This window comes from Hyperolius riggenbachi, chromosome 5 (assembly GCF_040937935.1).
Source record: "Hyperolius riggenbachi isolate aHypRig1 chromosome 5, aHypRig1.pri, whole genome shotgun sequence".
Classification (NCBI taxonomy): Eukaryota; Metazoa; Chordata; class Amphibia; order Anura; family Hyperoliidae; genus Hyperolius; species Hyperolius riggenbachi.
The window spans coordinates 293,437,352-293,581,530 of record NC_090650.1 but is presented as its reverse complement, the minus strand read 5'-3'; the positions used below and the strand labels follow the sequence as shown (position 1 = coordinate 293,581,530).

The 144,179-nt window shown below is 44.1% G+C and overlaps 3 protein-coding genes across 4 annotated transcripts; 2 read left to right on the top strand and 1 right to left on the bottom strand.

Annotated features, from left to right (window-relative positions):
- The first annotated feature begins 15,871 nt into the window (after window positions 1-15,871).
- Window positions 15,872-19,834, top strand: LOC137518791 (putative nuclease HARBI1). The gene is made up of 3 exons (XM_068237087.1): window positions 15,872-16,032; window positions 16,127-16,228; window positions 18,922-19,834. Exons 1-3 carry the CDS (start codon window positions 15,893-15,895, stop codon window positions 19,805-19,807), a joined length of 1,128 nt encoding a protein of 375 aa, XP_068093188.1. The 5' UTR covers window positions 15,872-15,892; the 3' UTR covers window positions 19,808-19,834.
- LOC137518790 (uncharacterized) lies at window positions 16,349-20,589 on the bottom strand. The gene is made up of 3 exons (XM_068237086.1): window positions 20,354-20,589; window positions 18,712-18,874; window positions 16,349-18,535 (listed from the first exon to the last, which is right to left on the bottom strand). The coding sequence occupies exons 1-3, from the start codon at window positions 20,538-20,540 to the stop codon at window positions 17,635-17,637; spliced, it is 1,251 nt and encodes a 416-aa protein (XP_068093187.1). The 5' UTR covers window positions 20,541-20,589; the 3' UTR covers window positions 16,349-17,634.
- A 50,033-nt stretch (window positions 20,590-70,622) lies between these two features.
- LOC137517677 (uncharacterized) lies at window positions 70,623-143,048 on the top strand. Of its 2 annotated transcripts, XM_068234667.1 has the most exons (7): window positions 70,623-70,791; window positions 76,519-76,663; window positions 88,088-88,201; window positions 105,713-105,857; window positions 106,751-106,899; window positions 130,656-130,795; window positions 142,791-143,048. In XM_068234667.1, exons 1-7 carry the CDS (start codon window positions 70,695-70,697, stop codon window positions 142,982-142,984), a joined length of 984 nt encoding a protein of 327 aa, XP_068090768.1. In that variant the 5' UTR covers window positions 70,623-70,694; the 3' UTR covers window positions 142,985-143,048. The 2 variants fall into 2 exon arrangements, with proteins under 2 accessions (XP_068090768.1, XP_068090770.1); XM_068234669.1 differs by lacking the exon at window positions 88,088-88,201.
- The last annotated feature ends 1,131 nt before the right edge of the window (window positions 143,049-144,179 follow it).

Sequence of the window (144,179 nt, the reverse complement as noted above, 5' to 3'; positions counted from 1 at the left end):
CTTGAGTGTAGCAGTATCTCCAACTCCTTTTCCAACTAATACAAGATGCAAGATGTAAATCATTTTCAATCCACCCATTAGGATGCATGCCAGAAACATGATTAATGATTAATAGTATTAGACAAACATCAAATATTAGCAACACCGCTTGAGATTAAAGGGAAGGTTCAGGGAGGGGATTAAAAAAATAAAAATAAATTTCCACTTACCTGGGGCTTCCTCCAGCCCGTGGCAGGCAGGAGGTGCCCTGGCCGCCGCTCCACAGGCTCCCGGTGGTCTCCGGTGCCCGACCCGACCTGGCCAGGCCGGCTGCCAGGTCGGGCTCTTCTGCGCTTCATTTCCTGGCACTTCTGCGTCCCACGCCGGCATGCTGACGTCATCGGACATCCGCCGGGCTGTACTGCGCATGCGCAGAACTACTGCGCCTGCACAGTACAGCCCGGCGGACGTCCGATGACGTCAGCGCGCCGGCGTGGGACGCAGAAATACCAGGAAATGGAGCGCAGAAGAGCCCGACCTGGCAGCCAGCCTGGCCAGGTCGGGTCGGGCACCAGAGACCACCGGGAGCCTGCGGAGCGGCGGCGAGGGCACCTCCTGCCTGCCACGGGCTGGAGGAAGCCCCAGGTAAGTGGAAATTTATTTTTATTTTTTTAATCCCCTCCCTGAACCTTCCCTTTAAGGGCCCGTTTCCACTTGTGCGGTGCGAATCGTCGCGGTAAAAATTCGAATGCGGATGCGAATTTCGCATGCGAATTCGCATGGATGACGATGTATGCGAATTTAACCATGGTAGTGCCTGTGTGCTTTTCCATTGATTCCATGCGAATTCACATGAAAATTTGCATACCTAAATCGCATGCGAATTCCCTATTAAATACTTTGTATGCGAATCGCATAGCGGTATGCGAATTCTGATGGCTCTGCCGTGCAGATTTTTTCTGCACAGAAAAACGCTCAGAAATCCTGACAAGTGGAAACAGGCCCATCCACTTGTACTGTCTATGCGAATCTGCATGCAGGAAACGCATGCAGATTCGCACAAGTGGAAACGGGCCCTAAGGACACATCTGAGATCTTGAAAATAAAAAAAAAAAATCTACTTACCTGGGGCTTTCTCCAGCCCCTGCCAGCCGTGGCCCGGGGTCCCCTCCGGCGCAAGATACCCACTGCGCCTGTGCGAGCGGCTCTAAGTCGCGCTGATGTTAAAAAAATGCTTTATATAAATGATGTCTTTTATCTGGGCAGTGTATCCACTTCTTGGTGGCTGTGTTCATAATAATTAGAGATTTTGTTGAAATTTAGGGTTCCTGGTTAACTGGGATAAGTCCCTAGTCTTTCTATTAGACACCATACAGACTAAGGGCCCATGCAGAAACTCTATTCATTTGGGTGGATTAGTTAAAGTGTACCAGAGACCAATTTAAAAAAAAAGTTTTATACATACCTGCGTCTTTCTCCAGCCCCATACGCACGGATCGCTCCCACCAGTGATGAGCTGCGGATGAAATCCGAATGGTTTTCATTCGGATTTCATCCTCCTAATTAGTGCACCTGAGAGGGTGTGTATGTGTGTGTGTGTGTGTGTGTGTGTGTGGGGGGGGGGGGGTAAACTCTTACCCAGCAGCCTTCTTCTTTAATGCATCCCACGGCGCGTCCCACACTGCGTTCCAAGCCGTGTCACGTGACTGACTTCCTCCGTCCGGTTTGAAGGAGGAAGCGTAATAGTCACGTGACGTGGCGTGACGGATTAAAGAAGAAGGCTGCTGGATAAGTTTACCCCCCACCGTCCCCCCGCACACACCCACTCAGGTGCGAATTTGATCCAGAGCTCATCCCTGGCTCCCATGCTGCCGTCCTCCGTTGCCTGCAGCTTCAGTATCGGGTCCCATTAGTTCTGCCAGTCTGCGCAAGAGGAAGTGTGCTCTCTATGTATCTCTCCGGTGACCACTGGAGAGATACGTAGTGGGCGCACTTCTCTTGCACAGACTGGCCGCGACTGGCAAAACTAACAGGACCCGATACCGGAGCTGCAGGCAGCGGAGGACGGCGGCATGGGAGCAATCCGTGTCCATGGGGCTGCAGGAAGACCCAGGTATGTATAAAACTTTTTGTAATTGGTCTCTGGTTTCCTTTAAAGTATCTCATCACTAATGTCACTTGTCACTAAACATATAAAACAGTTCATCCTTCTTAATTCATTACCTAACATACAAAAAGTTTTGAGACAACTCAGACAAGAGTACAGTATGGGATTCCCTTCCCCCGTGACTTAGTGCCAGGTGCAATGTGCATATGCACTCTATAGTGATCTTGAGTTTTAATACTTTATTGATACCATTAAATACTGTACATGCATTAGCCCACACAAACGCGTGCAACAGTATGTTTATAAATCATGCTGCATTGCAACACATAGGTGGGAAAGCTACAATGGAATTACAATGGTAAATGAATGCACCTACAAAGTTTCAGAAACTTGCCTAGAGGGTGCAAGGCCTATCCTCCTAATTGGTAGATCTAAGCTGATTAATAAAATGTTTCTGCTCAAATTCAATTATGTGTTTCACAGTGAGCCTTTATGGATACCATAGAGTTTTTTTTAATAGATATCCAAGATGAAAAACTGCGGGAAATCAGAGCTCATAAATAAGTGAGAGCATTGTTGCAGACACTTGCCGTGGTGTCTGTTTGTCTTGCATGCAAATTATTCTGGTACAGGCCCTGACTAGAGGAAGTCACCGACCTTTGAACTGAGTCTAACCGGCCAAACATGCCCAGTACCTCAGCTGTCATATTGCTATCATGAAAACACTGGAAGCACAGTCATAGTGGTGGCACTAAGCTACTGGGCATGTGTGTCAAACTAGATCCGGTTCAAAGGTCAGCAACTTCCTCTTGTTGCAATTTGTATCAGTCACCCTGAGTGAAAATGAAGGAAATTTTTAATTACGACCCGTTTTTTTATTATCATTATTATTTTTAAATTGTCTTTTTAATTTTTTTTATAAGTGTTTTATTTGGGTAACTATAGGGTAGGAATGTAATGAGTTAAAATGTAATAAAATGTATGTATAACTATATATAAAGTGTATGTGGGTGTATGTGTGTGTATGTTTGAGTGCATTTTACTTTTTGGCCACAAGATGGCACTGCACTTAACTTCAGAGTACGTAAACAGTACTCGGAAGTAGTTAGTGTATCTGTTTACGTCAAGGATGTCAAATCGGTCCTACGAGGGCCAAGATCCTCACACATTTTTGATACAGCTCAAATGAATTGATGGGTCTGAATCAGGAAACGTGTGGTCCATCAGGTAGAACACATTCCTCTCTTTCTCAGTCCATCCTAAATACTGGTATGGATCTGACCCTCCAGGCCTGGAGTTTGACACCTGTGGTTTACGTGAATGAAATGCCGGCGTCAGCGTGATGCCAGCTTTTCATTCATCGCGGGAACAGCGATTGTGACGGGAACAAGCTGTTCCCAGTCCCTGATCAACTTAGCGGCGGAAATGAGTGGCGGCAGTGCGGCGATTCTGAGCGGCGAGGTAAACAACGCGGGTACGTGTATTTATGCCCCTGGTTGTGAAGCAGTGTGCAGGGGGGCGTAAATACACAATCCGGTGGTAGTGAAATGGTTAAATGTAATGTAATGTATTTAATAAAAAATGTATGGGGGTTTAGTTTTACTATTTGGCCACAAGATGGCCATAGTCAAAAAGTCCTGGAAACGAACGATCTCACTTCCAGGAAGCTTTAGGAGGACAGGAAACTTTTTCTTCTGCTGAAAGACCGCGGCCTCTAATAAGAGGTCGTTGGTTTTTCTGCTGGGGACTTAGATCAATGAATGGGAACTATATTCCCATTCATTTATCTCGAGCTATGGCAGGCGGTGGGAGCACATGCAGGAGCACGCACGATTGCGTGCACGGCACAGTGGCAGCAGACTTAAGTGGTTAAAGAGAAAAACAAGGGAGTAAATGAAAAAATACACTATTTCTCCAGTTCAATGTCCCTATAGTTTTAGAATAAATATTACTACCGTAAATAAAACCCAGTCACATTTTAAAAGATTAGAAGCAGCATTCATGAGAAAAAAGAAGGAATTGTGCAATGAGCTACTCTGTTTACCAACAGTCTATAAGGCCATAAACTGATAGTTGACCCGCACTAGTACTACAAAACAATTTTATTGAAAAAACTTTAACCACTTCCCAACTGAGGGGTTTTACCCCTTGACCACCAGAGCAATTTTCACCTTTCAGCGCTCCTTCCATTCATTCGTCTATAACTTTATCATTACTTATCGCAATGAAATGAACTATATCTTGTTCTTTTCGCCACCAATTAGGCTTTCTTTAGGTGGGACATTATGCCAAGAATTATTTTATTCTAAATGTGTTTTAATGGGAAAGTAGGAAAAAGTGTGGGAAAATTTTTTATTATTTTTCAGTTTTCGGCCATTATAGTTTTTAAATAATGCATGCTACTGTAATTAAAACCCATTAAATGTATTTGCCTATTTGTCCCGGTTATAAAACCGTTTAATGTATGTCCCTATCACAATGTTTGGCGCCACTATTTTAATTGGAAATAAAGGTGCATTTTTTTCATTTTTGCGTCCATCCCTAATTACAAGCTTGAATTACAAGAATGGATTTTCCCGTTCATTGATCTCCGGGCGATCGGCGGGCGGCGTGTTTACCGGCGGGAGTGCGCGCTAGAGCGAGCGGGAGCGCGGGCAGCGGCGGGAGCGCAGAAAGTACGGATTTCTCCGTCCCTGGGGGTTAAAGGATGGAAAAAGGGATGGAGAAATTCGTACGGGCGGGGGTAAAGTGGTTAAATGCTGTATGGCTGCTACAGCCTGCTGTTCCAGGCATCTTCCATTTTACAAGCCACCTTCTTATGGGAGACCTAGCAAAAACATACAGGTATCCTCCCACAGAGCCACTTCATAGGTTGCCTCTTTTTAAAATGCTGTTAGTTACATCTTTGAACGTGCCACCCTCTGACCAACGGTCCTTAGAAGAATGGACCTGATGGGTAGCTGAAGCCTTATCTCAATGTTTCTGAGCTGTTTTGGCTTTTATTTACATTTCAGGAAACAACTTAATTTGATAAGCTGTTAGACACATTTATTTACATAGATAACAACTCCAGTTTTTTAACTCTGTACTAACCCTGTACTAGAAACTAGAAAGGAACATCAGACAATATCTTAGTATGGCTAGTGCTATATTCAGATATGCTTCAAATTGTTGCAGTATTTATCCATGCAGTGTTCCACAGAGTTGTGTACCCCACTGATCTTTAGTTTTGAGTGACTCAGGCTCTCTTGAATGCTCAGAGAAAAGAAGCAGAACCCATCTGCACCCAAGTCTCACTTCAATGAGTCATAGACACCAGGGGTATATATGAATAAAAATACCATTTATTAATACACTTAAAAACGTTAATATTAATCATACAATTTTAGGTGATGTGAGTGTCTGGGCAGCTGAGGGAAAAATATGTCATTATACAGCAGCAAGTATACAGCAATAGAGCATGATTTAAAACAAGGAAAAGTAGCAATGTACCCCAGATATTAGAGGATAACCCATATGGCTACAGAGTCCTTGATGTAAGGATGCTAAGATGCAAGGAAGTATAATAGCAGCAATTGGTTAGCACAAGGTTCCTGACCAGAAGCAGGCAACTGATGATACTGTAAAGTTCCTGTCCACAAGCAGGCAACTGGTTGTATATAGAATTCCTGTCCACCAGCAGGCAGTTGATGGTTTTGGAGGATCAGGGATTGCCTATAGGCCGTGATGGAGCCCAAATTTATGGTGAGTTAGCGTCATGGCAGCAAAGGTTCAGCTCAAAGTTCCTGTCCAGAAGCAGGCAACTGTATATCTAAAAGATCTCAAGGTGTGATAATGAAGCACTGTATCTTGGAAAAACAGTATTGTGGCAATAAGAAGGCAATCCAGAGTTCCTGTCCAGAAGCAGGCAACTGATGTAGATAATATAGTTGGTTTGGATAATTCAACAGTATCCACCATTAATGTACAGTGGCACATATCATATTCATTGCATCATGTAGAAAGAATAAGGCATCCATGGGATCAATAATAGCTCAATATGAGTAGTTTGTAAAAGTCCCAATGTGAGGCAATAACGTGGGTCTCAACACATATGATAAAAGAAGTTTATGGTGCTATTGCAAGCTTACATGACCTTGTATAGATGCCGAGTGCCAACCTCCATAAAGGATCGTGAGTAGTGCTGCAGTAGAGGCATCCCCAAGCCGCCCACACCTTGTCTACCGGTTTCGCCGAAAGATTCGGCTCATCAGGACACAGACCGCCAAGTGTGTATGTCAGGAGCGGTCTCCATACGCCTTAAATGGCGTTTACGTCGAGGAGGCCCAAGCCGCGTGACTTCCGTGGGCGCGGCTTCTGCGCTCCAGTGTGGTCCGTCCGGAACTGACGTGCGCACGCATGCCCAATGCGTACATCGCGCCGTTCCGGCCGGTAGCCTGGCAACAAAGCGGGCAGGGCCAGGGTCCGGACAATACCATCCGATCCCGCCCCTCCCCTTGCCAGGCTAAGTGCTGGGTGTAAGGGCGAAGAATGGAGCAGACCCTGAGGGAAGGACAGGGGAGGAGGGATGGAGTTCAATTATACAGTTGTCTGAAGTGTACAAAATTGCCCTGCACATCGAGTCCCCACTTCATTTAGGGACTCATCAGATGCTGTGGCCATTAAGGTCTTATCAGAGCTTCTGGGATATAGGCTACCCCAATGCCTCTCTATCACACTCCGTTTTCTCTATCACACTCCGTTTTCTATGCGTAGAAACAAAAAACTCCCATTGCATAAAAGCATTTCAACTTTTTATTCACAGGCATAAAAAATGTATAGTATTAATACAAAAACTTTAAAATAAAATAAAATGATTAATCGGCCACAGCAACTCCCTCTGAGTGGGCTATAATGCGGATCCCAGGGATTGCACCAAGCAGCTGCACGAAACTAGTATGCAGAGCGGGGCTTAAGTGTGAAACAGCCACTGGCTGATAGCCTCTCACCGCTCGTATGCAGCCACTATCCGAATCAAATACAGTCCAGTGTGTGTCAGACAAGCTGGGTCCACCCTAACGTCACACGCTAATGATGTCACTACGTAGATCCGCCCAATGCATTTTGTCGCCTTGGCAACTCATCAGGGACCCCTGATGAGGACTGAGGACTGCATATGATGCATTTAGTCTAAGGCAACCTGTATATGTGTCCAAGAAATAGCTTGTATTGCTGCAGACACTGGAATAGACTTTTATATACATTCTTAGTATTAACAGGTTTTTCGTCTCACACTGAATATTTGAGTGTGAGCGCTGTGTATCACCTGTGCCTACTTATATTTACAGTCATGTTATTGACTTGTTGATTAATCTAATTTTTGTGACATGCTCCACCAGTTTTTTTTTTTTTTAACACTATACAACTTTCCAGCCTTTTGTTGTCTCTGGCCCATCTCAGTTGCAAGATTGTTCTATTTTTAGATAAATATAATTAATAATAGATTAGATAATCTATTATGCCTCATGGTTTAATTTATATTTTATTAAGGCTGAAAACTAAAAACACTTGGAACACATCCATAGGTTTTATTATTGCTATCATGTTTAGAGGGAATTATATACCCCTGTCCTTGAACACAGCTATGGCATACATTAAGAACTCCTTGATGTACAATGGCAAAGTTAAAAGTGATGTCAAGACAGAACCTGACTCCATCTATTACAGCATCAAATATCTTATGAAGCAAAACTCTGGCTCTGATGTACAAACATCCCATATACGTACCTAGATGCATTGTGAAAACATAAATCCTCACAAGAACTAGATCCTTCAACTCCATCAGAACCTCCTGGGAAGCATTGTTCACAGTGAGTGAATTAATGTACTGTATGGGTATACAACTAAAACTGTTTCCACAAAAAGAGATTTATGGGCAGTTTCAATGCTAAATAAAAAAATACTACTTTCATAGTTTGGGGAAAAAAAAAAAGAAATCGTTAAATGTGCGCTACTAGCTCCTTCAAACTGATGACTACTACTACTTAAAGGAACTATGTAATAAAAAAAAGTGCTTCATTATTACAGTAATTATGTATAAATTATTTAGTCAGTGTTTGCCCATTGTAAAATCTTTTAAATCCCTGATTTACATTCTGACATTTATTACATGGTGACGTTTTTACTGTTGGCAGGTGATGTAGCTGCTGCATGTTTTTTTGGCAGTTGTAAACAGCTGTAAACAGCTATTTCCCACAATGCAGCAAGGTTCACACACAGGAAACTGCTAAGAGTACGTACTTGTAAAGATTGTGGAACTTTCTCCGTGATCAGCGCACAACGCGTGCGCTGATACGGCGGAAATCCTCCACAAGCGTATAATTGCAGGCACCCAGCAAAAGGTGCTACGCACCCGTAGAGGAAAATTCCTGTCGGCAGATGGCGCTGGGGAGTGCAGAGGAACCAATCCTCTGTACCTCCACAAATGCCAGACAGGAATTGTACGAAGCGCAGAACGCAATCGCAAGAGAGGCGATTGCGAATGAGAACGAGCAAAGGGACAGGTTGTATGTGTGTGCGCCAACCTAGTCGCCACCCCGCCGCGACAGTGCACACACAACAGCAGATATGAAATAGGAACGCGATCGCGAGAGGTGCGATCGCCAGACGTGACACAAGGCAGATCAGAACAGAATACGAGGTTAGCAAAGGCATAGCAAATAATACAATGAGAATAACAAGGAAAATAACAAACGCTAACTGAACGCGAACACCGCACTCATTCGCAACAGTGCACGCGTTCGTGTGCGGTCTCCACGTGATAAGCACAATAGAGACAAGCACGCCTAACTAACCATTGACAGACAAACATGAAACAGAGGACGTGAGCGCTTGCTTAACGGTTACCTCACCGAGCCTCCAGAAAGCGTTCGTAGCAGACAAGACAGACACACGAAAACAGGGACAAGCGAGAGATAGGATCCACAGCACCAGCGAAAATGGCTAGCGCGATCCACGTACAGAGTAGCAGAACAGAAGGATCCACAGCACTAGCGGAAAGTGGCTAGCGCGATCCAAGGAGACAGAACAGAAGGATCCAAAATTAATAAACGGACAGGAGGTCGCAGTGCACGGAGGAGACGTCCTCATGATCTTTTATGATATGCCTGATTCTTTTTGATGCTTGTGAGTAGTACTCTTTTTTATGCTGTTCTTAATAAATGATTTTACACCATATCAAGATTGTTTAGTTGCAGTGGACTGCATTATATCCATGCGTGGAGGGAACATATACTAGCCAGCATTTCTGTGGAGGACCGCTTACCAAAAAATACTATGTGGCTGTCTATGACTGGGGCAGCATAGATCAAAGGTGAGCACGGTCCTGCTGGGTGGTAGCACACCTGTGTGGTATAGAGGTGGCCCCTATAGATACCTAGGCACGGTGACATAGTGGCTATTGGGTCTGATCCCGTCTGAAGAACTGCAGTAGCAGCCTACGCAATGATATGTCTTTTATTGTTTTAAACCTGGAATCGGGAGTAATCCTACTGGTCTGAAACGAGGAGAAGCCAGGCCTTGGTGATACCTATATGTGCTGATTGCTGTCTGTGAGGTCTGGGCAGCTACAGCCAAAGGTGAGGGCAATCCCTGCGGGTGGTGGAACACAGGAAGAAGGTGTTACCCTCTAAATATCACACGGGCCCTAGCTGGTGGAGGATCAAGTTTGAACTGATAGGCTATGCGATGAATTTTTTTCTTGTCTTTCTTCTGTCTGAGGTTGACTGAAGACGATCAGCTACGCCGGTGGTGGCTACGAGGCCAAGAACTTTCCTTTGGGTTATTCCTTGCTATTAGTGGACTGTGAGGCAGCGGAAATTTCTGGTTTTTAGAACAGAAGGATCCACAGCGCTAGCGCAAAGTGGCTAGCGCGATCCAAGGAGACAGAACAGAAGGATCCACAGCGCTAGCGCAAAGTTGCTAGCGCGTTCCAAGGAGACAGAACAGAAGGATCCACAGCGCTAGCGCAAAGTGGCTAGCGCGATCCAAGGAGACAGAACAGAAGAGATAGCTGGTAGCAACCGCTGCACCAGCTGTACTCCAAGAACAGAGATCAGAACGATTTCTTGTCGACCACCATTGGGACAGGACAACCGCAACAGACAAACAAAACAGATAAACAATCCTAACTGCACTAGCACAGTTTCCAGGAATTACTCTAAGCTGATCTTCAAACAAAGAGCATGGCTGACACTCTCCAGAGTGTTTCACAGGAAGACTCCTTATGACCAGCGAAGCATTGTGGGAAAGACATAGTACTTATAGTACACGCCTCCAATGAATGTGGCCAGGCAATTTGCATGACAACGTATGCAAATTCCTCTGCAAGCACAAGCTGCAAAACTGACAGAAGCTCTTCTTTCCAGAATCCTGCAGCATGCAAACCTAAACAATGGTCAAAAAACTGCCTGCCTGCACAGGCAGCCGAGCAGATCATCACAGTACCGCCCCCCCCCCCCCCCCCCCCCCTCCAGGGTCGAATTCCAGACGACCCTCAAAACTGCTATTAGCAAAAGACTCCAACCGAAGACTCATGAAGGTCGGGACAGCCCGACAAGGTCCAATTCCAGAGTCAGTCCACCCGAAACCGACCTCATCGGAAACACAAGCCACCGAAACATGCCCATCAGCACTACAAGTCTCAGCGTAACACCCATCAGGACTGTGGATACCAGAGAAGAAGCCATCGACACCCTCCAGACAATACCCACCACCTTCCAAGGAGCGTCCGAAAATACCGAATCTGCCACAAAACCTGTTTGAAGTGTCCCTTACAACACAAAAGCCACCGTTGATCTTATCCAGGGTACCAAGCAAAATTTCTCCCGGAATCTCCCAGAACCTTTTGAAGCTCCACAGAGATCCCAAGAGGGCAGAACAATCACCAGGCTCACATGGAGAACTATCAAGAACCCCTATGGAACCAATGACAATTCCAGACTCAGAATTATGAGGACACCCATCAAGATCAAGACTTTCAGGGACCACTTCTGGGCATGCAAGCAGGCAGGCTAAATCAGAACATGTCTCCACCGAGGAAGCATCTGAGTACGCTGGTAACCGAGGCACACTTGGGCTTTCTGGGTCACAGAGCACACTGGGGTACACCAACACAGGAGAAACCTCAGGACATGTCGGGGAACTGTGAACCTCAGAGTCCGGCACAAGACCAAAACCAGTACCGGGCAGAGAATCATCATGGTGGAGGTCACAGGTACTGGTCTTTCAAAAGAAGACTCAGACATAAATTCAGAATTTTCTGTGACTGTAATATCATCATTGACTACATATGAGTGAAGCTCCACCAGAGCTGCAAAGGTAGTCAGCACAACAGCAATGCCTACTGAAGTGGGCAACACCTCAGAAGGACTTGGGGGGCAGGAGACATCTCCTACAAGTTCTGCTCCCTCTGGGAGGAACTCAGAGACCTCCAGAACATCAAACAAGACCTCAGGAACATTATTTTCCAGGTTTTCTAAGAAGGATTCTGAACTATCCAAGTTACAAGGCAAAACTGGAACTTTATTTTGTGGACAGGGCAGATGTCCCAGGAATGGTTCCACCGTAACCTGAGACTGAACTTTATCATAATTAGCGGGATGTACAGGAATATTTACTGGAACACACACTGACTCCCTAACTTCATTCTCACTGTACCCCGAATTCTGTGTGGCAGTCAAACTAGCTTGTAACTCCAAAACTGCAGAAAAACAGGTGAGTATAGTGGCAATACCTAGACGAGCCTCTAGGGACACTGCAGGGGATTCTAAGCAAGGCCACATTGACTCATCCAGAGTACAGGGTGCAGAATCAGCACTTCCCTCAGAGCAAGAAAGGGGCTCACAAACGTCAGTGTGAAAGGAAAACATGTTTTCATTCATGGTACAGGGCAGGTTCAGAGAAAACGTCTCTGAATAAGGCAAAGAAGGTTCAACATCAGATTCGCAAAACCGAAGCGCTGTCTCACTGTTAGATTCGGCTAACAATGTCGAATCCGAGGAATCAGAACGCAAAACCTGCAAATCAAAATTCACTTTAGGTTGTGAAACTGATGCTTCCATAGCGCAAACCTCCGCGATCTGCGGAGCAGACTGCAAGGCATCTAGGACCGAAACACTGGAGCAACTGGCATCAGGCAACGGGTCCTTACAGGTGTGAACAGGGTGAGACAGAGACTCATTTGCAGAAGAAATAGTGACATCAACAGGATAAACTTTATTAGGCATATTAATTTTACTTTTGACGCTGCATAGTCGAGAAATTTTCCCCATAGCAGGGTCACAGACGGAAGATCTCAAAGATCTGTTACTAAATGACAAAGGATCCCACACATCCTTGAGGAAACTGGCAGACTCATGCCGATCAGAATCTGTAGGAACATCCGAGAAACAGGCATCAGATCGCACAGGTTCAAACTGCACACTGTCAGGAGCGAATCCTTCAGGATTCGCACAGGAATCAACCACAGCGGCACACTCATTCATTTCAGATTGCACAAAGTCAAGACTCACATGCTTTACCCCAGAAAAGCAGGAACAATCATCCGACAACGATGTCTCTTTATTGGAATCAATTGGTTGGTGTGTGTGCAACTCATCCAAAATCGTCTGCCACACATAAATCCCCAGATCCACATCATCCTTGTCACATTCATCGGAATCAATCAGAATGTACATTGAATCGAGACAAGCATTCAAGAGATTTTCGCTTTTTGCGATGTAAAAATCGCAAAAGGCTTTCCAATCAAAATCGAATTCTTCCAGCAAGGCCCCAACATCCCAGGAAGCAAATGGGGGTTCAAACAGGCCAGTATCCAGATAATCTCCATATGGGTGGAGTTCAGGAACAAGAACATATTTTTTAACTGCTTTAATATAGTGTACGATCCTACCTATAGCAGGATCCACATAAGCTTTGGATTGGGGCAAAAAAGCCGGAGACGGAACAACATCATTATAAACATCAATAGGGAGTGTTTTATTCTGATGCTTGCGTTTTTTAGTTTTTCTCTTTTTAGCCACTTTGCATGTCTGCTGTTTAAAACCTAAAGTGGCAACAGACACATTGAACTGATTGTCATACTGAAAAGTTTTGCATGGAAGGGAAAGATCAGCTGACCTATCAGCAGCTACACACTCAATCAGAGCAGGTGGTAAGCCAGGCAGTTTAAACCAGTGAGAGAATATCACTGCAAGCAACTGATACAGATTACCATTCCAAGAATTATTTTTTAGCACATCATATGCCCAGGTGAACAAATCGTCTTTTAAGAGCACATAGGCAAACTGAAGAGCCGACGTAGACGGATCAGTAATCTGAAAGGTGGGATCCAGACAAAACCTCACACATTCAGAAAGAAATTCCGCTTTGGTCTCTGAGTTTAGCCTTTTAACACTAGATTTACCATTCTTGCGCAGATTTGCGTAAATTCCCTCAGCTCACACCTAGTAGCACTCCTGCTGAGTTTTTTAACATGCCATCAGCTCCATTGTTCTCTTTCTTTTGTTCTGAAAACACAACCATTACCTGTGAGGCCTGAGCATTTGTTTACTCTACCTCACATCCCCCACAACCAGAGAGTTCTGTTCTTTGTGTGCCAGACTGATACTGTAATCAAGGGGCTTTTATTGGTGTTTCAATGTGCACTGTGTGGGTAGAGGTCATGGAAGTGCCCAGTGCAGTAGCAAGTCACTCGTGCTTCACTGCGCAAGCTGGACCCACAAAGTCTGCTAAGGTTTGTCATTGCCATAATACATATGATATTTATATAAACCCACGACGGACAATTTTTTTACTTCACTGTCACTGTCGCACAGACTGCTCCAGTGCAAAACAATGCTATTGGGCACGGTGAATAAAGTCCGGTGTGAACTTCCTCAGCTTGCAAAAGACACTGCACAGCGAGAGGTATTATTATTATTTATTGTATTTATAAAGCGCCAACATATTACGCAGCACTGAATATTAATTTAGGTTACAGACAATATTTAGGGGTGACATACAGCAATATGACAATACAGGAATACAAGAAAACCAGATCACACAGCACAGTATGAGTACAAGGTAATGCTTAGTCAGTCACTGGATGGGAGCATGGAGATTAGGTTCACTCAAATGCATAGCATGGGTTCACAGTAATGGAGGTGCATGATCAGGTAGGACACAAAAGGAGGAGGACCCTGCCTAAAGGCTTACAATCTAGAGGGAGAGGTAGGGACATGAGAGGTAGGGGACCAGAGTTCAGCTGTGGGTTTAGAGCATTTGTGAGGGGTGGTAGGCCAGAGTGAAAAGGTGAGTTTTGAGGGCCTTCTTGAAGGTGTTGAAGGAGGGGGCTGCCCTAATGGGTGGAGGTAGGGAGTTCCATAGTGTTGGAGCGGCTCTTGAGAAGTCCTGGAGGCGTGCATGGGACTGGGTGATGCGGGGGATGGTCAGGCGAAGTTCATTGGAGGAGCGGAGTGTGTATCGATAACATTTATAGATATTGGTTTCGTGCAAAAAATCCCATTTGCGCGCGAAAACGTTATCGTTTCACGTGAAAATTCACGATTGCGCAAAACCAAAAATTCTGTTTTCTTTTTCAGTGTTTCAAACTTTACAGAGTTTACAGCGTTTGCAGACCCAGTGTCCATCGTCCCTGCATTTGGCACAGGTGAATTTTTGACATGTTGCACAGGTAAACCTGCTGCGATTCCTGCTGCAGCTCTCTTGCACCTGGCACTGTGTTGTCTGTACAGTCCCTGGCACAGCAGCTGCAACAGCTTCAGCAGCCCGCCTTTGTGCCAATATTTCCTTGTGCTGCATGAATCGGCAACGGAGTTCCTTAGCTAGAAGACTCAGAAACAATCTTCTTTTGCCTGTCCACCCTGTACATGCCTTGTACAAAATGTAGGCATTCACCGCCGCCAGGTCCAGCATATTGTAAAAAACTGCTACTGGCCACCTGCGTGTTGCTGCTCTTACGGAATACATCCGTGCCATTTGGTCCAACACGTCTACACCACACTGTAAAAGCAGAGAGAGAGAGAGACATGAGTATATGTGCTTTTTTTCTATAGGCCTGTATAGTACACATCAGAAAACATTGTAGCACTGGCAGGGGCGTTCCTTGGGTCCTTGGAGATCGGGGGCACCTGTGCGCGGTCCCCCCCCCCCCCGGCCACCGCAGCTGTCCCCGCTGCCAGACAGGCAGCAGCGTCAGACCTCGATCAGCAGGCGACCAGTTAGGCCTGGGCCACACTATACACGTTTGCAGATCGCAGTCCGCGGTCCGGGCTCCGTGTAAACAAAAAACGGAACGCAAACGGATCCGTTTGTAGAAAAATTGCAATCCGTTTCCGTTCCGTTTTTCAACCAAAAAACGTTTAGAAAACGTACCTGGCCCAATGCAATTGTTATTGACCAATAGGAAGGAAGTGGTAGGGCCTATGCTGCTAATATTTACCCATTTCCCACCTCTTGACCACTAGGAAGCCAGTGGGAGGGGCTATCTTTAGAAAAAAAACTGTGTTTTGACCATTTTAAGGCATATGGAATGTCCTGGGGAGGTTTTTTGAGTGCCTGTACCAATGTCAAATGAGTGGGAGTGGTTTTGCTGTACAGGGAGTGGTTTGGTTATAGTCTATTGTCTGTACCATGTGTTTGATGCACTCTTGAGAATACAGCAGGCAAGAAAGTACTACATCAGGCAGCACCATGGACCCCATTGTCTTTCTGTTCTGGATGAACCTTGCTTGGATGGGGGTCTTCCTGTACTACAGTGGGACCCTCATGCGGTCAAGAGTGCGGAGATGGTGGGTACATCCTCTCCTGCAAGAGAGACAGCAAAAGGGGCAATTTTCTGTCCTCTATCAAGACCTGAGAAAACACCCGGTCAAGTTCTTTAAATATAGCCGGATGTCTGTGGACCTGTAAGTACCTTCTTCTTACCTGAAATAACATTTTACCTGTCCACACACTCTGTACCTGTGTCAGGCTAATGTTGTTGCCATTTTTGTCTTCAAGGTTTGATCACCTTCTCACCATCTTGAGGCCCCACCTTCTGAAAAAGGACACCAGGATGCGAAAAGCCATCACTCCAGAGGAGCAACTTATGATCACCCTGCGGTATGTTATGTCTTTTATCTATCATCTTTTATCTTTTTTGTAATGATGAGACAATCTATTTATTTTCAACAAAAAATAAAAATTTATTTTTTGGTTATCAAAAAAAACAACAAAATGGCATTCACCAACATGGTGGCCAAACATAACTTTCAAAATTGAAAGAACATTTCTGCTTCAAGGTACAATACTTCTTGTTTGTTTGAACCATCCCCCACAACCCCCATTGTCCCATTGTTCCATTGTCCCAGTGCTCATGGCTTGGGAGTGGAGATGTTTGCTTGAACAATGTGGCAGACATTGGCTCTTGTTATCTGTCTGAAATGCTATCTATTTTAGCTGTGCCTTTATTTGTTGTACTGTGTTTGACCAATATGAAGCTAGCCAATTTTGGTGGTGGTGGTGGTGGGGGGGGGGGGGTGGAGTGTTGAAGAGCTATTGTTTTTGCATACCTGTGCAGCAGCAAACTTTAACAAAACACAAAACAAGTGTTCACTCCAAAGCAATGCCTGGCTGGCTACCTACCATTCAAGACCCTCTGAACAGCACTCACCCACACAACAGTCCAGGGACCATCTCTGGTAGGAAAGTGCTGTTCCAAAGGTCTTGAATGGTAGGTGGCAAAAGTAGGCAACCAGGGTGCCTGGGGAAAGAGGTAATTTTTCTTGCATACTACCTGTGCAGCAGCAAACTTTAGTAGTGCAAACGTTACAAAATAACAAACAAGTGTTCACTCCAAAGCAATGCCTGGCTGGCTACCTTTGGCTACCTACCATTCAAGACCCTCTGAACAGCACTCACCCACACAACAGTCCAGGGACCATCTCTGGTAGGAAAGTGCTGTTCCAAAGGTCTTGAATGGTAGGTGGCAAAAGTAGGCAACCAGGGTGCCTGGGGAAAGAGGTAATTTTTCTTGCATACTACCTGTGCAGCAGCAAACTTTAGTAGTGCAAACGTTACAAAATAACAAACAAGTGTTCACTCCAAAGCAATGCCTGGCTGGCTACCTTTGGCTACCTACCATTCAAGACCCTCTGAACAGCACTCACCCACACAACAGTCCAGGGACCATCTCTGGTAGGAAAGTGCTGTTCCAAAGGTCTTGAATGGTAGGTGGCAAAAGTAGGCAACCAGGGTGCCTGGGGAAAGAGGTAATTTTTCTTGCATACTACCTGTGCAGCAGCAAACTTTAGTACTGGAAAGTAGCAATAAACTGAGTACAACTAGTAAACTGAGTACTATTGTATCCCAGACTGTGTTTGACTCGCTAGTTTTAGTTACCTGTCCATCAAAATCAGAAGGTGACCAAAAACACACTCAACTGTCATTGGACAGGCTTTGATGGTAAAGTGTTGAACATCTGATTTTGATAGACAGATATTTAAACTAGTGAGCAGTGACACTATTTCTTAAAATTTATTATCATTCTCGGGGAAAAAAGGGTATTTGCCACTACTGGGCTGGGAGGAAGCAGAAGTACGAGTGCTTGCGGTACTACCTTGTGATAGCTGGGTATACGTGGTAGTTTCCTCTGCAGAGGTGATAGGAAAAGAATGTGGTGGCTGGTAACCCTGGTATGACTGATTTGGAGATGGACCGTGGTATGGCTGAGTGGGAGATGGTTGCCATGCAGAGGGTGGCCTAGTGGGTGGTGCAGAGTAATCTAAGTGGTTTTTCACCGCATCAAGCAAACTGCATTGACAATGTATTAACCTGTGCCGTGGCACTTGTTCCATTAAAGGCAATAGTGACATCACCGAGTGATAAAGGCTGCTGCTTTGGTGATGCATCAAAAGGTCTATCTGTTGGCGATGTTGTTGACCCAAATTGTGTAGCTGCTCCTGAAAAAGCTGCCTTTCTTTGCGCAGCATCTCATTGGATTCGGCCAACTGAGTTCTCAGAGTGTCTATGTGTTGCTGGTATTGATGGGAAATAGTGCTACCTGATTTGTCCTGCAAACTTCGGGACACTATGGATTCCTGGTTTTTCATCATCCCAACAAGGCTTGACACTGCTCCAGCCATCTGCACATTGGCCGATCTGGCCTGACCGCGAGCAGCTGAAACCCGAGCACTTGCTTGCTTACGCAATGACTCAGCCGTGTTTGGACGCTGGGTGGGTGGTCCCTCACCAGGTGATTCAGGTTGTGCAGATGAGGCAGCTGAAACACTTGGCAGTTCATCGTCGGCAATGTCATCCAGATTGACAGTGGTCAGGGTGTCCATCGATGTGTCAGGTGACTCATCCAAAATTGACAGTGCTGGTCCATCATTTGAATCATCTAAAATGGCCTCAAAGTTATCTTCAGTGCTGTAGATAAAAAACAACATTTTGTATGAGAAAGTGAAAGTGTTTCAAACATCCACACCACCCCAACCCCCCCCCCCCCCAAAAAAATGAAATAAATAAATTTACAAATTAAATAAAGGCAAGAGAGTGGATACATACCAAAGGTAAAATAAAAAATTATAACAAAAATAACTCACCCTCTATCTTGAACGAGAGGTCTAAGGAATCGCAGTAGAGGTGTGTGGCAATATGGGGTCCTTCGCGATGCACCACTCCCACTTCTTTGGTCTGCTTTTTCCGCCTTTAGTTCTTTAATGAAGCTGTCACGTATACTTCGCCATTTTGTCTTTATCTTTTCAACTGTGGAAACAAAACCAAATAACAATCTTGTCACTTTTTTTCTATAGTTTCCTTGCGACCGGACAAAGCTATGGAAGTCTACATCTCACTTTCAGAGTTGGAAAGAGCACAATCAGTGCTATAGTGAACCGCACCAGCAGGGCGATATGGTGCAGTCTGGTTGCGAAGTACATGCCAGTTCCCGATTCTCGCAAGTGGGCGGAGATTGCCGACCTGTACTGGAACAGGTGCAACTTCCCAAACTGCCTAGGAGCCATCGATGGAAAACACGTTCGGCTACAGAAACCAGCGAGGAGCGGCAGTCTGTACTTCAACTACAAGAAGTACTTTAGTCTGGTCCTCCTGGCTGTGGCCGACGCAGACTATAATTTCATCTACGTGGACGTTGGCTCCTATGGCGGTTCAAGTGACTCGGGGATATTCCAGAGGTCCAGACTGCACCGCCTTCTCAATGACGATAAGCTGGACATCCCCGGGGACAAGCCTTGGCCTGGAACAACATCACCAAGCTACCCCTATGTTTTCGTCGGCGACGAGGCCTTTGCCTTATCACAACATGTGATGAGGCCGTTTGGGCAGAGAGGCCTCAGGCGCGAAAAACGCGTGTTTAACTACCGGCTGACCCGGGCTCGTCGCATGGTCGAGTGTACGTTTGGAATCATGTCGAACAAGTGGAGGATGTTCCACACGCCACTACAGCTGAGCCCTACCAACGCTACAGCTGTCGTGAAGGCGGCATGCATCCTCCACAACTTTGTTCGTCAGGAAGAAGGATACAACATTATGCACCTCGACCAGGATTATTTGCCCGGAATCCGACGGTTTGCAACAAGGGGTAGGCTACAGGCCCAGCAGAATCGGGACTACATGGTACGGTACTTCATGTCTAGAGAGGGACACATACAAGCCCAGGACATTATTGTTCCTCTCTAGTTATTTTGGACATTTTGAATGTTTTTTTGTTGGGGGGGGGATGTTTTTTTGTTGGGGGGAGGGGGGAGGAGGTTGGCTTTTTGTTACGTTTTATTTTAATATATTGTTTTCAAAATAAAATTTTAAAAATTGTTTTCAATGCTTGTTCACTGATGGGGATGGGGGGGGGTTTGGAGTGGGTGGCTTGGGGTGTTGGGTGGATAGGAGGGGCATTGTCGAATACAGGGGTGGGTACCTTTGGAGGGGGAGAGGGTGGACATACAAGAGATGGTGAGATGGGGGGGTTGTAGTTAAGTGGCATTTTGGAGTGGGATGTGGAAAGAAAGGATGAGTGTCACTGGGGAATGGGGGGGGGGGGGGGGGATGTATGAGACAAGTGGCAATCAGGGGAGAGAGGGGGTGGTGGAGTGAAAAGGGGGTGGGTGGCGGCAGGTGAGAGTTGCAGTGTGGAGAAAACAGTTGGTGTTGGGGATGTGGCACTAAACATATATATAAAGAGCACATCACACTAGGCAACATGTATCATACACATTCCAGGGCACTCACCTTCTTTGCTCTGCTTCCTGGCTGCAAGCCGGTCATACTCGTCCACAAACTGCTTGGTGATGCGCTCCCATAACAGCTTGCAGTGTGGAAGGTCGCTGTGCTTCTCATGGCTCTTGTCGTAGAGCTCTGGGTACTCTTGGACAGCCATTATGAGGTCCTCCACGTTGATAAACCTCCTGGTGGCCATGATGGCTGCTCTCGTCTCTCCCAGCTTGTCAACAGGAAGCTGTCAGAGATGACGTTGAGGGGAGGAGAAGGAAGTTCTGGCAATCCGTGTTGGCATACGTTTTATGTTCAATTTTGTTTGTGAAGAGGGAGGTCCGTTTTGTCATAGGCTTTCATTATCCTCCGTGTATCCGGGTCCAGGAAAAATGCAGCAGGTCCGGACTGTCCGTTCAGTTTCTTTATACGTTTTACACGGATCACCCACGGACCCGTTTTTTCTTGGAGTGTGTACAGCTGCTATTTTTAACATTGGTATCCGTGGCTCCGTTTTTCATCCGGGACAAAAAACGTAGCTACGGATACGTTTTCAGAGCAAGTGTGAACGAGCCCTTAGAGTGGGCGCTAGGACCTACCTAGCGGACAACGCTGATATGCGGAAGTGACATCACTTCCGCATATTTGCGCCTGGCACCCGCTCTAACTGGTCGGGTCGCCCGCTGATCGAGGTCTGATGCTGCTGGCGAGTGACAGCAGGGACCCCCAGTTAGGTAGTGAGTGACAGCAGGGACCCCCGTTAGGTAGTGAGTGACAGCAGGGACCCCCCGTTAGATAGTAAGTGACAGCAGGGACCCCAGGTTAGATAGTGAGAGTGATAGTGAGTGACAGGGACCCCCGTTAGGTAGTGAGTGACAGGGACCCCCGTTAGGTAGTGAGTGACAGGCGCCCCCTCACCTCGCAGCCAGCAGCGACCTGACCAGTTAGAGTGGGCGCTGGGCGCAAATATGCAGAAGTGATGTCACTTCCGCATATCAGCGGTGTCCGCTAGGTGCTAGCGCCCACTCTAACTGGTCGGGGCACCCCTGTAAATAGATTGGGGCACCCCAGAAAATTTTGGGGGCATGGGCCCCCCAAAATAGCGCTAGCGACGCCACTGAGCACTGGTGTAAAATTCAGTGCAGTTTCTAGGCTAAAATGCACCCAGGGCGAGGGTGTAAAAATTGCGCCCCCCCCCCCCCCCCCAAAGCAAGGTATGGGTGCCCGCAGTATAGGTTAGCCAGGTCTAGTTGCACTCAGTATAGATTCCCCCAGTATAGGTAGCCCAGAATAGGTACCCCAATATAGGTAGCCAGCTATAAGTCCCCCCAGTATAGGTAGCCAGGCATAGGTAGCCAGTATAGTTGCCCCCAGTATAGGTTAGATAGGCAGGCGCCCCCGGTATAAGTTAGATAGGTAGGTGCCCCCAGTACAGGTTAGCTAGGTGGTTGCCTCTAATATAGGTAGCCAGAATAGTTGCCCCCAGCATAGGTTAGATAGGTAGATGCCCCCAGTATAGGTTAGTTAGGTAGGTGCCTCCAATATAGGTAGCCAGTATAGTTGTCACCTGTATAGGCTAGCTAGGTAGGTAGGTAGGTGCCCCCAATACAGGTTAGATACGTTAATGTTCCCACTATAGGTTAGATAGGTAGCTGCCTCCAAGTATAGGTTAGATAGGTAGGTGCCCCCAGTATAGGTTAGATAGATAGGTGCCCCCCAGTATAGGTTAGATTAGGTAGCTGCCCCCCAGGTTAGATAGGTAGGTGCCCCCCAGTATAGGTTAGATTAGGTAGCTGCCCCAGTATAGGTTAGGTAGGTGCCCCCCATGATGGAGGGGGGAGCCTCAGCCGCGGGGAGGGCAGCCCAACCTCTCCCTCCCTTCCTCTCCCCAGCCGCCCTCCGTGCTCCCCCCTCAGACTGCAAAGCAATGGGCAGGGAAGCGCTATACAAAACTACTCACCTCCCTGGTTCCAATCGCTACTCACTCGCCGCCAGTCTCCTCTCTGCATAGACGCTGATACACACGCTGCTTCCTGTGTGTGTATCAGCGTCTACTCTGTGCAGAGAGGAGACTGGCGGCGAGAGAGCAGCGATTGGAACCAGGGAGGTGAGTCGTTTTGTATAGCGCTTCCCTGCCCATTGCTTTGCAGTCCGAGGGGGAAGCACGGAGGGTGGCCTGGGAGAGGAAGGGAGGGAGAGGTCGGGCTGCCCTCCCCGCGGCTGCGTCTCCCCCCTCCATCACAGTGCCCCCCCTCCCAACAGCGCTCAGGGCGCCCGCACGGCCCTAGAAACGGCCATGGTAAAATTATACACACATTCACATACCTTCATGTGGTTATAGTCTGTTATCGTGTTGGGTTTCCTCTTTCTGCCGTCACCGATCGTCACGTCTTGGTGCATGGAACTTAGAACACACACAGTCTTGTTTTTTTTAGGTGCATAAATTGTCAAGGATACACTGCCACTTCTAAGCACTGAAGTGGAGAATACCTCTCGCTGTGCAGTGTCTTTTGCAAGCTGAGGAAGTTTACGCCGGACTTTATTCACCGTGCCCAATAGTGTTGGGCGAACAGTGTTCGCCACTGTTCGGGTTCTGCAGAACATCACCCTGTTCGGGTGATGTTCGAGTTCGGCCGAACACCTGACGGTGCTCGGCCAAACCGTTCGGCCACATGGCCGAACTAAGAGCGCATGGCCGAACGTTCCCCGAACGTTCGGCTAGCGCTGTGATTGGCCGAACGGGTCACGTGGTTCGGACCCGAACGCGCTCTGATTGGCCGAACGGTCACGTGGTTCGGGTAAATAAATACCCGAACCACGTCATATCTCCGCCATTTGTCTGTGGGTTTAGCTTTGGGTAGGCAGGCAGGGTAGTTCGCGCTCCAGCCACGCTAGCCAGGGTCCCCCCCAGTCATTGTGTGTCACTGCTGGGAACAGTAGTACACCGCTCGTTCAGCCACACTATATAGCATTCTGTGTACTGTTCTGTGTCTGCTGGGAATAGTGGTACACCGCTCGTTCAGCCACACTATATAGCATTCTGTGTACTGTTCTGTGTCTGCTGGGAACAGTAGTACACCGCTCGTTCAGCCACACTATATAGCATTCTGTGTACTGTTCTGTGTCTGCTGGGAACAGTAGTACACCGCTCGTTCAGCCACACTATATAGCATTCTGTGTACTGTTCTGTGTCTGCTGGGAACAGTAGTACACCGCTCGTTCAGCCACACTATATAGCATTCTGTGTACTGTTCTGTGTCTGCTGGGGATAGTGGTACACCGCTCGTTCAGCCACACTATATAGCATTCTGTGTACTGTTCTGTGTCTGCTGGGAACAGTAGTACACCGCTCTTTCAGCCACACTATATAGCATTCTGTGTACTGTTCTGTGTCTGCTGGGAACAGTAGTACACCGCTCGTTCAGCCACACTATATAGCATTCTGTGTACTGTTCTGTGTCTGCTGGGAACAGTAGTACACCGCTCGTTCAGCCACACTATATAGCATTCTGTGTACTGTTCTGTGTCTGCTGGGAACAGTAGTACACCGCTCGTTCAGCCACACTATATAGCATTCTGTGTACTGTTCTGTGTCTGCTGGGAATAGTGGTACACCGCTCGTTCAGCCACACTATATAGCATTCTGTGTACTGTTCTGTGTCTGCTGGGAATAGTGGTACAACGCTCGTTCAGCCACACTATATAGCATTCTGTGTACTGTTCTGTGTCTGCTGGGAATAGTGGTACACCGCTCGCTCAGCCACACTATATAGCATTCTGTGTACTGTTCTGTGTCTGCTGGGAACAGTAGTACACCGCTCGTTCAGCCACACTATATAGCATTCTGTGTACTGTTCTGTGTCTGCTGGGAACAGTAGTACACCGCTCGTTCAGCCACACTATATAGCATTCTGTGTACTGTTCTGTGTCTGCTGGGAATAGTGGTACACCGCTCGTTCAGCCACACTATATAGCATTCTGTGTACTGTTCTGTGTCTGCTGGGAATAGTGGTACACCGCTCACCCGCCACTGTATAGCATTGTGCTCTGTGTCGCTGCTGGGAATAGTGGTACACCGCTCACCCGTCACTGTATAGCATTGTGCTCTGTGTCGCTGCTGGGAATAGTGGTACTGTATAGCATTTCTGTACTGCCACTGTACTGCTGCCAGTCAGCGTGTACTGTAAGGATAAGTGAAATGAGGAAGAAATCCGGTGAAAGAGGGAGGGGCAAGGGAAGAGGTGTTTCCCCTGACGGTTCACGTACAGGCCACAGGGGAGCACCCAAGAAAACCCACTCAATACCGCCCATGTTGTCCAGGACAACAACCCTCACAAATCCAAAAGAACAGGACCAGATAATTACTTGGATGACCTCTCAAGCGTCCAGCAGTGGGTTAAGCAGCACCAGCACATCACGCACGAGGTCCGAGTCCTCAGCCAGTTACAAGGAGCCAGTGGGCACAAAGCTGACACAACCGGCAGCGACACCACGCACACAACTGCCAGATAACCAGTCCGATGAATTACCTCAGGACACAATGGGGTATTCGCAGGAGCTATTCCCAGCCCAACAAACTTCCACCTTTCAAAGGTCAATGGAGGAACAGCCAGAAATGTTGTGCCTGGATTCACAACCGTTAACTGTGGGAAATGCACCGCGCACTGAAATACAAGGCGAGTCCGAAGAGGACTCGGAAACCCAAATCCCAGAGCAATTTGGGCAGGAGGGGTTGCAATTGCAGGAGGTCGGCCGACAAGATCTGGAAGACGACGTTGGAGTGTGCTGCGCAGAGGTTGTTGTGGGGAGCTCTACTCCACGGCGGCGGCCCACAATGACATATGACGAGTTTGAGGAGATGGAAGAGGAGGGTATGGACAATGTGGACAGAGACCCAGATTTTGTTTGTGAACGAGAACATCGCCGTCGTAGCAGCAGCACAGATGAGTCTGTTGAAGAACCCACTGCTGCACGAGCTCGCCTTGTGCCACAAGGTAGGCGGCGCGCAATTTCAGGCACCACAAGCGTGGAAGTTCAAGTGAGAGGCAAAAGAGGAGCAAACAGAAATCGCCAGCAAGGAGGCAGGTGCTCCAAAGTCTGGGCTTTCTTTGAAGACTGCACTGAGGATGTTACCATGGCGATTTGCAAGGTGTGCAAGACCCGCCTGAGCAGGGGGAAAAGTATTAACAACCTCTCCACCACCAGCATGAGCCGTCACATGCTATCCAAACATCCCACTCTTTGGGCAAACGCGTCAGGACAGGGTACCAGAAACAACACTGCCTCCCTTGGGTTCACCAGACCCGCCTCAGCAGCAGCAGTAGCCCAGCCATTGCGTGGTTCACAACATTCACAAACATCAGACGACGCTGACACTGTCACTTTCCGGAGTAGTGCTCTTGAGGTCTCCCAGTGTTCTTCAAACACAACAACCAACAGCCCTTCCGTGTGCAGCGCTACGGTTCAGTTGTCTGTGTCGGAGATGTTTGAGCGCAAGAGGAAATTGCCAGCAAATGACCCCCGGGCCGTGGCAGTAACAGCCAGCATAGCCAAGCTTCTGGCCTGCGAAATGCTGCCATATCGATTGGTGGAGACAAACAGCTTCAAGGGCATGATGTCAGTGGCCATCCCACGTTACGTGGTTCCCAGCCGCTACCACTTTGCACGCTCTGCAGTGCCTGAGTTGCATGAGCACGTGGTCAGCAAAATAACCCGAAGCTTGAAGAATGCCGTTGCCTGCAAGGTTCACCTCACCACTGACACCTGGACGAGTGCGTTCGGCCAGGGTCGATACATCTCCCTTACCGCGCACTGGGTGAACCTTGTGGAGCCTGGCAGCGATTCCTCACCTGCTACGGCACGGGTGTTGCCCACGCCACAAACAGCTGCACCGCCGTCCCTCCCACTGGATAACAGCAGCACCTACCTCTCTGACTCCTTCTCCTCCAACGCATCTCAAAGCTGTACCTCATCCGGAAACGCTAACCCAGCAGCAGTAGGATCGTGGAAGCAGTGCAGCACAGCTGTTGGCATGCGTCAGCAAGCGTTGCTGAAGCTAATCTGCCTTGGGGATAAGCAGCACACAGGGGAGGAAATTTGGAAGGGAATAAAGGAACAGACGGATTTGTGGCTGGCACCGCTGGACCTGAAACCGGGCATGGTTGTGTGTGATAATGGGAGTAATCTCATTCGCGCTTTAAGGTTGGCTAAGCTGACACACATCCCTTGCCTGGCGCACGTGATGAACCTAGTAGTTCAGCGGTTCCTGAGGACATACCCAGGCGTGGCCGATCTTCTGTTGAAGGTGCGTCGAGTGGCCAAACATTGTAGAACTTCCAGTACTGCTTCGGGGGCACTCGCCAAGATGCAGGAGCGCTTCAATCTCCCCCACCATCGCTTGCTGTGTGATGTCCCTACGCGCTGGAATTCTACGCTGCACATGCTAGCCCGCTTTTGCGAGCAGAAGAGTGCAGTGGTCCAGTACATGACGGCGCAGTACCGAGGCGCATCCGGCCAGCTGCCAAGCTTCTGTGGATCCGATTGGGCCAACATGTTGGACCTCTGCCAAGTCCTCCAAAATTTTGAGCAATCCACGTTGCTTGTGAGCAGTGACAACTCTTCAGTCAGCATTACCATACCACTGCTGTGTTTACTGAAGAGGTCGATGTTAAAAATCAAGGAAACAGCTGTCATGATGCAACTGGGGGAATCTGAAGGAGAAAACGATCAGCGTGATGGTACCAACATCAGGCCATCCGCCTCAGGAAACGCTGGCCCCAGCAGCTATGACGAAGAAGAGGAGGAGGAACAGCTGGAGTTGGAGCAGGAATTTCATGCCACCACTGACGAGGGCCAGAGCGGTGCACGTTGGACTTCCACAATTCAACGCGAATGGTCAGCAGAAGCAGACCAGGAGGAAGGTGACGACTATGATGCATCACAACAACTATCACAACGCTCACAAGAGGATGATGAGGATTCTGGTAGGACTCTGGCACACATGGCTCAATTCATGCTAGACTGCATTGAACGTGACCCACGCATTGTGCGCATTCTGGACAACACCAATTACTGGGTTTATACCCTTCTGGATCCACGGTACAAACACAATGTTCCAAAACTGCTTGAAGAAAGAGTCAGACAGGTCAAAATGGAAGAATACCAGCAGGCCCTTGTGGAGACTTTAGAGAGGAGATTGACATCCTCCCCCTCCTCTAGCCAGTTGTACGCAGACAGACTGACTTCCGCAAACCCAGGACGACCAGGAGGGCAGCAAACAACGCAAGCCGCAGCTAGTACCCAAAAGGGAATGGTATCGGCAGTGTCCTTGGAGTGGGAAAATTTTCTGACACCCATGCAGCAGCAGCCCACAGAACAGCAAGCGTGCAGATCCACCTCCAACACCGATCGCCTGGAGAAGATGGTCAAGGACTACATGTCAGATGACGTAGCTGTGTCTAACAATCCATTTGCACCCTTCAACTATTGGGTATCGAAGCTAGACACCTGGCACGAACTGGCAATGTACGCAATAGAGGTGCTGGCTTGCCCGGCAGCCAGCGTTATGTCGGAACGCTGTTTCAGTGCTGCCGGAGGCATCGTCACAGATCGGCGTATCCGCCTCTCCACAGAAAATGCAGACCGTCTGACTCAAATTAAAATGAATCAATCCAGGATTGGAAACGACTACGCAACACTCCAGGACCCCAACCAAGTAACATGACCAATGAACATCTGGGATGGTTTAGCGTTTCCGGTCCCTGTTTATTGAACCTCTCATCTGTATTACACTTATGACTGCATGGCGGCAAAAAGCATTGCTATATCCGCACGCTTTTTGTCCTCATGCAAGGCCTGTGTTGTTGTGTCTCAAAAAGCTTGGCCTTCTCCTCCTGCGCCTGCTCCTAGTCCTGTTCCATCACGTCTGCTGCTGCTGGGTTAGCATTTCCAGTCCCTGTTTATTGAACCTCTCATCTGTATTACATTTATGACTGCATGGCGGCAAAAAGCATTGCTATATCCGCACGCTTTTTGTCCTCATGCAAGGCCTGGGTTGCGTCTCAAAAAGCGTGGCCTTCTCCTCCTGCGCCTGCTCCTGTTCCATCACGTCTGCTGCTGCTGCTGGGTTAGCGTTGCCGCTCCCTGTTTATGGAACCTCTTATCTTTATTACATTTATGACTGCATGGCGGTACAAAGCATGCTATCCGCACGCTTCTTGCCCTCATGCAAGGCCTGGGTTGTTGTGTCTCACAAAGCGTGGCCTTCTCCTCCTGCACCTGCTCCTGTTCCATCACGTCTGCTGCTGCTGCTGCTGCTGCTGGGTTAGCGTTGCCGGTCCCTGTTTATGGAACCTCTTATCTTTATTACATTTATGACTGCATGGCGGTACAAAGCATGCTATCCGCACGCTTCTTGCCCTCATGCAAGGCCGGGGTTGTTGTGTCTCACAAAGCGTGGCCTTCTCCTCCTGCGCCTCCTCCTGTTCCATCACGTGTGCTGCTGCTGGGTTAGCGTTACCGGTCCCTTTTCCTGGAACCTCTTATATGTATTACATTTATGACTGCATGCCGACAAAAAACATGTTACCTGTGCAAAGAAAACAGACATTTCCCGCATTTAAAAGACAGTTTTCCCTTTGAAACTTTAAAATCGATTTTCTCAAAAACTATAAGCTCTTTTTGCAAATTTTTTTTTTCCTCTTGTACCCACTCCCAAGGTGCACATACCCTGTAAATTTGGGGTATGTAGCATGTAAGGAGGCTTTACAAACCACAAAAGTTCGGGTCCCCATTGACTTCCATTATGTTCGGAGTTCGGGTCGAACACCCGAACATCGCGGCCATGTTCGGCCTGTTCGGCCCGAACCCGAACATCTAGATGTTCGCCCAACACTAGTGCCCAATAGCGTTGTTTTGCGCTGCAGCAGTCTGTGCGACAGTGACAGTGAAGTAAAGAAATTGTCTGTCGTGACATTTCTCCCATCATCCAAAAATGGCTCCATCAGATTCATGACCACGTTCTCTGCCAGCCTCTCTCCCTTCTGACGACTGGGGTCCTTTCCCAAGTAAGGAGATGCATTGCAGACATATTTGGTCTTCAAATCCGTGGCCATCCAGAACTTGATCCCAAATTTGTCTGGCTTGGTTGCGATGTACTGTGTGAATGGACAACGAACCTTGGTAGGGAACAGTTGTTCATCTATGGTCATGTGTTCTCCTGGAGTGAAACTCTCAGCACAGTTCTTCTTGAAGCGTGTCCAGATGTCGGAGATTGCAGCAAATTTGTCTGTTTTCACCCGTTCTTTTCGCGTGTCCTTGTCATCAAATCGAAGGTGTTGCATAATTGAAATGAATCTATTTCGGGGCATTGTCTCTTTGATTACTGGCACCAGAAAGTTTTCTGACCAGCAATCCACAATGGCACCAACAGGACACATGATTGCTCTTACAAACAGAATTGAAATAAATGCCATCAGTTCATGAATTGCCAAATTCCAGTCCGGCTCTGTTCTGCGGGCTTGATGGACCGTACACTCCATGATGGTCTGCAGCATTCCCATGTCTAACAGGCAAAGGAAGCTTTGGAGCACGCTTGTAATTTTACGCTGTTGGAAGATAAACAAATAGAGACTGGTAAATTCACATGAACCTCACTCTAAATGGGTTTATATAAACATCATATGTACTATGTCTATGACAAACCTTAGCAGACTTTGTAGGTCCAGCTTGCGCAGTGAAGCACGAGTGATTTGCTACTGCACTGGGCACTCCAAAGTCCTTCTCTACCCACACAGTGCCGTCTTTTGCTGTCTGGCTCAGACAGGGCTTCCCAGTACCACGGTGCCTCTTCCGTGGAGGCATGTTGGGTTCTTCTTCTTCTGTCTCCTTTTCAGATTCTTCTGAGGAGGTATCAGTGGCTTGCTGGACAAATGAAATCTCTCCTCCATCAGAGTCTGCTTCGTCCATTTCCTGAAGCCAGGCCAAAGCCTGTTGCGCGGAGAGGTTCTTCCTGCGTGGCAGTGATGCGCAGGCCATCCTGATGTGTGTTCTTAGAAATGCGAACAAGAAATGATTCTTCCACCTGCATCGGTCTGCTTTTATGCACAGCACTGTGTCATGCCACTCCCTTACATACACTGCTACAATGGATGGACAGGACAGCATCACACCTTTTGGCCACCTCTACAGCATTCATATGTTGTGAAAAGCCAGCCTAATTGCATTACAGTATCTGCCATACTGCCCTCAATGCCATGGCAATGGAATGCCTCAGTCTGTCATCATTTGTCATGTCAATGGAACACTGCCAAAAGTGCCAATTGCCCTCTGATTGCATTTTGCTGCATGAATCGGCAACAGAGTTCTGTGTCTGCGTGGGTTTCCTCCGGGCACTCCAGTTTCCTCCAACATCCCAAAAACATACAGATAAGTTAATTGGCTTCCCCATAAAATTGGCCCTAGATGACGATACATACACTACATGATACATACATAGACATACTGTATGATTATGAAAGGGACTAGATTTTGAGCCCCTCTGAGGGACAGTTAGTGACGAGACAATATACTCTGTACAGTGCTGCGTAATATGTTGGCGCTATATAAATACTTAAATAAAATCTGCCCCTGCCTTTCCACCCATACTGCTCTCACTCATGCAACACCCAATGGGCTTGATTCACAAAAGAGTGCTGTTAGCACGGCCGTTTTCGCGCGAATTTTCGCATTGTGCGCGATCGCGAATTTTCACGCTAAACGATAATGTTTTCGCGTGCAAACGCGAATTTTCGTGCAAAAACGATAGCGATTTCACGGTAAAATTCGCGTTTGTGCGCAAAAACTTTATCGTTTCGCGCGAAAATTCGCGATCGCGCACAATGCGAAAATTCGCGCGAAAACGGCCGTGCTAACAGTTAGCACTCTTTTGTGAATCAAGCCCCATATCTGCTACAGGCAACCCTACCCCCACCTCTGTTTCAAATCAGACACTTTGTCTACACTTCAGAGTCCTCTACACTTCACACTATTTGTGTACAAACATACAGTGGAGACTGAATTCATTGTATTCATGTCATTGTATCAGCAACTTTTCATTCTGTTTTCACACAATTGCTTATAAAAGACTTGTGTTTCCATATATTGTGAATGTGTGTCTGTAATATTTGCAGTCAGTGAATGTGGGGGATTTTTGTATAGATATGGCAGGCATGTCTGAAGGTTTCAAGTCTCACACAGCTACTTTGTGTAAAGAAATGGAGATTTGGAGGCCTCACAGGTAATGGGTGGTTTGCACAACAATAGATTGAAGATAATCAACCCTGAAGACCTGTGAACATCTCAACAGGGGTGAATAACACCTCTAGCCTTGCAACAGAAATTAGAAAACTCGGTAATTCTAGTGTTAAAGCTCTTAAAGACACAGGACCCAAACTCGACAAAATCGTACAAATCAGAAATTCCGTCTACACTGGGGTTTTGGGTTGGGCTGATCATACTGTAACGATTGTGGAACTTTCTCCGTGATCAGCGCACAACGCGTGCGCTGATACGGCGGAAATCCTCCACAATCGTATAATTGCAGGAACCCAGCAAAAGGTGCTACGCACCCGTAGAGGGAAATTCCTGTCGGCAGATGGCGCTGGGGAGTGCAGAGGAACCAATCCTCTGTACCTCCACAAATGCCAGACAGGAATTGTACGAAGCGCAGAACGCAATCGCAAGAGAGGCGATTGCGAATGAGAACGTGCAAAGGGACAGGTTGTATGTGTGTGCGGCAACCTAGTCGCCACCCCGCGACAGTGCACACACAACAGCAGATATGAAATAGGAACGCGATCGCGAGAGGTGCGATCGCCAGACGTGACACAAGGCAGATCAGAACAGAATACGAGGTTAGCAAAGGCACAGCAAATAATACAATGAGAATAACAAGGAAAATAACAAACGCTAACTGAACGCGAACACCGCACTCACTCGCAACAGTGCACGCGTTCGTGCGCGGTCTCCACGTGATAAGCACAATAGAGACAAGCACGCCTAACTAACCATTGACAGACAAACATGAAACAGAGGACGCGAGCGCTTGCTTAACGGTTACCTCACCGAGCCTCCAGCAAGCGTTCGTAGCAGACAAGACAGACACACGAAAACAGGGACAAGCGAGAGATAGGATCCACAGCACTAGCGAAAATGGCTAGCGCGATCCAGGTACAGAGTAGCAGAACAGAAGGATCCACAGCACTAGCGTAAAGTGGCTAGCGCGATCCAAGGAGACAGAACAGAAGGATCCACAGCGCTAGCGCAAAGCGGCTAGCGCGATCCAAGGAGACAGAACAGAAGGATCCACAGCGCTAGCGCAAAGTGGCTAGCGCGATCCAAGGAGACAGAACAGAAGGATCCACAGCGCTAGCGCAAAGTGGCTAGCGCGATCCAAGGAGGCAGAACAGAAGAGATAGCTGGTAGCAACCGCTGCACCAGCTATACTCCAAGAACAGAGATCAGAACGATTTCCTGTCGACCACCATTGGGACAGGATAATCGCAACAGACAAACAAAACAGATAAACAATCCTAACTGCACTAGGGAACCTGCCTAGCACAGTTTCCAGGAATTACTCTAAGCTGATCTTCAAACAAAGAGCATGGCTGACACTCTCCAGAGTGTTTCACAGGAAGACTCCTTATGACCAGCGAAGCATTGTGGGAAAGACATAGTACTTATAGTACACGCCTCCAATGAATGTGGCCAGGCAATTTGCATGACAACGTATGCAAATTCCTCTGCAAGCACAAGCTGCAAAACTGACAGAAGCTCTTCTTTCCAGCGTCCTGCAGCATGCAAACCTACACAATGGTCAAAAAACTGCCTGCCTGCACAGGCAGCCGAGCAGATCATCACAGTACTCAGAATTTCTTTGTGGGAGGGGTTGCACCACAATATCAGCCATACAGCACCCCCTGATGGTCTGTTTGTGAAAAGGAATAGATTTCTCATGCAAAAGGGGGTATCAGCTACTGTTTGGGATAAAGTTCAATTCTTGGTCGGAGTTTCTCTTTAAGTTATGTACTAGGAGATCCAAAAACAGACAGCAACACTTCTCTAACTAGTATAGATTAAATTAAAATGATTCACAAATACTAAAAACAGTTATCTTTTATGGCTCTTTTAGACCTTCTGAATCATTAACATACACATTCTGTATATTTAAAGGGACTCCGAGCAGTGCAGAAACTATGGAAAGATGCATATCATTTTAAAGCTCTCTTTCTCCTCTTTCCAATGATATATAAACCGCCGCCCTACGCCTGTTAGTTTTCGCTATTTTTGTGATTGAAATTGCCGCGGCCGCGATTTCAATCGCGAAAATAAAGAAAACTAAAAGGCGTAGAGCGACGATTTAGGTGTCGCCAGAAAGAGGAGAAAGAGAGCTTTAAAATGATATCCATCTTTCCATAGTTACATTGTATTACACAGGACGACACTTTCCCCAGTGTCAGCAGCTCCATTCAGCAGAAAAAGTCGGCCTGTGTAATACAATGTAACTATGGAAAGATGGATATCATTTTAAAGCTCTCTTTCTCCTCTTTCTGACGACCCCTAAATCGTCGCCCTACGCCTTTTAGTTTTCTTTATTTTCGCGATTGAAATCACGGCCGCGGCAATTTCAATCGCGAAAATAGCGAAAACTAAAAGGCGTAGGGCGGCGGTTTATATATCATTGGAAAGAGGAGAAAGAGAGCTTTAAAATGATATGCATCTTTTCATAGTTTCTGCACTGCTCGGAGTCCCTTTAAACCCTGATCAAAATTCACTTTTCTTATCACTGCTTTCACAACCAGATGAAATGAAGGTGACAGAGATGAAGGCATATCAGAGCGCTATAAGTGTATGATTGTATCGTATGTAAAAATAATAATACAGTATAATATTGGGGGATATGACAAACCAGGGTGAGGATTTATATATATTGGTAATAGGCATAAATAATGGAGTGGAAGAGGACTTATATAGTGGAATAGTGATTAATATGTTCAAATAGTGCGTTTGGGTGTGTATTGGTGGCAAAAGAAAACTTGAGTCGTAGAAAGTATAGCAAAAAGTATATAGAAAGTATAGTATAACAACATGGTATAAAGACACAAGGGGGGGGGGGGTTATGGGGGTCACATCAGTCTTTTCTTCACCCCTTGACTAATTTTATATACACCAGCCCATTTCATGCTACCCTGCGCTGCTTAACCATACTATATTTATATGCTCCTTTGCTGAAATTCACCCTTAGTATTCACAGCATTTTTCCCTCCCTATCACTACACCCCCTTCACTCCACCATATCACTCAGCCCCTCTGGACCAGGTTAACTGGTTGCTTCCTAAATAAATCCTCACCCTGGTTTGTCATATCCCCCAATATTATACTGTATTATTATTTTTACATATGATACAATCATACACTTATAGTGCTCTGATATGCCTTCATCTCTGTCATCTTGTAGTGTGATACTCCGGTTGTTTAATGCCTGATAAAGCGGGATTGTGCCCGTGAAACATGTTGCAGTTTTTCCTTGGAGTATGTGAATAAATTGTCTTTATCTCAAACGACAGCATTGTGTCTATTTTGGAGTGGCTAGTCCACCACCACCACCCGAACTTTTTAAACTTTTTAACATATTTTATCCTTTTGGCGCCTCTGTACATCCACTTGTCGAGTTTTCCACCCTTGGTGGAAGGGTGATACACCCTCCTTTCCTTCTTCAGAGAGCAACATCTTATTAATGAGTGGGGACAGGTCTAATCTCCCCACCTGCCTATACAGTGGTTGCCCAAGCGGTAACCCATGTTTGTGAGTATAATACTTACTTGCCATTGTTCCTCCTTGTTCCAATACATACTACACTATATCGGGCTCTCGGTTTCTCTGTTTTATAGATTGAAATAAAGTGTAAATGTGTACATTTTATGTCTTATTCCATTACTCATATTAAAATGTTGTGTAAATCCCTCTTTTTTTTTAAAGTGAACCAGAGACGAAGCACCCTTGTGTATTTTACCATAGAAATCAGTGGGAACATTAGAGAAAACATTTACCATGCTCTCTGTTCCATCCTCACTGCTAAAAGTGTCTGTTATCTAGCTGAGATAAGAATCCCGGACTGAGCATTGATTCTGGCTTTGCTATAATGACTCAGCTATAATGATTCCTGAGCAAAGCCAGCAGGGGGCAGGCTTGGACTTGAAGACAGCAAAGAACACAGTCTCAGCTATAATTATTCTGTAGCAAAGCCAGACCGACTGCTTAGTCGGGATTCTTATCTTAGAGGTGATAACAGGCAAATTAAACAGAGAACAATGTAACAAAGAGCAGATTAGGTGTTTACTGTCATGTTCCCACTGATTTATAAGGTAAAATACATGAGGTTGCTTCATCTCTGGTTCTCTTTAAGATAAAAATTAGACCACAATGAATAATTTCAAAACGTTTCCCACCTTTAAATGTAACCAATATCCTGTACAATGCACTGGAAAAACAAATACATATATTAGGGAAAAAATATAAAAAAAAAATTAAAAAGTACAATAAGTGCACAACTGTAACCAGTTCACCACTGAGAGGTTTTCCCCTTTTGGACCAGAGCAATTTCCACACTCCTCCCATTGATTCACCAATAACTTTATTACTACTATGCGCTTTGAGTCCTATGGATGCGCTTTGAGTCCTATTGGAGAAAAGCGATTTTGTAACGATTGTGGAATTCTCTCCGTGGTCAGCGCACAGGACGCGCGCTGACACTGCGGAAATCCTCCACAAGCGTATAATTTGAGAGAACCCAGCAAAAGGTGCAACGCACCTGTAGAGGGGAATTCCTGTCGGCAGATGGAGCTGTGGAGTGCAGAGGAACAGATCCTCTGCCCTGCCACAGACGCCAGACAGGAATTGTACGAAGGGAAGAAACGCAGGGCAAGATAGCCCTTAAAGAGAGAGTAAAGCGACAGAGGGTATGTGTGTCCACCAATCTAGTCGCCACCCAGCGATGACGAACACACAACCATGAAGAGCAGGCGAGAAGGCAATTGCAGGAGATGGCGATTGCTAACAGCGACACAAGACAGAATAAGCACAGAGGAGGAATGTATGTGTGTGCACCAGGCAGCTGAGCGGATCATTACAGATTTACGAATGTTATTGTATTGTATTGTATTGTACTACTTATCACAACAAAAATTATATGGGCTTGATTCACAAAGCGGTGCTAACCTACTTAGCACGTCTAAAGTCTTTAGACGTGCTAACCAGGGTGCTAAGTAGGTTAATCCATTGAGAAATCCGGTGCTAACCTACTTAGCACCCTGGTTAGCACGTCTAAAGACTTTAGACGTGCTAAGTAGGTTAGCATCGCTTTCTGAATCAAGCCCATATAGCTTGGGGTTTTTTGCCACCAATTTGGCTTTCTTTGATTGGTATGTTTTGCTAAAAATGATTTTATACAAAATGCATTTTAACAGGAATAAATATTATTTTACAGTTTTCGGCCATTATAATTATAATAAATAAAATGTGCTACTGCGTATAAAGCCAACACAATTTATTTGCCTATTTGTTCTGGTTCTAAAATGTTTAAATGATGTCCCTTGTACAATGTATGGCAACAATATTTTATTTGGAAATGAAGGTGTATTTTTTCTGTTTTGCATCCATCACTAATTACAAGCCCTTATTTGCAAAAATAACATTAATATACCCTAATGACATACATATTAAAAAAAGTTGCGTCCCTGAGGTAACTATTTATGTATTTTTAATTGTCATTTTTTTGTATACAAATGTTTTATTTTGGTAACTATAGGAGACTGGGGGAGGTAAGGGGTTAGTTTAAATTAGGGATTTATTTTGATTCAAATGAATGAACTAGGGTGTAGTTTAACTATTTTGGCCACTAGGCCCTCAGTTTATTCCTGTGAACAGTACACAGGAAACAGTGTATGTCTTTCACTTTTTCAATAACCACCAGCATCTCATTGATGCCGGTGATCATTGGTCACAGGCATGTTGATCAGTGAATGGGAACATGCATTCCCATTTACCGAAAGTCTACTAACGGGCAAGGACGTGAACACGCATGGGAGTGCGTGCAGCGGTGACCACGGGGAGGGACGTATATCTTTCTGGGTCTGATGGACGTTAAGATATATGCGTATGTTCAAGCTGATTCCAGGAAATTGGCATGTTCTTTGGTACATCATTAATTAACGGGGATTTCCTGAACGCCCTCTGTGGTCACCGGTTGTACTGCCTTGTTCACATGGCTTATTGTTTTGCTTTTATATTCATAACAAACAGCCATCTGTTTTAACCACTTCACCACTGAGGGGTTTTACCCCTTGAGCACCAGAGCAATTCTCACCTTTCAGCACGCCTTCCATTAATTCGTCTATAACTTTATTATTACTTATCGCAATTAAATGAACTATATCTTGTTTTTTTCGCCACCAATAAGGCTTTCTTTAGGTGGGGCATTATGCCAAGAATTATTTTATTCTAAATGTGTTTTTTTTAGTACTAAAACATGTTTTATTGAGTAGTATCAGATAAAGCAGAATACAGCAGCAGATGAACAAGAACATGTCAGTAATGAACATATTATTCCAGTCCTCAAAAAGGAAGATTTTTTACAGTATATCAGATCCGATGGAAAACAATGTTGTAGTCAAAGATAATAGTACCAAAAGCTGTATACAACATTTAAACCTTTAAAACAATGTTGGAACAAGAAGTCATATAAGTCAAACACAACCCGGACTCACGCCCCTAGTTTCCATGATCATTTTAGCCTGATTTCCCGTCATGATCCTCCCACCTCCCCCACAAAATGTCCATTTAAATTAGGATAGCCCTTCCGCCATAACTACATTGATATTCCAAAAGTCCCATACTTGTTCAAAGGCCGGAACAGTATTATTTTTGATAGCTGTCAGTCTAAATGTGTTTTAATGGAAAAATAGGAAAAAATGTGGGAAAAAAAATCATTATTTTTCAGTTTCGGCCATTAATTTTTAAATAATGCATGCTACTGTAATTAAAATACATGAAATTTATTTGACCATTTGTCCAGGTTATTACACCGTTTAAATTATGTCCCTATCACAATGTTTGGCGCCAAAATTTTATTTGGAAATAAAGGTGCATTTTTTTCAGTTTTGCGTCCATCTCTAATTACAAGCCCATAGTTTATAAAGTAACAGTGTTGTACCCTCTTGACATAAATATTTAAAAAGTTCAGTCCCTAAGGTAACTATTTATGTTTTCTTTTTATTGTAATTTTTTTTCTTTTTATTACAAAAAATAAATAAATTGGGGAGTGTGGGAGGTAATGAGTTAATTTATAGTGTAAAAGTATGTATTTGTATATGAAAAATATTTGTAGTTTTACTATTTGGCCACAAGGTGGTGTGACAGGGTGTCACAATGTTTATCAGAGAAAGTGCTGGATGGTGTATATGTTGCACCACGATTCCAGCACTTCATGTGTTAAAAGGCTCCAGGAATATTGTTGTTTTCTTCTTTCCTGAAGCCTATTGGGAAAAAGGAAACCAGTCTAGGGTCCTGGAGCCGGTCAGGGAAGAGCTGGGTGGGTTCCCTGACCACCTGGAGCCAGTCCGGGTTTTTCCTATCTGTGTGCTGCTCACACAGGTGTAGTACTTTAGTTAGCAGGCTGGACAATGGGGGAGCTTCCTGTATGCAGTCTGCCTGAAAGCTGCAAGGAAAAGGAGCTCTGTGAGTAATTGCAAACCTGCTAAACTGTAAGTTGCTCTGTTTTGTTTCATGGACTGTGGTCAAATACATTTGTGTTGCTAGTATAGACAGGACTGCTGAGTGAGGCAGGCAGGAGCCAGACGGCTATGTTTATTTTCCTTTTTGTTTATTGTTTTGAGCAACTTGCAAAATAAAGCCTGAGCAACAGACTGGTTGTATGGGAAAAACTGGTCACTACCCCTGTTTGTGCATGGTGGAATCCTGCAAGAGGCTGCAACAGTCCACAATTGGTGCTCGGATGCGGGCATAAAGATTCCCTACCAAGTGCGTTTCATCTAGCAAGTTGGTTGCATTGCATCACGTCTGCTGTTTGAAAAAAACGATGGAAGATCTTGTGTTACGCTTGGCTCAACTTAGTGCAGCCCAGCAAGAGGCAAATGTGCTGCAGCGAGAGACTAATGCACAGCAGGCTGCCCAGCAGGAGGCGCTGGCTGCACAGCAGGCTGCCCAGCAGGAGGCACAGCAGGAAATTGTACGTCTGCTGAGTGCTCAGGTGACAGCCCTGGCTGAGGCAGCAGAGAGAGATAGGAATGTGCAAGCTGAAGCTGCCAGGAAAGACAGAGAAACCCTTGCGGAGGTTCTGCAGCAGCTGAACTTGCGCCAGGAACAAGCTGGCAGTGCCACTGGTAACAGTGGGTTGGTTAAAGCAAGCCACTTTCTCCAAAAGATGACTCCACATGATGATGTGGAAGCATTTCTGAATACATTTGAGCGTACAGCAGAGCGAGAGGCGTGGCCTAAGACCCAGTGGGCAGGCTTGGTTGCTCCGTTTCTAACCGGTGATTCTCAGAAAGCATATTTTGATTTGACTGCTGAGGATGCTCAGGACTATGAGAAATTAAAACTAGAAATTCTCCGCCGGTTGGGGGTCACTCCAGCTGTGCGGGCCCAACGAGTGCACCGTTGGAATTACCTGTCTAATAAGTCTCCCAGGTCACAGATGCATGATCTGATTTATCTTGTGCGAAAATGGTTACAACCTGAGATACTCACTGCACCCCAGATTGTCGAAAGGGTCACGATGGATCGATTCTTGACAGCTCTGCCGCATGAGTTAAGAAAGTGGGTTAGTCATGCTGATCCAAAGTCCGCAGATGAGTTGGTTGAGATGGTAGAACGCTACCTAGCGGCAGAAGGGTTTTTAGCAGGTGTGTCGGCTCCAGAGAACTTACCTGCAAAGTGGCGTCTGCCAGCAGGGCCAGGAAGAGGCACATCAGCCCTAAGTTCTCCTGGGGGTTCTAAAACATGGGTGAAGACCAACATGGATACCAGGTTTTCGAAAGATACTCTACCAGGCTCCAGTATCCAGTGCTGGCGGTGTAAAGCTTGGGGGCATGTAGCTGCCAAGTGTCCTATGGTCACAGAGCCCATGGAGTGTGAAGCAGCACGGCGGTTATCCTTCTTTGCCCATCCTGCGTGTCTGACATCTGCTGTGGCCCACATGGCGCTGGTCAAAGTGGGTGGAAGGAGTGTCCAGGCATTGCTAGACTCTGGGAGCCTGGTCACGCTTGTACATTCAGATCTGGTAGCACCAGACCAGATGAAAAAACAGTGTATTGGTGTTTTGTGCATACATGGTGATGCAAAGAGTTATGGTACAGCGGTGGTCCCAATTGAAACCCAATTTGGTGTAACACCCCATGAGGTTGGAGTGTCTAAATCATTGATGCATAGTGTTATACTGGGACGTGACTTTCCCTTGTTTTGGGAACTCTGGAAGGTCGAGTTCCCACCCCAGACTCCCTTAACTTTGGGAGATGAATGTTCAGCTTCTTTGCCAGAAATTGGGGACTCAAGTTCTGAAGTCTCAGCTGTAAGGGTAGCCCCAGTTGAGCCTGACCAATTCCCTCTCTCTGTGTTGGTTGGGGACACTGAAGCGTCCCAGGAGACTGTGGAAGAGTCACCTATGCCAGAACTGGAGTATTCTCAGGATAACTTTGGCACATCCCAGTTAAGGGATCCAACCTTAGCTCATGCTTGGGAAAATGTGGCTGTGATTAATGGTGTTGCCCAGGGTACAGGATTGGAGAATGTGTATCCTCACTTTGTTGTCAACCATAATCTCCTTTATCGTGTTGATAATATAAGAGGTGAAATGGTGGAACAACTGGTTGTTCCTAGTTCACACAGAAAAATTGTACTTGACCTGGCTCATAAAAACCCAATGGGAGGACACTTGGCTGCTGAGAAGACTCAGCAACGAGTGCTCCAAAGGTTTTTTTGGCCTGGGGTGTTTGCAGAAATCAAACGTTACTGTGGGTCTTGCCCAGAATGTCAGTTGACGTCCCCTGCTCCTCATTTCCGGGGCCCCTTGGTACCACTACCCATCATTGAGGTACCTTTTCACCGGATTGCTATGGATCTGGTGGGGCCCCTGGTGAAGTCTGCAAAGGGACATCAATACATTCTGGTGGTTTTAGACTACGCCACAAGATATCCAGAGGCGATTCCCTTACGGAACACATCAGCTAAAACAATTGCCCGGGAACTGTTTCACATGTTTGCTAGAACAGGTATACCCAAAGAGATCCTGACAGATCAAGGAACGCCCTTTATGTCTAGGGTAATGAAAGATTTGTGTAAATTACTGGGTATACAACAGTTAAGGACATCAGTCTACCACCCTCAAACTGACGGGTTGGTAGAGCGATTCAATAAGACTCTCAAAAGTATGTTAAAAAGGGTGGTTGATGCAGACGGGAGAGACTGGGATTGCCTACTCCCTTACTTGATGTTTGCAGTTCGTGAAGTACCTCAGTCATCTACTGGGTTTTCCCCGTTTGAGCTTTTGTACGGGCGACACCCCCGGGGACTTTTAGATATTGCAAAAGAATCATGGGAAGAGGAGCCTTCTCCTCACCGCTCAGTTGTGGAACATGTTTTACAGATGCAGGACCGCATTACAGCAGTAATGCCCATAGTTCAGGAACATATGAGGCAGGCTCAAGAAGCCCAGAGTCGTATCTATAATCGGGGAGCCAGACTCAGGGTTTTTGAGCCAGGTGATCGGGTCCTGGTTCTGGTCCCCACAGCAGAAAGTAAATTTCTAGCAAAGTGGCAAGGTCCCTATGAAATTGTGGAAAAAATGGGGGATGTGAATTATAAAGTACACCAACCTGACAAACGGAAAAAGATACAGATCTATCATGTTAATTTAATCAAGGCCTGGAAGGACCCTTTAGTCTCAATGGCAGCTGAGCGTCTCAGTCCTTCACTCCAGGGAGGAGTTTCTGAGGTGAAGGTCTCGGAGGCTTTATCAAGGCCCCAAGCCCAAGAAGTAAAAGAATTCCTCCTTAGAAATGCTGACGTATTTTCAGATTTGCCAGGGTGCACTCATGTCATTGAGCATGATATTGTTACAGATCCACAAGCTCGGGTTCGCCTGAAGCCATATCGTATTCCTGAAGCCCGTAGGCAGGCAGTAGCAGGGGAAATTCAGAGAATGTTGGAACTAGGGGTTATTGAACCGTCACATAGTGAGTGGAGTAGCCCTATTGTCTTGGTACCAAAACCTGATGGTTCATTGCGGTTTTGCAATGATTTTCGTAAACTTAACGAGGTCTCAAAGTTTGACACTTATCCGATGCCACGGGTGGATGAGTTAATAGAAAGATTAGGGCCAGCAAGGTACATTACCACCCTGGATCTAACCAGAGGGTACTGGCAGATTCCACTTACTCCAACTGCTAGAGAGAAGACAGCATTTTCTACCCCACAGGGCTTGTTCCATTATGTGCGAATGCCATTTGGGCTTCATGGGGCCCCAGCCACCTTTCAGAGGCTGATGGATGAGGTCCTCAGACCACACCAGCATTTTGCATCTGCGTACCTTGACGACGTTGTGATATTCAGTTCGGACTGGGAAAGTCATCTTCCCAAAGTTCAAGCTGTTATCAACTCCATTCGGCAGGCCGGTCTGACTGCCAATCCAAAGAAATGTGCCCTGGGCCTCGAAGAGGCACGATACCTAGGGTACATTATTGGAAAAGGCCTCATCAGACCCCAGGTCCAAAAGGTACACGCAATCTAAGGAATGGCCTCAACCTTGCACAAAAAAGCAGGTCAGGACATTTCTGGGCATGGTAGGATATTACCAGAGGTTTGTCCCAGATTTTGCCACCATAGCTGCCCCACTTACGAACCTAATCAAAGGCAAAAGCTCAGGGGGAATTACTTGGAACAAAGATGCTGAGGTTGCATTCTGTAAACTCAAGGAAGTGTTATGTAGTGGGCCAGTCTTGATTGCTCCTGATTTCAAAAAAAAGTTTGTGGTACAAACGGATGCGTCCAATGTGGGCCTAGGCGCTGTGTTGTCACAGATGGTGCATGGAGAGGAGCATCCAGTGGTATACTTGAGTAGAAAATTAACTCCGGCTGAGAAAAACTATAGTATTGTGGAGCGTGAGTGTTTGGCCATCAAATGGGCCTTGGAGGCTCTACGATACTATCTGCTTGGCCGTCGGTTTCGTTTGGTGACTGATCACTCCCCCCTTACCTGGATGGCACAAGCAAAAGGTCAGAATGCGAGAGTAACTCGCTGGTTCCTGTCTCTACAAGACTACAACTTCTCAGTGGAGCACAGAGCTGGAAAGCTGCAGGCTAATGCTGATGCTCTCTCCCGTACTTATTGTATGTTTATGGAAAGTGTCCGTACCCACGGGTTCGAACAGAGGGGGGAGGTATGTGACAGGGTGTCACAATGTTTATCAGAGAAAGTGCTGGATGGTGTATATGTTGCACCACGATTCCAGCACTTCATGTGTTAAAAGGCTCCAGGAATATTGTTGTTTTCTTCTTTCCTGAAGCCTATTGGGAAAAAGGAAACCAGTCTAGGGTCCTGGAGCCGGTCAGGGAAGAGCTGGGTGGGTTCCCTGACCACCTGGAGCCAGTCCGGGTTTTTCCTATCTGTGTGCTGCTCACACAGGTGTAGTACTTAAGTTAGCAGGCTGGACAATGGGGGAGCTTCCTGTATGCAGTCTGCCTGAAAGCTGCAAGGAAAAGGAGCTCTGTGAGTAATTGCAAACCTGCTAAACTGTAAGTTGCTCTGTTTTGTTTCATGGACTGTGGTCAAATACATTTGTGTTGCTAGTATAGACAGGACTGCTGAGTGAGGCAGGCAGGAGCCAGACGGCTATGTTTATTTTCCTTTTTGTTTATTGTTTTGAGCAACTTGCAAAATAAAGCCTGAGCAACAGACTGGTTGTATGGGAAAAACTGGTCACTACCCCTGTTTGTGCATGGTGGAATCCTGCAAGAGGCTGCAACAGTCCACAGTGGCCACAGTAATTTTTCGTTCATGCGACCTGTAAGCGTCTGAAGTACGCTTACAGGAAGCACAATGAGGCTGGGAAACTTTTTTTTCACAATGTTCGCGCTGCTTTTCGTAGAAGCAGCCGATCATTGCTGGGGGGCTGAGATCAAGGAACGGGAACGTTTTTTCCCATTCATTGATCTCCGGGCGAGCGGCCGACGGTGTGCATGAGCGCGGGAGTGCGCGCTTGAGCGAGCGGACAGTGGCGGTAGCGGTGGGAGGTGCGTATATCTACGCTCCTGGTGGGCAAAGGGTGTAAAAAGGAGCGTAGATATACGCACGTGTGGTGGTGAAGTGGTTAATACATGCTAAAGCAAACTTATTTACCTTATTATATAAGTCTATCATTAATCAACTCATTAATTAATAACTCTATGATCACTATACATGATCTCTATACAGAATTAATATATCAGCGTATAGCAGGCTTAGCTTCTGCAGTGCATGTGGTTGGCCTTGCATAAGCGCATTGCATTGCAGCAAGAACTGAATATAGTCAAAACATTTCTCCAGTGCGATCTTAATAAAAACATAACCTTGTACAGGGAACAAACAGCTTACTGAAGAAAATTACATTAAGGGTTACTCTAACCAACAATCTAACTGATTAAAGAAGAACTCTGCTTATAATCATAAAATCATGAAATTAACTCAAATAATCTGCAAAACATTTTAAAACATATAAAAGCACAAAACTGCAACCTACCACTGTTCTTTGACCACAGTTTGATAACTACAGGTTTTCACCACTTAGCCAGTGTAAAACGAAATGAAGACACAGAATGGCATATGCACATGTGCAGTAACTATCTTCTCTTTTGTGCAGATCTGTTCCTATCAAACGTTTTTTTTTCCAGTTTGGGAACAAGCATTGGTCTGAATGTGGTCTGGGGGTCCTTCAGTTGAGCACTGAAAAGCAAAAACTGTAATTAAACAGCAGATTAACTTTGTAAAACACTTTCCTATGATGTACTGTAGGTGTAATTTTTTATGAAATGAAATAAGTGGTAAAAGCCAAAGACTGTTCATATAAAAGCTATGTGGCTAGCTTTTAGATTCGTTTTTCTGTAACAGAGGCTACAAAGACCTTGATGTACTGTTCAAAGACCATTACATACCCAATTAACTTTGTTAAACAAAGTCTTCACAGACTTCTTCCTATTCTAAGTACCAACTTTATGTTAAATAATACAGACATTTCCTCTTGTGTGCCGATTATTTTCATTTTGTGTGACAACCAAAGAACATCTTTTATGCCTTTGAGGACAATAGCTTGATGCTTCAGTCAGCTGTACTTTTGACTTTAGATTAATGTGATGGCCTAGACTGCTGAATTATCTGATCGCTTAGCTAGATATATATGAAGATTAGTGCTCCTCTGCAAATACATAATAGTGTGCAAGGAGCAGATGCTGTGTTAGGAATATATCTCTGGCAAGTCATTTGTTTACTGAAATGTTTGGCCTACAGATATATAGGTTCCTTAATGTTCTGATGGAGTGCTGAGCAAGTTCTCATTACAAAACAACATTTATTTGAAAAATACAAGCTTTCATTATACATGTGAGAGAATAAAATGTGCCAGTTTCTCTGAAAATTCTAGGTGCCAGTAATTACTGCCAAGAGATTCTGAAATTCCATTACCTTGCCTGAATAAATCATGACAGAGCTGATTACAGGCCTAGCAGACACACTGCTGTAAATTCACACTGCTGAGCCTTTTTGTGATGACCATCTTGCTACAGTGTAAAACAAAGGGCGCTATAGAGGTGGGCCATGGGTCAGTGTAGTAAGAGGCTCCAACAGAGTTCAGTTAACTATAAATTAAAGTTGCACTCCTTGTCACTATACACAGTATGCATTCTGCCCTGTGGGCATCAAAGGTGGGAACCCTCCAGATTTTACTCAACATTGGCAGGTTCTTGCCCTCTTGCCCACTCCTCCCCCCTTCTATTTATTATGGGGAGGGACATTAAAACATTTAACGCAAACCCGAAGCAAAAAAAAACCCCTTATGATATAATAAATTACCGTATATTCCGGCGTATAAGACAACTGGGTGTACAGGTAGGGGGGGTCAGGGTAGGACAAGTGCCCTGGGGCGCCTGGTCCCCAAGGGCGCCCTCCGCCTGGCTGAGCTGCGGGTTTTTTTGTTTTTTTTCCGGCGGGTGAGGGGAGCAGCGCAGAGAAGAGGAAGAGCTGTGCGGACGGTGGGGAAGGGGGGCCATCTCCCCCCTCCTTCCCTCACCTTAGGTGCTCTCCCTCCCTCGCTGTCCCCTCCAATGTCCGGGTGGCTGGCGGAACTCACCTCCGTCTCGCTCCAGCGCCGGCTGGAAGTTCGGGTGCGCAGCCGCTGCTCTGGTCTGGACCAGACCAGAGTAGTGGCAGATCCATCTGGCGCTGCGACGAGACGGAGGTAAGTTCCGCCCGCCGCTGCCAGCCACCCGGACATTGGAGGGGACAGCGAGGGAGGGAGAGCAGCTCTTCCTCTTCTCTGCGCTGCTCCCCTCCTGCTGGGGAGGGGGACTCCTGACCTGGCTACCTACTCTGGGCACATATACCCCTGGCTACCTACTCTGGGCACATATACCCCTGCCTACATATATTGGACACATATACCCCTAACTACATATACTAGGCATATACCCCTGGCTACCTACGCTGGGCACATATACCCCTGGCTACCTACTCTGGGCACATATACCCCTGCCTACATATACTGGGCACATATACCCCTAACTACATATACTGGGTACATATACCCCTGGCTACATATACTGGGCATATATACCCCTGGCTACATATACTGGGCACATATACCTCTGGCTACATATACTGGGGACACATACCCCTGCCTACATATACTGGGCACATATACCCCTGGCTACCTGTTCTGTGGACATCTCTACCCCTGGCTACCTGTTCTGGGGACATCTATACTGCTTGCCACCTATTCTGGGGACACCTATAGACCTGGGGCTACCTATTTTTGGGGAAGCACTGTTGTCAGATTGAGTGTATTTTGGGGAACTGCTGCCAGGTGAGAGGTGTCTACCATATTAAGGGGGCATTTTGCCTATTTATGTGAAATGCTGTCTATTTATGTGCCTCATGACTGCTGAATTTGTCTTGTTGGGGGCCTCATGGTTACTGAATTTGTCTTGTTGGGGGCCTCATGATTTGTTGGGGGCCTCAAGATCGCTGAATTTGTCTTGTTAGGGGCCTCATGATTGCTGAATTTGTCTTGTTAGGGGCCTCATGATTGCTGAATTTGTCTTGTTGGGGGCCTCAGGTTTGCTAAATTTGTCTTGTTGGGGGCCTCATGATTGCTGAGTTGGTCATGTTGGGGGCCTCATGTTTGCTCATGATTGCGGAATTTGTCTTGATGGGGGGGGCTCATGATTGCTGAATTTGTCTTGGAACATGCTGGAAGGTACTTACTGAGGGAGGGTGGGTGAGCGTGAGCCTGCTAACCTCCATGTACATTTGAAGGGGCGTGACCAAATGTGGAGCACCCATAACCACGCCCACATTTGGTCCCGACCCTTCACCTTAGGGGGCGCATTTGTCCCCGGGCGCTGAAAACCCTAGCTACGCCTCTGTGGGTGTATAAGACCACCCCCCAACTTTTCCAGTTAAAATATAGAGTTTGGGATACGGTATATTCGCTGTATAAGACTACCCCTCTTCCAACGCACACCAAATAAAAAAAAAAAATCATATACTGGTGCTATGTATGAACAGATACTGGTGCTGTACTGTATGTGGTACCCAGTATATAACAGTATACAGGGGATTGACTGGTTGCATTGGTCAACTCTCCCTAAGTGGATTGGTCAGCTCCCCCTGTCTCCCTGTTTATCAGAGCAGCAGTATGGAAGAATCGATTGCGCTGTGCGCATAAAACACGCCTCTTTCACCCTTCTGGCCCACCCTTGTATCCTATTTACCTCCTTCTTTGACTTTCAGATCTCGTACATGTGTGCCTGCGCCGCTTCACTACAGTCCTCAGCAGCAAGATATGAGAGGCGGTGACAGGATAGGGCGTATCACCCGGCATCACCTTTCAGAAGTCTTATGCCAGAATATACAGTATGTGTGTAGAATGGAAAATGAATAGATGAATAAATGGCCCTTGTTCACACCCGTTTCTACAGGTTTGCAAATAGTGTGACCGGCCTGGGGTGCAGGAGAAGCATCAGGGAGGGGGGCGCAGCGGCAGGGGGAGAGGGTATTACTGAGTTCCAACTCACCTCCCGCGATCCCTCACAATCTCTTTCTTCTTCCTGTTCCCAACGTCCGTCGCATTGGTAACTGTGATGATGTAACAGGGGTGCTTACCAACATGACAGACTCCGGGAACAGGAAGAAGAAAGAGGCTGCGGGTGATCGCGGGAGGTGAGTTGTAACGCAGCTATGCCCTCTCCCCTGCTGCTGTGCCTATGCTGGAGGCACTTTCCTATCTAACCTATACTCAGGGCACCTACCTATCTAACCTATACTGGGGAAACCTACCTGTCTAACCTGCACTCGGGGCACCTACCTATCTAATCTATAGTAGGGGAACCTACCTATCTAACCTATACTCCGGGCACCTACCTATCTAACCTATACTGAGGGAACCAACCTACCTATCTAACCTATACTGGGGGCACTTACCTATCTAACCTATACTCGGGGCACCTACTTAGCTAACCTATACTGGGGGAACCTACCTAGCTAACCTATACTAGGAGGACCTATAGCTGGCTCCCTATACTGGGCGCAACTAGACCTGGCTTACCTATACTGCAGGCAATTTTTACACTATCAATAAAATGCCTTTTCAGCCACTAGCAAGCAAGAAAATAATTTTGACAGGACTTTTTCACCTAGATTTTGTTACTTTTTTAATTACAAAGTCCTAAAAAGTTATTTTAAACAGAAAATTGAAAAATTATCTCCTATGAGAAAACTCAAGAGAAAACGTTAATTGAATAAGGGTCAATGAGTGCCAGGGATGTAATCTATACACTTAAAGTGACACTGAATCGGAAACAAAATGATATAATGAATTGTATGTCTAGTACAAATAATTAACAGTAGCAAAGAAAAGAGTCTCATATTTTTATTTTCAGTTATATAACTTTTTTATAGCATTGCATCATTCTCTAATATGTGCAGTTTACACACTAGACTCTGCATTTTAAACTATGAAACAGAGCAGAGCTAATGACCCTCTGAACTTTCCTGCAGTAAAATCTTTTTTAGAAGTTGCCTTTCACTGTTTCTTTGATGTGTAAGTGCTTCCAAAAAATAGCACTACTCTCTGACTAAATTAGTCAGAGAGCTCAGATAAGCTGCTTTACATAGATAACAAGTAAAGTTTCTTAACTCTTCCTGTACTGGAAACAAAATGAGACTCATACCTTTGCTGTAAAAGAGACTCTGTAACAACATTTTCAGCCTTATTTCTTCTAGCCTATAAGTTCCTATACCTGTTCTAATGTGGTCTGGACTACTGCAGCCTTTTTTAGTTGCACTGCCTCTGTAATATATCTAATTTTCTTTTCTTTGTCAAGCTTTGTCAACCCAGGGAGGAATGGGCTCCCTCTGTTGTAATGAATACAAGTTATGCACGTCCTCTGCAGGCTCTGTGTGCTTTTGTTTACTCCTCACTCTCAGATCTCAGTTTCAGCTTGTCTGTGATGCAGTTTATGGAGCTGATGGGGAGGGATCTGCCTGTCGCATGCTGAGAAACTGTGAGAACCCCAGACTGGAGTGCAGATAATTCACTATGTAATTCACTATGTAATAAAAACTTGTAGTACACTGTAACATGATATACGGTATATATATATATATATATATATATATATATATATATATATATATACATATTAGTGTATGTGTGTGTGTGTGTGTATATACAGTGGTGTGAAAAACTATTTTCCCCCTTCCTGATTTCTTGTTCTTTTGCATGTTTGTCACACTTAAATATTTCTGCTCATCAAAAACCGTTAACTATTAGTCAAAGATAACATAATTGAACACAAAATGCAGTTTTAAATGATGGTTTTTATTATTTAGTGAGAAAAAAAAACTCTAAATCTACATGGCCCTGTGTCAAAAAGTGATTGCCCCCCTTGTTAAAAAATAACTTAACTGTGGTTTATCTGAGTTCAATTTCTGTAGTCACCCCCAGGCCTGATTACTGCCACACCTGTTTCTATCAAGAAATCACTTGGATCAATAGGAGCTATCTGACACAGAGAAGTAGACCAAAAGCACCGCAAAAGCTAGACATCATGCCAAGATCCAAAGAAATTCAGGAACAAATGAGAACAAAGTACTGTAATTGAGATCTATCAGTCTGGTAAAGGTTATAAAGTCATTTCTAAAGCTTTGGGACTCCAGCGAACCACAGTGAGAGCCATTATCCACAAATGGCAAAAACATGGAACAGTGATGAACCTTCCCAGGAGTGGCTGGCCAACCAAAATTACCCCAAGAGCACAGAGAAAACTCATCCGAGAGGCCACAAAAGACCTCAGGACAACATCCAAAGAACTGCAGGCCTCACTTTCCTCAATTAAGGTCATTGTTCATGACTCCACCATAAGAAAGAGACTGGGCAAAAACGGTCTGCATGGCAGATATCCAAGGCGCAAATCACTTTTAAGCAAAAAGAACATTAAGGCTCGTCTCAATTTTGCTAAAAAAAACATCTCAATGATTGGCAAGACTTTTGGGAAAATACCTTGTGGACCGACAAGACAAAAGTTGAACTTTTTGGAAGGTGCGTGTCCCGTTACATCTGGCGTAGAAGTAACACAGCATTTCAGCAAAAGAACATCATACCAACAGTAAAATATGGTGGTGGTAGTGTGATGGTCTGGGGTTGTTTTGCTGCTTCAGGACCTGGAAGGCTTGCTGTGATAGATGGAACCATGAATTCTACTGCCTACCAAAAAATCCTGAAGGAGAATGTCCGGCCATCTGTTTGTCAACTCAAGCTGAAGCGATCTTGGGTGCTGCAGCAGGACAATGACCCAAAACGCTCCAGCAAATCCACCTCTGAATGGCTGAAGAAAAACAAAATGAAGACTTTGGAGTGGCCTAGTCAAAGTCCTGACCTGAATCCTATTGAGATGTTGTGGCATGACCTTAAAAAGGCGGTTCATGCTAGAAAACCCACAAATAAAGCTGAATTACAACAATTCTGCAAAGATGAGTGGGCCAAAATTCCTCCAGAGCGCTGTAAAAGACTGCAAGTTATCGCAAACGCTTGATTGCAGTTATTGCTGCTAAGTGTGGCCCAACCAGTTATTAGGTTCAGGGGGCAATTTCTTTTTCACACAGGGCCATGTAGGTTTTGAGTTATTTTTCTCACTAAATAATAAAAACCATAATTTAAAACTGCATTTTGTGTTCAATTATGTTATCTTTGACTAATAGTTAACGGTTTTTGATGAGCAGAAACATTTAAGTGTGACAAACATGCAAAAGAATAAGAAATTAGGAAGGGGGCAAATAGTTTTTCACACCACTGTATATATATAGTTGCTTTTACCCATACTATATCATCTAAGTGTATAACTATATCACCTAAGTGTATAAGTTGCATCCCTAGCACTGATGGTGTTTTTCATCCTGTGTTTTAAATGTCTTAAAGGGGCATGCCCCATAATAAAATATTTTCACTTAATATACAGTGGGATGCAAAAGTTTGGGCAACCTTGTTAATCGTCATGATATTTCTGTATAAATCGTTGGTTGTTACGATAAAAATGTCAGTTAAATATATCATAGGAGACACACACAGTGATATTTGAGAAGGGAAATAAAGTTTATTGGATTTTCAGAAAGAAATAATTGTTTAAACCAAATTAGGCAGATGCATAAATTTGGGCACCACAAAAAAGAAATTATTATTATTATTATTATTTAGTATTTATATAGCGCCGACATATTACGCAGCGCTGTACAATGTATATATACATATTGTCTTGTCACTAACTGTCCCTCAAAGGAGCTCACAATCTAATCCCTACAATTGCCATATGTCTATATTATGTAGTGTAAGTACTGTAGTCTAAGGCCAATTTTTTTAGGGGGAGCCAATTAACTTATCTGTATGTTTTTGGAATGTGGGAGGAAACCGGAGTGCCCGGAGGAAACCCACGCAGACACGGAGAGAACATACAAACCCTTTGCAGATAGTGCCCTGGCTGGGATTCGAACCAGGGACCCAGCGCTGCAAGGCGAGAGAGCTAACCACTACGCCACTATAATGAAATTAATATTTAGTAGATCCTCCTTTTTCAGAAATTACAGCCTCTAAACGCTTCCTGTAGGTTCTAATGAGGGTCTGGATTCTGGTTGAAGGTATTTTGGACCATTCCTCTTTACAAAACATCTCTAGTTCATTCAGGTTTAATGGCTTCTACGCATGGACAGCTCTCTTTAACTCAAACCACAGATTTTAAATTATATTCAGGTCTGGGGACTGAGATGGCCATTCCAGAATGTTGTACTTGTTGATACTCTGCATGAATGCCTTAGTGGATTTTGAGCCAAGAAGAGGGAAACTTACAAGTGACCTTCTTACATACTCTTTCTAATAATTGGATCCACCTGTGTATGTAGGTCAGGGGTCACTGAGCTTACCAAGCCAATTTAGTTCCAATAATTAGTTCTAAAGGTTCTGGAATCAATAAAATGACAAATGTATGCACCTGCCTAATCTTATTTAAACAATTATTATTAACATCATGTATATTTCCTGGCATCCTCTTTTTAGTGCAATCTTATACATGCTTTTCATATATTTAATGTCCTAACAATATAAACATTATTATCACTGAGGGCAGTCTGGATTTCAGTCAAAATTATCCGTGTGAGTTCTGCAGTTGATTGTAGTTATATGAGCACTTATTCACTGACTTGGAGACCATGGAGAATAGTGGTGAACACATAAGTGATCCAGCAAACCTGCACTGGATTTGTAAAATGATTGATGCTGGCAGCAATAACAGACACATATAGTATCTTTAATACATAACTATACTACAAGAGGCTCTTTTTATATTTTTTTTCTCATGTTGAATAGCAAACTGATTTGCTAGCATGTCCTTAATGGTAAAATGCATTATCAATTATACAGCTCACTGACTAGAATAATATGTCTCCATAATTGCACGGCTGAGGAATGTATAATTCCCTCCACTTGAAGAAAGCCAAGTACTTCTTATAAAAAGGGAAACAAAATTACAGGTAAATAAAAAAAGGTTGACCAAAAATTAATCAAATATAATGAGTGATGATGATGAGTCATACTGTATATGGAAATTAGCACTCCTATGTACTTGTTAAATAATGTTTCATATCTCTAGATTGATTTCAACTTGCCCTGCTTGACTTAAATGTTTATGAGAGGTATTTAGGGCAGCTCTCTCGACTGTTATGGGAGATAGTGGAGGCTTGGCTTGTATGTGAATCTCATGTCATAAACTTTTGTAGTCACAGCTGTTTAAACAAATACAGCAAAGTCCCCGCTATGCGGAACTCAGGCAACCAGAAGTCTCAACTAACTGGCATGCCTGGAGGGATAATGGGGACAGTGCTTTGGAGGCTTTGCAAGGTATAAAATACTTACCGAGCCTCCGGGCAGCGTCTTCTACTCTCGTACGTGAAGGACGCAGGAGAGCCGTTAACAGCTACAGGATGGGTAGAAGACACATCTGGAGGCTCAGTAAGCAGAAGTGACACAAGGCAGAACAGAACAAAGCACGAGAATAGCAAAGGCACAGCAAACAACAATCAGAAGGTGAAGAAAATAACAAACGCTAGCTAAACGCGAACACCGCACTCATTCGCAACAGCGAACACGTTTACGGCGCGGTCTCCACACGTTAAGCGCAACAGAGACAAGCACGCCACCATGACTAACGAATCAACACAAATGAACAAATAACAGGAACGCTTGCTAAACGTCTGCCTTACCGCAGACAACCGCAAGCGTTCGCTCCAGACAGACAAACGAACGGAAAACAGGAATAGGTCAGATAAGATCCACCGCTCTTCCGCCAGAGCGAGTGTGATCTGGGTTCAGGGATAGGAGAGGAAGGATCCACTGCTCTTTCCGCCAGAGCGAGTGTGAACCAAGTAGAGTACCAAGCTAGCAGGATCTACTGCTCTTTTCCACCAGAGCAAGTGTGATCCAAGTACAGAAACAGAGTTAGCAGGATCCACTGCTCTTCTCCACCAGAGCAAGTGTGAACCAAGTACAGGAATAGGCCTAGCAGGATCCACTGCTCTTTCCGCCAGAGCAAGTGCGATCCAGGCACTGGGCCAAACGATTCACCATCGCCTACCGCTAGCGACAGTGCAATCACAAGGGCAAGACAAACTGGCAATACAAATATACAACCTGGCTGCACTAGAAGGATTGACTAGTGCAGTCCCCAGGAAATACACTAAGATAATCTTTAGCAAACAAGAGCAAGGCTGACACTCCAGGAGTCTATTAATAAACCATCATGACCAGCAAAGGATTGTGGGATCACATGGTATTTATGCTGCAAGCCTTCAAAGGAGGCGGCTAGATAATTTGCATGACAAATGTATGCAAATTCCTCAGCAGCAGAGCAGGTCTGAAACTTGCAAAGTGAAGACAGGTCTCTCTTCCAGAGACCTGCAGCCCACAGACTTGAAGAATGGTCAAACAGCTGTCTGCCTGTGCAGCCAGCTGAGCGAATCTTTACAGTACCTCCCCCCCCCCCCCCCCTCTAGAGCTGGCTTACAGACGTCTCCCAAAACTGGTATTAGCAAAAAACTCTGACTGAAGACTCATGAAGGTCGGGACAGCCCGACTAGGCCCACTTTCAGAGTCAATCCTCCTGAAACTGGCCTCATCGGAAGCAGAAGCCATCAAAACATGCCCATCAGTACTACAAGTCTCAGCGTAACACCCATCAGAACCGTGAATACCCGAAAAGACCTTATCGACACCCTCCGAGCCATGCCCACCACCTTCCAGGGATCGTCCAAAAATACCAAACCTGCCACTATACCTATTTGAAGTGTCTCTTTCCACAGCGAAGCCACTGTTGATCTCATCCAGGGTACCAGTAAATATTTCTCCCAGAATCTCCCAGAACACTTTGAAGCTCCGCAGAGATCCCAAGAGGGCAGAACGAACACCAGGCTCACATGGAGAACTACCAAGAACCCCTATGGAACCAATGACAATTCCGGATTCAGGATTACCAGGACAAGTATCAAGATCAGGGCTTTCAGGGACCACTTCTGGGCATGCAAGCAGGCAGGCAATATCAGAACATGTCTCCACTGAGGAAGCATCTGAGCATGCTGGCAACCGAGACACACTTGGGCTTTCTGGGTCACAGAGCACATCAGTGTACACTAGCACAAGAGAAACCTCAGGACATGTCGAGGAACTGCCAACCTCAGAGTCCGTCACGACAGGATCAAAACCAAAACCGGGCAGAGAATCATCACGAGTAGTGGTCACAAGCACTGGACTTACAAAGGAAGTCTTGGACTCAGACTTAGAAATTTCTGTGACTGTACTGGTATCCAACCAACACTCATCATTGACTACGCATGACTGAAGCTCCCCAAGAGCTGCAAAAATGTCAATATAGCAGCGATGTCTACTGAAGTGGGCAACACCTCAGGTGGCCCTGTGGGACAGGAGGCACCTCCTAAAAGTTCTGCACCCTTTGGGAGCAAGTCGGAGACCTCCAGAACAACAGACAAAAGCTCAGGTGCATCGTTTCCCAAGTTCTCTGACAAAGAAATCAAGGATTCTGAACTATCCATGTTACAGGGCAAAACATCAGATACCTTTTGCGGACAGAGCAAATGTCCCAGGGATGGTTCTATAATCCGTTGAGACTGAATTTTATCTTCATGAACAGGAATATTTACTGGAACACACACTGACTCCCTAACTCTAATCTCACTGCACACAGAATTCTGCATAGCAGTTAAACTAGACTGCAATTCCAAAATGGCAGAAAAACAGGTGAGAATGGTAGCAATACCTAGACGAGCCTCTGGGGTCACTGCAAGAGATTTTTTGCAAGGCAATACTGACTCATCCAGAGTACAGGGTGGAGGGTTAGCACCAGCCTCTGAGCAAGAAAGGGACTCACAAATGTCAGTGCAGGCTCCCAGATATCTTCTCTGGATAAGGCAAAGATTCCCCAGTATCAGATTCGCAAAACCAAAGCGCTGTCTCACCCTTAGACTCGGCTAACAATGTCGAATCCGAGGAGTCAGAACGCAAAATTTGTGAATCGAAGATCGCTTTAGGTTGCGAAACTGACACTTTCTTAGCGCAAACGTCTGCAATCTGTGAACCAGACTGCAAGGTGTTCAGGACAGAAACACTGGAGCAACTGTCATCAGGCAACGAGCCTTTACAGGTGTGAACAGAGTGGGACATCGATTCATATGCAGAAGAAGTTGCGACAACAGGAGAAACTTTATTAGACACATTAATTTTACTTTTGATGGTGCATAGTTTAGGAATTTTCCCCAAAGCAGGATCATAGATGGAAGATCTTAAAGATCTGTTTTTAATTGACAAGGGATCCCACATATCCTTGACAAAACTGACACATTCATGTTGATCACAATCTGCAGGAACATCTGAGAAACAGGCATTAGATCGCATAGATTCAAACTCCACACAAGCAGGAGAGAATCTTTCAGGATTCACACAGGAATCAACCACAGTGGTACACCCATTCATTTCAGATCGCACAATGTCTAGACTCACATGCTTTACCCCAGAAAGGCAGGAACAACCAACCGATAACGATGTCTCTTTATTGAAATCAATTAATTGGTGTGTGTGCAATTCATCCAAAATCGTCTGCCACACACACATCACCGGATCCACAAAACTCTCGTCACACTCACCAGAATCAATCAAGGCGTACACAGAATTTATACACGTGTTAAGAGTCTCTTCGCTTTCTGCGATGTAGAAGTCACAAAACGCTTTCCAATCAAACTCCTCAACCAATGCTCCGACCTCCCACGGAGCGAATGGAGGCTCAAACAACCCTGTATCAAAGAAACATTCATACGGGTTGGGATCAGAAACATGCACAGACTTTCTTACTCCTTTAACATAGAACATAATTCTGCCTATCGTAGGATCCACATATGCTTTTGTTTGGGGCAACAAACCCTGAGACTAAGAAGTCTCTCTAAATTCATCACATTCAAATGTGTTTCCCATTTCAGACTTTACGGAAATAATTTCTTTATATGTGGTTGCTATAGGCAATGGATCTTTCAGCTGGGAAGCTTTTCTAGACACAGACTGAACAACATCATTGTCATACTGAATAGTTTTGCATGGAAGGGATAGAACAGCTGACTGATCAGCAGATACACACTCATCAAGCATGGGTGGTAAACAAGGCAGGTCAAACTAGTGGGAAAAAATCAATGTAAGAAACTGATAAAGATTATCCTCCCAGGAGTGGCTTTTCAGTAGCTCATAAGCCCACACAAACAGATCTCCTTGCAAAAGCTTATAAGCAAATTGGAGAGCTGACGTGGACGGGTCAGTAAGTTGAAAGGTAGGATTCAGCAAATATCTTACACATTCAGCAAGGAAGTCTTCCTTGGTGTCAGAGTCTAGTCTTTTGAAGCTCTTAAAGACATAGGAACCAAATTCGACAAAAACGTACAAATCGGAAACTGACACTTTCTTAGCGCAAACGTCTGCAATCTGTGAACCAGACTGCAAGGTGTTCAGGACAGAAACACTGGAGCAACTGTCATCAGGCAACGAGCCTTTACAGGTGTGAACAGAGTGGGACATCGATTCATATGCAGAAGAAGTTGCGACAACAACAGGAGAAACTTTATTAGACACATTAATTTTACTTTTGATGGTGCATAGTTTAGGAATTTTCCCCAAAGCAGGATCATAGATGGAAGATCTTAAAGATCTGTTTTTAATTGACAAGGGATCCCACATATCCTTGACAAAACTGACACATTCATGTTGATCACAATCTGCAGGAACATCTGAGAAACAGGCATTAGATCGCATAGATTCAAACTCCACACAAGCAGGAGAGAATCTTTCAGGATTCACACAGGAATCAACCACAGTGGTACACCCATTCATTTCAGATCGCACAATGTCTAGACTCACATGCTTTACCCCAGAAAGGCAGGAACAACCAACCGATAACGATGTCTCTTTATTGAAATCAATTAATTGGTGTGTGTGCAATTCATCCAAAATCGTCTGCCACACACACATCACCGGATCCACAAAACTCTCGTCACACTCACCAGAATCAATCAAGGCGTACACAGAATTTATACACGTGTTAAGAGTCTCTTCGCTTTCTGCGATGTAGAAGTCACAAAACGCTTTCCAATCAAACTCCTCAACCAATGCTCCGACCTCCCACGGAGCGAATGGAGGCTCAAACAACCCTGTATCAAAGAAACATTCATACGGGTTGGGATCAGAAACATGCACAGACTTTCTTACTCCTTTAACATAGAACATAATTCTGCCTATCGTAGGATCCACATATGCTTTTGTTTGGGGCAACAAACCCTGAGACTAAGAAGTCTCTAAATTCATCACATTCAAATGTGTTTCCCATTTCAGACTTTACGGAAATAATTTCTTTATATGTGGTTGCTATAGGCAATGGATCTTTCAGCTGGGAAGCTTTTCTAGACACAGACTGAACAACATCATTGTCATACTGAATAGTTTTGCATGGAAGGGATAGAACAGCTGACTGATCAGCAGATACACACTCATCAAGCATGGGTGGTAAACAAGGCAGGTCAAACTAGTGGGAAAAAATCAATGTAAGAAACTGATAAAGATTATCCTCCCAGGAGTGGCTTTTCAGTAGCTCATAAGCCCACACAAACAGATCTCCTTGCAAAAGCTTATAAGCAAATTGGAGAGCTGACGTGGACGGGTCAGTAAGTTGAAAGGTAGGATTCAGCAAATATCTTACACATTCAGCAAGGAAGTCTTCCTTGGTGTCAGAGTCTAGTCTTTTGAAGCTCTTAAAGACATAGGAACCAAATTCGACAAAAACGTACAAATCGGAAATTCCCTCTACACTGGGAATTTCGGTTTGGCTGGCCATACTGTAACGATTGTGGAATTATTCCCGTTGTCAGCACAGGATGCGCGCTGACACTGCGGAAATCCTCCACAAGTGTATAATCTGAGGGAACCCAGCAAGGGTGCTATGCACCTGTAAAGGGGAATTCCCGCCGGCAGATGGAGCCGTGGACTGCAGAGGAACAGATCCTCTGCACAGCCACAGATGCCAGATAGGAATTGTACGATGGGAAGCAAGGCAGGTTAAGATAGCCCTTAAAGAGAGAGAGAGCACAGAGATAGACCAAATGCGTGTTCCCCAATCTAGTCGCCACCCGACGACGGTGAACACACATCCGCAGAAACAAAGCGGGAACGCAATCGTAGGAGAGAGGCGATTGCCAGAAGTGACACAAGGCAGAACAGAACAAAGCACGGGAATAGCAAAGGCACAGCAAACAACAATTAGAAGGTGAAGAAAATAAACGCTAGCTAAACGCGAACACCGCACTCATTCACAACAGCGAACGCGTTTACGCCGCGGTCTCCGCACGTTAAGCGCCACAGAGACAAGCACGCCACCCTGACTAACGAATCAACACAAATGAACAAATAACAGGAACGCTTGCTAAACGGCTGCCTTACCGCAGACAACTGCAAGCGTTCGCTCCAGACAAACAAACGAACGGAAAATAGGAATAGGTCAGATAAGATCCACTGCTCTTCCGCCAGAGCGAGTGTGAACCAAGTAGAGTACCAAGCTAGCAGGATCCACTGCTCTTTTCCACCAGAGCAAGTGTGATCCAAGTACAGAAACAGAGTTAGCAGGATCTACAGCTCTTTTCCACCAGAGCAAGTGTGATCCAAGTACAGAAACAGAGTAAGCAGCATCCACTGCTCTTTTCCAACAGAGCAAGTGTGATCCAAGTACAGAAACAGAGTTAGCAGGATCCACTGCTCTTCTCCACCAGAGCAAGTGTGATCCAAGTACAGGAATAGGCCTAGTAGGATCCACTGCTCTTTCCGCCAGAGCAAGTGCGATCCAGGCACTGGACCAAACGATTCACCATCGCCTACCACTGGCGACAGTGCAATCACAAGGACAAGACTGGCAATACAAATATACAACCTGGCTGCACTAGAAGGATTGCCTAGTGCAGTCCCCAGGAAATACACTAAGATAATCTTTAGCAAACAAGAGCAAGGCTGACACTCCAGGAGTGTATTAACAAACCATCATGACCAGCAAAGGATTGTGGGATCACATGGTATTTATGCTGCAAGCCTTCAAAGGAAGTGCTAGATAATTTGCATGACAAATGTATGCAAATTCCTCAGCAGCAGAGCAGGTCTGAAACTTGCAAAGTGAAGACAGGTCTCTCTTCCAGAGACCTGCAGCCCACAGACTTGAGGAATGGTCAAACAGCTGTCTGCCTGTGCAGCCAGCTGAGCGGATCATTACACTGTGTCTTTAAATTGCTGACAGGCATATCCTGCAGATCACTTCAATAGGCAATTACCTGAAAGTGAGCACGTGCCATTGTTTGCGTTTCAAAACCAGGCAACCACCATTTTAAAAAAATGCAAATGCATGAAGAATGCAAAATGTAAACACATGATTTTTCTGTGATTTTGCTTGATTACTGATTCTTGGAGCCTGTGTTTCTTATTATTATTTATTGGATAAAGGCCCCGTTTACACTGCACGTGTTGCTGTCTGTATTTCGGCAACACGTGCAGGAGGCCGACACGCAGGACATCAGAAAGTGCATAGACTGCACTATCTGATGTTCCCACTGCATGCGTTCCGGACCAGTGCCGTCCGGGAACGCATGCTGCACGCATTTTTTTACAAAATGCGTTGCGTTCCGAACGCACGGCCATCCATGTTTCGTGATGTGAACGTAGTCTTATAGAGCGCCAACATATTACGCAGCGCTGTACAACAAATAAGGTTACAGGCAATTGACAGGTACACGATAAAGGTAATCAGCAAAAATAGTGTAGTGCGATAATAGTAATATATATATATATATATATGTATATATACATAAATTTTTTTTTTCTTTGATAAATGTTTCACATGCCCTCCTTATTTTTGTTTGGATCCAGCAGTGATAAGTATCTAAAATGCTATATTTGTTAGTAGACAGTATAACAGGCTTGCATATCGTTAATAACAGCTTCTGCTTGAGATGCTCTTGACAGTTCCATTACAAGCTGCAAATTTACCTAAGTCAGTGTTTTTAAACAGAATATGGATGCTAAATGGTGCGTATAATGGAATTAAATAGAATTGTACCATGGGAAATCTAACAGTTTATAGACAAGGAGATGTCTTTTTTCACTTTAAATTGCTTAAAACAGTTTACCTGTAATATATTAAAGAGCTATGACTTTTTTGTTTTAAATCCAAACTAGCAAAACAGGAAGATAATGTAAAAATAATCTGTTTGTGCTGTAAGAAAAGCATATCACAATTTATGTGTAGTCTTTATTTGCATTGCTAGTGTTGCAGTTACTTCTCTTGGCGTTTGCTGCCCACACCTGTGACCCTAGCTCCACGCTCCACAGTCTGACCACAGCTTCCTGCAAACGAAGACATTCCCATACATGCAGATTGCTTACTGCAGGGCTGCATGTTATTCATGAGTGATTAAAAATATTTTCCTTCCCCTGAATTTTGACGAAAAAGTTGAGAAGCTGAGATTTCACTTTTTGTAAAAATTAGATTCATCACTAAATACATTACAGTCAATGGGACTTGAGAAAATGTATTTCATGTAAATGCCTATCTTTGTGAAAATACGTCTTATGCAAAAAATTGCTGAATAAAAAAGTCTCTTTCAGTCAAAAGGCAATTTTTGAGGCAAAACATTTTTCAGAAATATTTATTACGAACCAACACAAGTTTCATCTAGTCTCTATCTCTAGTAATAAGTTAACTTCATTACATTGATACCACTAGAAAGTCAAGATACTTAGATTATGAAAATATATAGATATCTACACATACACAGTCAACTTATTAGAAGCTATAACAAATAACTCTAAAAATAACATTTCATATTTGTTTTCCAGGGTAAGTTCCCTCTTAAAAAACAGAATTGTTCAGAAATGAACAAAATTGTATTGATTTACATCTAGAAACATCTGTTACACTTAAAAAGAATCTGTACTGCCCGATTTGTACAATAAAAAACATACCAATCGAGTCACTGTGATCTCCTGGATCCCTCTTTGCCGTTTACGCCGACCCCGCCGCGATCCTGGCTTTTAATCGCCAGTATGAGGCAGTGTTTACAAACAAAAAACATGGCCGCTAACCAGAAAGTGATGTTTGTGAAATAAGGATAGAAGAAATAAGGCTGAAAATTTTGTTACAGAGTCTCTTTAACTCTTCCTGCTGACAGACTGAGGTGACACTTTTTAGGGCCCACTTCCACTAGGGCTGATCGTGTCCGATTTCACGCACACAAATACAGATCGGAGTCTCAGCCTAAAAATCAATAGGCTGCTTTCAAATTTGCATACATGAAAAAAATCTGAAACACTGCTACATAATTCTAAACAATGCATCCAAATCCCCATAGCCGTATATGGCATGGATACAGGGATTTGAATGCATATTTGTGGTGCACATGTGCCTGTCTTGGGGAGTGCTAGTGGAAATCCACCCAAAGGACTTCAGCCTGAAATAGCTGTGAATTCTCAGTTCTATATAGAAAAGGCTAAAGCCATTTTCTGAAAGTGATTAGAGCTACACAACAGAATCTGACTGATGCAGAACTCTGGTGAATCTTATAACACAGACTATGTGCCAGGGGATTATAACTTTTAAGCATAAGTGTACCTCTGGGATTTTATGTACACCATAGATGTGCTTTAAAGTAAATTTAAACCGACATGTGACATGATGATGAGATAAACAAATACACATGTGATATTAGCCCTAATAATAAATTATGTAAAGTCACATTCTGGTTTCCAGTATAAGAAGAATTGAAAAAAAAACAACTATTGTTATCTATGCAAAAGAGCTTCTCTTAGCTAGTGGAACAACTTGTTCGAAGTCAGTCACGTTTTCTGAAGAGCTTAAAAAGCCAAGAAACCGTGAGAGACAGCTTGAGATAAGGTTTTAATGCAGGAAAGTTGAAAGGGTCGTAACTACTGCTTTGCTTTACAGCTTAAAAGACAGAGTGTGGATTCTAAACTGCAACCATGGCAGTTTGCTGCAATGTAATGTAAAGCTATATAACTGAAAATTAGAACATGAAACTCTTTTCTTTGGTACTCATGTTCTATTTATTATCCACACTACACAAACAATTCATTATCTCATAAGTTTATTTTCGCTTCAGATTTGCTTTATCCACTTCACCACTAAGTGGTTTTTCCCCTTATGGACAACAGCAATTTTCAAATTTCAGCGCTCCTCATTCATTTGCCCATCATTTTATCACTACTTATCACACCAAAATGATCTAACCATTGTTTTTTTTCGCCACCAATTAGGCTTTCATTGGGTAGTAAATTTGGCTAACAATTATTTTATTTCATATGCATTTTAGCGGGAATAAGAAGAAAAAAAATTGAACTCAGTTTTCAGCCATTATAGTTTTAACCCTTTCCCTGCCAGCCGATTTGTCCTAAACACGAACATCTACTACCAAGTAGTTTTTAGACATTTTGCACTCATTGGGTTTACTTAGCATTTTTAACAAGAAAACCAACATGAAATAGGATATATTGTTTTTTCCGTAATGAATTGGGCTTGAATACTGAAACAAAATGTTGTACTTTTTCTAAAGATATAACCACATTTTGGGGTCAAATATGTTTAACAAAAGTGAAATAAAAAAATAAAATATTTGTGTTGGTTTTTTTTAAAGAAAAATTACATTTACTGACAAAAATGTTACTGCTGATTCTGCTGAATTCAACAATACCAGATATGTATTGGTATCCCACTTTTCCTGTCCTCAACACACCACAATGATAACACAGCATTTTGCACAATTTTACATTGGAACACAAAAGATAAGGGCATCCGTAGGTTAATGTGGCATATCTAGCGATAGAAGTTAAATACCCAATTAAGTTAGGTATTTTTTAAACCTTCTTGCCGATTATTCCGAGCTCAGCTCGGGGTAATCCGTCGCGGAGGATTGCTCTGGCCCTGCTGGGCTGATTTGCATAATTTTTTTTTTGTTACATGCAGTAAGCACTTTGCTAGCTGCTTGTAACATCCGATCGCCGCCGATCCGCCGCCCCCCCTACTCCAGACCCCTAGCGCAGCCTGGCCAATCAGTGCCAGGCAGCGCTGAGGGGTGGATTGGGACTCCGTATTATGTCAATGACGTCGATGACGTCAGTCTGATCGTCGCCATGGCGACGGGGTAGCCCATACAGGAAATCCCATTTAGAACAAGATTTCCTGTTGGGTATTTGCACCGGAGGGGATCGGAGGGGTGGGAGGAATAGCGAAGGGAGGGGGGAAGCATGTAGCTAGCGCTAGGCTAGCTACATGCTTAAAAAAAAATAGCAAAAAAAACCCTCCCGCTGCCGTGTGCAGCAGATAATTAGAACAGCAGGGAGGTTAAAACTGCATACTTCTAGGTTTTTATCAGTGGTGTAGTTTGTGCTCTAAATGTAGCGGTCATACAGATCACCCTAAAACTCAACAATATTTTGGGGGATTTTTGTTTTTTGAAACACCATCACAGTCACACGTGTCAGAAGTAAATTTGACATAAATACGCAGATCAAAATATTCCAATGAACCCAAATATGAACAAACAATACCCCACATGTGTGGGTGCACCTAAAGATGCGGCCTCCAAACAACCAAATATACAAGTAAAATCTGAAGTGATGCCTAGAAATACCAATATACTCAGCAACTGCACTCATAGGGGAGCTTAAAGGTTTTCAGTAGAATTTATTTTCTGGCATCAGAGAGACTAAATTATCAGCAGGCAAGCAGAAATGATCTCAAAACGAAAGCAAAAGTAGTTTTTTTGTTGAGTTTTTTTTAATATATATATATATATATATATATATATATATATATATATATATATATATATATATATATATACTGTATTTTCAATGTATAACCTCTGCTGTTCATTACAGCAGAGATTATTAAGAATCTGGCACTTAGATTGGCTTTGGGAATATAAATTCCCATTCACCAATCTGCCCTGTAAGTGCCGATGACAGGCGCGAGCGTGTGTTCGCGGTGCACAGACGCGCACAACTCATCTGCGGCAGAAGATGAGTATCTACAACTCTGGGATGGGAAGAGTAGTCCTGCGGGGCAAAGATATACTGCCAGCTACTGGTTATTTAAAGAATTTCTTTAAGATAAGAAATGTTGCGAAGGAACCTAAAGCAACCAGTCAATAGTTTATTTGCGTTAAGTTGGTGAGAAGTGTACTTTAGACATGTTTTAAAATATTTCTAAGCTTAAAGTGGTCTTTTAAACCCTTAGCTTAGATGGGGGGAGGGTGTTTGGTGTGAAGATGGGATAATATTATTATTATTATTATTATTATTATCATTATTGATGTATAAAGCTCCAACATATTCCGTGGCGCTGTACAAAGTAAGAAACAAACATGGGGTACATAATACAGACAATGGTGTACACTAATATACAAGATACATAATTAGTGACAAAATACAAAAAATGATACAGCATACAGAATACAAAATACAGAAGTGGTAATGACAGTGATAAAAGTAACATGATGAATAAAATGTATAATGATTCCCAAGACACAAAAGGGGGAGAGAGCCCTGCCCTTGCGAGCTTACAATCTAAAGGGAATGGAGGGAAACAAGAGGAGGGGTAGTATACGATAAAATATATAGAGGCTGTGTGTTTTAGGATACCTAGTAGGAGTGCAATTTGGTCTTAGGACAAAGGGAAGTGGCTTAAGGTAGCGCATATGCTTGTCGGAACAAATGAGAACCGTAGAATATCAGTTAGGCTGGGTTCATACTATATGAATGTATAACAGCGTTTTCACAGCAGATCTGCTCAGGAACGGAGCCCTGGCAGGAGCATATGGGGCTTTCCACTGGATTGCAACAGACCAATGGGAATCCTTCCTTCCACCATAATGAATTCCTATTGGTCCAACACTCGTTGAACCAATGAGAATCCTCCCTAGGGAAAGAGGATTCCCATTGGTCTGTTGCAATCCAGTGGGGATCCCCATGCTTCTGCTGGAGCCCTGGTCTGTATTCTGGCACTTCTCCCCTGCAGTGGAACAAACAGCTTTGCCAGCAGCGGTGGTGGAACCAAATGTGTCTGTGGCAGATGAGTAAAATTAGTGAAATGTACGCAGTGACCAACCTAGTGAGAACAGACACTGTCCGTTATCATAGGCTTCCATTTATTTCGTAGGCATCTGTTTTACTGGCAATCCGTATCTGCCTACAGGGCCGGATTTGTACTTTCCAGCGCCCTAGGCCGGCTGTCACCAACCACCCCCCCCCTCCCCATTCTGTCCAATTCAGACTAGTTTGAATGGGCCCTCCTCTGTTTTGCTGCTTTGCCCTGTTCAACAAAGAAGCAGTGCATGCTCTGTCCACTCCATGTAATTTTGCTCTCCTGTCTGCATGCACAGCAGGCGATAGTGTTCTGGGCTTGCATACTTCAGAAATGATGCTCATGTATGAGCAGCACTTGTCAAGTACGCATACCCATAACACTCCATCAGCTCCTGTGCACATGCATACAGGAGTGCAAAATCACAGGGAGCCCCAGTGGACAGCGCTGCTTCTTTGTCCTCTGTGCTACTTGCTGCCGTCAGAGCCACAAATAGGGGACAGTGCAGCACAATGCAGAGAAGCCCATCCAAAACAGAAGACAGGTAAGTAGAAGGATCCGACACTACACACACTGGCATATATGTAGTGCAATGCTATATACACATGTCAGGTCGATTATTTCCATCATGTTTGAACTGATTTCAATTTTTCGATCAATTTGCTGTTCACTTCTATGAAAAATCATTCAGAAAATTGATTGGAAAGCAGATCGGACATGTTGGAAATAGTCGATCTGACAGTAAATCTGTCAGAAAATTGCATTGTGTGTACCCAGCATAAGCTCAGGTGTACTTTACACAGTGACAATTTAGCACTTAAGATAGATCTTAAAATCAGTCAGCAGGAAGTTTTGTATCAGAATAACACTTTTTATTGGCTAACCAAAAGAAAAACAGTGAGCCTTTGGTTAATGAGCCATCTTCAGACTTTGTTATTGTATACAAGATGTTAGGCACACAGCTTTATATATACAGTCAGCAGGAGATGCATTGATTGTTTTGTAAATATAAATAAATGTAACACAGTTGTCATTCTGTTTCCAAACATCCTTCTTTCATTGATGGCTAACACAGTACTTTGCTGGTAAAAAAAAAAAAAAAGCCAGGAAAGAGTTAAACTCACACAAAGAATGTTGTTGTCATTCTCTAGGAGAAAAAAAAAGCCATAAAATTAACAGATCTGAGGTCTTTAACAGCACTGACCTACTAGTAATAAACCATCAGTCAGGGAGAGGGGAGAGCTGCTAATTCCTGCCCGTGAATGCCTACTGCATGAAAAAAAAACTAATCGGAACTCAAGAGTTCTGCTACATGAGCCCATATATTTTTCTTCTCACAGCAGATTGTTTGTCCCCTGTCATCATACAGGTGACAGCAGATGCTGACTGGCATAACACACACTTTGCACAAGTAAGAGAGATGCAGGGATCTCTGGAATTCAGGCAGACCAAAGCAAAGCAGGAGAGGTGATTTACTTTGACATGTGACCTCTTATCTCTCCAAGTCCTGCGCCCTGCTGATTTTTATCGCCCTAGACCGTGGCCTCTGTGACCTTCCCAGAAATCCGGCCCTGTCTGCATATGGAATTATCATGTACTGCACATCCTTGTGTTCCGCTTGGCAGAACGGAACAAACGTATAGGTTCTAAACAGACTTATGTGAACAAATCATATTGCTTTGCATAGGATCCATTCGCATGTCTGACGATCCTTTCCATTCAGTTCTGGAACTGGAACATTTTTTTTGCCAGTGTGAATGCATCGGCAATATCTTGCACCCAACTTGCCTTGCGGCCCTTTTAAATGTATGCATTTTAAGGGTAGTACTGTGTAGCATACTGATGTGTCCTCAAATTTGTCTGCAATCTTCCCAAGTTATAGGGAACCTGAAGTGAGAGGGATATGGAGGCTGACATATTTATTTAATTTTAAACAATACCAGTTGCCTGGCATCCTGCTGATTCTCTGCCTCTAATAGTTTTAGCCATAGATCCCGAGCAAGCATGCAGATCAGATGCTCTGACTGAAGCCCGACTGGATTAGCCCCATGCTCGTTTCAGGTGGATGATTCAAACACTACTGCAGCAAATGAGGTCAGCAGGATAACAGGTAACTGGTATTGTTGAAGGCCTCTTTCACAGTGCGACGTTAAAGTCGCAGGTTAGAAAATGTTTCAGCGCAGACTAACACACAGCAATACTAAGTCTGTGCGACATTCACAGTGCACACGTTGCATTTGTGTGTAACGTGTAGCGTTATTAGGAAGTGCTGCATGCTGTGCGTTATACATGTTATTAGCTGCGTTGGACTGTTTGCACATGCTCAGTAATGACTTGGAAGCATACTTTTCATTGCCTGTATACGCTATTGCATGCGACGATAGCGGGGCTTTAAGTTGCGTTGCGACTTTTTGGGGGCGTTGCAGTTTGCGTTGCGACTTTAATGTCGAATCATTATTGACACAAAGAAAAAGAAGTTGGCCCTGCAAGAACCGCACCACAAGGTATTGGAGTACAAAAAGTAGCCTTTATTAAACCATATCAACAATAAAACCAGTTAAAAACAATCACACAGTATAGATAATGCCCTCAAACATTCCACTGTAAGTGCTCAATAATGCAGTAGAAAACACCTATTGTAAATAATAATAATAATACAGCTGCAAGCCAGTAGCAGTCTGGAAGTGAAGGGGTGAAAAAAGGGGGGAGAGATCTGAGAATGGAAGTAGACCAACCTGTAAGGGTGAGGTGCACCGAGTATAAGGGTGGTAAAGTGAAGTGAGAACCGGTATCCGAGGTGAAACGGAAATCCGAGTGTAAGGGCCAAAATAGGCCAAAAGGTGAAGAGATTTGGACTCAAGGGGTCAAGCGTGAGTAGAGAGCTTACCAGTCAGGCAGCTGTACGGAGGGACTAGTCTGTGAAGGCCATCGCGATTCGCCGCAGCAAGCGGCTTCTTCCGGGCAATGCCGTTTCACCTCGGATACCGGTTCTCACTTCACTTTACCACCCTTATACTCGGTGCACCTCACCCTTACAGGTTGGTCTACTTCCATTCTCAGATCTCTCCCCCCTCCCCCAACTTCTTTTTCTTTGTGTCAATATTGCTGCAGTTATGGTTGGCCTTTCTGCACACAATGGTTGTTATTCTGTTTTATAGAAGTAGCCTGATATACAACAATATAATTTTTTGATGGTGCTTGTCTGCTTCTTGGTTTTAATGTCGAATCAAACCGCATCCTCCTACTGTAAAAGAGGCCTAAAAGGAAATAAATATGGCAGCCTCCATATACATCTAGCTTCAGGTTCCCTTTAAATATAAGAGGATTGCAGTATTAAGAATAGATGCTTTTAGCTTTAAAGGCAAAACTTTTCTTTAACATAACTTACTAAAGAGATCATATGTTTTAACCTATATAATATAGAGTTTAAAGGTAATGGAAAATTATACAAGTGGTAATATAGAGTTTAAAGGTAATTAAGAAGGTGGTGCTACAAATGTATATACATTTCAAGATTTGAAAATATTAGCTAAGATTTCACATTTTCAATAACTTTTAACCGGTAAGTATACCTTATTGATTGCCTGCAATAAATGTAAGGGAGAAAAACTGTCATGATGCAAGGTTCATTATTATGCAAGTACAAAGTCTGATAGATAAGATCCTGAGCAGCACAGTGGAAAGTTTGTTTTTAGAAACAAAGAACTGAGATCCCACAAACAAGCAAAGGGTCTTCCAAGGCATCCATATGACTTACATTGACTGGTCCCAATGAAGGAATAACATGAATAACATCCTGCTGGTTTCACTAATTTGCTTCTCAGTCATCTCCTTTATTTGCACCGTGACCCTCAATGCATTTTCTGCGATAGGAAAAGATGGTGAGTACAATTGCAATTTACTTTTTAATTTATTTATCAGTAACATCACCTGAGCTATGTAGAAAAGATCAGTTCAGTTCTTGTTAAGGTTGTTGTGTAAGTGGTTTGTTTTAGTAAAAGAAAGAGAGAAATCTGAAAAACAAGGAAATAAACAAAATAATTCCAGGGTTATACCTCGATTTCCTGGTCTGAACTATAAGAGGGCATTGTAATGACACCGCAGGCCACCTGCAGCAGGTAAACATGGGACTGTGCAGACAGAGGCTCGAATAGCACAGATACACTAATTATACAGACCGTTTCAGATTTACTTATTTTTTTTTATCCTTGAGTTCATTCTTGATTTTCAGTATTAAAGAGAATCTGTATTGTTAAAATCGCACAAAAGTAAACATACCAGTGCGTTAGGGGACATCTCCTATTACCCTCTGTCACAATTTCGCCGCTCCTCGCCGCATTAAAAGTGGTTAAAACAGTTTTTAAAAGTTTGTTTATAAACAAACAAAATGGCCACCAAAACAGGAAGTAGGTTACTGTACAGTATGTCCACACATAGAAAATACATTCATACACAAGCAGGCTGTATACATCCTTCCTTTTGTATCTCAAGAGATCATTATACACAGGCAGTGTGCATAGAGGGTCCAGGAGGGGGGAGATGCATCACAGAACCACAACACTGAAGAACTTGGCAGCCTTCCAGACACAGGCTGACAAGTCTGACAAGAGAGAGATAAGTTGATTTATTACAGAGATGGTGATAGTAGAACGTGCTGCAGTAAGCCAGAACACATTAGAATACCTTTTGGAACTTGTAGGATGATAAAAAACAGGATGTAATTTTTGTTACGGAGTCTCTTTAATTGCATATTGTCAGAAAATAAATTTTTTATACTTCAGATTTGCAAATCCAGCTTGCAGGGAAATTAAATGTGGTTGCTTAAAGGGAAGCGGAAGTGAGATGTATATGATGGCTGCAATATTTATTTCCTTTTAGGCTTCTTGCACACCAAGACGTTGCATTAGGTGGCACGTTAAGGTCGCATAACGTGCACCTAACACAACGTATGGTGCTGCAAGAGCCGACGGTAGAGTGAGCCGCGTTAGGCGGCTCGAGTCCTATAATGTCTCCCAGAGTGGCGCTGATTGGCCAGCGGGACCACGTGATGCGGAGCGAGACACTCCGCATCACGTGGTCCCGCCGGCCAATCAGCGCCCGCCAGTGCAGTGAATATTAAGTAGCCATGTGCGCGGCTACTGTAGCTGGCTCTCCCCGCCTCCTCTCCGCCCCCCACTGCGCATGTGCAAACAGTCTAACGCGGCTATAGCCGCTCCAACGCCGTAGCATGCTGCACTTTGCACAGAACGTGCAGCGTTACATGTAACGCAACGTGGGCTGTGTGAACAGCCCACTTGTGTTACATTACTGTGCGTTGGGGGATCGTTACAGGCGCACTAACGTGCGCCTGTAACGTCTTGGTGTGTAAGCAGCCTTAAACAATACTAGTTACACTGCAAGGTTTCCTTTTGCTGATTCATAAAACTTAACTTTTAATAAAATTGGCTGTTACCATGCTTATATGTTATATCTGCTACCTAGCTTATATGCTATATCTCTATACTTGTGTTTTTAGAATGTAAATTTACACCTTATCACTTTAGCACAGTTTTTTGCACTTTGTCCCTTGAAAAAGCTTTGCCTATAAAGTGAAACATGTCGGGTTGTTTGGTAGGGGTTGTGTAATTTTTATATTTATCTTTTGATGTAAGGGGACCTTGGATAATAAGTGTTATCCAGTAATGACAGAAACTGTAGGCCCTGCATCATTTGCAAGTTATTTTGAGAATAATCAGCCGAACACTTTCTTCTTTCTTAATATTTTATTAAAAGTTAAGTTTTATGAATCAGCAAAAGGAAACCTTGTAGTGTAATGTGAATGTTTCAGGTTCTGTGCTATGTAAACAATACTAGTTGCCTGGCAGTCCTGCTGATCATTCTGGCATCAGTAGTGTCTGAATCTCACACCTGAAACAAGCATGCAGCTAATCTTGTCAGATTTTTGTCAGAAACACCTGATCTGCATGCTTGTTCATTGTCTATGGCTAAAAGTATTGGAGGCAACTGGTATTGTTGCCAGGCAACTGATATTGTTTAAAATGAAATACATTTGTCAGCCTCCTTATCCCTCTCACTTCAGGTTCCCCTTAAAGGATACCAGAGTTGAAGATAGTTGGAGAAACTGGGGGAGCAGGCATGTAAGGGAAGCTGTCCTGCTGCCCATCGCTCTCCCCGTTCTCCTCTGCCCCCTCCTTTCCTACATAAATGCCCCCCAGCAGCCTCTTCTGGGTCAGCTGGGTCGGACATTAGTGCGCAGATGTATGTAGGATGCGTGCACCCATGGCCGGGAGCATACTGAGCATGACGTAATCATAATGTCATGCGCAGTGCATGGCCAGCCATGGGCACACAGTGAAGAACGCGCGTGTTGCGGCGCCAGCGCTTGCGCACTAATGCCCAACCCGGAAGAGACTGCCAGGGGGTATTTAGGTTAGGAAAGGAGGGGGTAGGGGAGAATGGGGGAATGGTGGGCAGCAGGACAGCTTCTCATACATGCATGCTCCCCCCGTTTCTACAACTATCTTCAGCACTTGTATCCTTTGTGTGCATGCAATGGCACATCCCTGGAGGTTAAGGGGGCCAGCTTCTCTTGCTCACCTTCCTTCCAAATAGCATAGCAGCACAGCAAGGAAGGGGCGGTCTGATTTTTTATAACGTGCAAACTTTCTAGTTGTAAGGGGGAGTGGAAGGGTTGGATTTTTCATACTGGCCACACTTACTAAAAGGGTGTGGGGGGATTTGTATAGTAACACTTACCAAGAGGGGCTAGCCACACTTGCTTAACGGAGGTGGGACTGAGGGTAAGGGAAGTTAAGATGGCCACACTTGCTTGGGGGCTAATAAAGAGTGAAAGGTTGTTACCATGGAGAAGGGTGGTAGGGTGGGACTCAGAAAGCGGGGGCCATGTATTAATTTATATGGTTTATAGTAGTAATTCTCAGCTCTCAGCAGACTGGACCTGCATCACTGTCTGGGCAGGATGCAATTGCACCTCACATCTTACCTATTGATTGCAGCAACGTCAACATGCTAAACAAGCATATGGGAAAGTTTGACCTTATAACTTAGCCCCAATAACAAAAATTGTATACCGTTAGTTATTGTGATGTGATTTCTGTGTGTATGCACGACAATGCATGCAAAACACTGAGTACATTTCCTTCCAGATTTCATAAAAAAAGATGTATTAGAAACTATTTTCCTTGTGTTTTTATTGAACCCTTTTATAACAACACTGGGTAGGAATGTAGTAAGGGTTAAATGTTTTTATTTTAACACAGAGAATGGACAGGGAGATGGGACTGCTGAGTAGATAAAGTAGAGGGTGAACAGTCATCCTGGAACGAAAAAACACAGAGACACCGGGAGCCCACATGGTGCAGTACATCACAAATGATAGAAGAAGCAAAACAATATGAACAGAGGGTACTCACAAAGGGAGGTTGCAAGGGGGCAACCAGCCACTGCAGGCACGTGGAGATCAACACACCCCAATTCCACTCGGGGGTCCAGGCTAGCCGGAGATGGTCGCACTTTTTGAGAAAAAGGTCCTAGGATCCAAGGGTATCCCCTACCCTGAGCCGGGGGGGGGGGGGGGGGGGGTATACAATGCACAACAGGATAAAAAGGCGCCCAGACAATGGTGAGATGAATGAAAAACAATGAAATAAATAAAGTTTGAGGTGGCTTTCCTCAATGGAGACAAGTTCATATAAAATTAACTTTAATAGCACTGGCAACGGATTTCCTAGGTCCCGGCCCACTTCCTAGCGCCAAATCAAGTGCCTAAAATGATTAACACAAGGCACTAACAAACTCTGGACACTGCTAATGGATACATCCATACAAGTAAGACAAAGTAATTACAAATACAAGCATATAGCATAAAATTGCATGAAAGCATACAATTGCATGAAATTGCATAACAATGCATAACATTTCATGAAATTGCATAAAAGCATATAGCATGTGTCATCGCATACATTTTTATGCAATTTGATGCATTGTTATGCAATTTGATGCAGTTTGATGCAATTGTATGCATTTTCATGCAATTTTATGCTACAGTATATACTTTTATTTGTAATTTCTTTGTTTTACTTTTATGGATGTATCCATTATCAGTGTTCAGAGTTTTTTAGCGCTTGGTATTAATCATTTTAGGCACTTGACCTGGCCTGAGGAAGTGGGCAGGGACCCACAAAACGCATTGCCAGTGCTATTAAAGTTAATTTTATATGAATTTGTCTCCATTAAGGTAAGCCACTTCAAACTTTTATTTGTTTTATTGTTTTTAATTCATTTTATCATTCTCTGGGCGTCTTTTTATCCTGCTGTGTATGGGACTGTTGAGTTTTAGTACTGCAGTACTGGCCACAAAGAGTTAATCTCTCTGAAGAGAGAAGAGATTGGTGCAATCAGGTGGTTCATACTCTTAGAGAAAAACTGAAGTCCCCTTCCACACATCTGGTCTGTACAATATACTGTATGTGCACTGTCATCATGACAGGTGTAAGGCCCTTCAGAGTACCTGCTCACAAATCAGCTCCAATCTAACACCACACGCTTCACCCTATGTGGCGCGTCCCCGCTTGAACAGGAGGTGAGGAAGTAACACATACCTGACTTCGGTTACACCCAGGCCTTAAGTGTGCAAAGTATTGGAGCTGAATGCAGGGTGAGCAGATAAACCTCCAGGCCAAACAAGACACACAGAATATAACGAGTCCAGAACAGTCCAGGGTCATACACGTGAGATCAGATATGCAAGGTACAGAGCAGTAGGCAATAAGCAGAGTCTAATAACAATCCGAGTCAGGGCAGGCGGCAGGCAAGAACAGAGTCCAGTAACAATCCGAGTCTAGGCAGGCAGCAGGCAATAACAGAGTCCAGTAACAATCCGAGTCTAGGCAGGCGGCAGGCAAGAGTGGTCGAGGTACAGGCAAAGGTCAAAATCCAGGAATTCAATGACACAGAAGTATAACAGCACCCAGGCAACTAGCAAAAGCTAACGCTATCACGGGCAATGACAGGAAGCACTCAGCAGGCTTATATTCTACATGCAACCAATCAGTGGCCGGCCACATGCACCCAACAGCCAATCACACACAGGCATTAATCAGCTGACAGTGAGGTCAGCTGAAACAGATGACCACAGCAAGCCAACTGACCCACCCAATACTGACCAGCAAACCTTTCTGACAGTATTAGTCATAGCACAGTGGTCAAACTCACCACCTCTGATGTGGGAGACCAGGGTTCAATCCCAGGCAGGGTCAGAAATTATTATTTCATATTTAAATAAAACCCCTGCTAAGTGTCAGCTGACTACCTCAGTTGTCGCCTCAGAGCATACTGCGGCCGAGAGGAGCGGATCCTTACAACAGGAATAGGAACTAAAAGACCAGCCAGCCAGGAATTTTCAATATATTTTTTGCACACAGTACATACTGTAATGTACAAAATGTGCATTTCTAATTGAGGCAAACTTACTATATTATACATTAAAAAATATGAATAAATAAATGTACGATCACATTTCACAGCTAAACAGTATTCAAGTATAACAGTATTTTCTAATCTCTAAATATGTTTCATTAATATTCCAGGCTTATTCTTATCATCTGCCAACAACATTTCTGCCACATTCCCTCTAGATGTAACTCCTGAAGGCTGGACATTTTCCATATGGTCTGTAATTTATGCATGGAATGGACTATGGCTTGTATATATCTTCTCCACCCTGTTTAGGAGGTACGGTAAATAATAACACACAGCAAGTGAAACTCTGTATTTATATAATATTATTAGCAGATGTAACAAGGCTTTGGCTTAGTATAAGCACTTTCCCTATCCTTCATTATTGGTGCATAACTGTGAGAAAACGCGGAAAAGCCGCCGCGTGTACTGACAGCAAGGCGGCTGATTCCACGTCCAACACGGCGGTCTGCACGCGGAAGCGTGCATCTAGTGACATGGCAGAACGCGGAATAGCCGCCGCATGTAACGACAGCAAGGCGGCTGGTTCCGCGTCCAGCGCGGCGGTTTGCACGCAGCAGCGTGCAGCTAGTGTGGCTGAGCCTGTTAGTTCACACAGGTTTAGGAATACGCGCGCGCGCGCACTGAAAGGCAGAACTTTTGTGATGGCCAAGGAGGGATCAGCTGACCAGGCCGGTCAGCTGACCTCAGAGCTGGTAGCCATTGGTTGATCACTTCAGGGTGGCGCCAGAGAGCAATGCACTATATATGGTTACTGCTGGCCACTCTCAAGTTGTCTGCCGGTGCGATCACTACGTGGAAGCACTCAGACCTTAGTCAGATCCAACAGTGTGTTTGAACCAGGAGGACCTGGGAATTCACACTGAGCCAGATTACTTGTGTTATCATTCTGTTATACTTCAGACTAGTTCCAGGATGTAGAGACCACGGACCTCACACCCAAGACTAGGGAACTTGTGTTATCATTCTGTTATACTTCAGACTAGTTCCAGGGTGTAGAGACCACGGACCTCACACCCAAGACTAGGCATTGTTTGTTATTTGTTATGACCTGTTGCTTTCCTGACTATCCCTCTGCTTTCTGATTCGGTACCACGCATATCTGATATCTCGTTGCCAAACCCTGCCTGACTTGGATACCGAATCAGCCTTCTGTCTTTGTACTTTATCTGTCTGTGTGTTGCCGACCTGGCTTGCCCGACCTCGAGAGCTATCTCTCTCCACTTAAGAGATAGTCTTCAAGATCAGTCAGTGACATCCACCTTCAGGTGTCACTCACTCTCTGGTCCTTCCTACCTTCAGCCTGACTCCACCCCTTGGAGAGTCTCAGGCTGCTGGAAGGTTTCTATACCCTCCATAGCAGTATCTTCTGTACTGCTTAGGGTCACCTGTTCATCAGGTGGGTTGCTCAAAGTCATACTGTTACACCAAACACTCATCATTTATATATATATCTAGAGGTGTCCAGAGGTTAGCGCTATAGCTGTATTATTGGTGATTCTGCAGATCATCCATAATCAGGTATAGATCTGTATTCTTGGTGATACTGCAGATCACCAATAATCAGATTCTCTCTGTGTGTTGACACCGATCGTTACAATAACTCTCTTATTAGTGTCTAATATTATCATCTTTATCAGTGCCCAACCCCAACCCTTCTTAATATGTCCATACACTTAAAGATTGCCAACAGATGTGGAAAAACGATCAATTTAAGAAGAAATCAATTCCTACCACATATTCTACATCGCTTTTTAATCGGTCACAGCAGGAAATTTATTGAAAATCGATCAAACTGAAGCGTTGTACTGTTTGATGCAGTGCAGCACTATGGGCCGTCGTTCTACCGCCACTTCTGCCTCGTCCCCAATTGACCTACATTTTTGGTAATTGAAATTAATATGTATAATCATTACAGAACGGCAGACCAAACCCAAATGGACACACTCAATAGCCGTCTGGATGCACTCACCACTTCGGTGGAAAATTTCATCCGAGTGCTGGACGATCATCAGATCCAGGTCAATGCCTTAAAGATTGTGATTGTGATTGTAATATCTAACATTGATACAATAGAGTTATAGACTTCTATGTACATATATATATTTTGTTTGAATTTCCTTAATAACATGGAGCTTCCCAGCGCACGCGTAGTTAGCCTTACCCTCAGGACCTGGATGTTCACGATCATGTGACTCAGGTCTTTAAGCTTACGGGCAGCGTGCGCAGATGAGTCCGCACGCCGCTAGTAGGTCACGTGCACGGCCGTGCACGTAACAACGGAGCTCCGTCATCCTTATATATTCTGACCAATCCCAGTTAGAAGCAGCCTCTTTTGAAGCAGCAGACTAGCTGCGATCGCGTTAGGCAGGTTTCCCTCTCCCGGCTTCCAGCTCGTTGTGGTAAGGCCAAGTTTTTCATGTAACATGCACTGTATGTATGATTTTGCACATTGCAACTAGTTTTAGTTGCTTTGCACGGTGATTGTGTGTGTGGGGCTTGTGTGCATGAGCAGATCCAGCGTTTTGTGCTGGGGCTGGACATGCACGTGATCCCTACACACACACATATTTGTTTGTGTTTTGACTCAATAATTTTCTTTTTGCAGGGCGAGGTTTTCTCATATTCTATACTCTATTGTGTGAGGTTTTTCATTTTTTAGGACCATGGACATATGAATTGTCCCTTATGTTTTTTGCACAGCATTCATTCATATAGCATTTTGCCTACTTTGCACCAGGCACTTTATACTATAGCACTTATATATGTAGCATATGCTTACTTTGCACTAGGCACCTATACTATAGCACTTTACACTAGACATTTTTTGTGGCCTTCCCTGTACGTTGCTTGATCATTATGAATTTATTGTACTATTGTTGTTTATGAGCTGGAATATCAATTACTGTTGATTTAAATCGGGAGATTTTAAGAGTTTTTAATTGTTTTACTTGGATTGAGAAATAAAGTTGTTCATATCTTTACACCATATATATGTGTAGAGCTGTCTTTTGATATGTATATTAGCTGTGGACACACATTGGCATCTTTTCTTTAGAATATTGGCCAGGTCAATGCCTTGTCTGGGTCTGTACAAACCTTACAGACGGCTGTGGATACAGTGCGATCTCCTCTTAGCACAGACATACACATGTCTGTACCTGAAAGGTTTTCTGGCCATAAATCTGATTTTCAGAACTTCAGAAATAGAGTGTTGTCATACTTTGAGTTAAGGCCTAATTCTTCAGGAACGGTAGCACAAAGAATTACGTTTATTAAGACTCTATTGTCAGGGGATTCTCAGACCTGGGCATATAATCTCCAGCCAGGGAATGAGGCTCTAGCCTCGGTTGAGGCATTTTTTAAAGCCATGGCTATAATTTATGATGATCCGGATATTGCCTCTACCGCTGCTTTGCGGCTGGGCAGGGATCCGGTGGAAGTTTACGCAGCTGAGTTTAGAAAATGGGCAGTTTCAGCTAGATGGGGCTCATTTGCGCTCCTAGACTGTTTTCTATCAGGACTGTCAGATGCAGTCTCAGAACTAATGCTAAGTCATCCTGAGCCGAAGTCTATCGTTAAGGCCATATCTTTGGCCATCAGGGTTGATCGTCGCTTACGTTACCAAAGGCAGACTCGGGGTAGGAACAATGTGAGATATGTGTCCTACGTTGCACCTCCATCTGTTTCATCTCCACCCGTTTCGCCTCCACCAGAACCAATGCAGATTGGTCGATCGAGATTGTCTCGGGTGGAACGGAGGCGCAGAGAAACAGAGCAGCTCTGTCTATACTGTGCAGAGGGGGGTCATAAAGTGCAAAATTGTCCCAAGAAGTCGGGAAACGCTGCCGCCTAGGTGTAGTCGGAGGTAATACCCTAGGCGCGCAGTCGTTACCTCTAGATAATAAACGTTTGCTCCTCCCTTGTACAATATCTTGGAAGGATAAGACAGAAACCACTGAAGCCTTCATTGACTCTGGCTCAGCAGCCAACTTTATGGATAATGAATTTGCTAAGAAATTGGGAATTCCAATTTACCCATTGAAGCAACCGATTCTGATCACTGCAGTGGATGATTCCCCCCTGCCGAGTAACTACCCTCTGTCTCAAACCCCTGAGTTAAGGGTTACGGTAGGGGTGTTACATAAAGAGAATTTGCAGTTTCTGGTGTTGCGAATGACAACCTCCACGATCATTCTTGGTATGCCATGGTTACAACTTCACTCGCCTCAGATCAATTGGGCTACAGGTCAGCTAACGAGCTGGTCTACCCATTGTTATCATCATTGTCTAGAGAAGGTAACCTTGGGTGAAACCAAGATTCACATGGGGGGATTGCCAGATCAGTATTCAGAATTTGTGGACGTGTTTTGTCCTAAGTCAGCCGACAAACTTCCTCCCCACCGTCCTTTTGATTGCCCCATTGATCTCAGGTCTGGTTGTATGCCCCCTAGAGGTCTTCTCTATAATATGTCTGGGCCAGAGAAATTAGCCATGCAAGAATACATCCGAGAAAATCTAGTTAAGGGTTTTATTCGTCCTTCTCGGTCTCCAGCAGGGGCCGGTTCTTTTTTGTGAAAAAGGATGTAGGCCTCCGTCCATGCATTGATTATCGGGGCTTAAATAAAATTACAGTAAAAAATCGTTATCCCCTGCCCTTGATAGACGATTTGTTTACCCAGGTCACCAGTGCTAAGATTTTCTCGAAACTGGATTTAAGGGGTGCATACAATCTTGTGCGTATCAGGGACGGTGATGAATGGAAGATGGCCTTTAACACTCCCGATGGGCATTACGAGTACCTAGTGATGCCCTTCGGGTTGTGTAACGCCCCGGCCGTCTTCCAAGAGTTGATTAATGAGGTGTTCAGAGAGGTATTGGGCAAATTCGTCTTGGTGTATTTAGACAACATACTAATTTTCTCATCCAATCTCTCAGAACACAGAAAGCATGTTAAGTTTGTGTTGCGAAAATTAAGACAAAATATGCTGTATGCTAAATTGGAGAAGTGCATTTTCGAAGTGACCTCTGTCGCCTTTCTGGGGTACATAATTTCGACCTCTGGCCTCTCTATGGACCCTGGGAAAGTTTCAGCTGTCTTGGAGTGGCCTCAACCTGTAGGGCTGAAAGCTCTCCAGAGATTCCTGGGGTTCGCCAACTACTATAGGAGGTTCATAAAGGGGTACTCTACGGTGATTTCACCTCTCACCAAAAAAGGGGCAGACACTCACCACTGGTCCCCTGAGGCCCATGCTGCTTTCTCTACCCTGAAGAAACTGTCTTGTTCTGCACCCATACTGAGACATGTTGACATCTCATTCCCCTTTATCGTGGAGGTAGATGCCTCAGAGGTAGGGGTAGGGGCTGTGCTGTCTCAGCGTTCTGGGTTGCAGGGAAAAATGCATCCTTGTGCCTATTTCTCCCATTGATTTTAACCCGCAGAGAAAAACCACGATATAGACAATAGGGAACTTCTAGCCATCAAATTGGCCTTTGAGGAATGGCGACATTGGCTAGAAGGGGCAGAACATACCATTACGGTTTACACTGACCACAAGAATTTGGATTACATTGAAGGCGCTAAGAGACTTAGCCCCCGACAGGCTCAGTGGGCATTATTTTTCTCTAGATTCAGATTTGTAATCACGTATACCCCTAGTAGTAAGAACATCAAGGGTGATGCCTTGTCCAGATGTTTTGAGCCCGAGACAGCACAGCCCGCAGACCCAGAAACCATTGTTCCTCAAACGATGGTACTGGCAGCCACTGAGACCTGGAAAGACTGGTCAGTCACGCTGGGTCCGTTCCAACAAGATGTACCAGAGGGGAAGCCTGAGGGGGTCATGTTTGTGCCATTGCCTTTTCGCTTACAAATATTGCAGCTGTTCCATTCCCACAAGAATGCTGGGCATCCTGGGGCCACCAGAACTCAAGATCTCATTGCTAGATGTGCTTGGTGGCCGTCATTGGCAACTGACTGCAAGGAGTATGTGAGGGAATGTGCAGTGTGTGCTAGGAGCAAACCCTCCCGTCAGGCACCTGTTGGAACATTGCAGCCTCTGCCAGTCCCTAGTGAACCATGGACCCATTTGTCCATGGATTTTGTGGGCGAGCTCCCCAGGTCTGAGGGCATGACGGTCATTTGGGTGGTAGTTGATCGATTCAGTAAGATGGCCCATTTTGTCCCCCTGAAAGGACTCCCTTCGGCCCAGGAATTGGCCGATCTCTTCATCCAGCATGTTTTCCGGCTGCATGGCATTCCGGAAAATATAGTGTCAGATCGGGGAGTCCAATTTGTTTCCAAGTTTTGGAGGGCATTCTGCCATCAGTTAGACATGGAGCTTTCTTTCTCATCAGGCTACCACCCACAGACCAATGGCCAGACCGAAAGAATGAACCAGTCTCTGGAACAATTTCTGAGGTGTTATGTTGCAGATGCACAAACCGACTGGGTCAAATTTTTGCCGTTTGCAGAATTTGCACACAACAATCTGGAGAGTTCCTCCTCAGGATTTTCCCCATTTCAGGTGGTGACGGGAAGGTTACCTAAGTTCACCCCATTGCCAGTGGCTTCTACCCCGTTTCCAGCACTGGAGATCTGGCAGAAGTCTTTAAAACAGATTTGGGGAATGGTTGAAAGAAATCTGGGGAGGGCTTTTCAGAACCAGAAAAAACAGGCTGACAAGAGACGTTCCATTGAATGGGAATTCTTTCCAGGAGACTTGGTCTGGGTGTCCACTCGACATTTGGCTCTAAAGCAACTGTCACCCAAGTTAGGTCCTAGATTTGTGGGTCCTTTTCCAGTAACCAGGAAAATCAATAATGTCACTTATGCCATTGATCTCCCTACCAGCATGCGAGGTGTGAGATCATTTCATGTGTCCTTGCTCAAGCCGGCAGTGCACATGGATTCCGCTCCCCCCCCCCTGTGTTGATTGATGACCAACCTGAGTATGAAATTGAGTAGATTCTGGACTCACGGCTTGTGCAGAACTCTGTGCAGTATTTGTATTATGGTAGAGAACAGAGGCGCCAAAAGGATAAAAACAATATTTAAAAGTTTTAAAATTATTGCTTAGGAGGCAGTGGTGGACTCACCTCCCACAAGCAGACACAACAACTGTGTATTCACAAAAGGGACATTTATTGGTATACTCCAAATAAGGTCGCAACGCGTTTCGCAGGTCAAACCCGCTTCATCAGGCAATTATAGGAAGGAGCACACAACAGCAGTATGTCCAGATAGCACCTGGCGCCTCAGTGAGTAACTGAGGCGCCAGGTGCTATCTGGACATACTGCTGTTGTGTGCTCCTTCCTATAATTGCCTGATGAAGCGGGTTTGACCTGCGAAACGCGTTGCGATCTTATTTGGAGTATACCAATAAATGTCCCTTTTGTGAATACACAGTTGTTGTGTCTGCTTGTGGGAGGTGAGTCCACCACTGCCTCCTAAGCAATAATTTTAAAACTTTTAAATATTGTTTTTATCCTTTTGGCGCCTCTGTTCTCTACCATAATACTGATTGTATCCACCTTTGGTGGAGGGGGATACCCCTTCTTGTTTTTCAAGCCTACAGAGAGCGACTTCTTATTCCTGAGTGAGGACAGGCTAATCTCCTCACCTGCCTATACAGTGGTTGCCTGGAGGTAACCCTGGTTTGTGAGTATACAATTCATACTCTTTCTAATTATCCAATTACCTTGACATACTACACCATATCGGGCTCTCGGTTCTTCTCTTCTTCATCTGTGCAGTATTTGGTTCACTGGAAGGGGTATGGCATAGAGGAAGGAACTTGGGTGCCAGACTGTCATATGCACGCAGAGGAGTTGAAAAAGTAATTCCATAACTTACATCCTGGGAAGCCGGGTAGGAGATGTCCGGAGTCCACTCCTCGGGGGGGGAGTGTAACTGTGAGAAAACGCGGAAAAGCCGCCGCGTGTACTGACAGCAAGGCGGCTGATTCCGCGTCCAACGCGGCGGTCTGCACGCGGAAGCGTGCATCTAGTGACATGCCAGAACGCGGAAAAGCCGCCGCATGTAACGACAGCAAGGCGGCTGGTTCCGCGTCCAGCGCGGCGGTTTGCACGCAGCAGCGTGCAGCTAGTGTGGATGATTCTGTTAGTTCACACAGGTTTAGGAATACGCGCGTGTGCGCTGAAAGGCAGAACTTTTATGATGGCCAAGGAGGGATCAGCTGACCAGGCCGGTCAGCTAACCTCAGAGCTGGTAGCCATTGGTTGATCTCTTCAGGGTGGCGCCAGAGAGCAATGCACTATATATGGTTACTGCTGGCCACTCTCAAGTTGTCTGCCATTGCGATCACTACGTGGAAGCACTCAGACCTTAGTCAGATCCAACAGTGTGTTTGAACCAGGAGGACCTGGGAATTCACACTGAGCCAGATTACTTGTGTTATCATTCTGTTATACTTCAGACTAGTTCCAGGGTGTAGAGACCACGGACCTCACACCCAAGACTAGGGAACTTGTGTTATCATTCTGTTATACTTCAGACTAGTTCCAGGGTGTAGAGACCACGGACTTCACACCCAAGACTAGGGAACTTGCATTATCATTCTGTTATACATCAGACTAGTTCCAGGGTGTAGAGACCACGGACCTCACACCCAAGACTAGGCATTGTTTGTTATTTGTTATGACCTGTTGCTTTCCTGACTATCCCTCTGCTTTCTGATTCAGTACCACGCATATCTGATATCTCGTTGCCAAACCCTGCCTGACTTGGATACCGAATCAGCCTTCTGTCTTTGTACTTTATCTGTCTGTGTGTTGCCGACCTGGCTTGCCCGACCTAGAGAGCTATCTCTCTCCACTTAAGAGATAGTCTCCAAGATTAGTAAGTGACATCCACTTTCAGGTGTCACTCACTCTCTGGTCCTTCCTACCTTCAGCCTGACTCCACCCCTTGGAGAGTCTCAGGCTGCTGGAAGGTTTCTATACCCTCCATAGCAGTATCTTCTGTACTGCTTAGGGTCACCTGTTCATCAGGTGGGTTGCTCAAAATTCATACTGTTACACCAAACACTCATATATATATATATATATCTAGAGGTGTCCAGAGGTTAGCGCTATATCTGTATTATTGGTGATTCTGCAGATCATCCATAATCAGGTATAGATCTGTATTCTTGGTGATACTGCAGATCACCAATAATCAGATTCTCTCTGTGTGTTGACACCGATCGTTACAATAACTCTCTTATTAGTGTCTAATATTATCATCTTTATCAGTGCCCAACCCCAACCCTTCTTAATATGTCCATACACTTAAAGATTGCCAACAGATGTGGAAAAACGATCAATTTAAGAAGAAATCAATTCCTACCACATATTCTACATCGCTTTTCAATCGGTCACAGCAGGAAATTTATTGAAAATCGATCAAACTGAAGCGTTGTACTGTTTGATGCAGTGCAGCACTATGGGCCGTCGTTCTACCGCCGCTTCTGCCTCGTCCCCAATTGACCTACATTTTCGGTAATTGAAATGAATATGTATTCAAAATTGACCATAAGTAAATTGATCAGACCTTCTTTTCAGTGAATCAATTCGCTTCAGATGGATAAGTGTATTGGCACCTTTACCCTAAACTTACAAAGCTTACTGGCTAAACTGAACTTCCCCTACACCAGTGCTGTCCAACTTCATGAGCATGGAGGGCCACATTTTTTTCAGACAACATGGTGGAGGGCCGACCTCCCCTCCCTCGACTCCACACCCACCCCCGATGTCCACACCAGTATAGGCTAAGTAAGGGTGCCCAGTAAAGGTAGTTAAGTATAGGTGTTCAGTACAGGTAGCTAAGTATAGGTGCACAGTATAGGTAGCCAAGTATAGGTGCCCAGTACAGGTAGCCAAGTATAGGTGCCCAGTACAGGTAGCTAAGTATAGGTGCCCAGTATAGGTAGCCAAGTATAGGTGCCCAGTACAGGTAGCAAAGTATAGGTGCCTAAGATAGATATCTAAGTATAAGTACCCAAGATAGGTATCTAAGTAAAAGTACCCAGGATAGGTATCTAAGTCTAAGTGCCCAGGATAGGTATCTAAGTATAAGTGATCAGGATAGGTATCTAAGTATAAGTACCCAGGATACATATCTAAGTATAAATGCCTTGTATAGCAATAGTTTCCCCTCCTTCAGCCGCGGCTCTTCTGTCAAGCAGGGTGGATGAGCGAGTCACGGATGAGAGAGCGGGCGTTCAGATAACAAATGTGGCCGCGCCCCATCAAATTCTGCTGCCAGCCTGCTCGTGGCCAATCAGGGAAGGGATGAGGAGGGGAAATGCCTCTCTGTAGTGCTGCCCTACACTATCTGCTAACTCTAACCATCAAAAGAAAAGTTAAAGATGAACTGTAATGACATATTATAAAACGTAATACAGTAAATTATTCAGGATACCCATAATTACCTTAATTATCCTGGTTTCAGCATCCTGCAGTTTGTATGTTGCTACTGTATTTTCTTTATTCTCAAGTTGTAAAGGTTTCAAAAGCCGACCTCGCCACGTCGGCTACCAGGTCGGCTTCTTCTGCACTCCACCGCGCGGGTCACGTGGTCTGGCTGACATCATCAGGACTGTATTGTGTAGTAGTTATGAGCCTGCGCAGTGCTAATTACACCAGAAAGGAAATGTGTGCATCAACCAAGTGAACCTGACAAATCTGGCTTTGCAAATTTGGCTTATTGGCTAATCACAAGACATTGCTCATGCAAATATGTATTTTCTTTCGCATGCCTAAATATGCAGGGTCAAAAACCAAAACCGCAAAGCAATCGCCCTGCGGGAATTAGTTCATGCTACATTAGCACTATCCAGGGGCGCCACGAGGAGGCTTCCCAATGCCCCCAGTTATGAGCCTGCGCAGTACAGTCCCGATGACGTCAGCCAGACCACGTGACCCGCGCGGTGGAGTGCAGAAGAAGCCAACCCGAAAGCCGACCTGGCGAGGACGGCTTCTGCAGCAAAGAAGACCAAGAGCCACCGGAGCTGCTGCGAGGGCACAGGACGGCTGCCAGGGGCTGGAGAAAGCCCCAGGTAAGTGGATTTTTATTTTTTAGGTTGCCTGGACGTATCCTTTAATTCTCAGAATGCTTTACTGTCACCTGACTATGCTTTGAACCTTCTCACCCATGGATCGGGGTACTTCACAGCGATGCCTCACGGCGAACGAGGTTCCCCCAATCCATCCTCCTACCCACGGGAACACACAACGGGCGCAAACGAGAGGTCAACCGATCGCGGTACATTGCACGGGATTCATCGGGGATCTTAATGATCTTATCCATCATGATGTCGTTATCGCGGCACCTCGCTAAACGCTGTACGTGCAATCACACGCTTGTACCCACGTCGCAAGATCGCAGAAACAATTGCTCATCAGTCAAAAAATCAATGGCTGTTGGAAAAATTGTGGTAAAAAATTGCGTAGTGGGTAAAGGCGTTAAGATTGTTTCAAGTAATTGTATACATTGTCTGAAGCTAATAATTACATAGCTGTACATAACTATATTTTACTATACTGTGTATACTATTTAGTTATATTTTATATCTTAACTGAATTGAGACGCAATACATATACATTCAACCATACATTGTATGTTCTCTTTTAATTGCCTAAAATTCAGCTTTACCACAAACCCTTCTCTATTATAGGAATAAAATTGGTCGTGTGTATGCCAAACCAGCTATTCACCCACCTGATTTCTTTGCTTTATGGATATTGAACAACCTCCTAAATATTGGCTGGCTGTTCCTGTGGGACAGAGAGTGAGTTTTATAATCTTTATAGCACTTATTAAAATTTTTTGTAAAATCCAAATACACAGTGTCTACTGCTTTCCCAATATCTAGATTTACATTGAACACTTCATAAAAGCTGAGCATGTTGGTAAGTCATGTCCTGTTTTTAGTAAACCCATGTTGATGATGTCAAATTATCCTGTAGTACATCATTTAGCATAGCATCCCTTAGGATATTTTCACACAGTTTACACACAACAGATGTTACGTTTACAAACCTGTAGTTTAATAATCAGATTTTTTTTTTCTTCTTGAATAAAGTGAATACACCAGTTATACGCCATATGAAACTGACCCACTTGAAAGAGAGTGAGGGCTCGTTCACACATTTTTTAAGCACAGGCGATTTTCAAAATCACCCTAAAACCGCTTGTGCAATGATTCTCTATGAGAGAGTTCACATCTGAGCAGTTAATTTCCAGTTCGCTCAGAAAAGCGATGCATGGACCATTTTCGGTGTGATTTTGTCTCAATGGAAGGTATAGGGAAATCGCAAAACGTTTGTAAAAGCGCTTTCCATATCAATTTCCCAGTGCTTTTAAGAATAAATACCGGTACATTGTGTTTATTCTTTTCCTATTCAAAGAGTTCACTTCTTGACTTACCTCAGGAAGTGAAAAAAGGCAATCGCTCAGCAAAAGCGCTTATAAAAGCGATTTTACAAAAAATGAAGAGCACAGAAATCGAATTTTTATTTTTAAAATGGCCAACGCGAACACCAGCGTGATCGGAACGCAATGTAAACAAGGCCTAACAGAAAAAAGATAATTTTGCCCATATGCAATTCACTTTTTTTCCTGAGTTTTTTCCTAGGAGATAATGTTTAATTTATATTTTAAATTAACTTTTTAGCACTTTGCAATGGAAAAAGTTCAAAAAGTAGGTAAAAAAGTACTGTTGAAATTATTCAGAGTATTTTTTTGCTTGCTGGCATTGTAAAAGGCATTTTATTTACAAGTTGTGAAAATACCTCAGAGAAAACTCCGGTGAAAAAGTGAATTGCTTATGGCCCAAAGTGGGTTATCAGTAGAGATGCGGCGAACTGTTCGCCTGGCGAACATCTCTGGGGCTCCTACTACTTCCGGGTCGCACTGACCCGGAGTAGTACGCCTGCGCTGCCCGGCAGAGCGCGTCCTCGATCACGCTCCTGTTGCCGGGCACTCTCTGCGCATGAGCGTGACGTCGTTCATGACGTCACGCACATGCGCAGAAACTGCCCGGCAACAGGAGCGCGATCTAGGACACGCTCCGCCGGGCAGCGCAGGCGTACTACTCCGGGTCAGTGCGACCCGGAAGTAGTAAGAGCCCCAGGGATTTGGAGATGTTCGCCGGCGCCACATCTCTACTTATCAGTAACTGAACAAAACTCCTTTAATATGTGTTCATTGATGCCATCTAGGCTAGGTGTCTCACCCATCTTGATTCTATTTAAAGAGGAACTGGAGAAAGAAAAAAAAAAAAGCTTTGACCATATTGCACCCACACCATTATAAGTGGAAATACAACAATACTACCTGGCTGCTCCTCTACAATTGTGTAACATTTTTAGGTTGCTGCATCATCAGCCTACCACCATCTTCAAAAAACACAAAATGCACTTAAAATGCATGAAAAACACAATATGCATGAAAACCACAAACGTATAAAAACATTAACGGAGGTGATTTTTCTGCAATTTTTGTTTGCGTTTGCAGTTCTAGGAGCCTCTGTAGTAGTTGTCCCAGCATGCAATATGATCCTGCCTCAGCAGGATGCCTCAGGGAGAGGCTTCAACCTGCAGTTTGTTAAAGTGTATACAGTGTACCCCAGGCTGCGCAGGGGGCAGATAGGAAACAGAGGCATGTTGCCTGCTGAATGACATGCCTCTGCCTCCCCCCCCCCCCCCCCCCAAGCTGCTTTCTGTCTGCCCCAAGTGCTATCACCCCCCGAAATTGCTGACCTGCAGCTTGTCTGTAATCTTGAGGGAAAGGGAGGAGAGGTATTCCCTGCTAAATGCCCACTGTCTGAGATTGCAGCTACCTGATCTGCCCCCCAGATCAGGTAGCATTTATTTTTTAGTTAAAATCTCAACCTTGGGTTACCTTTGAATGTTTATACTTGAAAAATAATACAGGATTTCATATTAAAAGTTAATGTTAATTATTGTGCAAGCATGATCAGTTTTTAGTTGGGGTTTGCTTTAAATGTGCCTGCATATCTTCCTGCATTAGGCAGTTAACTTTAAGGGCCTGTTTCCACTACATGTGGATTCTGGATGCAGAAAAACTGAATCAAATTAATGCCTATGAGCCTGTTTCCACTAGACGCTATTTTTCTGATGCAGATTTGCCATAGGCTTCAATGGGAGTCAGTTTTCTGCATCCAGAATTCGAGTGTAGTGGAAACAGGTCCTAAATGTGGTAGCCTGGGAGCAACCCACAGCAGTATTATGAGCCAAAAGTGATTTATTTGCAAAGACTGTACATATGCACTCTAAGCAGCATGTGCGTGCCTCTTCTCCAACTCTGTAGCCATGACAGGGGGCGGGACTACAGCACTGGCGCGAAGGCCATATTATGACCAATCGCTGCTCACTCTTGTTCCATTCGAGACGCTGCGGTGTGTTTTCTGTTTTCTGTGATAATCCCTGCCTGTACAAGTCTTGTCACTTCAGTTAGTCCTGTCTTGTCAGTTCAGCCCACTTAGTCCTGTCCTGTCAGTTCAGCCCTGTCAGTTTGCACTTGTCAATTAGCTCCTGTCAGTTCAGTCTGCTCAGTTCTGTTTTGTTAGTTCAGCCCTGTCAGTACACTCCAGTCAGTTCTCTCCTGTCAGCTCAGTCATGCCAGTTCAGTCCTGACCAGTCTCATCAATCTAATCACCTGCCAGTCCTGTCACCTGCCATTCCTGTCACCGTCCAATCCTGTCACCTGTCAGTTCTATAATTTGCCTGTCCTGTCAGTCCAGCCTTCAGTCAGTACTATCACATCATCCCAGTCAATCTGGCCTGTCTTTTTAGTTCGTCCTCATTTCCTTATTGCAGGGTCCACCCCTCTTATTCTTCTCATCACTGGTGGAGCAGCCCTAGGTGTCGTGACCTGGAGGCCACCAGGAAGCAAAGTAGTCTGTCACCCGCTAGGGTTGATGGGTATACTGGAGAAGACCCCACGCCCTGGGGGTGCAACACCAATCACTGGTGCTGAGATCAACAGGACTTTGACTTTTCACTATATTACTAGTGTCCTGTACTTCAGCTGATAGCCGTTTTACAATATTGATTACACTTCTATATATTTTTTAATGCAGATACAGTCCCTTCATACTTTAGGGCCCTACATGCATTTTTTTTATTAATGTCTGATATATTTTTATTTATCCATATTGACCTTAATTTTTATATAGACTTTGTATTCCCATAAGGGATTTACATACTACAATACTCCTTGGGAATCGTTTTTAAAATTTGCCATTAACTTTTGATTTACTTGCCCTTGTATTAGCTGTTCCAGTCTAGTGGTGACTCATTGAGCTGTTTAAAGTTGATTTTATTAATTGTCCCCCTTGCTCAAGACTCTTTTAAATATTGGGCCAAGTGGTACAATATTGTGATCTCTATTCCCCAAGTGTTCACTAACTTGCATTTTCTAACATACAAACTATTTTCTCCTCCAACCCAGTTGCCCATGTAGATGCAGGCTGTCCTACTGCAGAGTATATACAGTAGCTGATTGAAAAGTTGGCACATTTCTGTGAAACACCAATTTTCCATATCCATATCCTTGTACTAAAGAGGATCAATATAAAGTGTACCTGTGGCGATATGTGACATGATGAGATTAACATGTGTATGTATAGTATAAAACATATTAACCACTTCACCACTGAGGGGTTTTACCCCTTGAACACCAGAGCAATTTTCACCTTTCAGCGCTCCTTCCATTAATTCGTCTATAACTTTATTATTACTTATCCCAATGAAATGAACTATATCTTGTTTTTTTCGCCACCAATTAGGCTTTCTTTAGGCGGGACATTATGCCAAGAATTATTTTATTCTAAATGTGTTTTAATGGGAAAATAGGAAAAAATGTGGGAAAAAATTATTACTTTTCAGTTTTCGGCCATTATCGTTTTTAAATAAAGCATGCTACTGTAATTAAAACCCATGAAATGTATTTAACCATTTGTCCCGGTTATAAAACCATTTAAATTATGTCCCTATCACAATGTTTGGCGACAATATTTTTTTTGGAAATAAAGGTGCATTTTTTTCAGTTTTGCATCTATCCCTAATTACAAGCCCGCAGTTTATAAAGTAACAGTGTTATACCCTCTTGACGTAAATATTTAAAAAGTTCAGTCCCTAAGGTAACTATTTATGTTTTTTTTTATTGTATTTTTTTTTTTTAATTACAAAAAAAAAATTAAAAAATTGGGGAGTGTGGGAGGTAATGAGTTAATTTATTGTGTAAATGTAATGTTTGTTTATGTAAAATGCTTTTAGGGTGTAGTTTACTATTTGGCCACAAGATGGCCACAGTGTGTTTGTTTACATGCGACCTGTAAGCGTCCTTCCGGACGCTTACAGGAAGCAGTAGGAGGCTGGAGAATCACAATGATCGTGCTGTTTCTAATAGAAGCAGCGCGATCATTGCGGGGGCTTAGATCAACGAACGGGAATGGATTTTCCCGTTCATTGATTTCCGTGCGAGCAGGCAGCGGCGTGCACGAGCGGCGGGTGCGCGCGCACGAGCGGCGGGAGCGCGGACAGCGGCGGTAGCGCGGAAGGTACGGATTTCTCCGTCCCTGGTTTTTTAGGGGGGAAAAAAGGGACGGAGAAATTCGTACCGCGGGGGTTTAAGTGGTTAATAACCAGGCCGTTTTACTTGATTTATTTTGCTGCCTGAAACAGTTCATTTCAAAGCATGGAAGTGACAGCTTCTGTCTTGTTAGTTGGGAATATAGTAAACATCACTGATAATCATATTACAGCCATAAAAGTTTTTGTGGCAGAATACAACATTTGAGGGCAAGGTAGAATAAAATACATGAACTATTGACTTTTTTCTAACTCTGGGACACTTTATAGGCTGATTACAGACAGTAAAAGATTCAACCTACTTTGTGAATATTTAAATATAAAAGAAAAACCTGGCATACCCCAAAAAGTCATTTTTAGGAGTAGGAGGATACATATTATAGTCTATCTGTTAGGATTCCCTGCCTCTGCAGTGATCAGCAAGCACTGGAGCTGTTCCAATTTGCATATGCATGTTTCAGGACTCTGTTACTGCAGCAATGAGCTGGCAGTGACCTTGATACAATTTGCATATGCATGGGAGTGTTCCATCACCTGCAGGGTAATTGCTCCATTAGTTGAAGCATTTAGCATCCTGAGTTCCCAGTAGGCTTGGCTGTTGCATTGCCTTGCCTTGCCTAGCCGAGCTTAGTGCAGCTGGACCCTAAGCTTCCTTGTTTGCTGACTCTTGTATCTGGCGTTCATGTCCTGAGTTCCTGTGTCCTAGTTCCTGTTCTGAGTATGTGGATTTCAAGCCTGTGTTCCTGTTGATGTCCTGAGCTCTTGGAGTTCGTGCCTGTACGCCTGTTCCTGCTCTGAGTATCTGGACTTCAAGCCTGAATACCTGTTCATGTCTGGAGTACCTGGATTTCCTTGCCTGTATGCATGTTCCTGGTTAAACCTGTTCCTGGATAACCTGCATGTCTGTTCCTGATTTAACCTGCATATCTGCTCCTGGACTTTTATCCGTTTGCCAGTCACTGGGTAATATTCCTGCATATATGTACTTGTGTTGCAACCTGTTCCTGCATTATGTTTTGGAAACCCTGTTTGAACATTGCATGTACCTTTCACTGTAAATAAACATCTCTTGCATCCAGTGGCGGACACAGCCAGCAGTGGGCCCCTGTGCAAAATTGTAATTGTGGCAAAATATGGGCGTAGCTACAACCTGCGGCAAAAAATAGTGGATAGAACCGGCGCGGCAAAAAAATGGGCGTGGCAATGACCGGATGAGGGCGGAGCTAACTGTAACTTAAAGCGAACTCGGGCTGAGGGTTTATTTCCTTTTAAACAATACTAGTTGCCTGGCGGCCCAGCTGATCTATTTGGCTGCAGTAATAAACTGAATTACACCAGCAACAAGCATGCAGCTAATCTTCTCAGTTCTGACAATATTGTCAGAAACCCCTGACCTGCTGCATGCTTGTTCAGGGTCTATGGTTGAAAGAATAAGAGGCAGAGGACCAGCACGGCAGCCAGGCAACTGGTATTGCTTAAAAGGAGAGAAATATGGCAGCCTCAATATTATTCTCACCTCAGGTTCCCTTAAAAAGTGCAAGACAAAGACAGTGGGCCCAAGTTTTGGTGACCCTTTCCCCAGAAAATTCACATAATTGTGCAGGTTTTCTCAAGAAAATACACATCATGTCGGCAGATATGCCCAGAAAATACGTGCAATCATGTTGGCAGATATGCCCAGAAAATACGTGCAATCATGTCGGCAGATATGCCCAGAAAATACGTGCAATCAAGTCGGCAGATATGCCCAGAAAATACGTGCAATCAAGTCGGCAGATATGCCCATAAAAAAAATACGTGCAATCAAGTCGGCAGATATGCCCAGAAAATACGTGCAATCAAGTCGGCAGATATGCCCAGAAAATACGTGCAAACAAGTCGGCAGATATGCCCAGAAAATACGTGCAATCAAGTCGGCAGATATGCCCAGAAAATACGTGCAATCAAGTCGGCAGATATGCCCAGAAAATACGTGCAAACAAGTCGGCAGATATGCCCAGAAAATACGTGCAATCATGTCGGCAGATATGCCCAGAAAATACATGCAATCATGTCGGCAGATTTGCGCAGAAAATACATGCAATCATGTGGCAGACCTGCCCAGAACATACACCTGCTAATATAAATAAAAAAACAAAAACATTTACTCACCTGCAGCAGCAGACCTCCTGTCCCAGCCTCCATCCGGCGCGCAGCTCCCATGGGTGGTTAGGTGGATAGGTAGCCTGGTGGGTGGGTGAGTGGGTGGGTGGGTTGGTAGCCTGGTGGGTAGGTAGCCTGGTGGGTGGGTGGGTAACTAGCCCGGTAGGTAGGTAGGTAGCCTGGTGGGTGGGTGGGTAGGTAGTTAGGTAGCCTGGTGGGTGGGTTGGTAACTAGCCCGCTTGGTAGCCGGGTGGGTGGTTAGGTAGGTAGCCTGGTGGGTGGGTAGGTAGCCTGGTGGGTGGGTAGGTAGGTAGCCTGGTGGGTGGGTTGGTAACTAGCCCGGTAGGTAGCCGGGTGGGTGGTTAGGTAGGTAGCCTGGTGGGTGGGTAGGTAGCCTGGTGGGTGGGTTGGTAACTAGCCCGGTAGGTAGCCGGGTGGGTGGTTAGGTAGGTAGCCGGGTGGGTGGTTAGGTAGGTAGCCGGGTGGGTAGGTAGGTAGGTAGCCTGGTGGGTGGGTGGGTAGCCGGGTGGGTGGGTAGGTAGCCTGGTGGGTGGGTTGGTAACTAGCCCGGTAGGTAGCCGGGTGGGTGGTTAGGTAGGTAGCCGGGTGGGTAGGTAGGTAGGAAGCCTGGTGGGTGGGTAGCCTGGTGGGTGGGTGGGTAGGTAGGTAGGTAGGTAGCCGGGTGGGTGGGTAGGTAGCCTGGTGGGTGGGTTGGTAACTAGCCCGGTAGGTAGCCAGGTGGGTGGTTAGGTAGGTAGCCGGGTGGGTAGGTAGGTAGGTAGCCAGGTGGGTAGGTAGGTAGGAAGCCTGGTGGGTGGGTAGGTAGCCGGGTGGGTAGGTAGGAAGCCTGGTGGGTGGGTGGGTAGGTAGCTGGGTGGGTGGGTGGTTAGGTAGCCGGGTTGGTAGGTAGGTAGGTAGCCGGGTGGGTAGGTAGCCGGGTGGGTGGTTAGGTAGTCGGGTGGGTGGTTAGGTAGGAAGCCTGGTGGGTGGGTAGGTAGCCGGGTGGGTAGGTAGGTAGGAAGCCTGGTGGGTGGGTAGGTAGCCGGGTGGGTAGGTAGGAAGCCGGGTGGGTGGGTGGGTAGGTAGCCGGGTGGGTAGGTGGTTAGGTAGCCGGGTGGGTAGGTGGTTAGGTAGCCGGGTGGGTAGGTAGGTAGGTAGCCGGGTGGGTAGGTAGCCGGGTGGGTAGGTGGGTAGGTAGCCGGGTGGGTGGTTAGGTAGTCGGGTGGGTGGTTAGGTAGGAAGCCTGGTGGGTGGGTAGGTAGCCGGGTGGGTAGGTAGGTAGGAAGCCTGGTGGGTGGTTAGGTAGTCGGGTGGATAGGTAGGAAGCCTGGTGGGTGGGTGGGTAGGTGGTTAGGTAGCCGGGTGGGTAGCTATCCGGGTGGGGGGCCCGACTCCTATCCTCCCTCCCTCCCTTCCTCACCTCGGGGGGCCCCCTCCCGATATGCGCGGCGGGAGAGCGAGCGAGCGAGCGGCAAATGCAGGAAGTCTTCAGGGCTCTCCAGGCAGACGCTAGAGGCCCAGCCGCTTAGTCTCCAATATGTCTCCAACTGGAGACATATCGGAGACCAAGCGGCTGAGCCCTCTAGCGGATGCCTGGAGAGCCCTGAAGACTTCCTGCATTTGCCGCTCGCTCGCTCGCTCTCCCGCCGCGCATATCGGGAGGGGGGCCCCCCGAGGTGAGGGAGGGAGGGAGGATAGGAGTCGGGGCCCCCCGGGGGGAGAAAATTAAAAAAAAAAAAAAGATATAGAAAAAAAAAAAATTAAAAAAAAAAAAAAATACTTAATGGGCCCCTGAAGAAAACGGAACTTCAGGGGCCCTCGTGCGGCGGCACGGCCTGCACGGCCGTATGTCCGCCACTGCTTGCATCAAATACTGGACGTCTGCATATATTTGGGAGTTACCAACTGCACCGAGTATGGCCGAGCATGACATTATCTCATCGGTTTATTTTCACCTCGGGTTCACTTTAAGCTTGAAACAATTGTCTTCAAGTTGGTTTGTCTTGACTCAGTAACATGAATGAGCTATAGGCATTACTGCACACCAGTGTCTCTAGATGTCCACTATCCCCTTTGGACTACCAATACCTTCTGTAATCTGCTATGCAGCGTTTACAGTTTAGGGTATTTGGGCATCTACCTCCTGGCTGCTTTTAAAAATAAAATCAAATGTTTTTATATTCAGTATACGGTATGTAAAAAATATATCAGAGAGAACAAAAGCATTCTCTGTAAAATATGTTCAGTTTCAGAAACAATTGGAATTGGTGCAGTAGTTTCTGTTTATTTGATAGCTATACAATGCATTCAGATTGTATTTTTCTGGAATTCATTCAGAGCAGATTACATAAATGGAGTACGCAAATAACTCATATCATTCCATGGATGAAAATGAATTGTCCTGTGTTTAAATAAAAGCTGGAGTTGAATAGACTTAAGTACTCACTGCCACGTGAAAATGCTTAGCATAAATAGCAGTTTATAGTATTGTATCAGCTTTTCCAATATAGGTATAGTGTGGGAGCCCTGGCTTGTATAGACATCTGTGTGCAACCTTTTGCATAAAAAATCATGTAGCCAGAAATTTCTCACAAGTCCGTCAATAAAGTGAATAAAAACATGTAGCGTCAGCTCACCGTACTCTGACCCACTCCCTGTGCACTCGGGAGGGGTAGGTAGTCCTTTGCCCAAGCCATCACAGAAGCCGCACCTACCTTCTGTGACGGCTTGGGAAAAGGACTACATACCCCTCCCAAGTGCACAGGGAGTGGGTCGGAGTACGGTGAGCTGATGCTACATGTTTTTATTCACTTTATTGAAGGACTTGTGAGCAATTTCTGGCTACATGATTTTTTTATGCAAAAGGTTGCACACAGAATGAACTTTGATCACAGCAATACTGCAGCATAGTGACTCCATTTTCCAGAACCTGCAAGGAAGATTTTCTCTCTCCTGTTTTCTCCCTTTGTTTTTGGATGATTCAAAATCCGGGTGCTGAGTTGGCAATTCATGTTTAGTGATGCAGGACTCTAACAATACTGAATGGTAGGGTAATGCAGATATATTGGTGACGGAACATTAGTGCAATATTGCGGCAAATAGTCTTTACAGGTACTCATGTACAGGTCTTCATGGTTTGAAAGGGGTGGTGCAATACTTGGGGATCATGGGTATATATATTGTGTGTAAATGTGAAAATTGTCATAATACACTTTTTGGTATATCATGCATGATCTCTGAGTGATTTGTTATACAATTTGATCGGTTGTGTCAAGCACAAGGCAGTAGGGAGTTATTGAGGCTTACACTATACAATCCTTTTAATAGATGAGATGTCAGTTTCTATATAAACCTTGAATTTAATGAGGGTCTATTACCTCCTTAGCGGTAATCACGAGTTTAGTTCGGGGCGGAAAAAAACATGCCAGGAGTGGTATCCCCGAGCTGAACTCGTGGTAGCAATGCGCGCAGCGGGCGTTTTAACTCACCTCCTGGGGATCTCGACATCGGCCACCATTCTTCTTCCTCTCCTCCGAGGCTCTGCTTCCATCTGGTGAGATCGCCGTCTCTCATCATGACGACAGCCGGCAATCTCACTATAGGGTTACAGCGCCACCCAGAGGACTGAGGGAATACTGCAGCGCTGGATCCCAGGAAGGTGAGTGAGTGCTGGGCTGCTACAGAACTCCCTGGCAGCATGATTTTTTCCTGGTTTTAGGATCTAAAAGCATGCAAAAAAATTGTGCCGCTTTTAGACCCTAAAATCTGGAAAGAATCATAACGCCAAAAGGGTTAAAAAACAGGTTGATATTTGATGAAGATTGCATCTACACAGTACCAGAAATGCCTGTCCTTTGTACAGTCGATGCTGGATTGAGAACAGGAGGGTAGCGATGTTCTAATAGCTTTGTACTGCATTGGGCAGGACAATACTGACAGCAGAAACCTCAGTTGATATTAGACAAGATTTCAGCTGAACTGGTGCAAGTAGTGTAGCAGTTAAACAATTGATATCAGGAAGGGATTGATGATTAACCAGATCTGCCACAGCATGTAGCTATCTTCATGAAAATCTGTTACAAACGAGGGCCCCTTCAATCGATGTCCTATTGTTTTGTCAAAGGAACATTGATCGTGAACGGCTGTTCTTCCAGCAGATTGACATGACTGGTGCACTGGGGGGCCATGACTGGAATGGTATGAAAGGCTTTGTACTGCATCAAGCAATAAAACAATTGCCAGATCTCTTTGGAGATCTGATCTAAAATCGAGTGGCTCAAGTTGTTAAACAATCAATATACAATTTAATGGAATGGAATACTTTATGGTAATACAATATTTCTGTATATCTTGTCTACCAAGCATGAACCTCACCAAATAAGGCTACATTCACATGGGGTGTTGCATTGCTTCAGACAATGTAACTGTATTGGTAAAGCAACTCAAATGTATTGTAATATCTTAGCAGTGCAGTGCAGTGAAATCCGTTGGTATAATGCAGTGCAGGTGCTAACAGGTGCAGTGAAGCATACTTTGTATATTTATATGTAGTATGACTTTTCCTCTCCGTTGTGTACCGATTTCACATTTGCAGGATATGCAACACAACACCGTACTATGAACGTATCCTTAATGCCTCCATTTTTTATGAATTTATTTACTCCTACCTAGTTCATACTATTTAAAAAAACACTTAGCGTATTTTTCGGCATGTAAGATGCTCTTTTTTCCCCCAAAAAGGGGGAGAAAAAGTTCCTGCATCTAATATGCCTATTACAGGGAGTCGCCGACTAAGGAACGTCCACCGATACTAACTACCGACCCACCGTGATGTTGGGGACTCCCTGCATTGTCCCTGTGTGTTCTCCTCCGCCTCCCCTTGTGTCCTCTCTGCTGATGATGCGATCAGCAGAAGCCATCAGTAGGGGAGCAGTACGGGAGAGGAGAGGTCTGTGACCCGGTGCTGTTGCTGCTTCTAACTATACATGTGGAGCGGAGGGGACACAAGGGGCAGCAGAGGGCACACATGGGGGAGCAGAGAGCACACATGAAGGACAGAGGAGACAAATGGGGACAGAAGGACACACATGGGGAACAGAAAGACGCACAAGGGTGGCATGCTGGATCTATCAAAAATCAATGTGCTGTGTGTGGAAGGAATTAATTAGAAACTGATTAAATTCATATCAGAGGGTGATCAATAGGATAGGCTTCGAATTGAGCTACCTTTAAAATCACAATGAACAAATAGTCGTGGCTGACATTTTGTTTTCAAAGTCTCACACAGATGATGTCATATTTTATACAAGCTCAGCCTATACCGACAAAACAAACACCTTTTCTACACTTTGAATGAGGTCTGCACCAGAAGCCGTGGCTGGATTGTGTAATGGATAAACGCACCACATCTGAAGTAGGATACTGCGGTTTGAATCCTGTTTGGAGCCACTACTTCTCTGGCAAAACTCTATCATGCTCCAGGGTGGCCTACTGATTGTACCTTCAGTGGTTTCCGCACTCAAGTACTTTGAGTCAGACAGAAGAAAAACATTATATAAGTGCTAACATTTCATTTAACAATTAACACCACCTCTCCTACTGCATACAGTTAGCAGTGGCGTCCCACAGGGGTCTGTACTGGGTCCAGTGCTCTTCAATTTATTTATTAATGACCTAGTAGATTCAGTAGTGAGCAATGTTGCTATTTTTGCAGATGATACAAAATTGTGCAGAATCATCAACTCTCAGGAAGATAGGGACATATTGCAACAGGATCTGGATAGGATGGCAATATGGGCACATAAATGGCAGATGAAATTCAACGTTGAAAAATGTAAAGTCATGCATTTTGGTCGTACTACCATACAAAATAAATAGGATACAGTTGGGGACATCAAACTTGGAGAAGGACTTAGGAGTACTCATCGACAACAAGTTAAATAATTGCACTCAATGCCAAGCCGCTGCAGCTAAAGCTAACAAAATTTGGGGTTTATTTAGTCTAGAGAAAAGACTCCTTAGCATAGCCGGCATTTGACTTGAGCGACCGGAGCGGTCGCTCAGGGGGCCGGCTTCCAGGGGGGCGCCTATAGCTGGTTGCCTATACTGAGGGCATATACACCTGATTTCCTATACTGGGGGCACCTATAGCTGGCTACCTTTACTGAGGGCACCAACACCTGGCCACCTATACTGGAGGCATCTATGCCTGGCTACCTATGGGGGGATGGAGACCTTCAACTGACTTCCTATACTGGGGGCACCTATGCTTGGCAACCTATATTGAGGGCACCTATACCTGGCTACCTACCTATATTGAGTCTGAAGGCTTTGTTTTGGGGAGGCACACTGCGGCTATAACGCGTTGTGCAAATTGTCGGTGCTGTACTTTCATTCTAAAGGAGGGGGGGGGGGCTAACTGTTCCACTGATTGTTTTTATTAATATTCCTGCAAGGTTCTAGCCTTTATTTTTAAGTGTATTCAGGATAATGCATGCTTTCCATCCATTTGTAGTTATTATTAGTATTTTTTCTATTATACATATGTGACGTGTCACAGAGATCTGAGCATTTGTGTTACAACGTAAAAAAGGTTGGGAACCACTGTCCTAGGAGATATCTCAGGAGAAAAGGTGAATTGCATATGAGCCTGTGTGTGTGCACGTGCGTGTGTGTGCTCGCACATGGGAAGAGGATGAAGGGGGGGGGGGCATAAAAATCAGGTTTCGCTCAGGGCGCTGTGAAACCTAAGGCCGGCCCTGCTCCTTAGAGGGGATCTAATTAACATGTATAAATACATCAGAGGGCAATATAAAAGCTTGGCGGATGAGCTTTTTGTCCCTAGGCCTTCTCAAAGGACTAGAGGACATTATCTGCGCATGGAGGAAAACCGTTTTAGCCATTTATTTAGGAAAGGGTTCTTTACAGTAAGAGTGATTAAGATGTGGAATGCATTGCCACATGAAGTAGTTATGGCAAACTCTATACCTGCATTTAAAGGGCGCTTAGATGCTTTCCTTGCATTGAAAGACATCCATGACTACAATTACTAGGTAATGCCTAATGATGTTGATCCAGGGATTTTATCTGATTGCCATCTGGAGTCGGGAAGGATTTTTTTTCCCTTTTGGGGCTAATTGGACCATGCCTTGTAAGGGTTTTTCGCCTTCCTCTGGATCAACAGAGATATGTGAGGGAGCAGACTGGAGTTGTACTTTGTACTCTGGTTGAACTCGATGGACGTATGTCTTTTTTCAACCCAAATAAGTATGTAACTGCCATATACAATATCTACACACATCACTACTGTTACTATTCTCAAACTTGTCCCTGCCTATGTCTGTACTAATCTTCCCCACTGCTTGCCCATGCTCATGTCTGTATTAATCCCCCCCACTGCTTGCCCATGACCATGACTGTACTAATCTCCCCCACTGCTTGCCCTTGACCATGACTGTACTAATCTCCCCCACTGCTTGCCCTTGACCATGACTTTACTAATCTCCCCCACTGCTTGCCCTTGACCATGACTGCACTAATCTCCCCCACTGCTTGCCCATGACCATGACTGCACTAATCTCCCTACTGCTTGCCCTTGACCATGACTGCACTAATCTCCCCCACTGCTTGTCCATGCTCATGTCTGTACTAATCTCCGCCACAGCTTTCCCATGCCTGTGTCTGTTCTAATCTCCTCCACCGGTTGCCCATTCCCATGTCTGTACTAATCTCCCCCACTGCCCCCACTGCTTGCCCATGCTCATGTCTGTACTAATCTCCCCCACTGTTTGTCCATGCCCACATCTGTAGCAATCCACCCCACTGCTTTCCCATGTCTGTACTAATCTCCCCCACTGCTTTCCCATGCCCATGTCTGTACTAATCTCCCCCACTGCTTGCCCATGTCTGTACTAATCTCCCCCACTGCTTGCCCATGTCTATACTAATCTCCCCCACTGCTTGCCCATGTCTGTACCAATCTCCTCCACTTCTTGCCCATTTACAAACTAATCTCCCCCACTGCTTGCCCATGTCTGTACTAATCTCCCCCACTGCTTGCCCATGTCTATACTAATCTCCCCCACTGCTTGCCCATGTCTGTACCAATCTCCTCCACTTCTTGCCCATTTACAAACTAATCTCCCCCACTGCTTGCCCATGTCCATACTAATCTCCCCCACTGCTTGCCCATGTCTGCACTAATCTCCCCCACTGATTGCCCATGTCTGCACTAATCTCCCCCATGGGTTGCCCATACCCACGTCTGTACTAATCTCCCCTACTGCAATCTACCCTACCAACTGAGTATACATTTGCTATTGTAACAGTATATGCAGTAAAGCAGATGGGGTGAAAAGGGCTGCAAAATGTTTAGCTTTGTGCATACTTATGACTTGGTGAGACAAATATAGGAAAACATATGGTAGTTTTACATCAAGCTATATACTTTGTTTTCTAGCAAGTTTCTGAAAAATAAAATTATAGCATCTGCAGACTGCTGTTGAAAGGTAACATTTAATGACATCCAGGTACAAAATTACTTGTATAATGTTGAGTAGATTTTTATGCTAAAATGAAGAATGAAGAAACCTTTTAATTTTGCTTTAAATTCAAATGCTGGGTTAGGAGCAGTATATTTTCCCTCAGAAAGATGCATCTGTCTTCCTTTATCAGTTGCTAATGAGTCAAACACTAATTATCATGAGATATTGTTCTCATAATTACAGAAGTACCACTAGCGTTTGAAGCATTAAGCCCAGTGTGTTTCAAATGCACATATTTTATGAGCATTTTCCAGCATGGGTGTTTTTAATGTGCTTGCATGTATCTTTATTCATGCTGTAGTGTATTTGTGCACCTCATTATGAATAGCATTTGAACAGTTTTCTATTGTTGCCATGGATACATTAGTTTACAGCTATGGAAGTGTAACTTTTGAGTTAAAAAAAATATATAGCTGCTGAAATCAAATACTCATTTGACAAATACCTATCAGTCATGTACCATTGTGGTTATTGCGGGTTAAAAAATAGGTCTGTTTAGTTAAAGGAAACCTAAAGTTAAAAAAAAATCCCATTTACTTACCTAGGGCTTATCCCAGCCCTCTGAAGTCCTCCTGCTCCCTTGCTGTCACCCCGTTTGTCTGTTGTCCCTCTAAAGGTGGCCACGAATGGTCCAATTTCTAGCAAAAAATCGTTCGAGCGAGCAGAAATTCTGATCGGAAGAAGAATCGTTCACTACACCATCAACGAACCAATCTTTGCTTCCTATTTATCACAACCACTCAAGAAAATCCAAATTTTGGTTTGATAAAGGTGGCCACTAACTGTCCAATTTCTAGCGAAAAATCGTTCGAGCGATCAGAAATTCTGATTGAATTGGTTGTAAACAACCTCCATTGATGGACACAATCAATTATGAACGAGTGAAAAAAATGTCGTCCAAATGAATTTTCGTCAAACCAAAATTTGGATTTTCTTGTTGGTTGTGATAGATAGGAAGCAAAGATTGGTTCGTTGATGGTGTAGTGAATGATGTATTACAATATTTCACTTCCGATCAGAATTTCTGATCGCTCAAACGATTTTTCGCTAGAAATTGGATCATTAGTGCCCACCTTTAAAATCCAATCGGACTACTATTTCTATAATGGTTCATAATGGATTGTGCCCATCATAAGTAATTTGGCCTACTGACGAGTCGGCCGGCCACTGCACATGCACGGCACTGGCCACGCTTCCTCTATCCTGCTCCTGCGGTTGGGAGTGTTCTGTGTATACACAGAGGCTGTTTATTCTTACTGCGCAAGCGCAGAAAGCTCCTGGCCATGTCAGCATGATAGGGGCCGCTCATCCAGCATTGGAGGGGGACACCGGAGGAACGGCTAAGCGCGAGAGGACAGCGAAGGACCAGGAAGACTTCAGGGGGCTGGAAGAAGCACTAGAGAAGTAAATGGGCAGTATTTTTTTTTTTTACTTTAGGTTTCCTTTAATTCCTTCTTCCAGCAGCGATAATTTTAGATCATTTTCTTGAAACACCAGCCCTCCAAAACACCCATCAATTTCTTTTAACTGTGTTACAAGTGTATGCATACCATTCAGAGAGTGCTAGCATTCAAATATGTTGAAGCCATTAAGCCAAACTACTGTTAGATGTTGTAGTGATTTTTAACTGAACTTCAAATGTGCAGTGGACAGACCCTGTACACTGTGCGGACATTATTAATATGTTACATGTACAGAATAGGGGACGGTAACTGGTCGAAGGCTGTTCAGCTTTCAATCAATCTGTAATCAACCAGTGTTCAACCGCTGGCTTGTGTAGCACTGAAGGTTGTCATAGAATTTTTTTCAATAAATGTGAGATTTCACTTTTTTTTTTTTTTTTAATTCATAATTTTTTCTGTTGCATCATGTCCTGGATCTTGCTTATGACTAGACAATCTAGAGTATAACGTTCTAGCGTTCAGTCTTTTTTATGTATGTATGTCTCACTATAAAGTGAATGGTTTATTTATTTATTTATTTTTGCTATTTTCACAGGCTTCTTATATTTGCCAATGTCTTCTTAGCTTTAATCCCAGTGACATGCTTCCTGATGCTTCACATGTCATACAGGAATTGTTACCGCTACAGAGCCTGGATGTCACAGCACCAACGGTTTGATCTATGGTGCATAAGAATACTGGTAAGGGTATAGAATATAATAATATGCCTATAGCCTACTTATTTAATACAGACTCATATTCCACCTTTCAAATAGCTGTTTGAGGCTAAACTGGCCTTCATTAGTGCAAGGTATGGTTTGATAGGGCTCTAAAGGTAGTACTATCAAGGTAGTTGAAGAATACACAGTAAAGCCTCGGCAAATCAGAGCATAAAAAAATAAAATAAAAGCACATATATATATTAAAAGGCTATGCTAAAAACAAATTTGCCATACTCCTATAATGCATTGCTGCAGTTCAAGTGAGTAAATATGCCAATCATTACTTTACGTCCTGAACAAGCCAGACAGAAATAAGGGCCATTAACGTTCAGCATATCTATAGCCTATTACTTTTACAGACCCATATCATTCAGCTAGCAGATTCCTTGAATTTAGATGGACAGTGTAAACCGCATGTCAAAATTTTTCATATATTTCCAAACATTTAAGCATATGTGATAAACCAAAGTGGAACTGAGACGCAAGCTCTTAAATCCCACCCCCTCAAAAAACAGTAACGGAATGAAACTTCTTTTGGATTTTTATTGTTACTGTGTTTCCATTTATGAAAATTTCCATCATTTCCTGTCCAGGCAGGAAATGGGAACATCTAAGAGCCATTAAGACTCCCCAACCAGTTCTATATTGGTGCCAGAAAGCCAAGGGATAAGACATATAGCACATATGGAAGCATACACCAATAAATAACTAAGAGTTTCCAGTATGTTTATACCTAATTACCTCAGAGAAATAGGTAGTAATTAAGAAATTAACGGTAAAAAAAAGAGAAGTAACTCAAATTTACAGTTTTTACTACGGCACCTAGGAATGTGAATGTACTTGGGTATACACTAACTACATCTGTTTTATAGGTACATAATGGGCTGTCAGTGTATGCCACTTGGACATGTATTGCAACAATTATCAATTTTGGAATTGTACTCAAGCATTGCACTCCTATGGAGGATCCAGATGCTAGCACCATTGCCCTTTGCCTTGCTTTGTTTACCATTTTATTCTGGTAAGATTCAGAGCTTTTAATATCAATATGTATATGCAGATTTTTTTTAAATAATTATTGATATGCATGCACTGTAATAACCTAGGTCAGTTTCAGTTGATAAAAATGAATTATAAAATTGTGCGCTCAGTAAGTGCCTAAAACTACCCTGGAAACCTGGTGCCCAAATGACTAACATTTGTAGATGGTTGCCTACAACCATTAAGTACTATTCTACTGGCCACACTGGGTACCTAAATGACCGCCTGGGCACCCAGTTACCAAAAATTAACATGGGTGTGTATTACAGGGCTTCCAGACCCTGTCCTCAAATACCACAAACAGTATTTGTTTTGCAGAAAACCACAAACATTCACAGTTTAGTGTCTCCATAGAGCTGATTAACTACATATATAGATTTCCACAAAACTTGCATTGTTAGTGTTACTTAAGAACATAGTTGGGAAGCCCAGGTCTACTACACGCCTGCCAGTCGTGGCACCCAATTGACTTGAGCCATGATTTCCTAGTAAATTACTTCTAATGGATGCAAGAGAAGGAGGGAGGGATAGGAACTGTTTACACTGCATGATAGTCACCGTTGATGGCTTGCAGATAGAACCTAAAGTTTTTATATTGCAAAAAAGAAAAGTAATTGAATATTAATTGAATATGAACTCAGCTCCATGGAATGATGATTAATCAATAATAATAACCTAAACCATGAATTTAGGATATATCCTGGGTATCCAGGAGCCATTGTTTCCATCCATTTGGTAAGTTATGCAACTGTCCCTATGTAGGGTGTGTTTTCATGTATATAAAATGTGGGCCCCTCATTAACTTGGCATCCGATGGAGCGTACACTGCCCGAGACGTAGGCTTCAATTCACTAAGATCTGTTTGGTACGTTTTTTTCCTAGTGGTAAATTACCATTTGCGATAAAAAAAAATTGTTTTCTTTTCAATTCTTCAACATTTTTCCAAATGTGGGTATAGTTTGGTTAGAAACTCAGAATCAGAATCAACGGTTTTCATACTCAGAATTGGTTGTGGTACACATGGCATAGGCATTGTTACTAACATACAGTACAGGACGAACATGAGATATACATGACAAGCATGAGATATACTGTACATTTACCGTGTATGAGATATGCATTTGAGATGGGCCTAGCAGCATGCATTGGGGAAGGGGGGTCATCTATTTGAAACACTAGCAGCTAGGGTTTGGAGCAAGTACTGTCAAGAGTGATGAGAGTTCAGAGCACTGCCACAGACAGACATGGTGTGAGGAGTTGGAGTTCAGGTGGAGGAAAGTTTGAGGGAAGATTGTCTCTGTGCCTGGTAGTTTTGGAGAAGATAGTTCTCTAACGTCGGCCCGTTGGCAGAAACTCGAAGAAGCGACTGCCAGGGTGGGAGGGGTCATGTGAAATCTTGGAGGCCCTTGTCAACAATCTCGCCATGTGGAGGAGGTCTAGCGGTGGCAGGGGCGATCCTATGATCCTTTGTGCAGCATTTATTACTCTTTGAAAATTATGCTTGTCTTTGGCGGATGCCCCTGCATACCAGACGATGATGGAGGAGCAGAGGATGGATTCCGTGGTAGAAATTGAAAGTGTTCAGTAATTGACAAGGTAACAGTGCGGAAGTTCCTGAATATTGTGGGATTTTACTGAGTAAAACACTGAAATGTAGTCATTTCTGGGAAGGAGGAGGTATTTAGAGCACGCGACACAATTTTTGCAAGAAAAAATTACAATGCGACGTTGTGGCAATCTGACGTGTTTCCAAAACTACGTTACTGTGCGTGTCTGCGTCGACGTGCAGTGGACCAGAAGTCATGTAAGTCTATGGTAACGCGTGTCAGTGTGAATACCCGCCGCTGGTCTTACACGTCTCGCATGCGCGGGAGCGTATTTTTGCTATACATTTCCATGCACATCATCGCTTGGCTGGCAGGAAGTGAGCGTCACTTCCTGCTTGGCTGGATACCAACAGGGAATACCGCGTAGTAACGCATTATTTCCTGAAGGAATGATGCAGTGCACGACACCGCTGATGCCAATTTGCAGTGTGAAACTGGCCTAAGACTTAGGTAGAGAGGTTACTGTTAGATATAGGTACAGAGGGTCAGTATATTTAGTGCTAGGTATGGGGAGGTTAATTTTAGGGGATAATGTAGGAGGTTAGCATTAGAAAACGACAGTAATAGTAACACGCAAATTCCCAATGCAAAGCCATAATTTCCAATTGTCAAATAACGGCAATACCAGGTGCCCAAATTATCATGAACCTCTTTTACATACACTCTTTTTACACTACTCTAGATAAGCAACCGTTACAGTTTCCTAAAATTATTCAGTTCAAGATTATAATTACTGTATATGCTTATAATAAAAATGATTATACTAATTTATGTAAAAACTGTTTATTTCTTCAAACACATAACTTCCAAACAGCAATATCATTTCTCCCCCAAAGTGGCACAATTATTTCCTGTGCACCAGAGTGCAAGGTTTATCTATTGAATCAAATGCCCTTTGAGTTGATTTTCCAAATATCCTACATCTCCATATCACATAAGTGCATAAGTTACATCCAGACAACAATTAAGATACAGTATGTACATAAACCAGTCTGAAGTAGGCTGAGGTGGCTGTCCTGGGCCACCTTGGATGAGACTCTAAAATGAGCACAGGTGTCCCCAAGTCATGATGGATCTTTAAAGTGTACCTGAGATGGGCAAAAAATGTATATTTACCTGGGGCTTCCTCCAGAGGACATTGGCTCCCTCGCTGTCCTCCCTGGTTGCCTCTATCCTCCGCTAGCCAGCAAATCTACAAGTCGGCTTCAGTCAGTGCAGACGCAGTCTTGCCGCGTGGCCCCCGACATCAGTAGTACTTTGCAGGTGCACAACATTTCCCTCCTTGGGAGCGAGACAGGGTGTGCGCACAACCAGGCTATGCATGTGCGACGAAGCACAACTTCTCAGATGTACAGGGATGTACAGCGGGGGATTGGAGTGGCCCAGGAGGAAAGCGAGTTAGCCAACAGCCTGAAGGAGGGCTGGCGGAAGCTCCAGGTACGTATAAAATGCTTTCCTTTTTTTTTCATCTCTGGTTTCCTTTAAGTGACAGCAGTGGCTGAGTACATTGTTCCCATCCTTAACCTGCCACTGGAAGCTGCTTCTTAGTGGTCTGTGCCATCTCTCCTCTTTTCCCTAGCAACAGAACACCAAGGTGGCAGGTCCAGTACTCTGCTTGTTCCTTGCAATGTCACCAGTTTAATTGAGCTAGATCCTAATGCTCGAGTTAAATAGTGCGTGTGTATGCACCTTTACCCTTCTAGAGGAGTCAAGCAAATGTCCGGCTCACATAAACACCCTATGGATAACAAAGATCGTATGTATGTATGTATGTATGTATATGCTTATATACTTGTATCTCCCCAGCAGCATGCTCTGTAGTTGTTGCAGCCAGCTCCTGCTGCCTGCACTTATGGCATGGGGTGGCTCTGGCAGGCAGCTTGTCCATTTTCATAGTACAAGCTGATGGCATATTTAGTTTTCCACCCTCCGACATGTAATTCATGACATCACTTTCTTATTCTACCATGTCCCTCTACAAGCATCTATGCGTTTCTATGGCAACAGACATTAATTTTCTTCAGGACACTTGTGCTGGGCTAGATGTGGTCTTTTAACGGCTTGATATAGTTCCTGCAATACATTTACATTTCCAAAATCATACTCCATCCTCAATTGTGAGACTTACTATTCTTAAAATGATTTCATCCAAGCCTTTTCAGAGAGGATTCATTTTCTCTTGAGAACCTTGTTTTTCCCAAAGATTTTACAGCTGTATGAAAGGGAACTCCAATATCACTATTTGAACACCCATTCTGCTAACCTTTACAGAGCTTAGTTCTTAAAGGAGAAATTCAATATTTTCCATACCTTATGCATTCTGCAATAATGGATGAGAAAATATCTGCCTATTGTTAATTATCCAGAACTGCACACATTCCTTATTACAAAGCCCACTAATATCTTCATAAAAAAGCTTATAGTTCAAATTCATGATATAACCCCGCAGGATATAGAGTTACCAAACTGTAAGTCCACTGGGTTCATCTCTGGACATCTGATATATATGTTTTTCGGCTCTTCCATTTTCATGACCCTTTTTATTGCAAGGTGATATCTATTGTATCGTATACATCTGTGGTAGACAGTGTATTGGTTGCACAAAGCATGTGCCCAAGGATTTACATCTGAACATTTTAAAATCATCTTAAAGGGGGTTATGATGTATGTTAAGAGCCACAATCAGTGGCTACCGTGTTTCCCTGAAAATAAGACACTGTCTTATATTAATTTTTGCTCCAAAAGATGTGCTAGGGCTTATTTTCAGAGGATGTCTTATTTTGGGGGGAAACACTGGTAGTTTTCATATACAAAATGTATATACTGCATGCCATGCTGAAACACAAGCAGCTGCACAGAGCCTGTGGTTTGCAGATATTTTCTCTCACTTACAAGAAATTGATTCTGCTGATCATGTGGGTAAGAGTCTATTTCTTGCCGGCAGAGAACTCTGTCAGGCTCCCAAGAGCTATGATAGGATAAGATGTGTGTCCTGGGAAAAGGTGAAGAGGTGACATGCTGTTGATGCTTATCAGGAGAGATCAGGAGGGCTGGCTCCAACAAAAACACAAATTGCCTAACACATACACAGGACTGCAGAACTCACATTATACTGCTTCTCTCCTGTATCCAGGCTTTTTATTGCTGATGTCATTTGGGCTGCTGCCAGGTAGGGCTTACATTCCGGGGAGGGCTTATATTTAAAGCATGCTAGGAATTCCTGCTAGGGCTTATTCTCAGGGGATGTCTTACTTTAGGGGAAACACGGTATTAGCGGTAATTTTTGCACAGGAGGCAACTGCTATGCAAACTGTGGTTACATATAGCGGGCCCAAATTGTAGCCACAGTATATTAGGCTACCTGATAAAATAGCATGCATCGGGGTGGCCCAAGTACCATTAATAGGCGCTATTTGTGGATGTTTACATAGGCGCCTATAGCAGTCCTGAAAGTATTGGCAGGTGGGGGGAGGTATTTAGAGTTAGATGGGGGGGAGTCCTTAGTGTTAAGCAGTGTATTAGGGGGTATTAGGTTTAGGCATCACCACTTGGGGGTCTTAAGATTAGGTATCAACAGGGGAGGTCTTTAGAGTTAGGCATTGCTGGGGGGATCGGTCAGGGTTAGGTATCGAGAGGGATGGCTCGTGTGAGGCTAAAGGTGGCCACACACGATACAATAAAATGATCCGATTTTACAGTAATTCGCTAAAAACGATCGTATCTCCCGAAAAAAATCGAAAGCTTTTTTTTCATTCGACTGAAAAATCCGATCGGATTTTCCGTTTTCTTCGATTTTAATCGATCCGGACTGCCAGATATTTTTCTTCAATCTTTCTAAAGATTGTATGGTGTGTGTTGGATTGTCAATTTATTAATATACACACCCTAGCAATTTTGTTAGAGTTTCCAATCATTTTTATCATAATTGGGGGGAAAATTGAACATAGGTGTGTGGTACATTGGTCATATTTTTGAAATGTTACAATCAGTCAGAAAAATTGATTGCAATTCTTAAATTGAACAGATATTTAAAAAATTGTATGGTGTGTGGCCACCTTAAGACTAGCTTTGGTCAGCGTAAAATATTGGTAAAAATTACCAGAACTAGCCAGTTACTAGCGGCAATCTCCAGCAACATTTTTTACCGCAGCAACATTTTTACACATACGCATTATAATACACCCTTATCATTACATTATAAAGAAAACCATGACTCCCAGTTGCAGGATATTGCTTTATTTGCAATGAAAAGCACAGTATAAATTGAAGTGTCTGTATTCTGCAGTAAAAATTAGCTATTTATAATACTTTGCATACTTACAATTCTTTATTGGTTGTAATAGCCATGTGTCTGATTGCCTTAATCGCAGCATACAACTAGGATGGCCAGACTTGTTCCGCTTCACAGTTGTACGGTTTTTCCTCTACCATTGCATCCAGCACAAGGCTATATCAATTTTCTTTCTGTTGATCACAGCATCTGCTATGCATGTAATAACATGCTGCTCTGGTATTTGGGCCTTTAAATTTGTTTTTCTGACTTAATTTTATTAGAACATGCATTTCAGTAAAACATTCATCATTTTATTTTTAGGTTACGGTGAAACTTTGCTTGTCATCCTCTATATCCTCCTTTGTAGGACACACGCACTCCCTCTCTCTCTCTCTCTGCCATATGCAAATCTCTTTTTCACCTGAGTTTTCTCCTAGGAGATCATTTTTCCTCTTTAATTTTAAATAACTTTCCGGGCACTTTTCAACTAAAAAAAGTACCAAAAAGTAGGTGAGAAAGTACTATCAAAATTGTTTTGAACATTTTCTTGTTTTCTGGTGGCTTAAAGAGAGTCTGAAGTGAGAATAAATCTCGCTTCAGACCTCATAGATAGCAGGGGCATGCGTGCCCCTGCTAAAACGCCGCTATCCCGCGGCTTAACGGGGGTCCCTTCACCCCCAAATCCCCTCGGTGCAACGGGGGATCTCTTCCTGGTTGGGGCAGGGCTAGCCGCCGCAGCCCTGCCCCACGCGCGTCTGTCAGCACGTATCTCCGCCTATCCCCCGCCCCTCTCAGTCTACCTTTACTGAGAGGGGCGGGGGAGAGGCGGCGATGCGCCGCTGATAGACACGACTGGAGGCAGGGCTGCAGCCGTTAGCCCTGCCTCCAGGAACGACCAATTCCACGACTAACGTTTGCGGGGGTGGGTTTGGGGGTGAAGGGACCCCCGTTTAGCGGCGCGATAGCGGCGGTTTAGCAGGGGCACACATGCCCCTGCTAACTATGAGCTCTGAAGCGAGATTTATTCTCGCTTCAGAGTCTCTTTAAAAGGCATTTTATTAACAAGGTTTAAAAATTTCACCTAGCAGAAAACTCAGGAGAAAAAGAGAATTGCACATGGACCTCTCTCTCTCTCTCTCTCTCTCTCTCTCTCGTTCTCTCTCCATCTCCCTCTCCTTCTCTCTCTCTCTCTCTCTCTCCCTCTCCTTCTCTCTCTCTCTTTCCTTCTCTCTTTCCTTCTCTTTTCTCTTCTCTTCTCTTCTCTTTTCTCTTTTTTTCTCTTCTCTTTTCTCTTTCCTTCTTTTCTCTTTCCTTCTCTTTCCTTCCCCTCTCTACTCTTCTCTTCTCTACTCTTCTCTTTTCTCTTCTTTTCTCTTCTCTTCTCTTCTCTTCTCTACTCTTTCCTTCTCTTCTCTTTCCTTCTCTTTCCTACTCATCTCTTTCCTTCTCTCTCTCTCTCTCTCTCTCTCTCTCTCTCTCTCTCTCTCTCTCTCTCTCTCTCTCTCTCTCTCTCTCGGCCATATGCAAATCTCTTTTTCACCTGAGTTTTCTCCTAGGAGATCATTTTTCATCTTCAATTTTAAATAACTTTCCGGCACTTTTCAACTAAAAAAAAGTATCAAAAAGTAGGTGAGAAATTACTATCAAAATTGTTTTGAACATTTTCTTGCTTTCTGGTGGCTTAACCACTTGAGGACCGTGGGCTTTACCCCCCTTAACCATTTAGGGACAATGTAACGCATTAAAACGTCATGTTCGCTGCTATTAATGGCAACAGGACGTTTTAATAAGTTACATTGTAACTCTGCTGCTGTGTGCGAGCGGGCGCGCTCCCGCTGCGCGCGCACGTCGGGTCCCGCGGCTTGGTGATTGGACCAGGGAATCACATGGTCCCTGGGCCAATCAAGTGCCAGTAACAAGGCAGATCATTGTTACAAGCCAGTAACAATGATCTGTCCTGTAGTGTCTGTAAACAAAGTTGCTTTCTTCCTCCCAGCTCATCTGTCACCTCAGACTGCTGTCAATCAGCATTCAGAGGTGACAGGAGCTGTGAGGGAGAAAGACTGTGATTGTGGTAGGATTTTTATATTTTTAAATAAAATTTTATCCCCATACTTTTTTTTATTAACCCCTTATCCTCCCCCTCCTTTGCCATTTACTGATTTTCTGTTTTATTTTAGTACTTTTTAGTACTTCTTAGTACTTTTCTGTACTTCTTCACCCCTCTTTTACCCTTTCTCTGATATTTCTATCTATACTTTCTTTCTATCTATATCCTTTTTTTCATCTTCATAAAAAAAAATAAAAAAAAAATCTTTCTGTTATTGATCAATTGCTCGGTTGATCGATCGATCTGTCTGTCTGTCTATCCCATCCATCCATCCCATCCATCCATCCATCCATCCATCCCATCCATCCCTCCCTCCCTCCCTCCCATCCATCCATCCATCTATCTTTCTATCTATCTATCTATCTATCTATCTATCTATCTATCTATCTATCTATCTATCTATCTATCCCCTTTGCTTACTATGGCGAGGAGACTGTATTCTGTTGAGGAGGCAGCCGCCTTCCTCCAGCAGAGCAGCAGCAGTGGGGACGATTCAGGGAGCGAATGGCACCCAACGAGCAGCAGCTCTGAGTCAGATTCTGACAGTTCAGAGAGCGTTGGGCAGCCATCTCGCCGCTTCAGGAGGGATGATGAGTCCACTGGTGAGGGCCCTTCAGAATACACCGCAGGGGGCTCGGTGGGTAGCACAGCTGCAGCTAGCAGCACAGGCCAGAGGGGAACCACTGTCCAGGGCCCTTCAGATGCCACCGCAGGGGGCTCAGTGGGTAGCACTGCTGCAGCTAGCAGCAGAGGCCGAAGGGGAGCCAGGCAAAGGCAGGTACGCCCACCGGTACCTGAGGACATAATTCGGGGCACCTGGTCACCCGCTAACCTTGTAGCACCCAACATCCCGCCTTTTACAGGGGCAAGCGAAATATTAGTGCCCACTGACAACTTCGGGCCTGCTGACTTCTTCCAGCTCTTTGTGGGTGATGATTTGCTGCAGCACATTGTGGAGCAAACTAATTTGTTTGCGCAGCAGTATATTGCCCAGAAGCCCACCTGCTATTTGGCTGAGAAATGGGAGCCCACCACCATACCTGAGCTAAAGGTGTTTCTGGCCCTAACACTACACATGGGCATACTCCAACAGCCAGAAATAAGACTGTACTGGTCTAAGGACTTTATGCACGCAACACCCCTGTTTCCAGCTTCCATGAGCAGGCAGCGCTATGAGGCTCTTATGAAGTGCCTGCACTTTACCGACAATTCGGACAATGTCCCCAAAGGTGATCCTGGCCATGACAAGCTTTTTAAGCTGAGGCCCATCCTTACCCACCTCAGTACAAAATTTAGCGAGGTGTACACCCCAGAGAGAGAGGTTGCAGTGGATGAATCCCTCCTACCCTTCCATGGCAGATTAGGGATAAAACAATACATTCCAAGTAAGGCTGCCAAGTATGGGATAAAATTTTATAAACTATGTGAGAGCAGCACTGGCTACACCTATTCTTTTTTCCTGTATGAGGGCAAAGATAGCCATTTGCAACCAGCTGGGTGCCCACCATACATGCCAACCAGTGGGAAAATTGTGGTGGAACTAGCCAACCCACTCCTCCACCAAGGCTATCATTTGTACGTGGATAACTTCTACACCAGCATTCCCCTTTTCAAATTTTTATATTCTGCAGAGACTGGTGCCTGTGGGACAGTGAGGCCAAACCGCAAAGGCCTCCCACCACAGGTGGTTAATAAAAAATTATCGAAAGGGGAAACACACAGTCTCAGAAGTGGTGAGCTCCTGGCTATAAAATTCAGGGACAAGAGAGACGTCATGGTCCTGACTTCAATTCATAATGAAGAAGTGGTTCCTGTCACAACCTCCAGAGAGCGGATCGAGAAGCCAATGGCATTGGTCGACTACACAAAAAATATGGGTGCGGTGGATCTTGCGGACCAAATGCTCTCCTACTACTTTATAAAAAAAAAAAAGAGGGCCTGGTACAAAAAAGTTTTTTTTTACCTCCTGCAGATGGCCATGCACAACGCATTTGTGCTTTATAAAAAGAAATGCCACGGTGACAGCTACCTCCCGTTTATGCGACAAGCTTTGAGATCGCTGATCAATGAAAGCATCAACCTTATGGAGGAATTCAATCCAATGCAACTGGATGGCGCAGTTCGCCTAAGGGGAAAACATTTTCCTGCCCTGATCCCACCGAACCCAATTAAGGCGAAGCCACAGAAGCGATGCCGGGTGTGCACCAAGCACAAGAGGCGGAAAGACAGCAGATACCACTGCCCAAAGTGCCCCTCACAGCCGGGACTCTGCGTTGCCGACTGCTTTGAGGCATACCATACCCTCAGCAGCTATTAGACTTTTTTTTTTTTTTTTTTTCCTTCTTCATTACCCTAAATTTTCACTGGACTTTTTCCTCTCTACTTTTATTTGCCACTTACTGTCCCTCAAAGGAGCTCACAATTACCACTAGTTAACATTACCACCTTTTTGGGGGGTGTGGGAGGAAACCCAGAAGCTTAGAGGAAACCCAAGACTCCTACAACCTGCAAATAGTTTTTTCCCATTTGGACTTGCTGATGCAAGGCGAGAGTGTTCGCCACAAGACTTTACTCTGCAGACCACCCCCCATCTTCTGACCACTGGCTTGCCTTGGCGTATGACCTCTGGCCTTTCTCCATCCTGCTAGACCTGCAATGGTGAGTTCCAATGTATCTGTCATTCATGTTATGGATAGTGATTTAGGCCTCACTTAAATTATTCTATTTGCAACTGAGTAGGCCTGAGTCTCTAGTTTTCAGAATGGTAACATTTGTGTCTTTTATTGAATGGTCTTAGGGCCTGTACACACTGCTGCGCTTGCGTTGCGTTTTTAAAAACGCATGCGTTTTTAAAAACGCAAGGTCTTTTGAAAAAGAATGAAAATCGTGATGACTTGTACACACTGGTGCGATGCGTTTTTAAAAAAACGCAAACGCAGTGCCTGCTGCGCTTTTTTAAGCGCAGCGCATGAAAAACGCATTAAAAACGCATGCGCTTGCGTTTTTGCCTGCGTATTTCAGAAGTCAGTATCCCAGAAGACTCTGCAATCTCCTGATTCCTGTTGAAATGTAAACTAGAATAAAAACAAGGGATTCTTTAGCCAATCAGCAATTACAAGAAAAACGCAAACGCACAAAAAACGCAGGCAAAAGCGCATGCGTTTTTAAAACTACAGGCACTTTAAAAACGCATGCGCTTGCGTTTTTGCCTGCGTTTTTCAGTGTGTACAGGCCCTTACACTCCTGGGGCTTTGAGAAGAAAGAATTACATTGTTGCATTTGGTAAAAAAGGGCCTTAAAAAGTACATTGGCGCTGCTCATGATTAACAGTGTATTATGTGGCCAAAACACTATCTGATGATGTGTGTAGGGTATCATTTTAACCGTGACAAGCAAGAGAAGAGAATTTGGGGTGTTTGAGAGATTATGCATATGTCATTTGAATTGTTTTTTTGTGCCAAAGTAAAAAAAACTGTAAAAAAATTAAATTTTCTAAGTTACGGTGCAATTTCAGCAAAACCGCAAAAGTGCAAATGTTACAAAATATGTATATTTGAGTAGGTCTGGTTCTCTAGTTTTCAGAAGGGTATCATTTATGACCTATATCCAATGTTCTGAGACACCAGGGGTTTTGCTAGGAAAGAATGACTGTATTGTTTCTGGTGCAAAAAATGGCCTTGGAAAATACATTGGCGCTGCTTATGATTAACAGTGTATTATGTGGCCAAAACACTATCTGATGATGTGTATAAGGTATCATTTTAACCGTGACAAGCAAGAGAAGAGAATTTGGGGTGTTTGAGAGATTATGCATATGTCATTTGAATTGTTGTTGTGTGCCAAAGTAAAAAAAACTGTCAAAAAATACAATTTTCTAAGTTGCGGTGTAATTTCAGCAAAACCGTACAAGTGCAAATGTTACAAAATATGTATATTTGGGTAGGTCTGGTTCTCTAGTTTTCAGAATGGTATCATTTATGACCTATATCAAATGTTCTGAGACACCAGGGGTTTTTCTAGGAAAGTATGACTGTATTGTTTCTGGTGCAAAAAATGGCCTTGAAAAATACATTGGCGCTGCTCATGATTAACAGTGTATTATGTGGCCAAAACATTATCTGATGATGTGTATAGGGTATCATTTTAACCGTGACAAGCAAGAGAAGATAATTTGGGGTGTTTGAGAGATCATGCATATGTCATTTGAATTGTTTTTTCATGCCAAAGTAAAGAAAACTGTAAAAAAAAAACATTTTCAAAGTTACGGTGCAATTTCATCAAAACCGCAAAAGTGCAAATGTTACAAAATATGTATATTTGGGTAGGTCTGGTTCTCTAGTTTTCAGAATGGTATCATTTATGACCTATATCCAATGTTCTGAGACACCAGGGGTTTTGCTAGGAAAGTATGACTGTATTGTTTCTGGTGCAAAAAATGGCCTTGAAAAATACATTGGCGCTGCTCATGATTAACAGTGTATTATGTGGCCAAAACACTATCTGATGATGTGTATAGGGTATCATTTTAACCGTGACAAGCAAGAGAAGATAATTTGGGGTGTTTGAGAGATTATGCATATGTCATTTGATTTTTGTTTTTTGGCAAACTGAATGAGAAGCAATAAAACTGTTATTTCCATATACTCTGTACCAAAATAAAACACTTGTAAAAAAACACCAAAAGTGACAGAATTGAAAACCGAATGCATAAATAGTTACCTTAGGGACTCAGCTTTTAAAATATATATGCTATGAGGGTGAACTACTGTTATATTTGCAAATAAGGGCTTGAATTCATTGGTAGTATGCAATGAGAAAACAAAAAACACAACATAGGAAAAATACACCTTTATTTCCAAATAATATATTGTCACCATACTTTGTACTAGGGACATAATTTATATATTGTAAAAACCAGGACAAATAGGCAGATAAAATGTGTGTTTTATGCACATTAGCAGTGTTTATTTTAAAACTATAGGGGATGAAAATGGAGAAATCGTGTATTATTTCATTTTTTCCCTTGTTTTTCCCTTTAAAATGCATAAAAAGAAAAGGTATTACTGAAAATAAATATCGCCTCCAAAAAGCCTATTTAGCGGCAATAAAAACAAGGTATTGATCAATTTGCTGTGATACGTAGTGAAAAAGTTATTGGTGAATGAAAGGGAGGAGCGCTGAAAGGTGAAAATTGCTCTGGTCCGTTAGGGTAAAAACCCTTGGGGGTGAACTGGTTAAGGACCAGACCCTTTTTTTCCATTCAGACCACTGCAGCTTTCACGGTTTATTGCTCGCTCATACAACCTACCACCTAAATGAATTTTGGCTCCTTTTCTTGTCACTAATAAAGCTTTCTTTTGGTGCTATTTGATTGCTGCTGTGATTTTTACTTTTTATTATATTCATCAAAAAAGACATGAATTTTGTCAAAAAAATGATTTTTTTAACTTTCTGTGCTGACATTTTTCAAATAAAGTAAAATTTCTGTATACATGCAGCACGAAAAATGTGGACAAACATGTTTTTAATTAAAAAAAAAACCCATTCAGCCTATATTGATTGGTTTGGGTAAAAGTTATAGCGTTTACAAACTATGGTGCAAAAAGTGATTTTTCCCATTTTGAAGCATCTATGGCTTTTCTGACCACCTGTCATGTTTCATGAGGGGCTAGAATTCAGGGATAGTATAAATACCCCCCAAATTACTCCATTTTGGAAAGAAGACATCCCAAAGTATTTACTGAGAGGCATGGTGAGTTCATAGAAGATTTTATTTTTTGCCACAAGTTAGCGGAAAATGACACTTTGTGACAAAAAAGAAAACAAAATGTTTCCATTTCTGCTAACTTGCAACAAAAAAAATATGAAATCTGCCACGGACTCACTATGCTCCTCTCTGAATACCTTGAAGTGTCTACTTTCCAAAATGGGGTAATTTGTGGGGTGTGTTTACTGTCCTGGCATTTTGGGGGGTGCCTAATTGTAAGCACCCCTGTAAAGCCTAAAGGCTGCAAAAAAGTGCCACACATGTGGTATTGCTGTACTCAGGAGAAGTAGTATAATGTGTTTTGGGGTGTATTTTTACACATACCCATGCTGGGTGGGAGAAATATCTCTGTAAATGACAATTGTTTGATTTTTTTTTACACACAATTGTCCATTTACAGAGATATTTCTCCCACTCAGCATGGGTATGTGTAAAAATACACCCCAAAACACATTATACTACTTCTCCCGAGTACGGCGATACCACATGTGTGGCACTTTTTTGCACCCTAACTGCGCTAAGGGGCCCAAAGTGCAATGAGTACCTTTAGGATTTCACAAGTCATTTTTGTTTCAAGACTACTCCTCACGGTTTAGGGCCCCTAAAATGCCAGGGCAGTATAGGAACCCCACTAATGACCCCATTTTAGAAAGAAGACACCCCAAGGTATTCTGTTAGGAGTATGGTGAGTTCATAGAAGATTTTATTTTTTATCACAAGTTAGCGGAAATTGATTTTAATTGTTTTTTTTCACAAAGTGTCATTTTCCGCTAACTTGTGACAAAAAAAAAAAATCTTCTATGAACTCACCATACTCCTAACGGAATACCTTTGGGTGTCTTCTTTCTAGAATGGGGTCATTTGTGGGGTTCCTATACTGCCCTTCCATTTTAGGGGCCCTAAACCGTGAGGAGTAGTCTTGAAACCAAATGTCGCAAAATGACCTGTGAAATCCTAAAGGTACTCATTGGACTTTGGGCCCCTTAGTGCACTTAGGGTGTAAAAAAGTGCCACACATGTGGTACCGCCGTACTCAAGAGAAGTAGTATAATGTGTTTTGGGGTGTATTTTTACACATACCCATGCTGGGTGGGAGAAATATCTCTGTAAATGACAATTGTTTGATTTTTTTTTACACACAATTGTCCATTTACAGAGAGATTTCTCCCACTCAGCATGGGTATGTGTAAAAATACACCCCAAAACACATTATACTACTTCTCCTGAGTACAGCGGTACCACATGTGTGACACTTTTTTTTGCAGCCTAGGTGCGCTAAGGGGCCCAACGTCCTATTCACAGGTCATTTTGAGGCATTTGTTTTCTAGACTACTCCTCACGGTTTAGGGCCCCTAAAATGCCAGGGCAGTATAGGAACCCCACAAGTGACCCCATTTTAGAAAGAAGACACCCCAAGGTATTCCGTTAGGTGTATGGCGGGTTCATAGAAGATTTTATTTTTTGTCACAAGTTAGTGAAAAATGACACTTTGTGAAAAAAAAAACAATAAAAATCAATTTCCGCTAACTTTTGACAAAAAATAAAATCTTCTATGAACTCGTCATACACCTAACAGAATACCTTGGGGTGTCTTTTTTCTAAAATGGGGTCACTTGTGGGGTTCCTATACCGCCCTGGCATTTTACGGGCCCAAAACCGTGAGTAGTCTGAAAACCAAATGTCTCAAAATGACTGTTCAGGGGTATAAGCATCTGCAAATTTTGATGACAGGTGGTCAATGAGGGGGCGAATTTTGTGGAACCGGTCATAAGCAGGGTGGCCTTTTAGATGACAGGTTGTATTGGGCCTGATCTGATGGATAGGAGTGCTAGGGGGGGGGGGGGTGACAGGAGGTGATTGATGGGTGTCTCAGGGGGTGGTTAGAGGGGAAAATAGATGCAATCAATGCACTGGGGAGGTGATCGGAAGGGGATCTGAGGGTTTGGCCGAGTGATCAGGAGACCACATGGGGCAAATAAGGGCCTGATCTGATGGGTAGGTGTGCTAGGGGGTGACAGGAAGTGATTGATGGGTGTCTTAAGGTGTGATTAGAGGGGGGAATAGATGCAAGCAATGCACTGGCGAGGTGATCAGGGCTGGGGTCTGAGGGCGTTCTGAGGGTGTGGGCGGGTGATTGAGTGCCCTAGGGGCAGATAGGGGTCTAATCTGATAGGTAGCAGTGACAGGGGGGGATTGATGGGTAATTAGTGGGTGTTCAGGGTAAAGAACAGATATAAACAATGCACTTGGGAGGTGATCTGACGTCGGATCTGCGGGCGATCTATTGGTGTGGGTGGGTGATCAGATTGCCCGCAAGGGGCAGGTTAGGGGCTGATTGATGGGTGGCAGTGACAGGGGGTGATTGATGGGTGGCAGTGACAGGGGGTGATTGATGGGTGGCAGTGACAGGTGATTGACAGGTGATCAGTGGGTTATTACAGGGAAGAACAGATGTAAATATTGCACTGGCGAATTGATAAGGGGGGGGGGGGGGGTCTGAGGGCAATCTGAGCGTGTAGGCGGGTGATTGGGTGCCCGCAAGGGGCAGATTAGGGTCTGATTTGATGGGTAACAGTGACAGGTGGTGATAGGGGGTGATTGATGGGTAATTAGTGGGTGTTTAGGGTAGAGAACAGATGTAAACACTGCACTTGGGAGGTGATCTGACGTCGGATCTGCGGGCGATCTATTAGTGTGGGTGGGTGATCAGATTGCCCGCAAGGGGCAGGTTAGGGGCTGATTGATAGGTGGCAGTGACAGGGGGTGATTGATGGGTGATTGACAGGTGATTGACAGGTGATCAGAGGGATAGATGCATACAGTACACAGGGGGGGGCGGGGAGTCTGGGGAGAATCTGAGGGGTGGGGGGGTGATCAGGAGGGAGCAGGGGGCAGTTTAGGGCATAAAAAAAAATAGCGTTGACAGATAGTGACAGGGAGTGATTGATGGGTGATTGGGGGGGGGGTAATTGGGTGCAAACAGTGGTCTGGGGGTGGGCAGGGGGGGGGGGGTCTGATGGGTGCTGTGGACGATCAGGGGGAAGGGGGGGGGGAAATCAGTGTGCTTTGGTGCAGACTAGGGTGGCTGCAGCCTGTCCTGGTGGACACTGGGACCACCAGGGCAGGAGACAGCCTGTATAATACACTTTGTATACATTACAAAGTGTATTATACACTTTGTATGCGGCGATCCGGGTGCTAGTAACCCGCTGGCACTTCCGAACGGCCGGCGGGTTACAGCGCGAGGGGGGCGGAGCCAGTCCCCGGCGGAGGGTCGCGTCACGAATGACGCGATCACTCCGCCCATGCCCGTACGAATGACGCGATCACTCCGCCCATGCCCGTACAAGGCCCGCCGCCATTTGTACATGCGGCGGTCCTTGCGGAGTCCACTTCCCGCCGCCATTTGTACATGCGGCGGTCAGGAAGTGGTTAAAAGGCATTTTATTAACAAGGTTTAAAAATATCACCTAGCAGAAAACTCAGGAGAAAAAGAGAATTGCACATGGACCTCTCCCTCTCTCTCTCTCTCTCTCTCGTTCTCTCTCCATCTCCCTCTCCTCTCTCTCTCTCTCTCTCTCTCTCTCTCTCTCTCTCTCTCTCTCCCTCTCCTTCTCTCTCTCTCTTTCCTTCTCTCTTTTCTTCTCTTCTCTTCTCTTTTTTCTTCTTTTCTCTTTCTCTTCTCTTTTCTCTTTACTTCTCTTCTCTTTCCTTCTCTTCTCTACTCTTTTCTTTTCTCTTCTTTTCTCTTCTCTTTTCTTCTCTTTCCTACTCTTCTCTTCTCTACTCTTCTCTACTCTTTTCTCTTCTCTTCTCTTTTCTCTTCTCTTTTCTCTTCTCTTTCCTTCTCTCTTTTCTTCTCTTCTCTTTTCTTCTCTTCTCTTTCCTTCTCTTCTCTTCTATACTCTTCCCTTTTCTCTTCTCTTTTCTCTCTCCAGATTAGTGAATCATACTAAACTGGAGTTTCACTTTTTGAACTGAGAGGGATATTGGAGGCTGCCATATTTATTTATTTTTTAAACAATGCAGATTGCCTGGCTGTTAATCCGCTGCCTCTAATACTTTTAGTCATAGACCCTGAACAAGCATGCAGATCAGATCTTTGACTGAAGTGTGTCTGCATTTGCCGAAGGCTTGTTTTCAAGTGTGTAATTCAGACACTACTGATGCATGAAAGATCAGCAGGATGCCAGTCCTTCCTATCCCTCTCACTTCAGGTGTTCTTTAACCCCTCCTGTTACTGAGTATTCCTCTAAAACTGGGCAAAGCCAAAATGGGGAAAAAATCTTGCTAGTGTTATTGGTACTTGAAAAATACATGAAACAGAATTGTTCAATGTTAATTATAAAGCCCTGTTGAAAATGTGTCAACACAATACATGACCATATAATGATAATAAAATGTAGATTACATTTGATTAAAGGAATAAAAGAAGGCCCTACACTGACCTCTAGTGGCAATACATTTTGTAATTGCGTGCTTTGAAAACGTTTTGATTTCTCTCCTTAAAACGAAATGTCTTATCACAAACACAGTATTTTCCTGAGTCAGGAAAGGTTTGGACTTATGAAAAGTCGAATACAAATTGCAGATTTCCAAAATGGCATTTGCTGCACATCTAATGTATTTCAATGACATCAAAGTTTATTTGTGTTATGCGAATTTGCAACTTATCTACATTTAAAAATGGGATGGCAGATTTGCTTATTTTTTATGTATGATCTGCGAATGTTGTTTCAATACAAGCCAATAGTATTGCTGAAAATCTGCAAATAAAGATTGTTTTGCTAGAAAGTGAATTAGATGTCTTTTCATGTAAATTAGCTTCATTGGTATGGAACAAATTGTAATGCAGACTTTCACACACAAAAAACGATCACGAATGTTTGTACAAAAAAAGTAAAAAAAAAAAAATCGCAAACACACAAATCAACACAGGAGTGGTATTTTCTATTAGCATGTGCTGCTCTTCTCTCAGTTTTTAGGACAAAAACCTGAGCAACCATCCCTCCTACCTGAACCACTTCCGTGCCAAATACTTAGCTAGTTCCTGAGAGAGGAAAGATGAACCTATCTCTAAACCCGTGGGGCAGGGGGTCAGCAATTTGGCATAAAAGTGGCTCAGGGTCTCCTCCTTTGAGGCAGGCAATTCGGGCAGCCGCTGGGTAATTTGGGCACCGCCATAGACAGCAATGTTCATTGTGGCTATAGTAGTGCCCAGTGTATAATTTGGTAACCAGATAGAAGGTAATGCCCGGATGGGAAGGGTTAGTGTTATGAGTAGGTGGGGGGAGGAGGGTTAGTGTGAGGCTGCAGACGATTTGTTACTAGCGGCAGCACCCTAATTTCCCGGTGCCCTTTTTAAATGTATGCCCCTCCCCTACCTTCCACAAATGCAATACAAGACATAGTTATGGGTCCTGGGGCTTAAATGTGATACACTGGGGTGCATCTTCACAGTGTCGCTGAAGGTAACATGGAAGATTGAACATATACTGTGAAAATTTCCAGGGACCCCCCCAAGGCATCTTCAGAACTTCTAGATTGTCCTTCTCCCAGACTGAGAAATCACACTGAGCTAGCAGCAGTATGATGAGAAATACTACTAGATAGTTCCCCCCTTCAATGTGCATGCACCAGGAATCTGGGCAGCATTATTAGAGCTGGTCGAGGTATTAAAGAGAGAGACTAAGATCATCACAAGCAGATAGAAAATGCCCCTACTGTGCATGTCTCCAGAACTGTTGTAAATCAGCAGTTTTGGAGACCACAATGATTGCACTGTGCATGCACGTGATGACAAACAGGCCAAGCTGACAATGAGGCACAGATCGACACCACACCTGAAGTAAAGACTTAGCACATTATAAAACAAAAACAATGACAAAAATGAGACACTAAACCTTTGAGCAGCTGGAATGCTATTTTAGGCTAGTAGGAGATATCATCATACAGCAGAGTTCCCATTATCCGGAATTCAGGCCACCGGACGTCTGAACTAACCGGCATGCCTGCAGGATAACTGGGAATATAGTTTTGCGTTGTCTGGGGGAGGGGTGGAGGCATTTTAAAAACTTCCCGAGCCTCCAGCAGTGTCTGGCAGTCTCCCTGTACCTCCTTGCGGGCTCCTGGTAGCTTTCCAGCTCGGTGCACAGAAGCTGGCTTCTCACCTGACCTGTGGTGACTTGCCGATTTGCGTGCACGGAGGACGCCAGACAGCTGTTAGGAGCCTGCAAGGAGGTATGGAGAGACTGACAGACATCTCTGGTGGCTCGGAAGTATTTGCAGGGGGGGGGGGGGGTTGCGGGGGGTCTGTGTGCTCTTTAGTTCCCAAACATTTACAGTGTTTTTAAAAGGAGAAGTGATGCAACACCACGATGAACATGACCCTGTCTCATCTGTTTTGTAACGTTATTAAATTCACAGTTAGCATGCATTTTCAGAAAACAATGATATTTTTCAGTTGGGTTCAACATGTGTTGTAATGGCTTTATACTATTTTCAGTTAAATGTAGGGTTTACATCAATGTTCCCCAACCCTGTCCTCAAGGCCCACCAACAGTGCATGTTTTGTAGAAATCCACAGAGGTGGTTTATCTCTGCTGAGGCACTAATTACCCCACCTGTGAATATTTGCGGTTTTCTGCAAAACATGAACTGTTGGTGGGCCTTGAGGACAGGGTTGGGGAACTCTGGTTTACATGATTTTCAGATCATCACATTCTATTTTTATTTATAGTTTACACAGCATGCCAACTCTTTTGGAAATGGGGTTGTATTTTTGCATAGGTGCTGGAATGGTATTTGGTTTATAATATAAGAAAGTGTCTGATGAGAGAAAAAATTAGAGCAGGGGCAGGACTATAGGAGAAGCAGGGCTTGCACCCAGGGGAAGACCTGGAGATCTGGGATACTCCAGCTTATTATCTTCCCTTTTTTCAATACACTCCAGAGCAGGTATTGCCGTGGCCACACTTGTTGCAGGTCGGGGGTCATGGAGGCTGCAGTAATATGACAGATGTGCCTTCTGGCGAAGACGACGGTTTCAGGACACGACCCTCAGTGCCGAGCGGTGAGGTTTACTGGACCTTTACTTTCCTACACAGCCCCTCTCATTTATCAATAGATAAGGGAAAACCAGGTCACTTGATCCAGGAACTAACCTGGATCAAGCAAAAAATATGCAAAGTACATATATGTTATATGGTTATAATTTTCCTGAGGGCTCAACCTGACCTAAAGTCTACCTCCGACAGATATACAGCTTGGTCAGTTCCTCCTGCTCTTCCCCTTGACCCATTAGATTGTAAGCTCCCTTTGTCTTCCAGATTGTTACTTGTATCTGCTATATATTTGTTAGACAATTGTCTGTGTTAATTTTCTGTTGTAGTCCACCTACATTTTATGTGGCACTGTGGAAGATGGCACTACATAAACTAGTAATAATAATAATCTGAAAACACTAATTTTTTAACTCCTTAGGGAGGCGGTTTCTTTCTTGACCACCTCAACCGAGTTGAGTTTAATCTAGTGTGTATACGTAGCTTATAGAGAGTTTTTAAAAAAAGGATAAGAATTTTACACACAAAAAAAAATACTGAAAAAGTTATACTGTAAACCGGAATTATTGAGAAAGCATTTTGTTATGTACTGTATTTTACCTGCCCCAGTCCTAATTGCTCAGCTGACACCCTTGGGACAGCAGACAATGGATTACTGAGATATCTTTGAAAAAGAAACTGGGTATATTGAAACAGGGCTATGTTTTCATATGACCCAAGTGAAAGTTACATTTTTTTTTTATATTTAATAGCTGACATTTTTTTCTAATTTTTATTATGTTTTTGAAACTCCTCTCCAGGTTAGCTGGATCACTTATGATATCCCTGCTGCATGTAATGTTGAGGCCCGATGTGTTATCCTTTCATCTTTAACTGCCAAAGATAAGAATAGATACAATATCACAACTGATTCTGTTTTTGACAGACATTAACATTCACAACTTCATCATGGCAACCAAAGGCTTGAAATAGCACGAGATGCAACAAGCTTAGGGCCTGATGCACAAAAGGCTGGTGTTTTCATTATGTACAGGCAGCGCACAGCAATTTTATTGGTCCTAACACAAGGGAAGCCTGTTTCTGGGATAACGCGCATTATGGTAATGCACGGCATAACGTTACCATAGCAATGCGCTCATACCCCCCCCCCCCCCCCCCAATAACACACGTGGCGCTAACAGAGTAATTAGTGGTGCCCCTCTGGTGTTAGGACCGGTAAAAATTTCTACGCAAGACAAAATTATCGGCCTTTCGTGCATCAGACCCTTAATGTACATTGTTTAGGCATATGCACACTTATCAAATGTGTTAATTCCTTCCTACCTATTTGATTAAACGTATTCTTAATCTCCATACAGTTTGCATTAAATTTGCATGCAAGCCAGAATTCTTAGCATCTCAGCATACAGTATCATTCCAGCTCCTGTGGAGGGTGGTGGGTAATCCTGCAATACATGTGTGGAGCATGCTTGGGAACACCCCCAGCTCACTTCCTGGCCATAGTGGATTGACTTCATATGGGGCCATTATTATTTAAACGCTAGACCTAATTTAGTGTAGTCACCCACAGCTACTTGGACCTTCTAGTAGACCTGCATGCTGTTTCATTGCACCATAAGGACTTGTTATGTGCACAAGATTTTTGTTAAAGCACTTCACTATCATATGTATATGTATACTAGTGTATTTGTTATATAGCACTATGTTGCATTTTATTTATTTACTTCTATTCACTGGATACAAGCGCAGATTGTTTGAACCTAGGTTCGGCTCAAGGGTGGCTTCACCTGAACCACAATATGATTCCTGGGATATATAATACTAGCAAATATATGGCCGCTAGGATGGGTTGCAGTGGGGGAGTCGAGTATAAACATTAGTATGGGCAAGTTTGAGAATAGTAATGGTAGAATAGAGTATAGAAATAGTGTACAGAAGTAACACTATTTGGAAGGAGAGGTGGTGGTAATTACTAAATAAAGCATTAGTGATTCATCTTAAATGAAATGTTAACACTCGTGCATTTCTCTTGTCTCCCTGAAAGTGATAGGGAGCTGCAGTCACTGAAGGCACAGTCAGTAAGCCACCCTGAAGAATTAAAGGGAAAGAAAAAAGTTTCACTTACCCCGGGCTTCCCACCAGCCCCCTACAGACGTCCTGTGCCTGCGTTATCACTCACCGATCATCTGGTCCCCCGCCGTGGCTCAGTTTTGTTTTGGGCGACTGGCCAGTTGCCAAGCCAGTGCACCTGCGCGGTCCTGGGCATGCACGGTCTCGATAGTGCTCCCGTCCCTGTGGCTGTCCTGTGCATGCGCAGTACACGTACGTACGTGAACTGCGCATGCACAGGACAGCCACAGGGATGGGAGCTCAATCAAAGATGCGCTTGGTCAGGGTTGCACAGGTGCACTGGCTCGGCGACTGGCCAGTCGACCAAAACAAAACTGAGCCACGGCAGGGGACCGGATGATCGATGAGTGACTCAGTTAAAGTTCCCTTTAAAGAGTCTTTCCCAAAGACTACTTACTGAATAGCTACTGGTTTCATCCAGAATTTAAATCCTGGTTCTCTATATAATAAAGATGGTGTCTTCAACCAGTACACTATCCAGTAACTGGTCTTTGACAGCACAGGCAGAGGGTGGATGAACAGTGATGATGGTCTAACATTCTAGGGGCATGGACCAAGGGTTAGATGTGAGTGAGTGACATCATAAGAAGCATGGAAGGAGTTTTAATATATGACATATTCCATGGCAGAAGTCCTTGATATATATGTTTTAAATGGTTTGGAGTATTATTGATATACTGTATTTCTGGAATGTTGTGAACTGTTCTACTTCTCATTTTATAAATTGATTGGAAGCAGACCTTTCTGTAATGAATTTCTTTCTGACATACCCCTGTTGTGCTCCACAGGTTTTTGATGGAAACATTTGTTTTTGAAAAATACGTGCGTTACACATTTACTGTATATCCAGTAGCAGTCATTGCTTCAGTTGGAATGTTTGTTGGTATCAATGAGTCTCCGGGATTGTCAAAAAACGATTTGATTAATGGTAAGTTCCTAATGGAAAAATGATACTTACATCCTCGCTTTCTCATATTAGTTTCATGCATACAGTATAAAGTATGAATCATATCCTGGCATGAATCTATCTCCGTAGACAGGAACCATGATGACACTGCATTTAAAACAATTTAGTTGTATGTAAGACAAGGCTATATTGTGATGAAGCTAAGAAACTGTGCAGACTACTTTTGTAAGCAAACAAATATCCCTAATGGGTGACACTACCTCATCCATACATAAACAGATTAATGTATGAGAGCCAGGCCCGGATTTACCTCACAAGAGCCTATAGGCACAGATGTCAGGGCACCTTAGATATCGCCCTCCATCTCCAAATCCCCACCTAACCGCACCACAAGTGCGCTGGCTGTCCCAGCTGACACTTCTCCCTTACTTCCCTTGCCCTTCATTTATTTATTTATTTGTATTTATAAAGTGCCAACATATTACGCAGCGCTGTACATTGATTTAGGTTACAGGCAATATTTAGGGGTGACATACAGCAATACAATACATGAATACATGCAAACCAGATCACGCAACACAGTATGAGTACAAGGTAATGCTTAGTCAGTCACTGGATGGGAGGGAGCATGGAAATTAGGCAAGTCGAGTTCACTCAGGTCTATCGGATGGGTGTACCGTAATGGAGCTGCGTGATCAGGTAGGAGACATAAGGAGGAGGTTCCTGCCCGAAGGCTTACCATCTAAAGGGAGAGGGGGGGGGGGGGGGGACACAGAAGGTCATAGGTAGTTACAGGTGCCCCTTAGTATTAGGCAGATAGAATATTAACCTCTTAAGGAACATGGGTTTATACCCCCCTAGTGACCAGGCCATTTTTTACAATTCAGCACTCTGAAACTTTAACAGCTTATTGCTCGGGCTTACAACTTAGCACCCAAATGAATCTTACCTCCTTTTCTTCCCACCAACATAGCTTTCTGTTGGTGGGATCTGATTGCTGCTGCTGTGTTTTTTTTTATCAATTTTACTGTTATTTTTTTTTATTAAAAAAAGCAATTTTTTTTTTATTTTCTACCTCCCCCTTTCCTCCCTCCCCCCTAAGATCCCACTACTTCAATCACCTCTCATAAGCATCAGCCTATGAGAGGGGTTGGATTGCGAGCCACTCCTGGGGTCAGCTGATTGAGAGGTGAGTACCCTGTACAACGCTGCGTTAGATCACAGTGCTGTACAGTACAACTGTAATCAAGCTTTTTTTTTTTTTTTTTTTACAGCTTGCCAGCTCCAATCGCGGCTGGCAGGCTGAGGACGGATCTTCGCTGTGCGTCTCTGCAGGGAGCTCCCGTGCATGTGTGCACGCATTCCCTGCTAATCCCCGCCTTCAAGACTTGATGGCAAACGGCGTTAGGCGATCCTGGCAGAGCCACCCTCTCAACACCGATCGGCATGAAGCGGTCAAGAGCAAGTTAAGTAGCTAGAGGTGCCCCTGACTGAAAGGAGATCTCGTCAGTGGAATGCCATGAGCAGCGTGCGTAACCTCTCATTTATATTTTCATCAGGACTCTGCATAGGGAAGGAAGGAGGGAGGTGCTCAGGGAGGGGAGTGAGCCGCCTTTCCATCATCAGGCACCTGTAGGAATGTGCCTACAATGCCTTATGGTAAATCTGGCCCTGATGAGAGCATAGAATGTTGAACACACATGTGCAAATACCAGATAAATACAAACGTCAATATCAGTGTGCCCACGTGTCCATGAAGTAATGTGTAGAAACAACAAAATGGACTATTGGGTTTACACTTATAATGTCAAAAATGATCAGAACATAAATGTAAGGCTTTGTTCACATTACCAAACGCGGATGGCCATGCGTTCGGAACGCAACGCGTACAAACGCATGCCATCCGCGTTTGTATGCGTTGCGTGGCTGGGAAAAAATGCGTGCAGCATGTGTTCCCGGACCGCACAGGTCTGGAACGCATGCAGTGTGAACATCAGACAGTGCACTCTATGCACTGTCTGATGACGTGCGTGTCAGCCTCCTGCACGCGTTTCCGGAACGCGGGAGGAAACGCGTGCTGTGTGAACGGGGCCTAAAGATAAAAAAGTAATCTTATTTATTAAATAACTTCATTAAAAATACAGACACCATACAAAAAAATACACACACACACACACACACATCTGCTAGCTACCGCCACCACAAAAATTATGTGTCATGACTCAGTCATTGAGTATAAAATAAATACTATATTGAAGTGTTCCTGAAGTGGCCTAAAATGTACTACACTGAAAAATCCTCATGTCTTGGGTGCCAATACTTACAATCAGCAATACACTGTGAATATCTGGTTGGTTGGTCAGTGGGGAGACCGAAGTTGTGGATGGAAAGTAGAAAAGGCTGGCATTGCTTTCATGTTGAGTTGCGCTGACTACTGTGACAGGTTTTTCAGACAGATTTTAAGTGGACAAGACAAGACATAGAACATTTATAATCATGCTTTTCTCCTGGTAGGCTCAAAGCTCCAGAGCTGCAGCCACGTAAGGTGCGCTGAACGGGCGACCCAGATTATTAGGGAGCCTTGCCCAAAGACTCTTTACTGGTTTACAGGCTTAAGCCAGGATTCAAAGTCTTGTCAAAGGGCTCAAATCCCACATCAAAGGCAACAGCCTTACCAGTATGCTATCCATTATACATGGGGATATTTTCAATGTATTACAGTACTTGTAGGTCCCTTCAGATACACGTAAAGGTTGAATCACCATTCTTACAGATGGGACATTAATATTTTTTTAGATGATCAAGATGGCAATCTCCTTAGCATCCTAATAATAGATGTTACTTGTAATTTGTTGTTCATATTTACCAGTTAGGGCAGTTCACACGTCCTGTACTGCATTTTTAACATATAATTACTAAATGACAACACTGCCAATTATTTTTTTAACCATTTACATTATGCACATTACAGCATGCAGCATCATCACTGCTGTGCAGTCTTGCAAGTACATCCTGTCAAGTCATTCACATGTATTGCTTACTCTTAATGTTTTTCCAGAGAGGCGTTTGTAAACTCCATGGCGTTTAACCTCTGCACCACGCCTGGATGGTGCAGATAATAAATGTATTCACTGCTTTTTTTACACAGCAAATTGCAATTCCAGTTTCCGATATCCATTTTTCACTGGATGCTAGCAACGCAAGAAGAAAAAGGCAGAACAAACGTATAAAACAGAACTTTTTTTAAATCGCATCAAAAATCAGAATCGCATGTAAAATCGCATCAAAATTGGAAATTGGAATCAAATGTAGTGTAAAAGAGCCCTCAGTGTTGTAAAATGAATCTATATACTAGGCTTGTTGTCCTTAAAGCTGAATTGCAGATGTTGTAAAATTTCAGAAATAAAAACCGCATCTTTTCCCTAAATAGAATTAAAAAGTACATGGTAACATGCCCAGTGTTCCAGTATGTGAAACCATAGCTTCAATTGGGTGTTTAAAGGGAGTCTGAAGCATAATTTGAAAAAAAACAAAGAGATACTTACCTAAGGAGAGGGAAGGCTCTGGGTCCGCTTCTGGTGGGCTTTACGAGTCTTCAGAAGCACTCGGGCTTGTAAAGACGGTCCACTCCGTACTGCACACGCATGAGCACCCTCTCTCGCACACTTGTGTGTGTGCAGTACAAAGCCACCCATATTCTGAAGCCAGAGTGCTTCCAAAGACTACCGAAGTTTTCCGCAGAGGGAGATTTAAAGAGACACTGAAGCGAGAATAAATCTCGCTTCAGAGCTCATAGATAGCAGGGGCATGTGTGCCCCTGCTAAAACGCAGCTATCCCGCGGCTAAACGGGGATCCCTTACCCCCCAAATCCCCCCCTGCAAAATCTACGACCAACTTGGTCGTAGATTTTTCTGCTGTTGAGGCAGGGCTAATGGCTGCAGCCCTGCCTCTCAGCGCCGTCTATCAGCGGCGCATCGCCGCCTCTCCCCCGCCCCTCTCAGTCTTCCTTCGCTGAGAGGGGCGGGGGAGAGGCGGCGATGCGAGTGAGAGGCAGAGATACGCGCTGACAGACGCGCGTGAGGCAGGGCTGCGGCAGTTAGCCCTGCCTCTATGCGGAAGAGATCCTCGGCGAGGACGGAGGGGATTTGGGGGGTAAGGGACCCCCGTTGTGCGGCGCGATAGCGGCGTTTTAGCAGGGGCACACATGCCCCTGCTGAATATGAGCTCTGAAGCGAGATTTATTCTCGCTTCAGACTCTCTTTAAGCCGAGAAGCCTGTGGGGGAACGAGGACACCGTGAGAGGAATGGGAAGGCTCTATAGGACCCAGAGCCTTCCCCTCCTGAGGTGAGTATCTGTTTTTGTTTTAATTTTTACTTTAGATTCTCTTTAAAGCCCAAGGCACAGCACATACAAATATATATGCATATACATATATTAGGACATTGTTTTGTCCTTTTCCAATCTCTGTCAGACTGTCTATCATTTGTGTTTTCCAGTTCAGCACCAATGTTGGACATAGCGTGACACAGAAAAACATGGCTGCCGCTGGGGGCCGGCGTTGCTAGATCTAGTCCAGCATGGCTGCTGGCCCCATGATCTGCCGCTGCACTGGGTAATATTAATATTATGTGGGCACATTTGGGCTCTCTCCGCTAGGGGCGCTGAAGCCAGATCTAGTTAGGCACAGTGTCAGGCTATTGGGATCGAAGCGTCAGACAAAGTCCCCCATGCACATAGTGTAATTACACTGGTGCAGTGCAATGGGGGCAGAGCTACAGCACAAGAGCTGGTGCCAGCAGATATTTTCCTTTTTTCCCAAAGTTTTTTTTATTTTTTTTTACAGAATTTAAAGCAAATCTGAAAGGAAAATAAACTCATGCTATAATGAATTGTGTGTGTAGTATGGATAATACATAGAACATTAGCATAAAAGAGTCTCATATTGTTTTACAGTACAGGAAGAGTTAAAAAAAAACTTGAGTTGCTATAAATGCAAAATAGTTTCTCTGACCTTGACTAACTTGGTCAAACTCAGTCTTGTTTTCTGAAGAGCTTAAAGGGACACTTAAGTCAAACAAACAAAAACGAGTTTTACTCACCTAGGGCTTCCAATAGCCCCCTGCAGCTGTCCGGTGCCCTCGCCATCTCCCTCCGATCCTCCTGGCCCAGCCGGCAGCCTCTTCCTGTTTCGGTGACAGGAGCTGTCAGGCTGGGGACGCGAGTGATTCTTCGCGTTCCCAGACACATTAGCACCCTCTATGCTGCTATATGGTATATGATATATGCTATAGTAGCATAGATGGCGCTATTGTGGCCAGGAACGCGAAGAATCACTTGCGTCCCCAGCCTGTCAGCTCCTGTCACCGAAACAGGAAGTGGCTGCCGGCGGGGCCAGGAGGATCGGAGGCAGACGGCGAGGGCACCGGACAGCTGCAGGGGGCTATTGGAAGCCCCAGGTGAGTAAAACTCATTTTTTTTGTTTGACTTAAGTGTCCCTTTAAAGCGGAATGAAACCCAGCATTTCTACTTTGCTCTAATAGATTATTTACAGCATATTATATACAACCAGTGCTGGTCGTAATGGAAAAATCTACGCTTACGGATCATTACGCGTAATTTTACGCTATTATGCATTACGTTTACGGTGTAGGAAATTATCTACGGTTCATCACTGTAATTACGCGTTAACTTACGCAGTTACGCGTAAGGATACCGTAATGTAGGCGCTTACGCTATGATATTACGCGTAGTGCCGTAATACCCATTAATGTGTACTTTTTGACGCATACGGACGATGTGTACGCAATAGCCATCAATGTGACAGCTATTCCGTACACATAATTAGTATGCATCAAAACGTACGCTTATATACTGAAGGGCGGGAGAAGATACTATTGGTTGCTTAGGATGTTGACTGATTGGCTACTCTTAGAAAAGGGGAGTTTTTACGTTAGTAATTACGCGTAAGTCTTCGTAAAATTACGCATACCTAGCAATTAAGGTAGACAGCGTAATTACGATACCACTTTACTGCTTACGCGTAAATAATTACGCGTAAGACCGTAAGTTACGCGTAGCAATTTGCATTGAATTACGATGCGTAATTACGCTCATGCGTAATTTCGGCCCAGCACTGTATACAACCAGCATTTTTTTTTTACTAGAAGTTCATTCAAAGGGTTAACACAGGCTTTAGAAGCTTCCCTGTCTGCAGAGCTGGCCGCTTCCGAAACTTTACATAATGTTATCTAGTGTTTAATTGTATCAAGTGAGAAATGCAAACACAGCCTTCTCTCACACTGCTGCTCAGCAGAGCGCTGAACAAAGTCAGACAAGCATAAATGCTTTCTGATTAAGTTAGAGGATGAATAAAACAGTTATAAATAAAATGCAAAGTCAGCTCTCAGAGTAAAATTAGTGTATTTTAGGAATGTATAATTTCTAAATGAATAATAAAACTTATGCACAAAAGCAAATATGCTAACCGTATGGCATATAAAAAGTAGGAAAACATGTTTTTATTGAATATTATGTCTGGGTTTTATACCGCTTTAAAGGACAATTGAAATGAGAGGTATATGGAGGCAGCTATATTTATTTCTTTTTCAGCAATACCAGTTGCCCGGCTAGCCTGCTGATCCTCTGCCTCCAATACTTTTAGCCATAGATCCAGAACAAGCATGCAGAAGATCCAGTGTTTCTGACATTTTTGTCAAATGTGACAACATTGGCTGCAAGCTCCTTTCTGGAGTTATTCAGACACTACTGCTGCAAAATAGACCAGCAGGGCTTCTAGGCATAGGCAACTGGTGTTGCTTAAAAGGAAATAAATATGGCAGCCTCCTCCATATATCTCTCACTTCAGTTATCCTTTAAACAGCCAAGAAACAGTGAGAGAAAGCATGAGATAAAGTTTTACTGCAGGAAAGTTCAAAGGGTCATTACTTCTGCTTTGTTTTACAGCTTAAAATACAGTGTGGATTCTAAACTGCAATTATGACAGTCTGATGCAATGTTATAAATAAAGTTATATAACAGAAAATTAAAATATGAGACTCTTTTCTTTGCTACTAATGTTCTATTTATTATCCGTACTACACATACAATTCATTATCTCATGAGTTTATTTCTGCTTCAGAGTTGTTTTAAAGTAATTAAAGTACTATTGTATTCAGTGCATATAAAAACGGTGCTTGATCTGCACCTTTTTCCACCTTAAATGTTGTCCCCCATTGAACCCTCAATAATGCAATATAATGTCTATATTAAAAGAATGCATATATACATTAATTTTAGGACTCTGCAGTTGAGTTATGTAACCCACATCTCTACCTTGTCCCCTGGCAGCATCAGTGCATCCTCTAGCAGCATGCACTGAGAGCCTTCTGTCACACCTGCTCCACTGGCTGCAACCCCATACTTCATTCATCCTAGTATGAGGGTGGTTGAATGCTTGGCCACACCTCTCTCTAGAATCATCATTGGACTGACAACAGAATCAGTCATGTGACTGTACAGCAAATGCTTAAAATGGAGGTGTTTATTTTTTAAACAATATATTGGACATGTCACAGTACAATATTAGAGGGTAAGGGTGGGGGACATACAATTTGAGAGTGGAGGGGGGCTTTTAACATGGTGTACTAAATGAACTCTGCTCTCTGAGAGTACCTATTATGCAACACGGCGGCAGCCAAGGGTTATGTTTGTAATTTTTCAAATGGACTTGCTAAATTAGTTATAAATATAATGCTATGTGTGCATGTGTGGAACACCCAGAGCATTGCTACCAGGAGTAGCCTGGGACCATTAAGCTTGAGAAACCTAGACAAGCACAACCATGTGGCAATGTGGGGATGAAGGGAGTGAGGGAGGTAAAAAATAACAGTAGAGTTTTGATACAGAGTGCCAGTAAGGATAGAACTATACATGCGTCCATTGCCAAATCTGTTTTTATTTATTTTTGTATTTACTGTATATTGTACATGAGGAAGTGGTAGATCTATCAAGATATGTTATACCTTGGCTTCTAAAAGCATTCTCCGGGTTTGGGACGACATAAGATCAGAAAACAAAAGACGTGTTTCTTATGCAGTTCTACAGGTTGATAAGTAACGCATAAAGTAACAAAGTTCAAAGTATGAATTGAAATCTTAACAGATAAACTAAAATTATTGCACGTTAACCATACTCCACCTTTACATGCAACTTGTCCAATCTATTGTTGGTGTGCAAGGCGAGCAATCACCCAGTCTGCCAATAACACATGAAGATGTTAATTAATGAAGACTATTATTTCCTAAAAAATCCCCATTTTAGATCAGTGTATTTCAGACTGGAAAATATGTCTTTAAAGTGTACCAGGGAGCGATCTGTGCGCATGGGGCTGGAGGAAGCCCCAGGTATGTATAAAACTTTTTTTTGTTTCTCGTCTCTGGTTTCCTTTAAATCATTACACAGAGAATGTTTATGTGTGCATCAATCCAACTTGAACCTGACAAATCTGGATTTGCAAATTTGGCCTAACTGGCTTCTCACGAGACATTGCTCATGCAAATATGCATTTGCTTTCACATACCAAATTATGCAGGGTCAAAACCAATACCGCAAAGCGGTTGCCCTGCGGGAATTAGTTCATGCTACATTAGCACTATCCAGGAGTGCCACAGGGAGGCTTCCCAATGCCCCCATACAACCGGGGGGCAGTGGGGCCCCAAGCCCTCTCACTGCTTGGAAACCACAGCGGCTGTGACGCTCGGTGTAATGGAGCGCACACGCAGCACAGAGGAGTCAGCGTGCTTCTGAGCCTTGCACTATGCGCCGGCCAGAAGTGAAGAGGGAAGGACATACTGCGCACACAGGGCGCAGTATGTCCGGGTCAAAGTTCAGGAAAGTCGTCGCACACCGGGATGGATACAATGAGAACGGCGGTAGACGGAGGGGGGGGCGAAGAAACAGCTGGTATGTGCTGATTACAACCTACACAGTGCTGCAATCATTTTTACCATAACCGTTCGGTTGTGGTATCCTTTAAGGCTTTGTACACACATCCAATTTTAATCTGCAGATGACTGGCCAATTTTGTTACTGCCATGTAGTACAGGGGCCAACAGACTTTGAATACTATGAATACTGTGTAGGTATGCTCTCATACTACATGGAAGTGGTACAATTGGCCAGTCACCTGCAGATAAAAATTGGATGTGTGTACGGACCTTAAGTAGAAAATGAGAGCCCCCAGATCCAGAGGCGGGACAAGGTCCTCCAGCACCCAAGGCTGAGACACCAAAGTGCGCCCCTCCATCCCTGCCACCTCAGCTGTCACACACTGATTTCTATTAGACTAAGAGGCACCCCAGGGCCCCCAACCTCTCCAACACCTTAATATCTAGTTATATGGCTTGCAGTCACTGCTATGTATCCCGTTTTCTTATTTATTTCTGCTTCAAACACAATTAGGAATGACAGCTGAATGAATTGTGCGCCCCCTCCTACACTGCGCCCTGAGGCTGGAGCCTCTCCAGCCTATGCCTCGGCCCGGCCCTGCCCAGATCTACGCATTTCTCTGACTGGCCTTTTACACCTCTTCAGCCTGCTCATCTTGTTCTATTTGCTTCAGCCTACAGATTCTTCCAGTGGTGTGTTTTAATGGCTTATGGAAAGCTGTGGTCTACTCTAACTGTAGCTATGTTCAGATGGTGCTACTCCCAACACTGGGGAGACATACAGTACTCCTCTAGCAGACACCTTGACTCCTAGTTCTGCGTGTGCAGGTCTCAGTATGTGTTTGTGACAAGCTGTTCAATCTACTCGGAGGTGCAATGCTTTTAAATCCTACAGAACTAAAGGTGCATACACACATCAGACCATAGTCTTTGGAAAATGAAAGATCACAGACCAATTTAACCCCCTTCCATGTAGTATGAGAGCCATACCTACACAGTCTAGTCTAATGAGCTGAACTCCCATCAGATAGAAATCTTTGCAAGATGCTGAACACATTCAAAAGATCTGTTGCTGCAAAAGATCCACTCCTGCAAAATGCATTCATAGGGCCTGATTCACAAAGCGGTGCTAACAGTTAGCACCCTGGTGAAAACCCCTTAATCACGCCTAAACTCAGTTTAGGCATGATAAGTTTAGGCATGATAAGTTTAGGTGTGATAAGTTTAGGCATGATAAGTTTAAAGAGAAACTTCAACCTAGAATTGAACTTTATCCCAATCAGTAGCTGATACCCACTTTTACATGAGAAATATAATGATTTTCACAAACAGACCATCAGGGGGCGCTGTATGACTGATTTTGGGCTGAAACCCCTCCCACAAGAAGCTCTGAGTACCGCGGTACTCTGGGCAAACTGCCACAATGTAACAATGTTCACAGACAGGAAATGGCTGTTTACAGCTGTCTGTAACAGCCAAAACAGCTAGGAGCAGCTACATAACCTGCCCACAGTAAAAATGTCACCATGTAATAAATGTCAGAATGTAAATCGGAGAGAGGAAAGATTTTACAATGAGCAAACACTGACTAAATCATTTATACATAATTATGGTAAAAAATTAAGCACTTTTTTTACTACATTATTTTCACTGGAGTCCCTCTTTAAGCACCAACTGCGTTAGCAACGCAGTGCACAGCTGATCAAAAGTTTTGCGCTAGCAAAGTCTGGTGCACTTCGCATAGAGTTTAATGGCGCTGCTTTGCGTGCGGGACTTTGCGCGCTATCTAAACTTATGATGCCTAAACTTATCACACCTAAACTTATCACTCCTAATCTTATCACTCCTAAACTGGCTTTTCACCAGCGTGGTGCAATGGTTATCACTCCTAAAGTCTCTAACTGAGTTAGCACTGCTTTGTGAATCGAGCCCAAAGTCTATGATATCTGCAGATCCTCATACACACCTTGTTTAACAGACATTCATCTGCAGATCTGACAATCATCTGCAGATCTGAATATCCATCCTGGTGGATCTGATATGCAGATGAATGTGTGTTAAACAAGATGTGTATGATGATCTGCAGATATCATAGACTATGAATGCATTTTGCAGGAATGGATCTTTTGTAGGAAAAGATCTTTTGCAGATACTGATCTTTTGAATGTGTACAGCATCTGTGTGTGCAGCATCTTGCAAAGATTTCTATCTGATGGGGAGTTCAGCTCAATAGAATAGACTGTGTAGAGTATGGCTCTCATACTACATAGAAGGGGGTAAAATTGGTCAGTGATCTTTCATTTTCCAAAGACTATGGCCTAATGTGTGTATGCACCCTCAGGCTCAGCTTGAATTTTCGTAATTATTTTTTTAAATTTGCAAAATTCTTGCAAATTGAATGATATACTGTGCCAACAGTCATTTAACATGGAGAGGTCAGAGCTAGAACAGTAAGGGCCCGTTCAGACTGCACGCGTTTCCAGCCGCGTTTTGGAAACGCGTGCAGGAGGCAGACACGCACGACATCAGACAGTGCATAGAGTGCACTGTCTGATGTTCACACTGCATGCGTTCCCGGACCTGTGCGGTCCGGGAACGCATGCTGCACGCAGATTTTGTCAAAATGCGCGGCTGTCCCATTTTCAGTGATGGGATCAGCCACGCAACGCACACAAACGCGGATGGCGTGCGTTCGTACGTGTTGCGGTCCGCACGCGTTCCGCACGCCTGGCCATCCGCATTTGTAAGCTGAACGGGCCCTAACTGTTTTCTTTGGGAACATTTGTTTCGCATTATTTGCACCTTTAAGTCCTAAAAGTGTCCTTTCCCATCCACTCATCTAGACTTAGCTATAAACCTCTAATAAAGCAGACCTACAGATATGGCGTTCATCGCCTCTGTAATTTTGCAGAGCAGTTTGAAGTATTTATGCATTAAAAGAACACAGACATAAGTTAAGGATTTATACAGCATCTAGTTTTTTAAACGTTGATAGTACTGTACTCGTGCTTATTAATATATTAAAATGTATTAATAGCTGTATTGCTAACATTGATATTTATTTTGCAGTTGTGATCATTGCTGCAAGCTCTGCATTTAGCCTATTGAGGTTTGCTCTTCTCTTCTCCTGTGATAAGCTGAGGCCCCTGATCTCAGAAAACATGAAGGAAGCCTCCAAAGAACCAGTTATAAGTGATACATCGCCTATGTCAGAAACCAGTGGTCACACCAATATCATGGCTATGGAAGGGGAGGAGCCATGAGATATTGTCTAAGATCCAGCCACGCTGGAGATGCTTAGTCAATGAAGCCCTGTATGTATTCATAGTTTTATGTGTACAAGTGATTTAATAGAGCTTAAAAACAATGTAACTTTTTTACCGTAACAATATTACTACAAGTATCATATTTATTTTAATAAAAAAAAAATATATATAGTATCAATAGTTTTCTTGAAAAGTAGATTACAGGTAAGCTCTGACAAAATGACTGAACATTTGTTAGAAATTACCTGGAAGTATACGTATGCCAGTCTTTATCCTGAGGCACTGTGTCAATATCTGCACAAACTAGAAGATTTACTTAAAGAGAAACTCCGACCAAGAATTGAACTTTATCCCAATCAGTAGCTGATACCCCCTTTTACATGAGAAATCGAATCCTTTTCACAAATAGACCATCAGGGGGCGCTGTATGGCTGATATTGTGGTGAAACCCCTCCCACAAAGAAATTCTGAGTACGTACTCCTGGCAGTTTCCTGTCTGTGAACCCTGTTGCATTGTGGGAAATAGCTGTTTACAGCTGTTTCCAACTGCCAAAACAGCTAGCAACAGCTACATTACTTGCCAGCAGTAAAAATGTCACCATGTAATAAATGTCAGAATATAAATCAGGGATTTAAAATATTTTACAATGGGCAAACACTGACTAAATCATTTATGCAAAATTATTGTAAAAATAAAGCACTTTTTTATTACATTATTTTCACTGGAGTTCCTCTTTAAAGGACTACCATCACACAAAAAATGGTAACATTTAAAACACATGCATATAAAAACATCTCTTCAAGAGTAAAATGCACTGTGAATTATTTTTCTCTTATGTTGCTGTCGCTTTACAGTAGACAGGTGTTGGACTAGTCCATCTGTCAAAAATCTTATCAATAACTGCCTGAAATGATTGACTACTTAAAAGGGTCCAGACTAAAAATCAACATAATCAAGATAGGAAGTAGTGGATTTGTAGCTCACTAGAAACAAGTATATGTATATGTATATATATATATATATATATATATATATATATATATATATATATATATATATATATATATACAGGTCCTTCTCAAAAAATGTGCATATTGTGATAAGGTTCATTATTTTCTGTAATGTACTGATAAACATTAGAATTTCATATATTTTAGATTCATTACACACAACTGAAGTAGTTCAAGCCTT

What these genes read in the sequence shown, in the direction of transcription:
- LOC137518791 (XM_068237087.1), top strand. Translation starts at nt 15,893, where the DNA reads ATGCGGTCAAGAGTGCGGAGATGGTGGGTACATCCTCTCCTGCAAGAG. An exon ending in AGCCGGATGTCTGTGGACCT is followed by an intron (nt 16,033 to 16,126) that starts GTAAGTACCTTC and finishes TTTGTCTTCAAG; the next exon opens with GTTTGATCACCTTCTCACCA. An exon ending in CAACTTATGATCACCCTGCG is followed by an intron (nt 16,229 to 18,921) that starts GTATGTTATGTC and finishes TTTTTTCTATAG; the next exon opens with TTTCCTTGCGACCGGACAAA.
- LOC137518790 (XM_068237086.1), bottom strand. Translation starts at nt 20,540, where the DNA reads ATGGCCACCAGGAGGTTTATCAACGTGGAGGACCTCATAATGGCTGTC. An exon ending in CAGGAAGCAGAGCAAAGAAG is followed by an intron (nt 18,875 to 20,353) that starts GTGAGTGCCCTG and finishes TTGTTTCCACAG; the next exon opens with TTGAAAAGATAAAGACAAAA. An exon ending in CCTCTCGTTCAAGATAGAGG is followed by an intron (nt 18,536 to 18,711) that starts GTGAGTTATTTT and finishes TTTTATCTACAG; the next exon opens with CACTGAAGATAACTTTGAGG.
- LOC137517677 (XM_068234667.1), top strand. Translation starts at nt 70,695, where the DNA reads ATGAATAACATCCTGCTGGTTTCACTAATTTGCTTCTCAGTCATCTCC. An exon ending in TTCTGCGATAGGAAAAGATG is followed by an intron (nt 70,792 to 76,518) that starts GTGAGTACAATT and finishes TTAATATTCCAG; the next exon opens with GCTTATTCTTATCATCTGCC. An exon ending in CTGTTCCTGTGGGACAGAGA is followed by an intron (nt 88,202 to 105,712) that starts GTGAGTTTTATA and finishes CTATTTTCACAG; the next exon opens with GCTTCTTATATTTGCCAATG.